General features: G+C 45.4%; 2 protein-coding genes across 4 annotated transcripts; one reads left to right on the top strand and one right to left on the bottom strand.

The window, feature by feature from the left end:
* The first annotated feature begins 34,690 nt into the window (after positions 1 to 34,690).
* Positions 34,691 to 69,125, top strand: cep162 (centrosomal protein 162). 3 transcript variants are annotated; one of them, XM_079240301.1, is made up of 30 exons: positions 34,691 to 34,795; positions 35,873 to 35,974; positions 36,736 to 36,868; positions 37,518 to 37,574; positions 41,141 to 41,278; positions 41,654 to 41,807; positions 44,075 to 44,151; positions 44,223 to 44,272; positions 44,698 to 44,728; positions 48,423 to 48,614; positions 48,792 to 48,974; positions 49,055 to 49,136; positions 49,402 to 49,705; positions 49,773 to 49,953; positions 50,036 to 50,196; positions 53,466 to 53,600; positions 54,718 to 54,849; positions 54,940 to 55,052; positions 55,123 to 55,216; positions 55,288 to 55,414; positions 55,894 to 56,057; positions 56,162 to 56,266; positions 56,346 to 56,570; positions 57,877 to 58,083; positions 58,177 to 58,477; positions 58,549 to 58,681; positions 58,753 to 58,894; positions 58,969 to 59,067; positions 64,055 to 64,189; positions 68,825 to 69,125. In XM_079240301.1, the coding sequence occupies exons 2-30, from the start codon at positions 35,915 to 35,917 to the stop codon at positions 69,035 to 69,037; spliced, it is 4,128 nt and encodes a 1,375-aa protein (XP_079096427.1). In that variant the 5' UTR covers positions 34,691 to 34,795; positions 35,873 to 35,914; the 3' UTR covers positions 69,038 to 69,125. The 3 variants fall into 3 exon arrangements, with proteins under 3 accessions (XP_079096427.1, XP_079096426.1, XP_079096425.1); XM_079240300.1 differs by having other exon boundaries at positions 41,654 to 41,816; positions 50,039 to 50,196; XM_079240299.1 differs by having other exon boundaries at positions 41,654 to 41,816.
* Positions 69,126 to 69,795: 670 nt separating this feature from the next.
* Positions 69,796 to 119,626, bottom strand: cyb5r4 (cytochrome b5 reductase 4). The gene is made up of 15 exons (XM_079240799.1): positions 119,164 to 119,626; positions 118,827 to 118,980; positions 116,672 to 116,772; positions 116,299 to 116,383; positions 116,053 to 116,131; positions 115,917 to 115,974; positions 115,102 to 115,195; positions 113,355 to 113,387; positions 113,004 to 113,126; positions 76,183 to 76,323; positions 74,853 to 74,996; positions 74,628 to 74,778; positions 73,035 to 73,121; positions 71,041 to 71,202; positions 69,796 to 70,540 (listed from the first exon to the last, which is right to left on the bottom strand). Exons 1-15 carry the CDS (start codon positions 119,245 to 119,247, stop codon positions 70,486 to 70,488), a joined length of 1,551 nt encoding a protein of 516 aa, XP_079096925.1. The 5' UTR covers positions 119,248 to 119,626; the 3' UTR covers positions 69,796 to 70,485.
* Between the last annotated feature and the right edge of the window lie 24,553 nt (positions 119,627 to 144,179).

The following is a 144,179-nucleotide window of genomic DNA, read 5'->3' as shown; positions in this document are numbered from 1 at the left end:
CACCGCAGCTTTCCCCAATAAGAACAGTAACTGTGATGTTATAATTACAGTAATTGTGATGTTTTAATAACAGTAACTGGGATGTTTTACTAACAGTAACTGGGATGTTATAACATTAACTGTGATGTTATAATAACAGTAACTGGGATGTTATAACATTAACTGTGATGTTATAATAACAGTAACTGGGATGTTATAACATTAACTGTGATGTTATAATAACAGTAACTGGGATGTTATAACATTAACTGTGATGTTATAATAACAGTAACTGGGATGTTATAATAACAGTAACTGGGATGTTATAATAACAGTAACTGGGATGTTATAACATTAACTGTGATGTTATAATAACATTAACTGTGATGTTATAATAACAGTAACTGGGCTGTTATAATAACAGTAACTGGGATGTTATAACATTAACTGTGATGTTATAATAACAGTAACTGGGATGTTATAATAACAGTAACTGGGATGTTATAACATTAACTGGGATGTTTTAATAACAGTAACTGGGATGTTTTAATAAGTAACTGTAATCTGTCATGCATCCATGTGAGAATTGATATTTTCTGTTTGTCAGTTTCCATGTCAGGAGGAGAACTTCTTCTTTCTCTCCTCTTTCTGACATCATACACATGACTGCAGTTAGTTTGATGAGGTGACTCTCTTTAGCTGGTCCGAATTACTGCACATATGTGGAAATGTACACGCATGAACATTTACTCCAATCATCAGGTGAAACACTGGACTTCAGATACATGGAACTAAATGTTTGCTGGTTTTTATAGATCTAAGCTGATCTTGAAGCTGGAACACATACAGAAATCAGAGTCAGAATCAGATTTATTGTTATTGAGCCAATGTCCCGTCCAGGAGAAAACAAAACAACATACATATAACAGAAGCAGGACAAGGCAGACTGAGGCATGAGTAAATATGTAAACGTATGAACAGGTTATAGAAATTAAAATACCACAACATCACCCTCTTAAAATAATGGCCTAAGTCATTTTTTTCAGGATTTTCACAAATCACAAAAAACAGTACACAATATTGAATATATATATTTTTATGAACAATTTCAATCAGAAAGGTTGTGACAATAGATGACTATTGACATATTAAAACAATGTCTCTCAATTATGTAACATGAGAGAAATAAATGACTTAGGCAAATTTTTTAACATGCCTTTTGTGACTTAAGCAATTTTAAACCTTAAACACGGTTAACAATCAAGATCAAACTAAACATCATGCTGAGGTGATGTCTGTATCTCATCAATTTTCCAGATTTTTCCCTTCATTTCTTCTGTACAGGGTTCTTGACTGATGCCTATAAATGTGGCAAATTGTCAAAGAAGTGATGACACTCGATTGGCATGACATGTTTCATTGACTGGAGGTCCTGGAACTTTCTTTCCTGGATTGGCAGAGCACATGGAAACATTCTTATCCATGTTATTGGTTCATTTGGAACCTGTATCCTCTGGGGCAGTGCTTCCCACACAGAGTCCTCTGAGAAGGACAGTTTGAAATAGACCTTGCCATCACTGCTAAACTGAAGAGCTCGCAGGTCATGGACAGTTGACTCCCCAACTTTTTTGCCTGGTCTGATGCTAGTGAAGTAAGATCCATCCATTTTCAGGAACTGATCATGCTTGAGCATTTTCACATGGTAAGGTGATTGTCTAAGTCTTGCAGTCTGGAGTATGATGACGTAGTCTCTGGGGATGAAGATGTCTGTAACCATTTTGCGTTCAACAGTGCTATGCATGCTGTCACACTCCATTTGAGTGTGCCCTGAAACAAGGTATTTCTGTGTTATTAGTACTCCATATTTCCTTGCAAGCTCAGAGAATGCATTTGCCATGCATGCATTTCGGTTCTGATAACCACAACTGTCGCTCCACACTATGATCTCCTTGAGTTCTGGATTGTCTTTGATCACACCTTTAAAGTTTTGTAATACAGGCTACTGGCTTGGGTTTTTGGACACAGCAGTACAGCTTGCAAGTCCATTGTCCAAACAGACTTCTCATGAGTTGCAGAATCCTCGTCACAGGATTTTTCTTGCCTCGCTTCATCTTTCTGGGAGACATGTGCATCATACTCAGCCTTGCTGATATTCCCGTGCTTGAAAGAAACATAAACATCACACTGATCTTTTCATGGAATAAAAACAGAATAGTTTCCTTCATAAAACACTTCGGAGAAATATCGTATTTCGACAGCCCTTACTCCAGCAGTTGCAGCAGCCTGCTGACATTCCTGATGTAATTGGGAGATGGTTGTGCCTGGGTGCAGGAGTTTCTTGTTTTTGTAGGTCTCTGCACCTCTGCAGTAATGTGAATCAACAGTGGGCAGGTCGCTCAACCAGTCCTTTAGGAAATCCTTGGCATCAGTTTCAAGCTTTGCATGTTTGCCAGTCCAGATTTAGATGGTGGTGCTGCTGCTTGTTTGTCATGGTTAATGGTGTCTTTGTTCAGCCAGTGTGTAATGGTTCTATCAGGGAGACCTAGAGTAGAGGAAAAGAGGGACTTGCACACTCTGAGAGTCATTCCATCTTGAAGCTTCAGCTGGTAGGACAATGATGAATTACGTCGGGATCCCTCAGCAACTTTCTTTTGCTTTATGTTAACTTTTGTGACCAAAGTGGTGACGTATAACCGGCGTTCCTCCAATGTGTTCATTGCCCAAATCTTCTGAAATATCCCCTGCGCTGCTCTTCTGTAATAACTTGGCAGTCTCGAGTTGAGATTCGCTGACAGAACTTTGAGTTGCAGGGAGGTCCCATTGCTTTAGCTCTTGTCTCTTTGCCATCTTTGCTCTTGTATGACATTCCTCTCAGGCGTTTTTCCTTGGATTCATTTTGCTTCCATGCTGCTGGTTTAAGACATTTGTTTCTTTTCCTTTTGACTGTATTATTTAAATTAGCATCCTCATCCTCACCCTGCTGTTCTGCAGTTGGTCCCACCAAAGTTAGGCTGTTTTCATTTTCAGAGGCAGAGGACTCATCACAGAACAGGGCATGGTCTGGATCAGTGATGACATCATCTTGATCATCAGACATGGCCTCTTCATGGTGTAGATGTGTCTGCTTGGCAACTTTAGTTCCATGAACAGGACTGTTTGAGGTCTTGTGTAATTTAGAGTCTTGCCCTGGTAGAAACCGTTTAATCTCTTCAGTGAGAGTATCATTGTCATTGTCACTGGATGAGGCCTTATCCGTGTCAGAATTGTCAAGTTCATCTCCTACCAAAACAAAAAAAAAACTTGTCTATTTTAAAGACAGAAAGCATAATATATTATGGAGGTAAAATGATTTTATGATTAATTATATCATGAGCAAGTGAGATTTTCATGAAATAACAGAAGAGGATCCTTTTTGTTATAGCTACACAGATTTTTGGGTTGTTAGAGTGCAATACATTTTTTCTTAATAAGATCCTTTAATGTGAACAAAAATGAGACAAAATGTGGAGGAAATATTTAAAAAGACAGAAAAGGGTTAACAAGCCCATCACTTATAACAGCCAAAGATAATGGCACCTTGCCGCTCTGCTAAATGCTAGTTTCATGGAGTTAGCTTTTTTGCTAACAAAAATGCTAACTAACAGATTGAATAAGAAGACTATAGAATGACACAAAAACTTGCCCTGTTGATAATAAAGTAAAAATCAATCACTTACCAGTGGGGGATAACCCCTGAATCATGGCAATTACTTCAGCGGCTAGGTAGATCTTTCTTCTTGAAGCAGCAGCCATGTTCAAAAGCTTGTAAAATTGCTTAGTCACACTGTCAATAATATGGCCTAAGTCACACTCTTGACTAAGGCCATTATATTACAGAGGTAAAAACATATGATCTCTTCAAGTAAGAATGTAGTTAACATTATCAGAGGTAGCCATCATCGCAAAAAGACAATTAAGGCAAAAAAATCTTTTTTGTAAAAAAAATTACTTAGGCCATTATTTTAGGAAGGTGACGACCGACAAATAAAATAAATATAATTAAAATGTTTAAGTTAATTGATTGATATTTTTTAATTTAGGATTTATATGGATATGTAAAAATAATTTTTTTTTCAAACATATTTTATAAATATAAACAAAGTAAAAGTCTAAAATAAATCAACTATAAATGAGGCAACTTCACTTCTTTTTTCATTAATTTCATGTTATTTATATATAATGTTTTCCATAGGAATAAGTCATTTAATCCATATTTTTATTGATAACTATCCTAATATTTAGTGGTCTGACTCACTGGAGACCAGATGGGGAATGTGGAACCCGGACTAAGATGAATTAAACATTAATGTAAAACATCGCAAACCTACCTGAAAATTATGGTTGTCACATTTTCCCAACGAGAATGGTGTCGTTAAGAATAAATATCTGCATGTTGACAAACCATCCAGTCAGAAAGCAAAGGCCTCATGATGACACATACTAATTAAAATCAGATGTTAGTTTTAATTTAATTCTTTTTTTTTTTTTTTTTTTCTATTTGAATGATCACGTTATTTCAGGATCAAACTCATGATTTATCCATAAAGAATCAACTGAGATATTCCCTTGTATGCATCTGCTTGTAACACATGCACAACAGTACACATTGTGTGCACATTGTGAGAACGTCTGTGGCGCCATGAAAGCTGTCATTTGCAGATATTTGCTCTGATTTACACACGGCAGCATCTCACCATCCCTGTGTTTTAGTCATCTTAAATGGCTTCAAATGGAAAGCAAATTGAGGCAAAGATGAGTCTGATGCTGAATGGACGACAGTTTTTCTCCGAGTGGTGGGGGGTGGGGAGGGGTCCGAGCTCTGACAGGATTGTAAAGCGGCAGAATGAACAGATGTCTTGCAATGATTAATGTTCCTCCCTGCTTTGCCTCAGAGGAGCTGCATGCCACGCCCCCCCCCCCCCCCCTAATGATGACTTTCTAGCTTAGATTTTATTCCCCTTTGATATATTCAGCAGATAAATATGCCTTAACTGTGTTATTATTGTTATTCATTGTTATTGTAACTAAATAACTTGATTCCATCTTGGTTTTTATTCAGCTGATTTCTTTCCTCCATGTTCATTATCGTGTCTGGAAAAAGAATATTGAAAAATATTATATTATAAAAATATTTACTGTGCTCCTTTTATTTTCTCAGGACACATCCCAAAATATATTTATTTATTTATTTATTTATTCAAATGAGCTCTGTAAAACTAAGAGAAAACATAGAACAATAGCGCCCCCTGCAGCAGCTAGGGGGTACGGTGGGAGCCGACAACATCTCAGGGGAAATCGGCCATTAAAATCCAGCCCTGCATCGTAATGAACAGCAGGCCCATGGTAAAGGGCTCACATTAAATATTTACACTCCTCCTTAATATTTCATATGGTAATTTTGTATTTAAATTGGATTTAATATTTAATATAAATATGGAGCTAAGTGGGGTATACTATTTTCAAACACCAATCCAGACACCTTCCATATGACCGGGGGCAGTAAATATGACACAAACTGCATACATATGTAGATCCTCAGAGACAGGACACGTGCACACTCACAGAGCTGAACACACACTGTGAAAATATTCAGCCCTCCTGCGACATTGGATTTATGGATAGTTTAAAATTCTAACCACTTGGGACTTTGGGGTCAGCTGAGCCATATGAGGCGTCTTTGTGGTGGCAGGAGGACGGTGATGCACCAGATAAATGGAGGAGAAGGAGATCTGAACATCTGAAGCTCCAGAAAATAGCACAATACATGAAGCAGAAGAGGACATATTTAGGTCTTCAATCTGAATAAGGACTTAAGAGATACAGATATCATGTAAGAAAAGATGCTGTTTGACCCTTAAAACTCCACCAGATCTCCCCTGAGATCTATGCACCTACATCACCATCAGCGTCTCAGGACCAGCAGTGTGTAACTGTGCTGGTCATGTGACCCTCCAGCTGGTCTACGGAGGTTTTTCTATCCGTCCAGGAGGTTTACAACCCAGACACAACATGTAGTGTTTATTCAGAGACTCTAGATGGTAAATCCACCATTATTTATCACATCTTCATCACCATCACTACCATGTTGCTAAGAGACCTCTATTTTCACCTGGACATGATGATGAAGACACTTCCTGTCAGACTTTCCACCAATCAGAGAGCTTAAACTGACGGTAACGTCCAATCAGGAGCAGCCAAAGATCAACAAGTGATGAGAAAAGCAGGAAAATAATGATCCTCTATGGCTGGAATAAAGCCAAGAAGACGTTTGGGATGCAGCTGAGGTGGAGGTGCTGCAGTGAGGATAGCAGGTAGATAGTAGCAGGAAGACGTGTGGAAACATGGAAACAGTGTATGTGTGTGTGTGTTTCAGATGTAAGAGAATGATGTGCAGATGAGAAAAGGCTTGATCACTGCTGATCTGTGTGTGTTATTTCTACAAACTTCTGGTTGCTCTTTATGCTGCTTTATCTGTTCATACATTCATTTTACATCATTTCAGCCTCAGAATCTGAAAACATCACATCTGCATGGAAACGTCACGTCTGCATGGAAACATCTCGTCTGCATGGAAACATCATGTCTGCATAGAAATGTCAGGTTTGCATGGAAACATCTCGGATGCATGCTGAAGCCAGCAGACAGACTACAGTAGAAACTGTCTTGTACTTTTCAGAGTTAAATAGAAGTGATAGTAGTGAGACATCCAGGCAGTTCGACCATCAACCTTCCTACTTGTTAATATGCACACAGCTGATAATATCCCACTGAGCATGTACTGGTCATATATGTGGGTGTGATAAATGCAGTTTAATGAACTGATAGCATTCAAAGCAAGTGGAAAAATTGTGATTTATTGGCGTCATTATTTCCTTACTTAGCTGCTCTCTCACCCACACAGAGCACTGTTGTCTTGCCTGTAGAAATCACAGAGTGCCTGAAATAGCCGAGGCTGTTTTTCTCCGTCCATTTAATGAGACAGAGAGAATAAAAGCTCATTTAAGTTTAATTTTAGTCGTCATTACCACTGAGGCCAGTCTGCGGTGGAGATGGGGCTGCTGGCTGCTCACTGACGTAAAATACAGTTCAGAGTAGAGCTTGCACATGTATCACAGATGAAAGTATTTACACCACTGTGTCTCTGAGTCCATCAGGAGGTTGTTTGTCAAGTTTCTTGGACGCGCATCATTTTAGTGGGGTCGCAACATAATTGGGGCAGAATGCAGGATGTGGCCTTGTGTGAATGAACCAGGGAAGCAGGGAAATCATAGAGACAGAGTTAGTTATCACATCCATTATAAATCAGCTCTATTCAAGTGTCTCAGTGATTCAGACAATGTGTGAGTCAGCATGAACAATACCAAGACCCGGGTCTGAAGCAGAAAGCAATTTGGCCTTTATTAGTGCCATTATTTACACATATGCTCCTCCAGCTGACACATCCTAATGTCCTATGTGACAATGACCTATTTCAGCTATGTCTTGAATTCAGTATGCAACATTTTGCTTTTGCCGCTGCTCTTCTGATCCTATGAACTTTGATGCTATCTGGTCTGCTCATATTTCAGCTCATTCTGCAGCTAATAGATTAACGCCCCTCCGAGCTGCTCTGCCAGATATGCTGGGAAGAAATATGAGCTCTGCAGGGTTTTGGCTGCTCAAACACTTGGTTGGGGTTCAGAAAGACTTTGACTTTGAATTTATTTTTTAAAATCTTTTATATTTCACAGGTCATGAGAACACATGAAGTCGAACATAACTTAGTCCAGTATTTTCTATATGAGCCTGTTTCGCTCCACTAGACAACTACAACAATAATAATAACAATAATAATAATAACTACAAAACCTCAGTGAGGTCAGTGTCAGGGTTTTGTTTTTTATGGTTTGTGTTTTTGTTCCTGTGGTAATTTGTTTTACCTTTTTTCCCCTCCTCCTTCTGTTTTAGGCTGTGCAGCAGCACACCTGCATTCTACCATCGCTCCCTCCAGTACTTAAGGAGGGTTGCCTCTCTCAGTCTTTGCCAGATGGTCGTCAGTGGTGCACAGCTCTTAGGTGTGTGTGGCTGCCCAGGACTGCTGCCTGCATTGCTCCTGCGTTAGACTTTATTGGTTTTCCCTAGTTTTTTGGTGAAGTTGCTCATTTTTTATTTTTTGAGCAATTAAAAGAATTATTTCCCTCTGTGAACCTTCTGTGGTTGTGTCTCTGTCTGGCATTTTTGGGTCTGGTTCCGCCAAACATGACAGTCAGACCTCCAGTCAATGTTCTGGTCCTTCATCCATCTTATCTGGATATAGGTAACACTTTACAATACGGGTCACAAGATTTGCTTAGTTACTCAGGAGCGACTGAGGAACAAATAAGGGACGAATGAGGGACTAATGATTCAATAATGATTACCTAAGCTTTGTATTCCTGTCACATCTGATTGAGTAGATATTACTGATAATGATATTAGTTAGTCATGACTATTTTTTCTTTAGTTTTAAAAGTACTATAAAACATAATCAGAGACAACTGTTTCATTGGGGTGGGCTTATGCTTCTACCCACTCCTTTTGAACATTTTTATCATCTTTCATTTCTGTTTTTGTTTTTAGATTTCATTATGTTCAAATAAACTTTCTAAAGCAAAAGTAATCATCCAATTCTTCATGTGTTCATATTTGATGAGTACCTTACCTTTTTTCAGGTCCCAGGTTCAGATGTACCAAGTGAATAACAGAACCAAAATCTGCCATTCTTATCAAAACTACTAGAGTTCTTCCATGATGAAAACCTTTTTGATCCATACTCATTCATTCACTAGTAATGCCAACATTGAAATAATGATAATCATGTCCAGGAATCAAAAACCCACCCTTCTTCTTTATCTACCACTTTCTCTATCACTGATCATTGGCTTACACTGACAAACATGCATCTCAATGGAGAGAGGATGAACGGTTTGTGAAGTGTGAAGTGGCTTGGATGAGAATCAGCACCTCCAAATCTGAGACCATGGTCCTTAGCCAGAAAAGGGTGGATTGTCCTCTCCGTGTTTGGAGTCAGGTCCTGCCCCAAGTAGAGGATTTCATGTATCTTGGCATCTTGTTTACAAGGGAGGGAAGGATGGAGTGCAAGATCGACGGGCGGATTGGTGCAACATCAGCAGTAATCCCGACTGCACCGGTCTGTCGTGGTGAAGAAGGAGCTGAGCCAGAAGGCTTCATCATCTGAGAGGGGCTTGGATTAGAGCCGCTGCTCCTCCGCGTTGAGAGGAGCCAGTTGAGGTGGCTCGGGCATCTGGTCAGGATGCCTCCTGGACGCCTGCCTGATGAGGTGTTCAGGGCACATCCCTGCATGAGGAGACCCCGGGGAAGACTCAGGACACACTGGAGGGATTATATCTCTCGACTGGCCTGGGAACGCCTTGGGATCTAACCCCCCAGACTGCTGCCCCCGCAACCCGACCCCGGATAAGTGGCAGAAAATGGATGGATAGATAGATGGATGGATGGATGGATGGCTGGATAGATGGATGGATGGTTGGATGGATGGATAGATGGATAGATGGAGAAAGGATGAACCAAATGTTACACAGAGGATCAGAGATCAACAAACATGGTACATTTGGGCCACAGCCCTGCAGGTTTTCCTGCTGCTGCACACGTGACTGCAGAACCTCACAAGTTGTTGGAGTACCACTTATTGTGCAACAGGAAAAATGTTATTAGAAAAAGCTTGAAATGACCTAATGAGAGATGAGTACAGAATAAAAGGATTAAAATTCTTAAAACTGAATAAACCATTCATATTATAAAGGTTCAGGTCCAGGTTCCAACAGCTGGAACTTGTTTCTTTAAAAAACTGACCCAGTAAAACCATTTTTTTTCCAGCGGTTCTGATGGTTTACTGGTCCCAGCTTAACATCATCTGGGATGGTTCTGATGGTTTACTGGTCCCAGCTTAACATCATCTGGGATGGTTCTGATGGTTTACTGGTTTTAGTTTGACATAATATGGGGCAGATCTGATAGTTTAGTGTAGGGCTGGGCGATATGACCTTTTAGTAATACCCGGATATTTTTATGCCATGTCACGATATATGATATATATCTCGATATTTACCTTAGCCTTGAATTAATGCTTTGGTGCATACAATCACATCAGTAAGATGATTTTGTGTCTCCATTAAAACATAACTGTTCATACTGCATGAAGATATGCTGATTTTAAACATTCATGCCAAAAGGATGAAATTGTAGCGAAGCAAACTGATCAAAACTGCTTTTATTGAACAGTTAAAGCAGTGGCAGAAACATGTCATTTTAAAACAAAATAAAGTGCCTTTGCATGATGTAATAAATGCAACGTATGAAAATAGATGCTCTAGGGGGGACTTTTCAGATGATGAACTATTATAAGGCTTTGCTTTATGGATATGGTTTTGAGTTGTTGTGTATTTTTTTAATCGCAGAGTTTAGCGTAGAAATCAGTCTTATAATACAGGCAGAATGTTATGACCAGGAAAGTCTCCAATAACTGCTGTAAAAGTTGCTAGATTTGTCGCTCGTCGCTTTTCACAAAAAGTCGCCAAATTTAGCGAGAAAGTGGCTATATGCTGCCTCTCATGACGTAGCATGTAGCTCACGTTATGCACGTAACGAGGTGCGCTTGCTTTAACTCTCTGTGCAAAGCGGTGCAGAGTCGAGGAGGAGGGAGGAAACCCCGCCCACAGCTAAAAACAACTGCGTGACAACAGGATACTCGAATATAACGAATATTGGCATTTTCTATATTCGCACAGGGGACTAGCAACGATATATCGAGTATATTCGATATATCGCCCAGCCCTAGTTTAGTGTTTTCACTTTAACTTTATCTGGTCTGATGGTTTACTGGTCCAAGTTTAATTTAACCAGGTCTGATGGAGTAAACGGTATTTTAATACAAAGGGAGCAACACAAAACACTGACAAATCATGGTCAAGTTTTGGGGGGCAGGACATGCAGTGTACGGCGGGTGGGGCTGCTTAGGCTGTTCCTCCCCCGACACAGTGCGGTTATCTCCCCCCCAATTTTAATTGCAATTAACAGACACTTCACAATCATTCATTGGTGGGGAGGGAGGCAGGGGCTTCGGGGTCCTATCATGCCCCCATTTCCAGGACCTTGCCGGAGGGGTTTGGACAGGGGGGAAGGGGATGCTGTCCGATAGTCCTGGGCTCCCGGCTGGCTTGGCTGGGAGAGGGCGTTGCTGGCTGTAACAAAGCAGTTGCCCGTTACCTTGAGTGTTTTAAGTAACAAAGGAAAAATAATAAAAATATAAAGTAAGGGTGGCACATTTGGGTTTGGTTTAGGCACATTTACACTTTATTCATATTTGTTCAGTTAATATTCAATCATGGAATCATGCAAATGTTAACATTTACCAATGTCATTTGTTTTCCAGACAGCTGTGGAGAAAAGAAATGATTAAATGTGTAGAGGTGGTATGATAATGGCGTTAGCTCACCTGGTTGGTGTCCTCTCCCTTGGTTTATTCAGGCAAATGTTTCCCTAAGGGCCTGAGTACTTTTTAATGATTCCAGGAGAGGCCATCAACCAGATGGATGGCTCAGACCAAGGGCACTTGGGTTTTAGGTTTGGGAAATGGTTTTAGATTTAATTATATAAATTTATACTATCTATGGATAGGTATTTTTTATGTATTTATAAAATTCCTTTAGGGAGTTGGTTTTAAAATGTATTCAAAGGTATTTGTATTATGGGAAGCACCTCTGTTGGGTGGAAGGTGGTTTAGCCCAATCAGCAGCAGAAAGGATAAATGGGGCCATTTGGGCTCATTGGCGAGGGCTGTTGGTGGAGGCGAGGGCGCTCCATAAACCGTTGGTGATTCCCCTGGTCTAAATACTTACCTCTCCAAAGAAATAAAGACCTTTGAATTGGAGTCTTTTTGAGTGGATGTCACTGATTCCAGCCGCTCAGAGGCAAGCATTCTTCACAAGTGGTATCAGAAGTGGGATCCATGCCACGGTGACCAGTATGATGACCAGAGGGGGAAAGAAGTCAGGCCAAGAGGATGAATCTGATGATATAGTTGACGTGGCAGCTGACCAGGGAGTCATGGCTGCATCCACCCCAGAAGAGAGATTGGAAAAATTGACAGACCTGGTAAAATCTCTGCTGAAGACACAGGCAGCGAGAGATCAGAAACTGGATAAGGAATTGTCTCGCCAGGAGCAGAGATGGAAAGGCATGCAGCATCAGTTCCAGCAAATTCAGAAGCAGGTCAGCACCATACAGGAGGACATACCAGCTCCTTCAGGGGTCCGGTTCCACAGGGGGACAACAGATGATTATGATGAGTTGGATGGCAGAACCTGGATGGTTCTGCCATCTGCCGTCATTCTGTGGCCATGGTTTCAGGCCACAGAATGAGCCCAGACTGCTCCCCTTAACTGCCGAGGATGACATTGAACATTTTCTCACCACCTTTGAGAGAATGGCCCAGGTTTGTCGGTGGTCCAGGAACGAATGGGCTATTCGTCTGATACCATTGCTGACAGGTAAAGCACACACTGCTTATGTTTTAATGGATGTTGCGGACACTGAAGATTATGAAAAAGTGAAAGAGGCAATTTTAGCTAAATATGAAATAACTGCTGATACCTACCGCCGCCGCTTCCGGTCATTGAGAATTGAACAAGGAGAAACACCACGTGAGCTTTATATAAGATTGAAAGAGTTGTTTATTAGATGGATCAAGCCTGAAAAAATGACTGTTAAAGAAATATCTGAGCAGATAATCCTGGAGCAGTTCTTGAGGATGGTCCATCCAGAGTTGGAGATTTGGATTCGTGAACATGATCCAAAGACAGCAGAAGAAGCGGCTCACCTTGCAGAAGTCTTCACATCAGCCAGGAGGAGGAATAAGAGTGCCCACTTTGGCTGGGAGACCCACTATGCCCAACCAAGTAAGTCCATTGGGGGTGATCAGGGTGCTGGTCCTTCACCCTGATAGAAATCTTTCGAGCAGTAGGCAGCTCACTTCCCATCCCTCTTCATGTGTTAAAGGGTCTTCTAAGTCATCAATGCAGGATGTGAGATGTTATCACTGTAATGGCTTAGGCCACACCAAGCAGTTTGGCCCAGTTCTTAAATCCAAGCCCTCACTTTTGTGTTCAGTCCCCAGGCCCATCACGGTAGAAACTGTGGAAAGGAAAGGTTGTACTGTACCAGTTCTAGTGAATGGTCAGTGGGGGGAAGCTTTGCTTGATTCAGGATGTTTTCAGACTTTAGTGAATGCTAGTCTGATTTCTGGGGAAAAGCTGAGTCAGGGAATACCCATTAATGCCTTTAATGCAGCAGCTTTCAGTTGCTGTTTGTTTGTGGGCCTTTCTGTCCTAAGTTTAGTCTTTAACAAGTGAAATGCATGCTCAATTGGGTTGAGATCAGGTGACTGACTTGGCCATTCAACGCATTATGAAACGCCGCCCAATCAATTTGGCTACATTTGAAAACCGCAGAATTCATCCGGCTGCTTCTGTCCTGTGTCACATCATCAATAAACACTAGTGACCCAGTGCCACTGGCAGCCATGCACGCTCAAGCCATCACACTGCCTCCCCCATGTTTTACAGAGGATGTAGTGGCGCTCATGAGCTGTTCCAAGCTTTCGCCATACTTTTTTCTTCCCATCATTCTGGTAGAGGTTGATCATGGTTTCATCTGTCCAAAGAATGTTCTTCCAGAATGATTCTGGCTTTTTTAGATGTTTCTCAGCAAAGTCCAATGTAGCCTTTCAATTCTTGAGGCTTATGAGTGGCTTGCACCTTGCAACTCTCTGTATTTACTTTTGTGCAGTCTTCTCTTTATGGTAGACTTGGATATTGATACTCCTATCACCTGGAAAGTGTTGTTCACTTCACTGTCTGTTTTGAAGGGGTTTCTCTTCACCATGGAAATGATTCTGTGATCATTCACCACTGTTGTCTTCCGTGGACGTCCAGGTCTTTTTGCATTGCTGAGTTCACCAGTGCTTGCTTTCTTTCTCAGGATGTACCAAACTGTAGATTTTGCCACTCCTAATATTGTAGCAATTTCTCTGATGTTTTTTTCTGTTTTCGCAGCCTAAGGATGGCTTGTTTCACCTGCATGGAGAGCTCCTTTGTTACAAAAAAAAGTTGAGGGGGACAACCACCAGACACAGAAAGCTGCTTTCCCCTCCAGTCGAAATGCAGCAGCTTCCTTTTATGTTCTGGCTTGCTCCCGGAATGGCACTGTGTGAACCAATGAGAAGAGGAGGTGTCGAAGGTGTGTCCACAGTAACCACTCCTGGATCAGAGGGGCAGAGCTTGCACTTTCATCCAGAATGAAAATCAGGTGTGGTTCTTTCACAGGTGCTCGCAACAACCACATGTTGTCTTTACAGCAAAATCTTCCGACTGCAAGCACCACACCTCAGATCAACTCCAGGCCTTATATCTGCTTGACTGATAATGATATAACAAAGGAATTGCCCACAACTGGCCATGAAATGGCCTTTTGGTCAATTGTCCAATTACTTTTGGTCCCTTTAAAAAGAGGGTGGCCCATGTTAAAGAGCTGAAACTCCTAAACCCTTCATCCAATTTGGATGTGGATACCCTCAAATGAAAGCTGAGAGTCTTCACTTTATGTCCATGTCCATTATATCACTATAATTGGAGTATGTTTCAGTAAACAGGTAAAACAAAAAGAAAAAAACTTGTGTCAGTGTCCAAATATTTATGGACCTAACTGTATAAGGAAACATATTTTAAATGTATTTCCTGCATTAAAATTATTACAGCTTTAAATGTTTTTATGTCCATTTTTTTAAGGAATCTCTTTTCAGTGATTATTCGTTGAATTATTTTATTAGTGTTGTTATGATGACATGACTTCCTTTCAAGTCAGGAGACAGGCAGCAAACGGATACAGGCCTTAATGTAAGTATTAAACATTGAGGAGCCACATTTCATGGCACAATGTGCAGCGTCCCACCGTGATCTCACCATGGTCTCGCCATGGTCCCACCATGGTCTAGCCATGGTCCCACCATGGTCCCACCGTGGTCCTGCCATGTTCCAACCAAGGTCCAACCATGCTCCCACCGTGGTCCCACCATGGTCTCGCTGTGGTCCCACCGTGGTCCCACCATGGTACCGCCATTGCCCTGCCATGGTCCAACCAGGCTCCCACCATAGTCCCACCGTAGTCCCACCATAGTCCCGCCATGGTCCAACAACAATGGTCCCACCGTGGTCTCACCATGGTCCCACTATGGTCCCATCGTGGTCCTGCCACGGTCCTGCCATGGTCCAACCATGTTCCCACCACGGTCCAACAATCATGGTCCCACTGTGGTCCCGCCATGGTCCCACTGTGGTCCCACCGTGGTCCCGCTATGGTCCCAACGTGGTCTCCCCGTGGTCCTGACGTGGTCCCACCATGGTCCCACCATGGTCCCACCGTAGTCCCGCTATGGTCCCAAGTGGTCCCCCCGTGGTCCTGACGTGATCCCACTATGGTCCAACCATGGTCCCACCGTGGCCCCGCTGTGGTCCCGCCATGGTCCCACCATGGTCCCACCGTAGTACCGCTAAGATCCTGACGTGGTCCCACTATGGTCCAGCTATGGTCCCACACGGTAAACCTTTTGTAACAAATGTTACACAATGTAACAGCTGCTGCTCCACCTGCTGGCCTTGGGGCTGTGGTGGGCGTCCCTCATTTGCATTTCTGAAAGGTGGCAACCCTATTTATATTACAATGATAACCCTCTACAGGTGTGATCACAGGTGGATGAATGTGGATCCACTGTTGATGTTGCTGCTCGATGATCTTTTCTTTGTCTCTTTATGAGGTATTTATGCCTTAAACTTAGAATGAGAGGTGGAACAGCAGCAGGTACCCATTTTATTTATGTTTTTCCGACATTACATCAGTGTTACATCTGAGAAATTAATCAAAACCAGCACACAGGAGAGCCACAGGGAAGAGACCGGGAAGAAAAATTCAAATAAATGATTTTTCATGAGTCTCAAATTGTGAATCTGGGTCGGAAGTTACTGTAAATGTCACTTCTTAAAAAAATCTAGTTCTATTGTGCAATTTGTCTAGTATAGTGTCTTTGTGCTGTGTAGTTATTTATACATTTTATACTTACTCTCATACTTAATTTTAACTTACTTCCTTTGTAACTTTTTAAGTTTCCTCCTGGCCCCGCGATAGACTGGCAAACTGTCCAGGGTGTACCCTGCCTTTTGCCTAAAGACTGCTGGGATAGGCTCCAGCTTCCCCATGACCTTGAATTGGATTAAGCGAAGAAAATGAATGAATAAACATTCCTCCTGTAACTGACAACACTGAGAGCTCTGCACAATGAGTTTCGAATGTGCTTGGACTGTCAGTTTACACGCAAATGGCGAATAAAAACCTTGAACCCTGAACCTGTCTCTTGATGACTTTTCAACTTCTTTCTCTTCAATGATTGGGTTAAATAAGTTGCTAACAGTTAATAATCCTGCTCAACGCCATACACTGAGAACTCTTCTCCAACAGCTTCAACATGATGAACAGCAACTTGGGAAACATCCAACCTGGCAGTGACTAATAACAGCAACAAATGGTTAAAGAAACTGTGTCTGTCTGTGTTTGCATGCTACAAAACTGTGACTGACAGCATCAGGAAGACAACAAAATCTGATATCGCTCACAAGTGTCTAAACACGTCATGCTCACCAGCCGCCGCTGGGAAATCTGTCATTGAAAGAATTCAGCCCACAGGATGTACAGGCAGCAGATCAGTCTGCAGGGAGGAGAGTCTGCAGCTCCACTATCATCTCCTTTCACTTCAGCTGACATTATGAGGTTTGTCCCACATAAAGTGATGAGAAGGATTCTCTAGGGTCTCCCTGTCAGGCCAGTTTTTAATGCATTTATCCCTCAACTGTTTCATCTTCAGTGAGCAGAAATGTCATATCTCATGACATGTTGTGTCATGTTTGGATTTTGTGATGCTTAACACCATTACACCTCAATTTGTTTTTGATACAAAACCCAACTAAATACAGGGTAAAAATCTGTCGTTTCCTGGTTGCAGGCTCGAGGAAACCTTTCTTCTGCTTTTTCTGCAGTTTTTGACACAGTAGATCATAAAATCTTGTTATTTGATCTGGAACATTGTTCTATTCTGAGCTGGTTCTGGTACCATTTTACTTACAGAACTGTTTTTAGAAATCTACATTACGTGTGGGATGCCACAGGGCTCAATTCCTGGCTCTCATCTTTTTACTGTCTGTTTACTTCCATATTACATAATCATAACATCTCTTTTATACATATGTCATATACAAAGAAAGACATTCCCATTAGCCCCCGACTTGGTGCCTGTACATTGGGGTTTATCCTATTGGACGAAAGGGTAGTTTCCCTCTGCCTTCAGGTGGGGGGACGGATCCTGACTGTTGTCTGTGCTTATGCACCGATCAGCAGTTCAGAGTACCCACCCTTTCTGGAGTCTTTGGAGGGAGTGCTGGAGGGTGCTCCTTCTGGGGACTCCATTGTTCTGCTGGGGACTTCAATGCTCACGTGGGCAATGACGGTGAGACCTGGAGGGGAGTGATTGGGAGTAGAGCCACTGCTTCTCCTCATCGAGAGAGGCCGATTGAGGTGGCTCAGGCATCCGGTCAGGATGCCTCCTGGACGCCTTTATGCGTATAGAAGTGATGCAACACATCAGAGGTGGAGAATTCTGATTTATTCACAAATTTATCCTTTAGTGTCATTTCTGTCAGGGTGGTCTTTATTTCTCTCCATCTCCTGCACCTCCTCCTTCATGGCAATTATTGTGTCCTCTTTGAGGACACGCCTGCTGGGGGGCAGAAGGTGGAATCACTGCTTCCCCCTCTCCAACCATAGCTGCAGTGCTGCAGACCCAGCTGGGACACACAGGAACACCAGTATTGTAACAATAAATAAGCTGGAGACAGAGACGTCTCATTTGTGTGCGTTTATTTCTTCTTTTTAGACATAGGTTCAGGTAGAATATTTTTGTTTTTTACCTCCTCAGCTGCAGTGATCCTCCGAAGCAGAAACGTGTCGTTAATCAACTGTTACTCTGAAAAATGACCAACCTGAGAGACTAGCCAGATCCACCAGGTTCAAACTAAACACAGTGGAAAATCTAGACCGTTACTGGTCTATCCCGGAGACAAGCTGAACAGAACAAAAAATGCAGCATCCTATATGCAAGAGCAAGTCATGCAATAAAACATACGTGGGAGAATCAATGGAGGACGTTTAACATAAAGAAAGAACATCAGAGGCAATGTGTGAAGGAGACAACAGGAACAACATATACAGTATATATGTAAATTCCACAGCTGCTGCATACGTGCATACATCATAGTTACTCTTCTGCATCTCACTGTTTCATCCGTATTATCCATCATCTTCTCTCCTCCTAATGTCGACTGGAGTTGGTGTTTCATGGAAATAAGCAGCATGACAACGGAGGTTTTTCTTATCATAATGGTTATTGACAGGCAAGAGTTGGGCCTGCACAGAGGGCACTTCACACTCAGACCAATCATCTTTTCTACTGAAAAAGCAGGAGGTGAATGTTCAGAAGTCCCATTTCTGGAGAAGTCTCTGAAGGTCGTGCCAATTATCTGTGAGGAAAGTGCATCTTTTCCCATAACCAGCAACTGTGCATGAATATGAATGAGAATAAAGAGGAAAAAGATAAAAGTAGCTGTCCAGTTTTTAGAATGAAGACAGTAATCTCAATGTCAAGGTGAGGGGAAGATGAAAGCTTAAATGGGGCAGGAAATGGATGCATTCATATCTGAGTGTATCGTCAACGTTCCCGCAGCAATCAGTCAGCCGTTTATTGGAGAATAGTGGGATCAGGTACAACGTAAACACCACCATCCGGCCTTGAAATGAAATGGGAATTCATTTAGACGAGGAAATATGGGGATGATCCTGCAGCGACGACTGATGGGAATTAGCAGCAAATATCACATTCCTCCAATTTCTCTTTGTTTTATTTTCCCATCAGAGGTTGACGCAGCTAGAATTACTTATTCATCTCTAGGATTATTTTACTCATTCCTAGGATTACGTACTCATTCCTAGGATTATTTTACTCATTCCTAGGATTACTTTATTTTTTCCTAGGATTACTTTACTTTTCCTAGGATCACTGACTCATTCCTAGTATTACTTACTCATTCCTAGGATTACAGACTAATTTCTAGATTTACTTACTCATTCCTAGGATTACTTACTCATTCTTAGGATTACTAGCTCATTTCTAGAATTACTTACTCATTCCTAGAATTGCTTATTCATTCCTAGGATTAGTTTACTCATTCCTAGGATTACTGACTCATTCCTATGATTATTTTGCTAATTCTTAGGATTGCTTTCTCATTCCTGGGATTACTCACTACTTCTGAGGGTTATTTTACTAATATTTAGGATTACTTACTCATTCCTGGTATTACTTACTACTTTCTATGACTATTTTACTAATTCTTAGAATTACTTACTACTTCCTAGGATTATTTACTCATTCCTAGGATTACATTATTCATCTCTAGGATTACTGACTCATTCCTAGGATTACTTACTCATTCCTGGGATTACTTACAACTTTTTAGGATTATTTTACTAATTCTTAGGATTACTTACTCGTTCCTGGGATTACTTACAACTTTTTAGGATTATTTTACTAATTCTTAGGATTACTTAGTCATTCCTAGGATTAATTACTACTTTCTAAGATTACTTACTCATTCTTAGGATTACGTTACTCATTTTTAGGATTACTTTACTTTTTCCTAGGATTACTGACTCCTTCCTGGGATTACTTACTCATTCCTCTGATTATTTATTCATTACTAGGATTAGTTTACTCATTCCTAGGATTACTTACTCGTTCCTAGGATTAATTACTCATTCCTAGGATTATTTCACTCATTCTTACAATTACTTACTCATTCCTAGGATTATTTTACTCATTCCTAGGATTATTTTACTTTTTCCTAGGATTACTGACTCCTTCCGAGGATTACTTACTCATTCTTAGGATTAGTTATTCATTCCTAGGATTAGTTTACTCATTCCTATGATTACTTACTCATTCCTAGGATTATTCTACTAAGTATAGGATTACGTACTCATTTCTAGGGTTACTTACTACTTCCTAGGATTACTTACTCATTCCTAGGAGTATTTTACTCATTCCTTGGATTACTGACTCATTCCTATTATTACTTTACTCATTCCTAGAATTAATTTAGTCATTCAGAGGGTAACTGACTCATTCCTAGGATTACTTCACTTGTTCCTATGATGACTGACTCATTCCTAGGGATATTTGACTCATTCCTAGTATTACTGACTTGTTCCTAGGATTAGTAATTCATTCCTATAATTGCTTACTCATTCTTAGGATTACTGAACTGAGCTTGTATCTTCTGATTTCACCTGACAGTGATGTGGTTTTTTTAGGAGGACAAAAATTTTACATTTCCTACTGTGTTCCAGCTGAATTTATACTGACACGGTATCACATGTCTGGAATCTGTAATAATCTCACATGACTCAGCTCTCTGTAGAGACCATGACTGTGCAGTCACCCCTTGTAGTTGCAAAGAAACACTTCATTTATTTTGGGTATGTGTCATGTCATGTGTCATTTATTAAAAGGAACTGTTGGAACACCCTGAATTTCCCCTCTGGGGATGAATAAAGTATCTATCTATCTATCTATCTATCTATCTATCTATCTATCTATCTATCTATCTATCTATCTATCTATCTATCTATCTATCTATCTATCTATCTATCTATCTATCTATCTATCTATCTATGTCAGACAGGAAGCAGAAAAAAGAACTTTGTCATAAAGAAGTTAAACACTGTTAATTGTGTGTGTGTGTGTGTGTGTGTGTGTGTGTGTGTGTGTGTGTGTGTGTGTGTGTGTGTGCACATTTGTGCATTTCTGATGTGATACCTGCAGTAACATGGATGAGGATAAAGCTACAGAGGAAATTTTGCTAAAAACAGCATCGATGATGTCCCTTCACCTGCTTGTATCCTTGACACACAGGATGAGAGCTGTAGGAGAGTGTGTGTTGTGGGCTGTAAGGGACAGAGTCATGCAGGTAAAAACAGAGTTTATATGGATCCGTCCTGACCTCTGAAAGAGACAGAAGAGTGAGCGAGGTAGAGTTTATTAGATTACAACTGATCTCTGGTGATGGACTGCCCTTCCAGGTACACACACAGTTGTGGAGGAAATAAACCAGTTTGCAGCTCTGCACTGCCACCAAGTGGAGCAACTACCACCAGCTATTTCTGCAACAACACAACTGCACATAGCCATGAACTGTGGTGTTTTCTGCATTAAGGTCTGAGTCAGTAAGTCAGTTCATTGTCATCAAAACCGACTTTTACTACAGATTTAAGGATTTACCGATTTAAAGATTTACTGCATTTCTGTTACCTGATCAGCTGAAAGAAGCGTTTCAGTTCCTGCAGATAAACGGTTTTCTAGTAGCAGCTCAAAACGCTGCATCCTGCAACAAAAGAAAAACATCTGTTTAACCAGATTTTCTCTCGTTTTCAGGAATCATCTCACATCCGGTGCATGGCGTAGAGAAGTGCACCGGAGGAATTCAACTCAATATGGTTACAGTGGTGTAATGTGATTTGTAGACAGTGTAAACCATTTTGCGAATAAATTTGGGCTCTTGCAAATATCAAGCAAACATCAAAAAACACTTTGAAAAGATAAATGAATAAATGTGTACATATAAATGTATACAATCTACATAAATGTATATTTCACACACTGCTTTTTAATCTACAACCTCACCGAGCTGATTATCGTCACATTCTTGTGCAGACAAACTGTAATAAATACATGTATGTGTGTTTAAAATGCACAGATCACACTACATTTCCATGCTCATCAGCTTAGTGGTGCATGTTGGTTTTTTCAGACAGCTTTTATCCTCCAGACTTCTCAGTTTCACAAACTCACGATGCATTTAAGTGCAGGATTGGAGTAGGAAGAGCAACACGAGTCTTAAACCTTCATTTGACCTGAAAACTAAAAAACTAATGACCTGACAAGAAAACAGCAAACTACTGACACTGAACACAGAAACAACTCGGCCACCATCTTGGATAGCATGTAGCAGTCAGGAGCTGTGCCTGAAACGGGAAGCAGCAGATTAAACTCTGACCTTTACATTTACACCTTCATCTTTTTTTAATATTCATTTGGACACACTTGTGAATAATAACTTGTTTTCTAACAGAAATGACATCTTGATCCTGAAGGCAGTAACCTGCTATAAACCAGAAGTAAAGAGTTCCTGACACGATCCTTCTGATCGTTTAGGATAAAACAGAAAGTATGAACATTTTCTAAGTTTTTTTACTCTTCCATATTTACTGTGTTACTTGTAAACTGTAAACTTTATTCTGTACTTGAAGTATTTTATAAACAAAATGAAAAATCACAGAAACACTTTAAAGGTCGCTGAAATTAAGATTTGGCCCTTTGATGAAGCAGAGACTGGTTTCAGTGATGCTGACACGACATTTAAGTGATATCGGATCCATACCAAACATTGCTCAGAACTGCTGTACAGTTTAAAGTCTGGATGCTTCCACAAAACAAACAAACAAACAAACAAACAAAAAAAAAAAAAAACAATGAAAAGAAAGGAAAACACAGTCCCAATGTCCCAAACCAATGATCCTGAATTGATTAACCATAAGCTGTATGATAACCAACTCTGTGGGTATCACAGTCAGAGTAGCGTGGTTCCATCATTCAGCATGAATAAAACTGCAACGCTGCTCTGTGCTGAGGCTGGTGCTGAAGATGATTTCCCAATTGGGATCAGTTAAGTGATTAGAATATATAAATAAATAAGTAGGGTACATATATATATATATATATATATATATATATATATATATATATATATATATATATTTATAAATAAATACATACATACATAAAATAAAAAGGTTTATAACTATAGTTACACCTAAAGTTGTTAGGAAAAAAAATATTATATGAAAATCTGGAGATAAAAAGAAGATTTGTATAATACTTTAGAACTGGAAGCATCTGAACTCAAAAAATGAATCATTTCTGGCCCGGTGATGGACTGGCGACCTGTGTCCAGGTGTACCCCCCTCTAGTTCCATGCTTGCTTGGATAGACTCCAGCTTCTCTTCCACCTTGGATTGAACTGAGTGGTTTTAAATGAATGAATGAATGAAACTTTTCTGTCTGTTAATCTATTGGGGAAAAAAAAACTTTAAGGCTGTAAAAACATCAGTACTCTTCTTAACTAGTCCCTATCATTAGAATTCATTCATCCATTCGTTCTTTGTTCATTTTATCTTAATGTGCTTCAGTGTTGTATTTGCCTCAGCTCCTTGGAATATAAAAAGATTTTCCATGATTATCTTTGTAATTTTGTCAGGAATGCGCATCTGGAGTAAAACATGTGCCAGTGGTTCGCTGTGGCGATCATAGACATACGTATAGACATATAATGTCTATGGTGGCGACCATAAACAAATGTATAGATATTTAATGTGTATGGTGGCGATCATAGACATATGTACAGATATGTATATATAATGTGTATAGTGGCAACCATAGACATTTGTATAGATATATAATGTCTATGGGTGGCGACCATAGACATATGTATAGATATGTATATATAATGTGTATGGTGGCGATCATAGACATATGTATGGATATGTATATGTAATGTGTATGGTGGGAATCATCTGGCATTGTTAAATGTGCCTAAAGTCTGTTGGTGGATTCTTTTTTGTTTATCATTATGTGTTGTTTAACACATCACAACAACATAATGATAAATCTGTCTCTTTAGATGATGTGGTGAAACTACTTGCTGAGCAAGGTAGAGTGAACTCTGAGCTTACCAAGGCTGTGAAGGATTTGACCACTCACAACCAAAACAGTGCCCCAGCAGGTGATAGGTCTCAAACTCCACTAAAGTTTACTGCTGATGGTAAGCCAATATGTTACAGGTGTCAGACTGAAGGCCATATTGCGAGACAATGTCCACAGAAAAGATGTAAAGTCACCGAAAGTGCTCCTGTGTCAGGTCAACAGGGAAATGGGAACCCCTGGTTGCAGTGAGTCGGGCAATGCAGGGGAATAAGAACGGCTCAGCTCACCCTGAGATTTCACAAGAGAAATTGGTCAAGCGTGCCATAGGTAAATGTCCAGTAGTTCATCTTGAGCTAAATGGTATGCCAGCCCGCTGTTTGCTGGATGCAGGCAGTGAGGTTAGTACGATCACAGATGAGTTTTTCAGGAAAAATTTGTGTAGCAATGATGATTCCATGCTGGTCACTTCTAGTTGGCTCAGGATAACTGCTGCAAATGGTCTTGAAATCCCATACCAGGGTTATGTTGAACTACAGATTAAGACAATGGGCTTAGAGATCCCAAACTGTGTTTTTGTTTTTTTTGTTTTTTTTAAAGCCTCTAATCATACCACTGCATCAGAACACTGTATCATTGGAATGAATGTCATAAGTAGGTGTCAGCAACTTGTCACCGCAGAGTTTGACAATGTTATGGGGGGCTCGTTAGACTCCGCCTGGAGGAGTGCTTTCCAGAACATTCAGACTTGTACCATTGAAAAGAAAACAATTGCCAGAGTTGCAGGCCGAGACAAAGTGTGGGTTCCAGCTGCTTCTGTGGCAATAGTCATGGTTAAAGGTCATGCATATGAAGAGGACAAAGACACTCAACTGATCATTGAACCTGCAAACACACCTCTTCCCCCAGGCGTAGCTCTTATTCCGACTCTGGTAAATGGCAGAAGTAATCTCATGCCACTTCAGATTGTAAACTTCTCACCTGAAGATGTGTGGCTGGCCCCAAGAACCAGACTGGGTATTATCTCCACAGCCGAATGTGTTAAAAGTGACAAGACTTGTGACGTTAAGTTTCATTGCATCTCTGCTGATGTGGAACAAGTCTCTGTAGACTCTAAAGCTGAACACTATGACAGCAAAGTGCAGTCAGTTTTAGAAAAATTGGACATTGGGGGAACCGATGAAGAGTGAGCCTGTCTTCAGGCACTACTAGATATCTATTGCTAGATACATTGATGTCTTCACAGATGATGATGATGATCTAGGGTTTACTGAGAAAGTAAAACATGAAATCAAGTTGGCTGATGATACTCCTGTCACACAGCTATATAGATGTATTCCCCCAAACCAGTATAAGGAAGTCCAGGAATACATCTCAAAGATGCTAAAAAAGGGCATCATCCAGGAGAGTGAGAGCTTATTTGCTTCGCCTGTGGTAGTGGTCCGCAGAAGGGATGGTAGCATAAGGCTATGTGTGGACTATCGCAAGCTGAATCTAGAAACAAAGAAAGATGCGTTTCCGTTTTGCACATTGATGAGAGCTTTGATGCCTTAAAAGGTGCTAAATACTTTTCTACCATTGACCTTGCAAGTGGTTACCACCAGGTGGCAGTGAACGAGCATGACTAGCATAAAACTGCTTTCACAATGCCATTCGGGCTTTTTGAGTATTTGCGTATGCCAATAGGTGTTTGTAATGGTCCTGCAACCTTTCAAAGGTTGATGCAGGCATCTATGAGTGACTTGATCTTTGAGATTATGTTGGTATACCTTGACGATATCTTGGTGTACTCTCCCTTATTTCTGTCCCACTTGGAAAGACTTGACATAGTTTTTAAATGCCTGAAAAACACAGGTCTTAAAGTGAAGCAGGAAAAGTGTTATTTTCTTCAGAAAGAAGTGAGATTTTCAGGTCATCAGATTTCAGCAGATGTTATTGCAACAGATTCCTCTAAAATAGAAACTGTTAAAGAATGGCCTGTACCATCTAGTGTGAAGGAGTTACATTCCTTCTTGGGCCTCTGCAGTTATTATAGACAGTATGTCAAGGGGTTCTCAAGAATCGCAGCCCCCTTGCATGATGTGTAAAACCACTGTAATAGCAATTGCTCTTCTGCCAGGGCAAGCCAAAAACTCAGTGCAGCATGGGATACCAATTGCCAAGCAGCATTTGACACATTGAAGACAAGCCTCATCACTGCACCTGTTTTAGGATATGCAGACTTCACTCGCCCATTTATCCTCGAGACTGATGCAAGTGGTCAGGGGCTTGGAGCCATTCTATATCAACAGCAGGGTGATAGAAAAAGAGTGATCGCATATGCAAGTAGGCGACTCAGAAATGCAGAAAGAAATGACAAAAACTATAGCAGCATGAAATTAAAGCTATTGGCACTCAAGTGGGCTATAGTTGAGAAATTTAGGGGTCACTTACTGGGCTCCAAATTTACAGTTGTAACTGACAACAATCCCTTATGCCATCTTAAGAGTGCCAAGCTGGGAGCCATCGAGCAGAGATGGGTGGCGCAATTGGCTGCTTTTGATTTTGATGTGCAGTATCGTCCAGGACGATGTAATTCTTCAGCTGATGCACTTTCACGACACCCGTTAGCAGGGGAGCCTGAACCTGACTTGGATGATGAACAGTTTGATGGTTGCATAGCTATTTGCAATGTCATTTGCAGAGGGACATTCCTGGAACCTGAACTGGTCTCCACAGGGATCAAATGTTGCCAAGTCAACCAAATCAGAACTCTACAAGCAGGTGTAGCTCCATCTAAAGCACCAGAAACAACACCTACTTTCCCAGGATATACAAAGAAGTAGCTGAGGATGTTTCAGAGTCAGGACTCTGTTGTTAGTGCTTTTCAGTCATTTTGGAGTGAAAAGCGGAGGCCAACTCCACAGGAGAGGAGAAGTCTTGCCAAAACTGTTATGTTACTGTTGAAACAGTGGAAGTACATCAGAGAAAGAGATGGCTTGTTGTATCGTGTGGTTGAGGATGTACATCATGGAACCTGTTTTCAGTTACTTGTGCCTAACTGTTTGCAGAAACAGATAATGGAGAGCATACATGACTCTATGGGTCATCAAGGCATAGAGAGGACTTTGCATTTGCTGAGACAGAAAGCATTCTGGGTTGGAATGTACAAGGATGTTGAGAACTGGGTGAAGAATTGTCAGCGGTGCATTTTGACCAAAATGCCACATCCCAAAATTCATCCACCTATGGGGTCATTTCTTGCTTATAAACCATTGGGGGTAGTTGCAGTAGACTTCACAGTGTTGGAGCCAGCTGCAGATGGTGGAGAAAATGTTTTGGTCATCACAGATGTATTTACAAAGTTCACTCAGGCTTTTCCAACTCGTGACCAAAAAGCAGAAACCACAGCAAAAGTGCTTCTGAGGGAATGGTTCATGAAATATTGCGTACCTGAGCAGTTGCATTCTGAACAGGGCCATAACTTTCAGTCTGAAGTGATTGTTGAGCTCTGTAAATTGTATGGAGTAAGGAAAACGCGTACAACACCCCACCACCCCACTGGCAATGCTCAGTGCGAACGTTTTAACCGCATCTTGCAAGAGTTGCTGAGTACACTTCCAGCCGAAAAAAAGAAGCGTTGGCCTGAGCATTTACCAGAACTGATCTATGCTTATAATGTCACCCCTCATGCAACCACAGGTTATTCTCCATATTATCTACTATATGGGGTGGAACCACATCTTCCAGTTGATGCACTTCTGGCAAATTATCATCCAAGATACAAAAAGCTGGACTGGCTTGCAGTTCATCAGCAACAATTGAAAGATGCACATGCTAGGGCTCAGGAGTATGCCAAGCAGAAAGCTGCTGAACGTGTTCTTATTCACAATAAGAAGGTGTATTGCCCAGCAATAGAAGCAGGCCAGCATGTATATCTCCGACATAGACCCCCAGGTCGTAACAAAATTCAAGATGCTTGGGGTGGAACTGCGTATCAAGTTGTGGAGATTTTGGGGACCACTTACACTGTGCAGCTGGTGGAAGGGGGGCCCATGAAGAGGGTCAATAGGGTGGATATGAGGCCATGTGTTAACGTGCCTGTAGTTGAACTCAAGGACATGACAGAGCCATTACAAGCGCCTCAGGTAGCTATGGCAACAGAGACTGAGACACAAAACTCTAATGGAGAAATGGAAGATGGAGTGATTATTGAAGAGGTTTCATTCGCTCCAAGCTCAAATCTTGGCATAAAAAGTGCTAGGGAACCTGAGTATGAACCAGTAGCGGTGGAGTCGGAAGAAGGCTCTGGGAAAGAGTAGAATAAAGGAGAATTTCCTCTGGCTGATCAGGGAGAAGCAGAGTCTGAGTCAAAGCAACAGGATGAGGTTCAGACTTCTGTTCCAAGTGTTTGTCCCAATCTGACGGTCAGTTTTGCACCAGGAGTCCAGCCTCCAATACCTGCTCCCCACCGAAGTAAGAGAACAAATGCAGGAAACCACTCAAATCCACATCATGAACCAAGATCTGTTTTGGAAATCATGTCACTGAGTCCTGCAATGCTATCTCATATTATTGCCAGACTAGGAACTGCTTTCTTCAGAGAAGATCTTAATGAGGTCAGAGGTAGTTATACTGCCAACAAGGACGTTGACCATTGAGCAGGGGAGAGTGTAACCAGGTGGTGGAAGAAAAGAACAGAATATGTGGTGTAGAAATAGTTTGTAAAATCCACATTACCTAATATGCCTGTGAGACAAATTTAGAAGTTTAATCCCGGTTGTGAACAGCAGAGGGGCTATACATGTATTGAGACAGGTGATATCCTGGTTTAAGGTGCTCACGGGAAAATAATTCCAGGAAGTACTCGAAAACGGGGAGATTGCACATGCCAATGCACTAGGAGTGTTGATGCTAATGAGAGAGAGCACATGTGTGTTGGATGTCATTGCATGTGCTAGGTGCCACTGCTGTATTGTTATACCAAATTAGTACCCATATTTCATATTTTCTGATGTATCACGTTTTTCACATATTGGGAATCATCTGACATTGTTAAATGTGCCTAAAGTCTGTTGGTGGATTCTTTTTTGTTTATCAGAGTTTAAATGCACGGGCAATAAAAAATACGGGAGATCAAGACCCCGACAAACACGAGCTGTATTTGAAGCTTTGTGTGTTCCTTTTAACCCAGCTTCATATAGATATGTATAATGTCTATAGTGGCGACCATTGACATATGTATTTATATGTATAATGTCTATCGTGGTGACGATAGACATATGTAAAGGTATGTATAATGTCTATGGTGGCGACCATAAACATATGTGTAAATATGTATAATGTCTATCGTGGCAACCATAGACTTAGACTTAGACTTAGACTTAGACTTAGACAGACTTTATTCATCCACAAGGGAAATTCTGTTGTCACAGTAGCTCAGAACAGCAATAGAGGAAGAAATAGAAACAGCAATAGTAGGTAAGAGAAAAAAAAAGTAAATAATAATAATAAAATAGAATAGGTACTATCCATAAAGCAATCTGGAATATGTACACTTTTACAAAGATAAATAAAACTATCAAGTAAAATTGGCAATATAGAATATGGAAATTTAGAAATTTACAATATATACAACATGTGACTAAATGCAGTGCCAGTTTACACAGAGGCTTTGAAATGAATGTTAGTTATCTGTCACAAAGTGGGGAGTTATTGTACATCTGTATAGAGAATGGTAAGAATGTGTTCTTGTAGCGCTCACTGTGACAGCGCAGCTGTAAAAGTCTATTGGAGAAGGAGCTCCTTTGCCCCTCTACAGTCCGGTGGAGTGGATGAGCAGGATTGTCCATAATAGAGAGCAGTTTGTCCAGAGTCCCCCTGTCCCTCACTGTCACAAATGTCTCCAGTTGACAGCCAACCACCTGTCCAGCTTTGCGGATCAGTTTGTCAATCCGAGAGATGTCCCTTTTGGATGTACTGCTGCCCCAGCAAGCCACAGCGAAGTACAGGGCGCTGGAGACCACAGACTGGTAAAAGATCTCCAGCAGTTTACTGCACACATTGAAAGACCTGAGCTTCCTCAGGAAGTACAGTCTGCTCATGCCCTTCTTGTAAACAGCATTACAGTGGTCCCTCCAGTCTAGTCTGCTGTTCACATGGACTCCGAGATATTTGTAGCAGTCCACTATCTCCACCTCTGAGCCCTGGATGGTGATGGGCTCCACTGGTGTCCTCTTTCTCCTGAAGTCGATGACCAGCTCCTTTGTCTTGTCCACATTCAGGAGCAGATGGTTAGCCTGGGACCACTTCACAAAGTCTGCAATCAGTGTCCTGTACTCCATCTCCTGTCCATCCCCGATACACCCCACCACCGCAGAGTCATCAGAGAACTTCTGCAGGTGGCAGGACCCGGAGCTGTACTGGAAATCAGAGGTGTACAGAGTGAACAGGAAAGGAGACAGGACAGTGCCCTGCGGAGCTCCTACATTACTGACCACAGTATCAGACAGGGTGTTCCCCAGCCGCACATACTGAGGCCTGCCAGACAGGTAGTCAGCAATCCAGGAGACAGTGGAGGAGCTGACACCCATCCCGAGCAGCTTGTCACTCATCAAAACAGGCTGAATAGTGTTAAAGGCACTCGAGAAATCAAAAAACATGATTCTCACCGAGCCTTTAACACTATCCAGGTGTGAGTGAGCACGCTGCAGAAGATAGATGACGGCATCATCCACACTAAGTTGAGCCTGATATGCAAACTGTAAAGGGTCCAGGGCAGATGACACGAGGGGTCTCAGCTGGGCCAGGACGAGTCTCTCAAACACCTTCATCACGTGAGATGTCAGTGCAACCGGTCTGAAGTCATTGAGGCCAGATGGGACGGGCCTCTTTGGTACCGGTACTATACAGGAGGTCTTCCATAGCACCGGTATCTTCTCCAGCTTCAGACTCAGGTTGAAGATGAGGTGCAGGACTCCAGTCAGCTGAGCAGCACAAGTCTTCAGGACCCATGGGTTGACTTGGTCCGGTCCAGGAGACTTGTTCTGACGAACCTTTTCCAGCTGCTTCCTCACCTGGCCGGCTGTCAATGTCAGAGGGGACGTTTCCTCTGTGGGGGTGGGGGCAGGTAGGGGGGTAGAGGTGTTGAGCTGCAACAGGGGGGCAGATAGTGGGGCAGGGGTGTTGAGCTGGGACAAGGGGGCTGAAGGTGAGGGTTGTTGATTGTCCGTCTGAGTGCTCTGTGGGGAGGTGTGTGTAGACGGTCCAGGAAGTGTGAGTACAGGAGGGGAGGAGGAGGGGGCAACAGGAGGTGAGAGGCTAAATCTGTTGAAATGCAGATTGAGTCGTTCAGCCATGTCCTCTCCACCATCCTGTTGTTTGGCTTTGGTGTTGAAGCCAGTGATGGACTTTACACCCCTCCAAACCTCTCTGGTGTTGTTCTGCTGGAGCTTGGCCTCCAGCTTCCTCCCATAAGCGCTCCTACACTCCCTTAGTCTGACCTTGATCTGTCCCTGTATCTCTTTCAACTTGTCCCTATCACCAGACGCAAAAGCCCTCTTCTTCTGATTAAGAAGACCCTTCAGCTGACTGGTGATCCAGGGCTTGTTGTTCGGATAACAGCTGACAGTCTGAGTGGGCACAGCTACATCCTCACAGAAGTTGATGTAGTCCGTGATGCAGTCCGTTAAACTGTTGATGTCCTCCCCATGGTCCTGACAGAGCACATCCCAGTCTGTAGTGCCAAAGCAGTCCTGCAGCGCCTCAGTGGCCCCCTGGCTCCACTTCCTCACAGTTCTAGTGGAAACAGGAAGCCTCTTCACAACAGGGACATACTCCGGTGACATCCAGATAAGGTTATGATCCGATCGGCCGAGGGGGGGCAGGGCAGTGGAGCTGTATGCATCCTTGGAATTAGCATACAGCAGGTCCAAAGTTTTATTAGGCCCGAGCACCTTGGCAGTGCGAAGGCCTATTGTAATTGCAGCGTTTATTATTATTATTATTTTTATTCGGACACTTCGCGTGCTTTTTTGGAGGCCTGAACGTGCTCGAAAACTCACCAAATTTTGCGTACCCCCCCAAGGGAATACGAAAAATTTGATATTTTGAGGTGCTCCAGAATGTTTGGGCGAAACTGAATGAGAGCGCCACCTATTTTAGGTGCCCCGCCACTGCATGTCGTTAATCTTTATGAAAATTCATACACATGATCTACATGCTAGGGCGAACAAAAAATCCTCTTAATGTCATGGTGAAATGTCGACAGGAAGGCGGCCATTTAAGGTCAAAGTCAATATTTTGGCGTTTTAGCACCTCGCATTTTAACGAACTCGTCCTAGGGCTTTTATCCCACTGAGCCACAAATTGCTCAGGATGTTCAGGAGGCATGTGTGATTAAATGTTGTGTTATTTCTTCTAATAGGAGACTTAGTTTACGAGGGGCGGGGCCTCAAAGTTTGATGTCTCGCCATGAAAAATTAAACGGATATAACTCCCACACAAAGCAACATTTCTGCACCAAATTTGCTAGATATGATGGCAGTCCCCTCCTACAGAGTTCTATATGTCAATATTTATACATATGTATAGATATGTATAATGTCTATGGTGGCGACCATAGACACGTGTAGATATGTATGTCTATGGTGACGACCATAGACATATGTATAGATATGTATAATGTCTATGATGTGACCATAGACATATGTATAGATATGTATAATGTCTATCGGGGCGATGATAGACATATGTAAAGGTATGTATAATGTCTATGGTGGCGACCATAGACCTATGTATAGATATGTATAATGTCTATCGTGGCGACCACAGACATATGTAAAGGTATGTATAATGTCTATGGTGGCGACCAAAGACATATGTAGTGACATAGACATCATATATATGTAGGCGCCGCATTGTATCACGCCGCCGATACGAGCTGACGTCTCATTGCGCCGCCATCTTGGATGGGTCTCCCATGTGCCTCCAATGCATTTATTTGTAAGGTGTAGGCGCTCAATGAGGCATCTACGTATATATGATGTCTATAGTGGCGACACTTGGGGTTGAAGATGCCATCATATACCTGCTCCAGAGAGCACACTCTCATCTGGACCATTCAGGCAGCACTCTGAGGGTCATGTTCTTTGATTTCTCAAGTGCTTTTAATACCATTCAGCCTGCTTTGTTATGTGAGAAGCTCCATAAATTCCAGGTGGATACCTCCACAACCACCTGGATCTATGACTACCTCACAAACAGACCACAGTTTGTGAGACTGAAAAGTTGTGTGTCTGAGATGGAGGTCAGCAGCACTGGTGCACCACAAGGAACTGTACTCTGGCCATTCCTCTTCACACTGTACACCTCAGACTTCCAGTACAACTCTGAGTCCTGTCATCTGCAGAAATACTCTGATGACTCTGCAGTTGTGGGGTGTATCAGGGATGGACAAGAAGCAGAGTACAGAGAACTGGTCAGTCAGTTTGTTAAATGGTGCGGTGACAATCATCTCATATTAAATAGCAGCAAAACAAAAGAGATGATTGTTGACTTCAGGAGGAAGAAGAATAAACAAAGCACTGTTTCCATCCTGGGAGAGGAGGTGGAGGTGGTGGAGGAATACAAGTATCTTGGAGTTCAGCTGGACAACAAACTGGACTGGAAATGCAACACTGACTACATCTACAAGAAAGGTCAGAGCAGACTGTACTTCTTAAGGAAGCTGAGATGGTTTAACGTCTGCACCAAGATGTTGCATATCTTCTATAAGTCTGTTGTGAAGAGTGCAGTCAGCTTTGCAGCATCTGCTGGGATAGTAGCATCAGAACCAGAGACTTGAAGAGAATCAACAAACTGATCAAGAAAGCTGCTTCTGTGCTTGGAGTAACTCTGGAGCCGCTGGAGCTGATTGTCCAAAGAAGAATGCTGCACAAGCTGATGAAGATGATGGAGGATTCTCCACACCCTCTCCACAACACAGGGATGAAACAACAAAGTGTGTTCAGTGAGAGGCTTCTTCAGGTCCGATGTAAGGCTGAACGATACAGAAGATCATTCCTGCCAGCAGCCATCAGCCTCCAGAACAAGACCTATAGTCGAGTGCTATAATTTATTATTAAACCTACATAAAATGAAACTTCCTGGGTCTAATGTCTTGCTGTTCTGTATACAGCAAAATTTGGATTGTCTTCATTAAGTCTTACTCCAAGGTTTTTGGAAAGTTAGCAGCCATTGTGTACTAGGAAATGTCCCTCGGCAGTCTAAACCTATCGCAGCATAACTAAGGGATAGTTAGATAGCTAGTGATCCCTAACTATTGGACTTATCAACATATTTTAACTTAAAAGCACGTTGTTTTTTAATGTTTTACAGTAATCTGTATCATAACAATATATCTGCCCTTTGTAACAAACCAAACTGTGAGGAAAAACAGGTAAAAATCCGTGGAGTTCTTGTCGTGGTTGGACCTACACCTTAAAAAATAAATGCATTGGAGGCGCATGGGAGACCCATCCAAGATGGATGCGCGATGAGATGTCAGCTCGTATCGGCGGCGTGATACAATGCGGCGTCTGTAATTTTGTTCAGTGTAAAAAATAAAATAAAATAAAAAAATCAGAAACTACTTCCTGTTTTTGTCTCATTGTCCATTGGTTCCTTTTCTGATGACGTAATTTCTCAGCCAATCCCGTTGCTTTTCTCGCTCGCGTGTGATGTCGCGGGAACTGTCGGAGAAACCAAACACAGTAGCGTGACAGAGTTTTGTCTTGTGTGGATCAACAAGTGTTCCGCTGCGGGACCTGCCAAAGTCCACTCGCTTTGGTGAGTACTTTGTTCTCAGACGGATACACACAACGTAACCGTAGATGAACACAAAGTTAGTGGTTTTTCTGGTTACCTTTCGCTGCTAGCTGATAGATAATTGGAAAAGCTACTTAGTTTGTTGTTCACTGGACGCAGCGGAAGTACGGTTTTGCCTTCTTCAAATTAAAGCTGGATTTTTGCAGAATGTTTTAGTAGAGTAGCTAACGTAAAGGTTTGATAGCATGTAGTACTCCTGTAGACTCTACATGCTAATGTCATGCCAGCAGGGTTCAAACATTGATGAACTATAATTTACAACCTCTCAACCAGCGTTTATTTTAACAGTTACCGGAAATGACTGATGAAACGAAGGTTATTGACGCACGACGTCACGTTTTCCGCTTATGCTACTTTAAAACGCCACGCTGTTTTTCATCAACATAGAGAGGTTTATGCACATCTCTTCTTGTTTAGTGAGTTATCAGGTTTTTGTGAAGTTTTCGCCGCTAATAGTCTGATCAGAAGCTGTGTAAGAAACAAGAACCGGTCCATGTTTTACCATTTTCCACAGAGATGTGGGGAAAGTCCAGGGATGTATTGATTAAGAAGCTTTCCAGTGTTTTTAATCACCAACTGGAACTGGGAGAACTGGAAGCAGAAAAAGCAAACAAAAATGGGTTAATTATTATTATGCAGCTAATCAAATCAGGTCTTTGATTTGAATTGATAGAGCTGAGATATGAAGTTTATCTTCATCCAAAATTAAACCAAAAATGTAATAATATTAGCCCTGCAATGGACTGGCAGGGTGTCCAGGGTGTACCCTGCCTTTTGCCCAAAGATTGCTGGGATAGGCTCCAGCTTCCGGGCCGCCCTTCATCGGACTAAGCGGTTAGGATAAAGAATGAATGAATGTAATAATAATCCATTTTTTAAAAGGCAGATTATCTTTTATTTTGTGCATTGAACTGATTCATCAAAGAAGATTTGGGTTTTTCTGCCTTTTGGACATTTTGTTGTTGAAGTTGAGTGATGATAGTGCATTTATGACAAACAATGCATGCCATGGTTAGTTTTTATTGATTTCTTTCCAAGTCCTGTCGCTGTCCTTCGGCTGATGATGTGAACCCCACCGCGATGTCTCGCAGGCTGACTGAGGAAGAGCTGGATGCACAGTTTGAACAGTTTCTGAAAGAGGTGACTTTATGAACACAGGTTTTTTTGTGCATATCTGACGGTTTGATGAAAAAGATCTTACTGGATCAGTGTTTTTCCCTCTCAGCTGCTCTGACCTCTGAGTTCAGGTGTAATCAGTGTATGCAGGGGCTTTGCTAAGCACAGAGCTCTCCCCAGGCTGCCCATAAATCAGATAACTTTTTTTCTACACCTGCCATGTTTACAAAATGGAAAACATTTTTTGCAACACCCCCGGGTTGCTGTTCATCTCCAGCTCAGGTGCTCGAGGTTGAGGGTCCTTTTCAGTATCCCAGTATTACTGGGAGGAAGTGTCTGATGTTTCTCCAGGTATCTGTTGGAGCCATTTCTCAAGCATGGGGGACATCAGAAAAAAGGAACAACATCAGAATCTGTTAAAAAAAACAAACCAAAAAGTTCATTATGAAGTGCACTTCAACGACACCCCTCCCGTTGCTTGTGCCCTCACCGAAAACTGGAGAAAAACCAGAGACTCGGGGAAGACCTGGAGAAATCCTAGAAGGTGAAGGCAGCAGTGGTACCCGGAGTCATGGAAGCACTGGGGACCGTGTCCCCCGCACTGGAGGAAAGGCTCAAACAGACACCTGGAGAAACATCAGACATCTCCTTCCAGAAGAGATCAGTCCTAGGAACAGCTAAGATACTGCGTAGGACCCTCAAGCTCCCAGGACTCTGGTAGAGAACCCGAGCGGGAGATTTAACATGATCTCATTCATCCTGGTTTACACCTGTACCTGTGGCAGTCTGTTTCAGACGACTCTCTGGACCTGGGCGGCCCTGACAAGCAGCCTCAGGCTCAGAGCAGCCAGAAATCCAGCCAGAAGCCAACAGTGTCATGGTGGCAAGATGACGAGCACAGCAGTGAAGGAACTGGCGGTAAGAATCAGGAGGGGATGCTGGATACATAAGCGTGTTGACCCTCTCCAGGGGGTCAGTGTGTCGTTTCTGGGGCTGCACTCGTTTGTCATTCTGGTCTGAGTTTTTATGGCCGCATGAAACCTACGTTACTGTCGAGGGATTAAAGCTGTTTTTCAGATTTTCATATGAAACCAGGAAAACAAACAGCTGTCTGGAAAAAACATGGACAATATGAAAACAAGATTTTTTTCTGTGTTGTAGTACAAAGAAGTGGAAGTACTTTATCAAGATGTTTACATCTCAACAATCCTTGTAGTTAGTAAAAGTAAAAAAGTTACATTTCAGCAATATTAAGAAATATTGGAATGATCAGTATAAAATGAGATGATGTTGGAATGATCAGTATAAAATGAGATGATGTGAAAGCCGAGCTTTGGCAGTGGACATGGAAGGACCAGGTTCTTTGACTCTGGACCAGGACTGGATTCTGTTTGGTGGAAAGGACAGACCAGAAGGTTGTTGCAGCTCGGGAACGTCAGGACTGGCTGTAAACATGCTTCACTAGAACTGAATCTTTAACCAGTATGAAGTCAGTTTGAGCTCACATTTAACTGGTCTGTATCCACCTGTTTCCTAACTGGAAATCATCTGGTTTTTTTCTTTGCAGAATCTCCAAAACGCAGATTTATCAAAACCAGAACGTCCCAGTCTGACGTCAACAACGGTGAGATCAACTTGACTAAAGTTTATTTTAGGAAACTGATGAAGCTGTTTATATTTTCCATCTCAGACTCTGGTACAAAGATGCAACCAGTCAGCACCGGCTGTTTGATAGGAGCCAGAGTTCTGTTTCAGATCAGTAACACCTTAAAAGAACCATAGAAGAAGACCAGACACGCGTACTCATTGTGGAAGTAAATGAAAACATGTTAACTCTTTCCCCGCCAGACAACTGTGAATTAGTTGCTCGCTAGCGCCAGGCATTTTGATAATATCCAGCAGTCTTTGAAGGCCGACTGAAAATGTTTTTGAAGTATGTTAACACTGCATTTATCAAAAGAAAGAAGAGAGAATCTGACCTTTCAAATAATGAAGAAACTATTTTTCTATCTTTATTCAGAAGATCTCATCATCGGCGGGGAAGCGTTGTAACGTGAATGACGGAATATCTCGTCAATGGCGGAGAAAGAGTTAATGACTAGAGGAATTTTAGCTCCTGATGAACACCGTCCATTCTGCATTTTAAGATTCATCTTTACCAATACGTGCCAGTATCTGTCGCACACTGAAATTAAGTTTATAAAGTAATCTGGTCAGGATGCCTCCTGGACCTCCCTGGTGAGATGTTCCAGGCACGTCCCTCTGGGAGGAGACCCCGGGGAAGACCCAGGACACGCTGGAGGGATTATATCTCTCAGCTGGACTGGGAACGCCTCCAGACCTCAACCAGACTGCTGGAGAAACACAGGCTGGAGGGGGGAGGAGGTCTCAGTGTGGTCCAGTCAAAGTCCAGACCTCAATCTGAATGAGACACTGTGTGGGACCTTCAGAAAGCTGCAGAAACCAATTCTGCAGAGCTCAATGAACTGAAGCAACACTGGAAAGATTGAAGCCAAGTTCTTCCACAGCCGTTAGAGACTGATGGACTCGTCCATAACACCGTAACTACAACTTCCTGCTGCTGAAGGAGCTTCTAGAAGCTGCTGGATCTTATAGGCTACTATGAAATGACAGAATGTGGTACATCCTAGTGTGCTGACTTTGTGAAAGCTCATTCCACTGCAGTAAAGTGTAATAGGAAGTATAAAGGCCTGTTTATGCTTCCTTACATATGTATAAGGGGACGTACATTGAAACATTGTGGAGTGGAATCACCGTCATACTTCAGTGCAGGGGTCTTCCAGCGCCGCTGTCCTGGCCTTGCCGATGTATTCCTGCTTCATCACACCTGACTCAAATTGAATATATCCAACAGCGTGTGAACTTCTGTAGAATGACTCATTAATTTGAATCTGGTGTGGGGTACGTGGAAAACCAGCAGTTTTGTGGCCCTCGAGCTGGAGACCCCTGCTTCAATGCGTCTTACTGTAATAGTTGTTAGTTCAGTTTCTGTACTAGTGGGCAGTGTTGCGTTCTAGTGTTCACTTCTGTGTTTTCACACCGGTTGGTAGCGGTAATGTGCTGCTGAAAAGTTGTTCACAACAAAACACCAGAAAGGTAACGGTGTGATAAACAATGACCAGACTATGAGGTTAAAGTTTTATCTGTACGTTCTCTCTTCCTGCCGTGTGAAGTTGCCAGCAGGGATCTCCTCCACAAACCCGTCCCCAAGCCTCGCGGCAGTGCTCCGGATAAACCCGTTCAGTCTGACACGACCCTCAAAGCCACAGCTTTGGACGCTTCCCAGACCACGGGGAAATGCAGAGCTACTTCTGATGACTCAGATAGTCGGAGCAGTCCCACATCTCATCAGTCTCTTGAAACTCCACCAGCAAGCACAGAAGGACATTCCCAGAGAGACAGTGATGATGGTAACCTCAACAACCCCTCAGACCCCTATAGTCCTTCAGCCGTGTTGTAGTCTCCTCTATCCTGTGTGTGTTCATGTTGCTTTTGTGCTCTTTGCCTCATTAAACCTTAAAAGTTCGCTAGATCATTTCTATCACTATCAGCGTCTCAGGACCAGCAGTGTGTAACTGTGATGATTTTTGACCCTCCAGCTGGTCTGTGGAGGTCCAGACACAACATGTAGTGTTTATTCAGAGACTCTAGATGGTAAATCCACCATTATTTATCACATCTTCATCACCATCACTACCATGATGCTAAGAGACCTCTGTTTTCACCTGGACATGATGATGAAGACACTTCCTGTCAGACTTTCCACCAATCAGAGAGCTTCAACTGACGGTAACGTCCAATCAGGAGCAGCCAAAGATCAACAAGTGATGAGAAAAGCAGGAAAATAATGATCCTCTATGGCTGGAATAAAGCCAAGAAGACGTTTGGGATGCAGCTGAGGTGGAGGTGCTGCAGTGAGGACAGCAGGTAGATAGTAGCAGGAAGACGTGTGGAAACATGGAAAGTGTGTGTGTGTGTGTGTGTGTGTGTGTGTGTGTGTGTGTGTGTGTGTGGGTGGTTGCTCTTTATGCTGCTTTATCTGTTCATACATTCATTTTACATCATTTCAGCCTCAGAATGTGGAAACATCACGTCTGCATGAAAACATTCCGTCTCCATGGAAACATCACATCTCCATGGAAACATTACGTCTGCATGCTGACTGGGAGGAAAATGGTTCTCCTTTAAAGGCATTTTTAAATCAAGTTGAAAAGAAAACAAAAACATTTCTACTGTTAGACTAATGGCGGTTCTGTGTCTGGTGTTTACAGATGAATGTTTTAGACTTACACTGACGTCTATATGGGATATTGATTGTTTAAAAGTGCTGATAATGTACACCAAAGTTTAAAATGAGCTGTACAGGTACTGGTGTATATGAACTCTAACAATCCACCCACAGCCTGTAAACTTCTAAATTCACACATGGAAGACACACTGGGTGGCACCCGGTAAACCCAGTACTTTAAACTTACCGGTATGCGTGAACATAAACTCAAACTATCTTTATTCATTTTCTGATCCAACTGTAGCAGAATTGGTGTTTGGGTCAGTCTTTGTTCCAGATACCTGTAATACTTAGTCTGGACTGTCAGGAAGGAAAGCAGCTCCTCTAGATGATCCCAGATGTCTCTTGGTTCATACGGTGGCAGCAGAACAGATGCTTGTTCTTACGGATCTTTGTGAGCCGCATCTGGATCAGTTGCAGTTGTGTTAGGGAACTTTTAGACAGACCTGTAGCAGCTCCATCGGAGTAGTGAAGACTACTAACAACATGATGAAGATGATGTGTCCGCTTGTTGTTCTTCACATGGTGAAAAGGTGTACATGTAGATCTGCAGCTGTCTGCTGGTACAAAGTAGTTCCTGTCTGTCCTCCAGGGCTGCTGTCCTGCAGATTTTCCATGTATCCCTGCTCCAACACACCTGACTCAAACTAATCAGTCACTGTGCAGAACTTCATTTAATGGATGCCAGGTGTGTTGGAGCAGGGATACATGGACAGCGGACCGACTCTGGACACCCCTGCTTCAGTAGAACTCGAGCCAGTTCAGAGCCGTGGAAATGGGAGAATTCCCAGCTTTATTTGACCTCCGTTGTGGCCTGAAATCCACGCTGCAGCTAACTGATGTCTTCTTGCTGCGCTTGCTTGTTCTGCTTCTGCTGTCAGGATCAGGGAAGTCCTTCCGGAAGTCTCTGAGCACATCTCAGCCTATCCAGGAAGAGGATGAGGATCCCGGAGGGGCTGCTTTAAGGGATGATGGACAGGAAGGTGTTCTTCTCAGCAGAACCGGCACAGAGACACAAGGTGAGAGTGATGAGATCAGAACAGGTTGTCTGGTGGTGTTAGCTTCTCTTTCTTTACATTTTAGATCCATAAAAGGTGTTGGAGAGCTGGTTTCACTGGTTTTCACTGGTTCCTCAGAAACACATTTAAACATCTGATGACTCAAAGTATCCTGAAAATAAAGATAAAGCTATGAAGTGGATTTCTTGTTCTCTGTAACAGACTGAAGGAATCCAGGACCGCTTCGGTCACGTTTCACCAGATAAATAATCACCAGATCTGCGCTTTTGTTGGGAAAACTCCTGACACGGTCTCTGAATCACTGATGAAGCAGACGGGCCGAGTCAGCCCAGTTTCCTCTTCAGAATGGCTCATTTCTGCCGTCTCTGACTCCAGATGTGAACATGAGCAGTGTGGGCTTGGACACTCTGGAGGAGGAGGAGGAAAAGGCGCGGTTCTTCGCCCAGCTGGAGGCAGGAGCTTCTGCAACTATAGATTACTCCAAGCTGAACAGAGAGCTGGACAGTCCCAGCATGGACGCTGAGCTCAGGTATGTCAGGTATGTCAGGTATGTCAGGTATGTCAGGTATGTCAGGTATGTCAGGTATGCCCCCTGCAGCGGGTCAGCAGCATCAGGCTGTAACTAACACTAAAAGCTGTGATGCATGACTTTTCACTGTGATTAGTTTTCTAATCATTAATCATGTCTGGGTGGCGCTGACGTCGGGACTGGAACCGGTGGGTTCTGTCACATGAGGCAGAACTGGTACGTCACTGGAGCATCAAACTGGAGTGTTTAGGGCACTGGTTCTTCTGGTTCTACTGGTTCTGCTGGTTCTTCTGGTTCTACTGGTTCTGCTGGTTCTTCTGGTTCTACTGGTTCCGCTGGTTCTGCTGGTTCCACTGGTTCTTCGGGTTCTTCTGGTTCTGCTGGTTCCGCTGGTTCTTCTGGTTCTACTGGTTCTGCTGGTTCTTCTGGTTCTACTGGTTCCGCTGGTTCTGCTGGTTCCACTGGTTCTGCTGGTTCCTCTGGTTCCGCTGGTTCCTCTGGTTCTGCTGGTTCCGCTGGTTCTGCTGGTTCTGGTTCCGCTGGTTCTTCTGGTTCCGCTGGTTCTGCGGGTTCTTCTGGTTCCGCTGGTTCTGCTGGTTCCTCTGGTTCTGCTGGTTCCGCTGGTTCTGCTGGTTCTGGTTCCGCTGGTTCTTCCGCTGGTTCTTCTGGTTCTGCTGGTTCCACTGGTTCTTCGGGTTCTTCTGGTTCTGCTGGTTCCTCTGGTTCCGCTGGTTCCTCTGGTTCTGCTGGTTCCGCTGGTTCTGCTGGTTCTGGTTCCGCTGGTTCTTCTGGTTCCGCTGGTTCTGCGGGTTCTTCTGGTTCCGCTGGTTCTGCTGGTTCCTCTGGTTCTGCTGGTTCTGCTGGTTCTGGTTCCGCTGGTTCTTCTGGTTCCACTGGTTCTGCGGGTTCTTCTGGTTCTGCTGGTTCTGCTGGCATTTACAGGTCTGGAAGTGTGAAACCAGTTTTCATGACGTTTTCCTGAAAATGTAGTCCATAACGCTTTGAGTTGTGTTGCTGACAGACACACAGCCAGACAAACCAACATCACCTCCACCTTGCTGGAGGTCATCACCATAGTTACTGGCGCTTTTTAAGCTCTTCTCTACCTCAGGACGATGAAGATGTTTCACTGGATCACCGGCGACCCGCTGGTAACCAAGAGGTTAAAGCATTACCTCATTACTCCCGCCATGCTGACAATCTCAACTTGGCTTTGTTGTTGTTGGACCTTCGTCACCGTGGCGACAGAGTCCACCAAACAGCTCGTCGTCCCAAACATTTAGAGCAGGTGTGTCCAGCTCCGGTCCTCCAGGTCCACCGTCCGGCAGGTCTTCCATGTATCCCTGCTCCAACACGCCTGACTAAAACCAATCAGTCATTGTGCAGAACTTCATTGGCTGTTGGATCCATTTAATGGAAGCAGGTGTGTTGGAGCAGGGATACGTGGAAAACCTGCAGGACCGACTTTGGGCACCGCCACCATAGAGAATTCTGCAGGATGACTCGTCTGATTCATAGATCGGCTTTCTTTCCGTGCGCCTGTCTGCCGTTATGGTTCAGACATGATGATTGATGGAAAGGGACGATGTGGACGGATCTCTAAGGAGCATTAATGTTTGTATAGTTAGATAACTAATGGTGTCTAATAATGTGATAATTATGAAATAAAGTGTCTAGCAGGGTGTCTGGACTCTCCCTTCGTACCTCGCATCAACACAAGCGGCCAAATCAACGCCATGATACGTACGCAGATGCGTTGCCTATAGCAACGAGAGACAGGCTGAGAACACCAGGTCACATCTGGTTTTCCTCAGTCATCACATCGACGCGCACAACTCAGACGTCCCGGCAGCTGGAGGACGGATGAGGGTCAGACGAGCTTCTCTACGAGTCCCCAGTCAGGACCGGGTCTGAAGACCTGGTCCCACTGACCGAGTCCCCAGTCAGGACCGGGTCTGAAGACCTGGTCCCACTGACCGAGTCCCCAGTCAGGACCGGGTCTGAAGACCTGGTCCCACTGACCCGGGTCGGACCGGGTCTGAAGACCTGGTCCCACTGACCGAGTCCCCAGTCAGGACCGGCTCTGAAGACCTGGTCCCACTGACCCGGGTCGGACCGGGTCTGAAGACCTGGTCCTGGTGTGAGCCTGCTTATGTGGAGACGTAGGAGTCTTGTGTGATGTGCTGCTTCTTGACATCACTCTGGTTCGGTGAGAAAGTTTTTCCAGCTGAAGCTCAGGGATCGAACGCATCCCGTTGTGTTTCCAGGCGAACAGCGCCAGCAGCTCCACCGCAGGAGGATGGAGGCAGACGGGGAGTCTCCGAGGCTGCTGGGGCGTCTCCAGGTAAGAGGAGCAGACTGGGAACACCTCGCCACACAAGCTGCTGCTGTGAACCAGATTCTCTTCTCTCTCAGACTCGCCTCACTACAGCGAAGATTTTGAGGAAGAGGAGAACATGAATGAGGTTTGTAATAAAAGCGAAGCGTTTCGGGTTTCCGAGACATGTGGCGGGAAGAAGCTGTAGTCTTTTAACAGGTTGAAATATAAAGCAATTAATTCAACTAAAGAGCTGCTGATGTCGTGTAAGGACATATGATGTCAGCTGTTTTTCCTTCTTTTAGACACTTTGAGCCTGGTAACTTTATTTTAATCCACCTCACACTGAGTCAGTTAAACGATGTAATGACTGAGAATCACAGCAGCACAACCTTTTTCCTGCACAGCCGGCGTAAAACCGGGAGGCTTTCATGCACCTGCACGTGAAATCTGCACGCTAAACTTCTCATGCGACACAGCAAAATATCCGGTTCAGAGAATCAGAAGGCATCTCTGTTCATGACACAGACAAGTTTTTATTTGTGTATCTAATTTATCTTCTCTGTTTTTCAGAAACCTAAAACGTCTCCTATTCTAGCAGGAGGTAAGAAACCGTCCTGGAAGGACTGAACACCTTCGGGGATGACACGGTTGGACACACAGCGATCTGCAACCAAACTGTTTTATTTAGAAACCAGAAAAGCACTCAGAGCTCCACCAAGGCCTTAAAAAGTTCCTGGTTCCGAACAGTGATCCGGATCACCACCAGAATTAAACCAGTACTTCCTGTTCACATATCCAACAACTCCTGATAATTTCATGACAATCCGTCCAGAAGTTTGTGAGTTATGTTGAACACAGACAGATAAACGTCGGTAAAAACATTTCCTCCGAGGCGGAGGTACCCGGATGATTAAAAGGTGGACCAGCTCGAGTGTCGCGCACATTAATCTGCACAACACAGTAACTGCAGCTGCAACACACCAGACCGAGCTTCCGGAAATGTCTCTGACCTTTAATCCTGCTAGAATAAAAAGCCGTGAGCAGGAGGGATGTGCTGGATGCCCCCTGATCTGAAACTTGTGGAAAGCCAGAAGTCTGTTAGAGAAAAGGAGGTTAATGCGACACATCTTCATGCTGAGAAAGTTTTATTCTGAGGCCTGAAGCTGACCACAGCAAAGCAGCAGCATCCTTTACTGAAAATAAACTTCTTTTATCAGATTATTTCAGATCAAACTAATGAAACTGGTGTGGACGCCACAGTCTGTCTTTTCTTCTGGCACTTTTCTACATTTTTCTTGTTTTAATGCATTTGCTGATCATTTTGGCTGCGCTACAACTTGTAGCAGAATATTTTGCAGCATCTCTTCTTTTTAGTCCTTTTTTAAGTCTACTTTTACTCTCGAGTGTTTTTATACCCTGTTGATGCGTTTTGCACCACTAGTTACCAAAAACCTCCAACAAAAATCACCAAACTTCAATATTATAGTTTTTTTTATCAAACACTTGAACAACTTCAGACCTGCTTAAAAACTACCCACGTGTGTGTGTGTGTGTGTGTGTGTGTGTGTGTGTGTGTGTGTGTGTGTGTGTGTGTGTGTGTGTGAAATATAATAAACATCTAATTAACATTGTATTAGAGGTTATTTCAGAAACAAATCCCTGTTAGCGCCCCCTGGTGGTCCCATGACACCTCGCTATAGATGAAAAATAGCAGAACTTCCTGCATCTTCCTTCAGTGAGAAACCAGTAAATCTGGTGGAATCCAGTAAAATATCACATATAACAAGTTTCCTTCAAAATGAAACGCTGGTGTTAAATATTAAATGGTTTTAAACTTCAATGACTGAGATTAAAAGATAAATTTTCAGTAGAAGTCAATGAAACATTTTTGGCCATGAAGATCACCAGAGGAAGTATCTGAAACAACATAACAATATTAACAGTATGAAGTCACTGTTGTTGCTAATCTTGGACAAATCCATGGAGTGGATCTCTGCCTGAGACCCATCCCTTTGATATTTAGTGCTTATGGAAAAGGTTTTGTGTGTGTTTCTATACGAGGTAGAAAAACACTGAGCGCACAAACCTCCGCCAAGCAAATCATTTCCACCCATATAGTAAAAAATTCTTTTGAAAATGCCTCAATCCACAATTCCTTCTGGATCACTCCCAAACATTGATGGAGTCCAACTTAGACCCAGACCCATTGGTAGAAAAGAAACCTCCCAGTAGTCTTTACATAAAGTTGCTGCTAAAAGACAGATAAACGTGGGCAACAGCATCACCTCCAAGGTAATGATTACTCATTCAAACCTAAATGGGTCTAAAATCCTAAAAGTGCTGAAAGTTTGGTAGTTTTGAGCTGGTCTGAGGTCATTTAAATTATTTACAATAATGAACACGGGCCACCGTGAACACAGACCACCAGGAACACGGACTCCAATGAACACGGACCACCAGGAACACGGACTCCAATGAACACGGACCACCAGGAACACGGACTCCAATGAACACGGACCACCGGGAACACGGACTCCAATGAACACGGACCACCAGGAACACGGACTCCAATGAACACGGACCACCAGGAACACGGACTCCAATGAACACGGACCACCAGGAACACGGACTCCAATGAACACGGACCACCGGGAACACGGACCACCGGGAACACGGACCACCAGGAACACGGACCACCAGGAACACGGACTCCAATGAACACGGACCACCAGGAACACGGACTCCAATGAACACGGACCACCAGGAACACGGACTCCAATGAACACGGACCACCAGGAACACGGACTCCAATGAACACGGACCACCGGGAACACGGACCACCAGGAACACGGACCACCAGGAACACGGACTCCAATGAACACGGACCACCAGGAACACGGACTCCAATGAACACAGACCACCGGGAACACGGACCACCAGGAACACGGACTCCAATGAACACGGACCACCAGGAACACGGACTCCAATGAACACGGACCACCGGGAACACGGACCACCAGGAACACGGACCACCAGGAACACGGACTCCAATGAACACGGACCACCAGGAACACGGACTCCAATGAACACAGACCACCGGGAACACGGACCACCAGGAACACGGACTCCAATGAACACGGACCACCAGGAACACGGACTCCAATGAACACGGACCACCGGGAACACGGACCACCAGGAACACGGACCACCGGGAACACGGACTCCAATGAACACGGACCACCGGGAACACGGACTCCAATGAACACAGACCACCAGGAACACGGACTCCAATGAACACGGACCACCGGGAACACGGACTCCAATGAACACAGACCACCAGGAACACGGACTCCAATGAACACGGACCACCAGGAACACGGACTCCAATGAACACAGACCACCGGGAACACGGACTCCAATGAACACGGACCACCAGGAACACGGACTCCAATGAACACGGACCACCGGGAACACGGACCACCAGGAACACGGACTCCAATGAACATGGACTCCAATGAACACGGATCACCGTAAACATGGACCCCTCTGAACTGAGCAGGTTGGAAAGTTACTCCATCTGTGTTCAGAGACCAGAGGACTGTAGAATGCTGTGAAATTTGGAGGAGGTTTGGTTCTGGTCTGAAGTGGTTTTGCTGGTTCTGGTCTGAAGTGGTTCTGCTGGTTCTGGTCTGAAGTGGTTTTGCTGGTTCTGGTCTGAAGTGGTTCTGCTGGTTCTGGTTCAGATGTTGTAAGTCTTCAGAATACGATGAGATCTGAAGACTACAGAGACATTCTGGAGCCACAGGTGCTAACATCTGAGGGTTTGGTCTCACGGGTCCTCAACGGGATCTTGACCCAAAACACAGCAGAAACCAGCCAAGAGCGGATCACAACCACACTCTGGACTGGGATCTAAATGGATCTGAAGGAGATGAAACCTGCATTCTGGAGATAAAAAAAAACAAACTTTATAACTGAGGCAGCTGGAGCGGAAATACCTGGACAGATACCTGAAGTTCTCTCCAGACCTGTTTCATTAGTTGGTTTTTTAAAACGATTAAACGTCTGATATTCATGATTTTATTTTCAGAATCGTTGTATTTTCTGATTCGTCTGTTTTCAGTCACTTGGTTCAGACAATTAACGCTGGAAATGAAAGATGTGAATGTCGTCCTGAAAGTCTCACTGGTTGCGTTTCTTTCTCCGTGTTAAAACCTGAAACGTTCAGACATTCCTGTGAGAACAAATGTTTTCGTCTGAGGAGTGCAGTCACTGAACCTGACTTCTGCTGGCAGTGTCTCTGTATGATTCCTTGGATGAGACGGGTGGAGAGGACAGGAGGGACGTGGCTGGCTCACCGGACAGAGGTAATGGACATGACACGGGTGGAGAGGACAGGAGGGACGTGGCTGGCTCACCGGACAGAGGTAATGGACATGACACGGGTGGAGAGGACAGGAGGGACGTGGCTGGCTCACCGGACAGAGGTAATGGACATGACAGACACGCTGGAAAGTGTAAAATGTTATGAACAGAACAAGTTGTTGATGTTTTTTCAGCGGAGAATAAATAATGTGTTTTAAATGAAACTGATCAGGTAACTGGGAGATGATGGGTTTAAACATGCCTCTCTGGTGAATCCTTGGTGACGTGTGTCTGTCCAGGCCAGCCGCATGGACAGAGCGGAGGCTCGGACATGGACGCTCTACACGAGGCTTACAGGCAGATTCACGCTGGAAAGGATTCAGATGATAATTATTTCTCTGTGGAAGGCAGGATCACAAAACCTTCCTCTCCTCCTCCTCATCCTCTGCAGTCTGTCCAGCCTGCTTCCACCACAGAGTCCGGTCAGACGTGATGCTGCTGCCATGCATGATGTGCTTATGAAAACCCAGGATATGTGTGTGAAACGTGTGTTTGCATTTAGACCTGCCTACAGCGGAGGAGCTGCTGAGGCCCATCCGGCCAGACGACCCCCTCGTCAGAGGCTTCACCCTCCAGCCTGTCAGGTGCAGAAACATGAGGTCAAAACACAGCTAGAGGTTACAGGTTCAGGATTATGAAACGTTCAGCTAAAGGCATACACATCAGGAATGGATGGATTATAACCAGAAAGAAAAAGTCAGTTCTCATGTAAATAAAACCAGTGATGTTCCATACCTCAGCAACTGGCATTTCATTCCCAGTAAAACAACCAATCAAGTCCTAGCATTTGTAGATGAAACACAAAGAGCCTGAAACATTTTCATCAAATGTCTTTTCTTCCTGTGGAAGCTCTTCCTTTAACTGCAGATCAGATCCTAGTGGTGAGGAGCTCAAGCAGGCAGAGACTTCCCAGTCTCTGGAGAGGACTTTTTCAGTGAAGTCTCGTACAGAGTCGGATCAGAAGCAGACCGGAAAGGCGGCTGTGGGGATGAAGGGAGCCTGGGGAGTAACCAGCCATCCGTCCACCTCTCCTGACACCCCCGACCGTGCCCGGACCGGGAGCATCAGGGAGGAGGTGGCCAGACTGATGCGGGATCATGACAACTGTCCCGCTCAGACATCACCGAAGGCCACCAGAGCTAGAAAACAACCGGTGAGGAAACGTTTTCATTCTCTGCCTGAGATTTAAGACACAACACTGAAAAGTTCACACCTTCCAGGGTTCCCGCGGCTCCTCTGCTGTTCCTCCCTCTGTGGCTCCTGTGAGGGGGAGGCCGGCTCTGAATTCCAGGTCATCAGGACCATCAGCGAGAGCTCAATCCTCTCTTAACCGTTCCCCTCTCCATCCACCTAAAGTCCAAACCACAAAGAGCCAAAGAAACGATGACTTCATCTCTGCAGGTTGTTCGGCTTTCACACAGTCACGACGCCACCGTTACCATGTCATGTGACATCAGTGAGTCTGTCTTCTGTTTTTGGTCAGCAGAGTCTGGTCTGAAGGTGAGCAGCGAGCTGGTGGCGTCTGTTCAGTCCTTAGTGGAGGTCCTGCAGCAGCAGATGCAAGCCAGCAGTCGTACAGATGCTGCAGAGACGGTCAGAAGTCCTCATGAGGCCAGACCCATGCAGCATCCTCCACAAATCAGGGTAGGACCAGCCTTCACCTGGCAACCGACGTAAACCTATTAACTACCTGGTAACTATGTTAAACACAACGGTAACACCAGGCAACTTGTCTACACCTAGACTTCAAACCCTCCTGTTTCAGGACTTTCTTCTCATTACAACCTCTGTACATGCAAATACACGGCTGTTCATTGTTTCTACTGTGTGTTGATATCTTTCATTGGTTCTTTAAGTGTTGTTATTATAAAGTGTCTGTGAGGGTGCTTAAAAATAAAACTCATGATGAAACCGCTGCAGCTTGAGGTCAACAGCTACATTTGTGATGCAAAATTCAGTTCAGTTTAGTTTGTTAAACTGAACCTTCTGGTATCTGGAACCAACAAACAGCCTCCATACGGGTCTGCTGCAGGTCACTGATGTGCATGTGCAGCGTCTTTCTTCAGCTTGTATCAGGTTTCATCTGGTTTTATCTGGTTTCATCTGGTTTGATCAAGTTTCATCAGGTTGTATCTGGTTTAATCTGGTTTCATCTGGTTGTATCTGGTTGTATTTGGTTTCATCTGGTTTCATCTGGTTTGATCAAGTTTCATCTGGTTGTATCTGGTTTCATCTGGTTTGATCAAGTTTCATCTGGTTGTATCTGGTTTCATCTGGTTTGATGAAGTTTCATCTGGTTGTATCTGGTTTCATCTGGTTGTATCTGGTTTCGTCTGGTTGTATCTGGTTGTATCTGGTTTCATCTGGTTGTATCTGGTTGTATCTGGTTTCATCAGGTTGTATCTGGTTTCATCAGGTTGTATCTGGTTTCATCTGGTTGTATCTGGTTTCATCTGGTTTCATCAGGTTGTATCTGGTTTCATCTGGTTGTATCTGGTTTCATCTGGTTGTATCTGGTTTCATCAGGTTGTATCTGGTTTCATCTGGTTGTATCTGGTTTCATCTGGTTTTATCTGGTTTCATCTGGTTGTATCTGGTTGTATCTGGTTTCATCTGGTTGTATCTGGTTTCATCTGGTTGTATCTGGTTTCATCTGGTTGTATCTGGTTTCATCGGGTTGTATCTAGTTTCATCTGGTTTCATCTGGTTGTATCTGGTTTCATCTGGTTGTATCTGGTTTCATCAGGTTGTATCTGGTTTCATCAGGTTGTATCTGGTTTCATCAGGTTGTATCTGGTTTCATCAGGTTGTATCTGGTTTCATCAGGTTGTATCTGGTTTCATCTGGTTGTATCTGGTTTCATCTGGTTTCATCTGGTTTCATCAGGTTGTATCTGGTTTCATCAGGTTGTATCTGGTTTCATCTGGTTGTATCTGGTTTCATCTGGTTGTATCTGGTTGTATCTGGTTTCATCAGGTTGTATCTGGTTTCATCAGGTTGTATCTGGTTTCATCTGGTTGTATCTGGTTTCATCAGGTTGTATCTGGTTGTATCTGGTTGTATCTGATTTCATCTGGTTGTATCTAGTTTAATCTGGTTTCATCAGGTTGTATCTGGTTTCATCAGGTTGTATCTGGTTTCATCTGGTTGTATCTGGTTTTATCAGGTTGTATCTGGTTTCATCTGGTTTCATCAGGTTGTATCTGGTTTCATCAGGTTGTATCTGGTTTCATCTGGTTGTATCTGGTTTCATCAGGTTGTATCTGGTTTCATCTGGTTGTATCTGGTTTCATCTGGTTTCATCAGGTTGTATCTGGTTTCATCTGGTTGTATCTGGTTTCATCAGGTTGTATCTGGTTTCATCAGGTTGTATATGGTTTCATCGGGCTGTATCTGGTTTCATCGGGTTGTATCTGGTTTCATCGGGTCGTATCTGGTTTCATCGGGTCTTATCTGGTTTCATCGGGTTTTATCTGGTTGTATCTGGTTTCATCTGGTTGTGTCTGGTTTGATCAAGTTTCATGAGGTTGTATTTGGTTTCACCTGGTTTTATCAGGTTTGATCAAGTTTCATCAGGTTGTATCTGGTTTCATCAGGTTGTATCTGGTTTCATCTGGTTGTATCTGGTTTCATCTGGTTGTATCTGGTTTCATCTGGTTGTATCTGGTTTCATCAGGTTGTATCTGGTTTCATCAGGTTGTATCTGGTTTCATCTGGTTTCATCAGGTTGTATCTGGTTTCATCAGGTTGTATCTGGTTTCATCAGGTTGTATCTGGTTTCATCTGGTTGTATCTGGTTTCATCTGGTTGTATCTGGTTTCATCAGGTTGTATCTGGTTTCATCGGGTTGTATCTGGTTTCATCAGGTTGTATCTGGTTTCATCTGGTTGTATCTGGTTTCATCTGGTTGTATCTGGTTTCATCAGGTTGTATCTGGTTTCATCAGGTTGTATCTGGTTTCATCTGGTTTCATCAGGTTGTATCTGGTTTCATCAGGTTGTATCTGGTTTCATCAGGTTGTATCTGGTTTCATCTGGTTGTATCTGGTTTCATCTGGTTGTATCTGGTTTCATCAGGTTGTATCTGGTTTCATCGGGTTGTATCTGGTTTCATCAGGTTGTATCTGGTTGTATCTGGTTTCATCAGGTTGTATCTGGTTTCATCAGGTTGTATCTGGTTGTGTCTGGTTTCATCTGGTTGTGTCTGGTTTCATCTGGTTTTATCTGGTTTGATCAAGTTTCATCAGGTTGTATCTGGTTTCATCTGGTTGTATCTGGTTTCATCTGGTTGTGTCTGGTTTCATCTGGTTGTGTCTGGTTTGATCAAGTTTCATCAGGTTGTATCTGGTTTCATCTGGTTGTATCTGGTTTCATCTGGTTGTGTCTGGTTTCATCTGGTTGTGTCTGGTTTCATCTGGTTGTGTCTGGTTTCATCTGGTTGTGTCTGGTTTCATCTGGTTGTGTCTGGTTTCATCTGGTTGTGTCTGGTTTGATCAAGTTTCATCAGGTTGTATCTGGTTTCATCTGGTTGTGTCTGGTTTCATCTGGTTGTGTCTGGTTTCATCTGGTTGTGTCTGGTTTCATCTGGTTGTATCTGGTTTCATCTGGTTGTGTCTGGTTTCATCTGGTTGTATCTGGTTTCATCTGGTTGTGTCTGGTTTCATCTGGTTGTGTCTGGTTTCATCTGGTTGTGTCTGGTTTCATCTGGTTGTGTCTGGTTTGATCAAGTTTCATCAGGTTGTATCTGGTTTCATCTGGTTTTATCAGGTTATCAGTGCAATACTGAAACCAAAATCCAAAATAAATCCTTGAGGGTCTGTGTATTAACATGTACGTTTGCTTTACCTCCACACCTATGTGAAGTTTTCAGAAACCCTAAACTCTGGTGATTTGGTGTTGGTATGTGTCTTTCAGAAGGCTGAAGACAGATCTGAGGTGGAGGGTCTGAGAGTCCAGCTGGCTCAGAAAGAGCAGGAGCTGCAGATGATGAAGGAAGCAGCAGAGGAGCTTGGTCCTCTCAGACAGCAGAACTTCTTACTACAGAGCAAGGTATCCACCACACACCATCCAGCCTCGGTTCTTTGGAAATGTTCGTCTTTTTTCCTCATACAGTCCAGTCCTGGTACCGGACCGTGTTCTATGGGATATATTTTATCCACACCGTCTGAGTGGGCTGTGTTCCACACCTCCATGACTGAGCTGCGGCCGTGAGGTGGTCGTGCTTGTCATGGCTTGAACTGGTGGGTGGACTCCGGCAGCGAGGGATGCTGTCAGGCTGAAGAACGAGTCCTGTTGGGTCTTTTGGCCCGTGGGATCCTAAAGAGGGGGATCCGTTAAATAGTATAGTTTTCACAGTGGACTAGTTCTACACCTTCCTCAGACTCCTGGCCCAACCAGGTGTTGCAGGGGTCCGGTTTGGTGGACTCAGGATCAGGTCTGGCTTTTTGCAGATGATGTGGTTCTGTTGGCACCAACAGGCTGTGATCGCCAGTTCTTGCTGGACTCTGCATCAATGAGGGTGTAAAAGTAACTGGATTTACTGGTCCATGTCACCTCATATGTGGTCACCAGTGATTGGTTGTTAGAATAAACAAGATCATGAAAACAAGGTGCTGAAATTAGTTTCCTCAACAGTTCCAGTCTTCAAGAGTTTACCTCTACAGGGTGTCTGGACTGACCTGGGAATGCCTCGAGATTCCTTCTGGATTAACTGGAAGCAGTGGCTGAGAAGAGGACGGACGGACGGACGGATGGATGGATAGCCACACCCTACATATTAACAGCGTGTTAGGATGAAAATACAAAGCAGTGAAGAAGAAACTCGGAAGGCAAACATGGCTGAGAAAATGCAGGAAGGATTTCCCGACCCGGCTCACGACTCGGATCACGCAAGGAGCAGAACCAGAGGGGGAGGAGCCAATGCAGTGGGAGGAGCCCAGGCAAGGGGAGGAGCCACGATAGGGGGAGGAGCTAAGACAGGGGGAGCTCCCCAACATGACCGAGCCCAGCTTTAAGTCTGACGTTTGAATCCTTGAGGCAGAAATAAGACTCTTACCTCAGGATGTGTTGTGACATGTTTAAAGAGACGACATCCTGAGTTCTTCATCTGGTTCACAAACACATGGACATGAAGAAAACCTCATCTCCTTCCTCTTCCCCTCCTTAGCTGAGAAGTGCAGAGGAAGCAGGTCCGAGGAGGACGTGGATGGAGGCTACAGATGCTGCTGCAGACGACAAGATGAAACAAATAGACAAAGAGATCAGAGAGCAGGAGACCCTCATCAAAGGTTACCAGCAGGTTGGTGGACCTCAGCACCGATGGCCTCCTGTTTGATTTTCCCTCTAAAGACAGCTCTGGGTCTGTTTATCTGCTGATGGGGTTGTCCAGGAGAACGAGAAGCTGTATCTGCAAATGAAGGCTCAGCAGGCCAGGGGAAAAGCCAACGAGGAGGCCATGTTTAACGAGAACCAGAGGCTGCTGAATGAACTGGCCTTTACAAGGTGATGTTGTTCATGACAGCTGTTTAAATGTTAATGATTCATGTCACCAACAGACATCTTTCCTCCTCAGGGAGCAGCTGAAGACGGCCTGTAGACCTGCGAGCAGTTTCAGCTCAGCTCAGCCACGCGTCTCAGAGCTGTTGGCTCAGATCAGCGTACTGCAGGTCAGTGGCGCCGCAGCTGAAACGCCGTCCGGCTGCAGCGCCGTCGCCATCACAAGCGTGTTTGTGTGCAGAGAAACGAAGCTCGGCTGTCTGAAGACATTCACAAGCTGAAGCAGGAGAAGCAGTCTGTGGAGGTTGAGCTGCAGCTGGTGAAGAAGGAGAGAAACCTGGCGAAAGCTCGAGTCGTCTCCACCTCAGGTAGGACGGCTGCAGGGCAGCAAACCTGCACGAAAAGGCTGCGCCGTTTAGCAGACCAGAAACACAGGGAGACTTCTTATTTTTCCTGCAACATAATGCTGATGCAGCAACACGTCTGTAAAACGCAGATCCAGGTCGCATTTAGAATCGTTTGCTTTTTTAACATCTGTCTGCAAACATCTGGGAAGAGAGGAGAGCTGCTGGAGGTTCAGTTGTCTGGTTCTGGTTCTGGTTCTGGTGCAGGACCCCAGCTGCTCCACTGGACCTTGCTGCTGAAGCCTTTTCCTCCGTTTCCAACCCAGAAGTTACAAAGCTGACAGAAAAATAATGATTCAGAATAATGCAAGAAAAGCTACAAGCTAGCAAAGTCCCCCACACACACACACACACACACACACACTCACACAGCATCCAGCAGCAGGCCTGATAACTGGTATGAAAGTTAGACGCAGCGTTTGGATCCTTGCTGAATGTTTCAGGCGACATGGCGTTTGAGATGCGGGTTCTGGAGGACAAACACAGAGAAGAAGTGGAGGCCCTGAAGAAGAAGCTGCAGTGGTTTGCTGAAAACCAGGAGCTCCTGGACCGAGATGCAGGCAGGCTGAAGACGGCTACAGCTGAGATACTGCAGCTGAAAGAGCAGGTGAGGCTTCAGGAAACACAAGTTTGGTTTTTTCCACACTGAAAACTAAATTCTGCATTTGATTGATTTTATTCCATAACGTTGGAGTCTCGTCTCCATTCCAGGTGGAAAACCTGAAACAGGAAGTCGGGAGAAGCAGCCGAGAGCAGCAGAGAAAGGCCCGAGACAAGTCGCTGGACGCAAAGCGAGTGAAGGACCTGGAGAGACAGGTTTGTCCCACAAACCCGACCGTGGACCTCCTCCCTTCTCTCTCAGGACCAGGCTGCTGCTCTTGCTTCACTCTTCCAGGTGAAGGAACTGGAGCAGATTCTCAGAAGCAGAAACCCAAACTCGCTGCCGGCTCTGATGTACGCTGCAGCCACGGCCGGAGACGGCGCCGGGACGTCCCCGCCCAGCCGGATCAATGCTCTGCTGGAGCGCAGGATTCAGCGCCTGGAGGTGGAGCTGGAGAGCCACGATGAAGATGCCAAACGCAGCCTGAGGACCATGGAGCAGCAGTTCCACCGGATCAAGGTAGAGCGGTTTCCTGCAGGTCTGAAGACTCACTGCTGCAGCAATCAGAGGAGAAACCTTCAGGGGTCGTTGTAACAGGGGGGGGGAGAGATTTCTTCGCCCCGAATGAACCACTAACCAGCTCTTCTGAGGAGCAACCTGCCAGTCAGCACACAGCGTCCAGAAAATCGGCTCACAGTTTGTTAAAAAGGGGAGTCCGAGTTCTTTCCCTTCTTCTCTGGTCGACGCGAGGGGGTATGCGTTGGTGGGCGGCGGTTCGGATCCTGCGACCACTCCTCCGACTGCCGACGTCGGATCCACTGCAGCCATCTGTGTCTAAGCCCGACGTCACACCAACAAACCAAACTCATGCAATAAAACCAGGCGTCGTGGTCATCCACCCTCCAAGCAGGACGAGTAAGAGAGAGCGTACTTAGCTTAGCGGAGGGGTGTAGCGTGCGTCACCCCTCCTGTGTTGGCCAAGGCGTCCTCTCTCTTTCCCGTAGCGTCCCCGTCTCTGCCGCGTCCTTGTCCTGTCGTCGGAGTCGGCCTCCCGACCTTCGCTCCTGTCTTCTGTCGCGCTCCAGCCTGCTCTCTCCTTCACCTGGAACCATGGGAGAAAAAGGCTCCAGCCAATCCCAGCAGCTGGTCTACTCCCCAGGTGATCAGGTTGTCCTGGCAGGAACCGGGTGCAACACACACACCTGTGACATTGTTGTTACTAAACACTTCAGAAGTCTCTGTTCTCTGTGTCACAAGATAAGAACTCGTCTGGTCCTCACCAGAAGGTCCTTTCAGCCCGTTAGACAGACATCATCCTGAGCGAGCTTGGCTCCGCAGCACCCAGCGGTGTCAGCGCGATGCCCAGGAGGAAAGACACCAGCAGCGATCCGCTGCTTCCAGTCCGTCTGGGAGGTCATCACCTCCTCTCCAGACTGTCTGAGTCCATCATGCTGCAGAAAGATTGTTCTCACACCGAGTGGACGTCCCACTCTCCAGGCTTCAGTCAGCAGGTTTCATGTTGGACTTCCTGACCGTCCGCTCAGCAGACACTGAACCAGTTCAGCTGCATCTGGACAAACCTCAAGACCTCCAGAACCAGACCGACGTTTGGTCAGCTGTCAGCACGGATGTGAGTCCATCTGTCTGACACAGCAGAGGTCTACCACAGAAGCAAGGTGCTGACCCGGTCCAGTCCAAGCCGAGACCCGAGCCAGACTGAGACGATGCTGTGCTGGGACCTGTCCAGGTGGACGTCCTTTCGCCGGCGGAAAGCAGCACGGCAGACGTGAAGAACAACAACTGAATGTGTGTTTCTGTTGTGCAGCTCCGCTACGAGCAGCAGATCTCAGACCTGGAGCAGCAGCTGCAGCAGAAACCGCCGCTTCCAGCAGATACCGGGTCAGAACCGTGGATGTCAAGGTGCCAGAGTCTGGAGGAAGACCTGCGTCGCCTCCAGGAAACCCAGCAGCAGAAGGAAAACCGTCTCCGTGAGCAGATCCAGGCTCTGCAGCAGCAGCAGCTCAAGAGCAAGGTGTGTGTGTGTGTTTGTGTGCGTGTGTGAGCGAGTGTGTGTGTGTGCGTGTGTTTTGCTCAGGTTAGTCCTGATGAGCCCGCTCCTGTCCAGGCCCAGCCCAGTCCAGGACGACACCAGCGCCAAGCTGCGGCAGCGTTTGGAGCGCGGATCGAGCGCCTCAACCAGGAAGTCGCCAGCAAGACGCGAAGCCTTCAGGAGCTGAGCCGCACGGTGGAGAGGCTGCAGAAGGAGAGGAGGAACATGCTGTCTGGACCCCTCCCTCGGCCAGAACCCCGTTCACAACCGGGCCTGACCAGAACACACAGCGCTGCTGCCGGAGGAGACGGCCGTCCAGAAGAAACGTTTCCTGCGGCTCAGTCTGAGAAGACCTACCAGCCCACCGTCTTCACAGGTCTCGCTTTAGTCCCAGTCAACCCGTCTAGTCATCAGAACCGGGCCTGATCTCCCATCGCCCTCCAACAGGAAGTCACATCTCGGAGGTCCTGCAGGAGAACGAGGCTCTGAAGCAGCGTGTGGAGCGGCTGCAGCTGCAGGTGGAGGAGGAGAAGGAGGTGCTGAAGGCTGAAGCGGTGAAAGCCGAGGAGGAGCTGAGCAGGTAGGTGGAGACGCTCCGCCCGTTTGACCCGACCCAGCAGAGAGGCTGAGCTGTGTCATGTGACCCGGCAGGCTGAATGAACGCTTCGCAGAGCGCCTGTCCTCCATGAAGGCAGAACACATGCAGGTCCTGGACCATCTGCGGGCCGCACATGCCCTGGAGCACTCCTCCTCCAGGGTCGCAGAGCTGACCAATAAGCTGAAGACTCAGGAGGTACGAGCTGCGTTTCCCACTAGCAGAGCTGCTTCACACCCATCCTGACCTTTAACCCTGAGGTCTCCCTCCAGGTGGCCATGCAGCACCTGCAGGAGCAGCTGAAGGACTTGCATGGATCCAAAGAGGCTCTGAGAGTCTCCAGGAGCAGAGAAGAAGCTCTGCAGAAGCAGGTGGGCAGCCTCTCCTCTGCCAGACGTTCCTCCTATCAGCCGAAGCGGAACGTAGGCCTGAATGTCTGCATGTCTGTCTCCATGTCTCCACGTCTGTCTCCACGTCTGTCTCCATGTCTCCACGTCTGCACATCTGTCTCCATGTCTCCACGTCTGCACATCTGTCTCCATGTCTCCATGTCTGCACGTCTGTCTCCATGTCTCCACGTCTGCACATCTGTCTCCATGTCTCCATATCTGCACGTCTGTCTCCATGTCTCCACGTCTGCACGTCTGTCTCCATGTCTCCATGTCTCCATGTCTGCATGTCTCCATGTCTGCATGTCTCCATGTCTCCATGTCTGCATGTCTGCATGTCTGCTTGTCTGAATGTCTCCATGTCTGCATGTCTGAATGTCTCCATGTCTCCATGTCTGCATGTCTGAATGTCTCCATGTCTCCATGTCTGAATGTCTCCATGTCTCCATGTCTGCATGTCTGAATGTCTCCATGTCTGCATGTCTGCTTGTCTGAATGTCTCCATGTCTGCTTGTCTGAATGTCTCCATGTCTGCATGTCTGAATGTCTGCATGTCTGAATGTCTCCATGTCTCCATGTCTGAATGTCTGCATGTCTAAATGTCTCCATGTCTCCATGTCTGCATGTCTGCTTGTCTGAATGTCTCCATGTCTCCATGTCTGCATGTCTGAATGTCTCCATGTCTGCATGTCTGCTTGTCTGAATGTCTCCATGTCTCCATGTCTGCATGTCTCCATGTCTCCATGTCTCCATGTCTGCATGTCTGAATGTCTGCTTGTCTGAATGTCTGCATGTCTGAATGTCTGCATGTCTGCTTGTCTGAATGTCTCCATGTCTGCTTGTCTGAATGTCTCCATGTCTGCATGTCTGCTTGTCTGAATGTCTCCATGTCTGCATGTCTGAATGTCTCCATGTCTGCTTGTCTGAATGTCTGCATGTCTGCATGTCTGAATGTCTGCATGTCTGCTTGTCTGAATGTCTCCATGTCTGCATGTCTGAATGTCTCCATGTCTGCTTGTCTGAATGTCTGCATGTCTGAATGTCTGCATGTCTGCATGTCTGCCTGTCTCCATGTCTGCATGTCTGAATGTCTCCATGTCTCCATGTCTCCATGTCTGCTTGTCTCCATGTCTCCATGTCTGCATGTCTGAATGTCTCCATGTCTGCATGTCTGAATGTCTGCATGTCTGAATGTCTGAATGTCTCCATGTCTGCATGTCTGCATGTCTCCATGTCTCCATGTCTGCATGTCTGAATGTCTCCATGTCTGCATGTCTGAATGTCTGCATGTCTGCTTGTCTGAATGTCTCCATGTCTGAATGTCTGAATGTCTCCATGTCTGCATGTCTGAATGTCTGAATGTCTCCATGTCTGCATGTCTGCATGTCTGAATGTCTCCATGTCTGCATGTCTCCATGTCTGAATGTCTCCATGTCTGAATGTCTCCATGTCTGCATGTCTGCTTGTCTGCTTGTCTCCATGTCTCCATGTCTGAATGTCTCCATGTCTGCATGTCTGCCTGTCTCCATGTCTGCATGTCTGAATGTCTCCATGTCTCCATGTCTCCATGTCTGCTTGTCTCCATGTCTCCATGTCTGCATGTCTGAATGTCTCCATGTCTGCATGTCTGAATGTCTGCATGTCTGAATGTCTCCATGTCTCCATGTCTCCATGTCTGCTTGTCTCCATGTCTCCATGTCTGCATGTCTGAATGTCTCCATGTCTGCATGTCTGAATGTCTGCATGTCTGAATGTCTCCATGTCTCCATGTCTGCATGTCTGCTTGTCTCCATGTCTCCATGTCTGAATGTCTCCATGTCTGCTTGTCTGCTTGTCTCCATGTCTCCATGTCTGAATGTCTCCATGTCTGCATGTCTGCTTGTCTCCATGTCTGCATGTCTGCTTGTCTCCATGTCTCCATGTCTGAATGTCTCCATGTCTGCATGTCTGCCTGTCTCCATGTCTGCATGTCTGAATGTCTCCATGTCTGCATGTCTCCATGTCTCCATGTCTCCATGTCTGAATGTCTCCATGTCTGCATGTCTGCTTGTCTCCATGTCTGCATGTCTGAATGTCTCCATGTCTGCATGTCTGCTTGTCTCCATGTCTCCATGTCTGCATGTCTGCTTGTCTCCATGTCTCCATGTCTGCATGTCTGAATGTCTGCATGTCTCCATGTCTGCATGTCTCCATGTCTCCATGTCTGAGTGTCTCCATATCTGCATGTCTGCCTGTCTCCATGTCTGCATGTCTGAATGTCTCCATGTCTGCATGTCTCCATGTCTCCATGTCTCCATGTCTGCATGTCTGCTTGTCTCCATGTCTGCATGTCTGAATGTCTGCATGTCTCCATGTCTGCATGTCTCCATGTCTCCATGTCTGCATGTCTGCTTGTCTCCATGTCTGCATGTCTCCATGTCTCCATGTCTGCATGTCTGCTTGTCTCCATGTCTCCATGTCTGAATGTCTGAATGTCTCCATGTCTGCATGTCTGCTTGTCTCCATGTCTGAATGTCTGCATGTCTCCATGTCTCCATGTCTGAATGTCTGAATGTCTCCATGTCTGCTTGTCTCCATGTCTCCATGTCTCCATGTCTGAATGTCTCCATGTCTGCATGTCTGAATGTCTCCATGTCTGCATGTCTGCTTGTCTCCATGTCTGCATGTCTGCTTGTCTGCTTGTCTCCATGTCTCCATGTCTCCATGTCTGCTTGTCTCCATGTCTGCTTGTCTCCATGTCTCCATGTCTCCATGTCTGCATGTCTGCTTGTCTCCATGTCTGCATGTCTGCTTGTCTGCTTGTCTCCATGTCTGAATGTCTCCATGTCTCCATGTCTGCATGTCTGCTTGTCTCCATGTCTGCATGTCTGCTTGTCTCCATGTCTCCATGTCTCCATGTCTGCTTGTCTCCATGTCTGAATGTCTCCATGTCTCCATGTCTGCATGTCTGCTTGTCTCCATGTCTGCTTGTCTCCATGTCTCCATGTCTGCATGTCTGCTTGTCTCCATGTCTGAATGTCTCCATGTCTGCATGTCTGCTTGTCTGCTTGTCTCCATGTCTCCATGTCTGCTTGTCTCCATGTCTCCATGTCTGCATGTCTGCTTGTCTCCATGTCTGCATGTCTGCTTGTCTCCATGTCTGCATGTCTGCTTGTCTCCATGTCTCCATGTCTGCATGTCTGCTTGTCTCCATGTCTGCATGTCTGCATGTCTGCTTGTCTGCATGTCTGCTTGTCTCCATGTCTCCATGTCTGCATGTCTGCTTGTCTCCATGTCTGCATGTCTGCTTGTCTCCATGTCTCCATGTCTGCATGTCTGCTTGTCTCCATGTCTCCATGTCTCCATGTCTCCATGTCTGCATGTCTGCTTGTCTCCATGTCTGCATGTCTGCTTGTCTCCATGTCTGCATGTCTGCTTGTCTGCATGTCTGCTTGTCTCCATGTCTGCATGTCTGCTTGTCTCCATGTCTGCATGTCTGCTTGTCTCCATGTCTCCATGTCTGCATGTCTGCTTGTCTCCATGTCTCCATGTCTCCATGTCTCCATGTCTGCATGTCTGAATGTCTGCATGTCTGCTTGTCTCCATGTCTGCATGTCTGAATGTCTCCATGTCTGCTTGTCTCCATGTCTCCATGTCTCCATGTCTGCATGTCTGCATGTCTCCATGTCTCCATGTCTGCTTGTCTGCTTGTCTCCATGTCTCCATGTCTACATGTCTGAATGTCTCCATGTCTGCATGTCTGCTTGTCTCCATGTCTCCATGTCTCCATGTCTGCATGTCTGCTTGTCTCCATGTCTGCATGTCTGCTTGTCTCCATGTCTGCATGTCTGCTTGTCTCCATGTCTGCATGTCTCCATGTCTGCATGTCTGCTTGTCTCCATGTCTGCATGTCTGCTTGTCTCCATGTCTGCATGTCTCCATGTCTGCATGTCTGAATGTCTCCATGTCTGCATGTCTGCTTGTCTCCATGTCTCCATGTCTCCATGTCTGCATGTCTCCATGTCTCCATGTCTGCATGTCTCCATGTCTGCTTGTCTCCATGTCTGCATGTCTGCATGTCTGCTTGTCTCCATGTCTGCATGTCTGAATGTCTGCTTGTCTCCATGTCTCCATGTCTGCTTGTCTCCATGTCTCCATGTCTGCATGTCTGCTTGTCTCCATGTCTCCATGTCTGCTTGTCTCCATGTCTCCATGTCTGCATGTCTGCTTGTCTCCATGTCTGCATGTCTGCTTGTCTCCATGTCTCCATGTCTCCATGTCTGCATGTCTCCATGTCTCCATGTCTGCTTGTCTCCATGTCTCCATGTCTGCATGTCTGCTTGTCTCCATGTCTCCATGTCTGAATGTCTCCATGTCTGCTTGTCTCCATGTCTCCATGTCTGAATGTCTGAATGTCTCCATGTCTGCATGTCTGCTTGTCTCCATGTCTGAATGTCTCCATGTCTGCATGTCTGCTTGTCTCCATGTCTGAATGTCTCCATGTCTGCATGCCTGCTTGTCTCCATGTCTGCATGTCTGCTTGTCTCCATGTCTGAATGTCTCCATGTCTGCATGTCTGCTTGTCTCCATGTCTCCATGTCTCCATGTCTGCATGTCTGCTTGTCTCCATGTCGGCATGTCTGAATGTCTCCATGTCTGCTTGTCTCCATGTCTGAATGTCTCCATGTCTGCATGTCTGCTTGTCTCCATGTCTGAATGTCTCCATGTCTGCATGTCTGAATGTCTGAATGTCTCCATGTCTCAATGTCTCCATGTCTGCATGTCTGCTTGTCTCCATGTCTCCATGTCTCCATGTCTGCTTGTCTCCATGTCTGCATGTCTGAATGTCTGCATGTCTGCTTGTCTCCATGTCTCCATGTCTCCATGTCTGCTTGTCTCCATGTCTCCATGTCTGCATGTCTCCATGTCTCCATGTCTCCATGTCTGCATGTCGGCATGTCTGAATGCCTGAATATCTGAATGTCTGCAGCTGAGCCGGCTGTTGCTGGAGCTGAAGGAAGCCAGAGAAGCTCAGAGCTCTGAGGTGAAGCTCCTCTGCAGCCTGGAGAAGAAGATCCTGAACATGGAGCTCAGACAGCAGCACAGAGAGGAGGAGCTGCAGCAGGTCTGGACACACACACACAAACACACACACACACACGCACACACACACACACACACACACACACACACACACACACACACACACACACACACCGGAACCGGCTTACTACGTTTATTAGAGAACCAATCATGACTCAGCGTTTAACAGAAACATCTGGGATGTTCCATCAGCTGTTTACGTGACGACAAAACATCTTCTAGTATCTGTTTACTGCTGACTGAACCACAGAAACAAGAACTATTTCCCAGAACCACCTGGTGGTACCTGGTTGGGACCCTCTTTTACCTCCAGAACTGCCTTAATCCAGTGAGGGAATGGAAACATTCCTCAGACACTTTGCTCGTCTCGACATGAAGCTTCACACAGTTGCTGCAACTTTCTGATCATCATCAATGCAGCTTTATTAGCACAGCGCCGCTTCCCAACAACGTCGTCTCAGTACTTCACACACACATCGGTTCAAGCCCATTCATAAACCGTCGCTAATAGAAACCAACTGATTGCATCGAGTCATGACTTGGATCCAATCCTCCATCCTGAGCTGCACGCGGCGACAGTTGGAAGGAAAAAACTCCCCTTTAACAGGAAAAAAACCTCCGGCAGAACCCGGCTCAGGGAGGGCAGCCATCTGCCTCGACTGGTTGGGGTGGAGAGGACAGGAAAGACAGATCAACATGTACAACTGCACTTATTCAGGAAGACCTGCGGAAAAAAGGAGAAATAAGTTAGAGACGGCAATACTGGCATATATTTATACATTAATATATTAGAGAAATAGTGCGAGGTACTTCTCAGTGCATCAGGTAACATCCCCATTGCTACATAAGTAATGGATGGCTAGACTACCTATAACTATAAGAACAATGAGCAGAACCTGGACACTTGGGTCCCGTACATGCAGACTCCAACTCAGGAGATGCTCATATCATAACTATAAGAATCATGGAAAAGGAAGGTTTTCAGCTCCATCTTAAAGGTGTGGAGGGAGTCTGCCTCCTGAACCCACAGTGGGAGAGGAGCCTGATAGCTAAAGGCCCTTCCTCCCATCTTACCCTTCCTCTCTTCATACTCTCCTAGACTCTGGAACCACCAGACCTGCAGTCTACTGGTGGTTCCAGCTCAGGAGAGCTTTATATGTGAGGAGAAAAATTTTAAACTTTCTCCTGGATTTAACAGGGAGCCAGTGTAGAGAGGCTAAAACTGGTGAAATATGATCTCTCCTGCTAGTCCTCATCAGAACCCTCGCTGCAGCATTTTGGATTAGCTGGAGACTTTTCAGGCCATATTTGGGACAACCCATAAATAACGAATTGTAGTAATCCAGTCTGGAAGTAATAAAGGCATGGACTCATTTTTCTGCATCTTTCTGAGACAGGATGTCCTTCATGTTTGCAATATTATGCAGCTGGAAGAAGGTTCCAGAAACCTGTTTTAAACGTGAGCTAAAGGACAAATCCTGGTCCAGAAGAACTCACAGTGGTACTGGAGGCCAGATTAATTACACAACTGGACAATTTTGTCGATCTCACGCTCCATCCTTCCCTCACTCGTGAACAAGACCCCGAGATATTTAAACTCCTCCACTTGAGGCAGGACCTGACTCCCGACTCGGAGAGGGCAATCCACCCTATTCCGGCTGAGGACCATGGTCTCAGATTTGGAGGTGCTGATTCTCATCCCAGCCGCTTCACACTCGGCCGCGAATCGCTCAAGTGAGAGCTGGAGATCACGACCAGATGAAGCCAACAGGACCACGTCATCTGCAAAAAGCAGGGACCCAATCCTGAGGCCACCAAGCCGGATCCCCTCAACACCTCGGCTGCACCTAGAAATTCTGTCCATATAAGTTATGAACAGAATCGGTGATAAAGGGCAGCCTTGGCGGAGTCCAACCCTCACCGGAAACAATCCGACTTACTGTCGGCAATGTGGACCAAGCTCTGACACCTGTAATACATGGACAAGACCAGTGCAAGGGGGTCCGGTACCCCATACTCCCTGAGTACCCCCCACAGGAGCCCCCGGGGGACACGGTCGAATGCCTTCTCCAGGTAGACTGGTTGGGCAAACTCCCATGCCCCCTCCAGGACCCCAAAGAGGGTATAGAGCTGGTCCACTGTTCCGCGACCAGGACGAAAACCACACTGCTCCTCCTCAATCCGGGATTCGACTATCCGGCGGACCCTCCTCTCCAGGACCCCTGAATAGACCTTACCAGGGAGGCTGAGGAGTGTGATTCCCCTGTAACTGGAACACACCCTCTGGTCCCCTTTCTTAAAAAGGGGGACCACCACCCCAGTCTGCCAATCCAGCGGTACTGCCCCCGATGTCCATGCGATGCTGCAGAGGCGTGTCAGCCAGGACAGCCCACAGCATCCAGAGCCTTAAGGAACTCCGGGCAGATCTCATCCACCCCCGGGGCCTTGCCGCCAAGGAGCTTTTTGACCACCTCAGCAACTTCAGCCCCAGAGATAGGAGAGTCCACCCCTGAGTCCTCCAGCTCTGCTTCCTCATCGGAAGACGTGTTGGTAGGATTGAGGAGGTCTTCGAAGTATTCCCTCCACCCCATCTCCACTGTACACAGTATTGATGGAGCACTGCTTCCCCCTCCTGAGCCGCCGGATGGTGGACCAGAATCGCCTCGAAGCCGTCTGGAAGTCTTTCTCCATGGCCTCGCCAAACTCCTCCCACGCCCGAGTTTTTGCCTTGGCGCATGCCGAAGCCGCATGTCGCTTAGCCTGTTGGTACCCATCAGCTGCCTCCAGAGTCCCACAGGCCAAGAAGGCCCGATAGGACTCCTTCTTCAGCATGACGGCATCCCTCACTGCTGGTGTCCACCAACGAGTCCTGGGATTACCGCCACGACAGGCACCAACGACCTTACAGCCACAGCTCCGGCCGGCCGCCTCAGCAATAGAGGCACAGAACACAGCCCATTCGGACTCAATGTCCCCCGCCTCACTCGGGACATGGTTGAAGCTTTGTTGAAGGTGGGAGTTGAAGCTCGCTCTGACAGGGGACTCAGCCAGACGTTTCCAGCAGACCCTCACAACACGTTTGGGCCTGCCAGATCTGACCGGCTTCCTCCCCCACCATCTGAGCCAACCTCACCCCCAGGCCTGGCTCCAGAGGGGGGTCCCGGTAACCCGCGTCTGGGCAAGGGAACATTTATGCCCAGGTTTGTCATCATCACAGAGGTCTATGAGCCGTGCTTGGTCTGGTCCCTCCCCTAGACACCTGTTTGCCATGGGTGACCCTACCAGGGGCATAAAGCCCCGACAACATAGGATCTTCGGGACACGGGTCGCGGGGGCAGCAGCCTAAGCAGGGAAGCCCAGACTTCCCTCTCTCCAGCCACATCTGCCAACTCTGCGGGGGGGATCCCAAGGCGTTCCCAGGCCAGCCGAGAGATATAATCCCTCCAGCGTGTCCTGGGTCTTCCCCGGGGTCTCCTCCCAGAGGGACGTGTCTGGAACACCTCACCAGGGAGGTCCAGGAGGCATCCTGACCAGATGCCTGAGCCACCTCAACTGGTTCCTCTCGATGTGGAGAGTCAGTTGTTCAAAGGATTAAAACTATTTTTTAGGTCTAGGACTAAACAAAAGCCATGATTTAAAGATGGCAGCCACACCTGTAGTTCTAACAACTTGAAATCATCAGCAGGACGAATCTTCATCCTGCAGGAAGTCTCCATCAGAAGATGCCACACTGTTCTCATAAAGGGACTCCCCCAGATTTCCCCTGAGGACACTTACATCCTCCCCAATGTCTCAGGCAGGTAGTGTGTTGCTCTGCGAGGTAAAGTATATCAGCGATGAGGAACTGCAGAGTTTCCCTGCTGCAACACACTTGACTCAGATGTAACTAGCAGACTTTCGCAGGGCTTGACATTGAACTCTGTACAAGTTTGCTAGTTACCTGGTGATGTGAGTCAGCTGTGTTGCAGCAGGTAAACTCCTAACACCTGCAGGATTGTGACCCCCCCCAGGACCGCAGTTGCCCATCCCTGCTTTAGCTGGTCTACGGAGGTTTTCTACCCGTCCAGGAGGTTTACAATCCAGACCCAACATGTAGTGTTTATTCAGAGACTCTAGATGGTAAATCCACCATTATTTATCACATCTTCATCACCATCACTACCATGTTGCTAAGAGACCTCTATTTTCACCTGGACATGATGATGAAGACACTTCCTGTCAGACTTTCCACCAACCAGAGAGCTTAAACTGACGGTAACGTCCAATCAGGAGCAGCCAAAGATCAACAAGTGATGAGAAAAGCAGGAAAATAATGATCCTCTATGGCTGGAATAAAGCCAAGAAGACGTTTGGGATGCATCATTTTCACCTCAGAATCTGGTGGCTGAGGCTAAAACGTCTGCGTGAAAACGTCACGTCTGCATGGAAACGTCACGTCTCCGTGGAAACCTGACGTCTGCATGCTGACTGGGGTTGAATGGTTCTGTCTCTACATGCGGTTTTAGAAACATTTTTACAAATCTGTCTCGGACTCTTTTACTGTGAAAGAATCAAACCAAACGTAGACTTTCTCCACGTGCTTCTCCATGTTCAGACCTTCTCCATCAGTTTGTTCTCAGCACCAGGAAACAGCGTCTCCGGTGTGTGTGGTCTACAGGTCATCGGTGGGATGCTGCAGGTTCCTGATGCTGATCTTCAGTCGGAGCTGGAGCGATGGAGACGTCTGGCTCAGGACAAGAGCAGAGAGCTGCTGGCCTTCCGCTCAGAGCTGGACTCCATCCTGGACATCCTGAGGCACCTCCAGCGCCAGGGGCTGGTCCTCCCGGCTGCAGAGACCCTGAAGACGGCCCCCCTCCTCCAGAGCAGCTGATCCGATGGCTGGTCTGCCGGCTGTTTGAGCAGATTGTCTACTTTTTATTTAAATGACCATAATTTATTAAAACACAATGAAAATCCAACCGTTTGCTCATCCTCCATGAAAACTGATCTACCATAAAACCACAGATAGACCTGGATCTGGAGATCCCTGGACAGCGTTCAGTCATGTAGACCTGCCGGTCTCACGCCTCCTCCTTCCTCTCACACCTCCTTCTCAGACCTCCTTTGTCTCTCAGACCTCCCTCTTCTCAGACCTCCTTCTTCCTCCTTCCTCTCAGACCTCCTTCCTTTATGCAAGGAGAGCTTCAGAAGCTGTTTTCTCCTTCACCTCATCATGTCGGATCACCATATTTATGATGAAGGAAACTTTTTCAGAAAATTTATTAGACTCTGTAGAAAGTTCAATAAATTTAAAGTAATAATTGAAAATAATTCTTTGTTTTGGTTAAATTAGACTTAAATGGGAGCTAAAGTCCCTGTGATGGACTAGTAACCTGTCCAGGTGGACCTACCTCCTGCCTGGGACCCTGAACTGGGACCCTGAACTGGGCAAAGTGGAAATCTAAAAGATTAACAGGATCTTTGAAAAGAGCTGGAATTTCCTTCAGTACAATTAAAAACAGGAGGAGGAGTCTGGGCTTCCTTGCTTGGGCTGCTGCCCCACGGCCCGACCCCGGAGAAGCGGCAGAAGATGAAGACAATTTAAATATTTTTATTTCAACTGACTTTTTTATCAACTTATTACACCCAATTTGGTTTCAGGAAGCAGAACCGGATCCCCGTCCGGTTTCAGGAAGCAGAACCGGATCCCCGTCCGGTTTCAGGAAGCAGAACCGGATCCCCGTCCGGTTTCAGGAAGCAGAACCGGATCCCCGTCCGGTTTCAGGAAGCAGACCTTCCTTCCTGATGAATCTTCTCGTCAGGTCTGGATTGGTGACCCTGATGGATCCCTTTAGTCCTGTGCTGGGACTGCTGAGACATTTCCCATAATGCACTTGGGCAGTTCCCATCATGAAGATCCTCTCTGTTCTCTTCATTCTCCAAACAGAAACATCTGATGTTTCTCTTCTTCTCGGCTGGATTACAGTCCTGCTGCTGGTTTCCTGTCCTCCTCATCAGACCTGCTGGCTGAAAATCTGACTCGATCCCGCCTCCTAGACTGACTGACCAGTTTAACTCTGACCAGTTTAACTCTGACCAGTAGCACGTCTTTCTGGATATTTGTTTTGCACACCTTGATTTATTTCACACTGGTTTTACAAAATTGTCCGGAAAGCAAGTCTGGCTGCACCGTGAGTCCTGGGATGGATCGTCCGTCCGGCTGCAGTCGGCACCATCGTCCTCTTGGTGCATAGAAATGTAGGAGGTCCGCAGAGTAAACTCTCTGCTGCGGCTTCAGGCACGCTGTCTCTGCTGTGGAGTCTGATGAGGAGGAACTCTTCATCCCTGGAAGGCGTGGAGCTCCTCTTCAGCGAAGCCCAGCTGCTTCAGCAACCTGCCAGGTGGACAGGAAATAGACATAAAGCTTTAAATCCCAGGTCTCCTCCCGCAGGTCATCTACACGTTTAACGCAGCGATAAAATGGGAATAAAACAGAGATAAATTAATTTATTAATTCTAATTTAGTAATCCTAATTTATTAATCCTTATTAACCTATTAATCGTAACTTATTAATCCTTATTAACTTATTAATCGTTAGTAACTTATTAATCGTAACTTATTAATTGTAACGTATTCATCGTTAGTAACTTATTAATCGTAACTTATTAATTGTAACTTATTCATCGTTAGTAACTTATTAATCGTAACTTATTAATTGTAACTTATTCATCGTTAGTAACTTATTAATCATAACTTTTTAGACCCAGAGGGAAACATCAGTCAAGATGAACTGGTGGAGCAAAAGTTGTGCGTTTTGTTCAGAACATTTCAGCATATTAACCCGCGGTGAGTCGGGACATGTTCTAAATGAGTGAAAGCTTCTTCCTTCCTACCCCATGGTGATCTCTGTAAAGGCTGCGGGGCCACAAACACAGACGAAGCATCTGGAGCCGTCCGGCCTGGTGAGGACCTCCTTCAGCATGGCCTCGTCCACCCGACCCTTCCGGCCAGTCCAGCTGTCAGGAGGCTCAGAGAGGACGTGCTCCACCTGGAACCTGAAACGCAGCACGGCAGCATGATGAGACGCTGGCAGCAGAGACCTGCTTACAAACCAGAACCATCACTGCAGCCAGGAACCGGTTCTGATGGTCCAGCCAGCTGAAGACAGACATGTTCTGATGTACCCAACCCTCTGTTCTGTGTCTCTGCAGGCTCCACCATCTGGTCTAGTTGGTTTGAAGGAAAGTTTGTTTCTTTCAGCTCTGTGGAGGAGGAGGCCGGAGAGTGGAGCCAGAACGGTCCTCAGAGGGCAGGTCTTCAGCCAGACTGACCTGACTGAACCTGCAGCACAGCAGCTGTGTGCTCTGGAAGTGTGCAGAGGCAAAGAACTGTTCTACGTTGTCTGAACCCAACGAAGTGCGCTTACTGTCAGTAAAATGAGACGGCCTATCTAGGGGACGAGAATTACCCATAGTGCTCCAGTCCTCTGTTGCCTAGCAACTACATATGCCAAGTTTATCTCATTACTGATCCCATTCTTCCACAAAAATATGTTTAAAATGACAGAAAATGGTTCCAGTAATCTAAATGAATTTATTTCCCTGTGTGTGTAAATGAGAAACATGAGGAGGAGGCGGTTTAGACGAGCTCTCCTCTGGCTGACAGCTCATCCTGTCAAGCTGACGTTAACTTCAGTGGAAAATAATCCTTGTTAGACACATATACAGTCGTCCTCATATGTATTCATACCCTCCCATTAAAGAAGGAGAAAACAGCTGCCTGGGAAATAAGCTGGAACTGACTAAAGTCATACTAAATAAAAGTTTGATGAAAATCATTATTTTCAAATTCTGGTTCAATAGAAATATTTTTCAAAAAGCAAACAAATATAAAATAATATATTTCCAGTCCAGTCAGGTGTTTTCTGTTCCTCCCAGTCAGACTTCTGCACCTGATGACAGGCATTTTGTCCCACTGTTCATCAGAAAAATGCTCTAATTTGTCCAGGACACATTTGTGTGTTTTTTTCTTTTACTTAATTAAATGACAAAACAGTGTCTTATATGACTGGATTATAATTTAGCACATGTTTAATTATTGTTCCTTATTCAGTCTCCAGTTATCTGAGTGACTGGAATAAATTCAGCCTTTTCTGTAATGAAAGGAGACGAAGACATCTGAGGACGACTGGAATGAAATCCATTGTGGTTATTGGACACAATGTCCTCCCAGCTTGTCTGCTGGGACAAATATGTGTTTTTATACATAAAAATTAATAAATAAACGGTCTGGCTGGGGTGGTACCTACACCGGCGCTCTGCTGCTCATTCTCTTCTATCATGAACACAATGAATTCTGGGATAGGAGAGGGCGCTTAGGATGCATCTCCTGTATCCTTCGTTTTAAGCTGATCTGGAGCCAAACAAAGTGCGGACTGGGAGAACTGGGAGGACTGGTAGGGGCCTTTGAACTGGGGCAGAGCCTGGCTATGACGTATGCAGCCGACAAAGTGTGCAGAACCTGAACTGAGGCAAGAGGGACCTTTTTCCCTGCAGCACCAGTAGGCGGAGCAGCCGCGTTACTGGTTCCCTGCAGCACCAGTAAGCGGAGCAGCCGCGTTACTGGTTCCCTGCAGCACCAGTAAGCGGAGCAGCCGCGTTACTGGTTCCCTGCAGCACCAGTAAGCGGAGCAGCCGCGTTACTGGTTCCCTGCAGCACCAGTAAGCGGAGCAGCCGCGTTACTGGGGGTGATTAGTGGTGAAAGTGGAAAGGCAGATGTTGAACCTGATGATGTATCCGTTGTCTTGACAACGTGTTACCGCTGAAAATATGGAGAGCATCTGAAACTGGGACCAGCAGAACTCCCACATGGCCCATCACCACATACCGTTCATCAGCCGCCGCCAGTACTCCCAGTTCATGACGCCAGAGGATGTCGTCCTCCCGCCGATTAAAGAACAGCAGCTTTGTTTGTCTGCAAACACAGACATGACATCAGAGACACAGAACAGGAAGTGTTTACTTGATCTGTGTGACGACATCATCATGTGATGACATCATCATGTGATGACATCATTCAATCATTTGTTCACTTAGGCAGAAAAACATTCACATAAATTTCCCTCCTAATTTCCACTCAGACCATCTCATTTACTGGGTCGGATGGTCCTGATGGAGGTTTTCCTTCCTGGTTCTGGTCCTGATGGAGGTTTTCCTTCCTGGTTCTGGTCCTGATGGAGGTTTTCCTTCTTGGTTCTGGTCCTGATGGAGGTTTTCCTTCTTGGTTCTGGTTCTGATGGAAGTTTTCCTTCCTGCTTCTGGTTCTGGTCCTGATGGAGGTTTTCCTTCCTGGTTCTGGTTCTGATGGAGGTTTTCCTTCCTGGTTCTGGTTCTGATGGAGGTTTTCCTTCCTGTTCTGGTCCTGATGCAGGTTTTCCTTCCTGGTTCTGGTTCTGATGGAGGTTTTCCTTCATGGTTCTGGTCCTGATGGAGGTTTTCCTTCCTGGTTCTGGTTCTGATGGAGGTTTTCCTTCATGGTTCTGGTCCTGATGGAGGTTTTCCTTCCTGGTTCTGGTTCTGATGGAGGTTTTCCTTCCTGGTTCTGGTTCTGATGGAGGTTTTCCTTCCTGGTTCTGGTTCTGATGGAGGTTTTCCTTCCATTCTGGTTCTGATGGAGGTTTTCCTTCCTGGTTCTGGTTCTGATGGAGGTTTTCCTTCCTGGTTCTGGTTCTGATGGAGGTTTTCCTTCTTGGTTCTGGTTCTGATGGAGGTTTTCCTTCATGGTTCTGGTCCTGATGGAGGTTTTCCTTCCTGGTTCTGGTTCTGATGGAGGTTTTCCTTCCATTCTGGTTCTGATGGAGGTTTTCCTTCCTGGTTCTGGTTCTGATGGAGGTTTTCCTTCCTGTTCTGGTCCTGATGGAGGTTTTCCTTCTTGGTTCTGGTTCTGATGGAGGTTTTCCTTCATGGTTCTGGTCCTGATGGAGGTTTTCCTTCTTGGTTCTGGTTCTGATGGAGGTTTACCTTCCTGGTTCTGGTCCTGATGGAGGTTTTCCTTCCTGTTCTGGTCCTGATGGAGGTTTTCCTTCTTGGTTCTGGTTCTGATGGAAGTTTTCCTTCCTGCTTCTGGTTCTGGTCCTGATGGAGGTTTTCCTTCCTGGTTCTGATGCAGGTTTTCCTTCCTGGTTCTGGTTCTGATGCAGGCTTTCCTTCCTGGTTCTGGTCCTGATGGAGGTTTTCCTTCCTGGTTCTGGTTCTGATGGAGGTTTTCCTCCCTGGTTCTGGTCCTGATGGAGGTTTTCCTTATCCAGGTGATGATTATAACGGACTGGTTTATATAAACATGGTTATTTAGGAACTGGACTGCTGCAGATCCCATCCTGGATCCGTGTGATCCGGGTCATTTCGGGACCAGAATGAATCGGACTCGGCGTGTGAAAGATCAGACTTGGTTCTGTGTGAATAAAGAACTGAGGACTCCCACCTGATGGTGTCGATGTCCTGAAGCGTCAGCCGGATAAGGCGAGCCATGGGCGTGAACCCCGTCCCTGCGGCTAACAGGTAGAGGTTTGTGACATCACGAAGGGGGCGGAGACTGAAAGCTCCCTCCGGACCGCTCACAGATACGCGGTCACCTTGGAGATCAGATGTTACAGATAATGAATGAGTGTCACCGAGGTGAAAATATGCTGCGTAACATGAATCTCACCGATGTGCAGACTGTCGAGATGCGGGGTGAAGACGCCGTCGGGGTAAACCTTGATCATGAGGTAGAGGTCGGAGTCCTGTGTGGGGGGAGGAGCTGCTACCAGGCTCTGACTGACGGGAGTGTACGGCCTCACCACCTCAGTGTCTGAAAATGTAGAAATATCAGGAAACATCACATCGCAGAAATAACTCCATTAACTCCTGCTTCTTCCCTCGTTACCCCTGTTAGCTGTACGGACCCAGTCGCCAGTCCTACAGAGCACATGTGGAAAACATCTGGAGCCTCATTTATAAACCTGTTCGCAGCAACGATGACTGCAGGTGGCAGAGAAACAGGTTTCCTGTTTCTCTTTATGAATCAGGTCCATCTCTACATGCGGTGCAGGCGAGGGAGCGTCTCGCCACGCCCACATGTTGGCTGGAAAAGGTGACTAAACATCGATCCATCTCATTCCCATGATGCTCGGCAGGACATACCGGAAAAAAGAGGAATTTTCTGGAATGTGAGGCAGAAAACAGACCAGGCTGTAAAATGTATAAATATTTTATCTGGTGGAGGCGGGATGGACATCAGCAGGAAGGCAGAGGAGGTGACAGATGCTGTCAACGTCTCGTCACACCACCGGATAGTTCCACAAGTCAGAAAGTCAGATGTTAAACTGCAGGAGGAGGGCATCACCGTCCACAGGAGGAGAGGAGGCACCAGGAGGGGGGGGCAAATGTTTGTGTGGGCGAACATTCGTTTGGGGGTGGGCGTGCGTTTGGTTTGATGCTGGTTTGTGTTTTTACTTTATCACTTTACCAGTTTGTGCTGGTGGGTTTCCAGCACCTCGAACCCCAGCTTCTGGTCGTATCACCGGACACATCTGCCACAGTTTGTCACACTGCGCCTCTGACTGCCCAGCTGAACTGGTCGTAACGTCAACATAAAGGATCCTTTATGGGAATATTTACAGCTCTCCTCCAGGTGTGCATGTCCTCCTGCTGGCTGAGGAGGAGGAGAGAAGGTCCAGGTGTGCATGTCCTCCTGCTGGCTGAGGAGGAGGAGAGAAGGTCCAGGTGTGCATGTCCTCCTGCTGGCTGAGGAGGAGGAGAGAAGGTCCAGGTGTGCATGTCCTCCTGCTGGCTGAGGAGGAGGAGAGAAGGTCCAGGTGTGCATGTCCTCCTGCTGGCTGAGGAGGAGGAGAGAAGGTCCAGGTGTGCATGTCCTCCTGCTGGCTGAGGAGGAGGAGAGAAGGTCCAGGTGTGCATGTCCTCCTGCTGGCTGAGGAGGAGGAGAGAAGGTCCAGGTGTGCATGTCCTCCTGCTGGCTGAGGAGGAGGAGAGCTTACCTTGAATTTGGGCTTTGAGGTAGACGTGTTTCCCAACAGGCACATGCATGATCGTCCCACGTGGAAACTGCAGCCTGAACACGCGGGTGTTATGATTCACCTCGGTCTTCGATAGCAGCACACAGTCCCGGTAGAAGACAGCTGGAAAGGCAGACCAGGACCGAAGGTGGTTACCTGCTCTATGTTACCTGCTCTATGTTACCTGCTCTGTGTTATCTGCTCTGTGTTATCTGCTCTGTGTTACCTGCTCTGTGTTATCGGCTCTGTGTTACCTGCTCTGTGTTATCTGCTCTATGTTATCTGCTCTATGTTACCTGCTCTGTGTTACCGGCTCTGTGTTATCTGCTCTGTGTTATCTGCTCTGTGTTATCGGCTCTGTGTTATCTGCTCTGTGTTACCTGCTCTGTGTTATCAGCTCTGTGTTACCTGCTCTGTGTTATCTGCTCTGTGTTATCTGCTCTGTGTTATCAGCTCTGTGTTACCTGCTCTGTGTTATCTGCTCTGTGTTATCTGCTCTGTGTTATCAGCTCTGTGTTACCTGCTCTGTGTTATCTGCTCTGTGTTACCTGCTCTGTGTTATCGGCTCTGTGTTATCTGCTCTGTGTTATCTGCTCTGTGTTATCTGCTCTATGTTATCTGCTCTGTGTTACCTGCTCTATGTTACCTGCTCTGTGTTATCAGCTCTGTGTTATCTGCTCTGTGTTATCTGCTCTGTGTTATCTGCTCTATGTTACCTGCTCTGTGTTATCAGCTCTGTGTTATCTGCTCTGTGTTATCTGCTCTGTGTTATCTGCTCTGTGTTACCTGCTCTGTGTTACCTGCTCTGTGTTATCTGCTCTGTGTTACCTGCTCTGTGTTATCGGCTCTGTGTTACCTGCTCTGTGTTATCTGCTCTATGTTATCTGCTCTGTGTTACCTGCTCTATGTTACCTGCTCTATGTTACCTGCTCTGTGTTATCGGCTCTGTGTTATCTGCTCTGTGTTATCTGCTCTGTGTTATCGGCTCTGTGTTATCTGCTCTGTGTTACCTGCTCTGTGTTATCAGCTCTGTGTTACCTGCTCTGTGTTATCTGCTCTGTGTTATCTGCTCTGTGTTATCAGCTCTGTGTTACCTGCTCTGTGTTATCTGCTCTGTGTTACCTGCTCTGTGTTATCTGCTCTGTGTTATCTGCTCTGTGTTACCTGCTCTATGTTACCTGCTCTGTGTTACCTGCTCTGTGTTATCGGCTCTGTGTTATCTGCTCTGTGTTATCTGCTCTGTGTTATCGGCTCTGTGTTACCTGCTCTGTGTTATCAGCTCTGTGTTACCTGCTCTGTGTTATCTGCTCTGTGTTATCTGCTCTGTGTTATCGGCTCTGTGTTATCGGCTCTGTGTTATCAGCTCTGTGTTATCTGCTCTGTGTTATCTGCTCTATGTTACCTGCTCTGTGTTATCTGCTCTGTGTTACCTGCTCTGTTATCAGCTCTGTGTTATCTGCTCTGTGCTATCTGCTCTATGTTATCTGCTCTGTGTTACCTGCTCTATGTTACCTGCTCTGTGTTATCAGCTCTGTGTTATCTGCTCTGTGTTATCTGCTCTGTGTTATCTGCTCTATGTTACCTGCTCTGTGTTATCAGCTCTGTGTTATCTGCTCTGTGTTATCTGCTCTGTGTTATCTGCTCTATGTTACCTGCTCTATGTTACCTGCTCTGTGTTATCAGCTCTGTGTTATCTGCTCTGTGTTACCTGCTCTGTGTTATCGGCTCTGTGTTACCTGCTCTGTGTTATCTGCTCTATGTTATCTGCTCTGTGTTATCTGCTCTGTGTTATCTGCTCTGTGTTACCTGCTCTGTGTTATCTGCTCTGTGTTACCTGCTCTGTGTTATCTGCTCTATGTTACCTGCTCTGTGTTATCTGCTCTGTGTTATCTGCTCTGTGTTACCTGCTCTGTGTTACCTGCTCTGTGTTATCTGCTCTGTGTTATCTGCTCTGTGTTACCTGCTCTGTGTTATCTGCTCTGTGTTATCTGCTCTGTGTTATCTGCTCTGTGTTATCTGCTCTGTGTTATCGGCTCTGTGTTACCTGCTCTGTGTTACCTGCTCTGTGTTATCTGCTCTGTGTTATCGGCTCTGTGTTATCTGCTCTGTGTTATCGGCTCTGTGTTACCTGCTCTGTGTTACCTGCTCTGTGTTATCTGCTCTGTGTTATCTGCTCTGTGTTATCGGCTCTGTGTTATCTGCTCTGTGTTACCTGCTCTGTGTTATCTGCTCTATGTTATCTGCTCTGTGTTATCTGCTCTGTGTTATCAGCTCTGTGTTACCTGCTCTGTGTTACCTGCTCTGAGTTACCTGCTCTGTGTTATCGGCTCTGTGTTATCTGCTCTGTGTTACCTGCTCTGTGTTACCTGCTCTGTGTTACCTGCTCTGTGTTATCTGCTCTGTGTTATCTGCTCTGTGTTATCTGCTCTATGTTATCTGCTCTGTGTTACCTGCTCTATGTTACCTGCTCTGTGTTATCAGCTCTGTGTTATCTGCTCTGTGTTACCTGCTCTGTGTTATCTGCTCTGTGTTATCTGCTCTGTGTTATCTGCTCTGTGTTATCTGCTCTATGTTATCTGCTCTGTGTTACCTGCTCTATGTTACCTGCTCTGTGTTATCAGCTCTGTGTTATCTGCTCTGTGTTATCTGCTCTGTGTTATCTGCTCTATGTTACCTGCTCTGTGTTATCAGCTCTGTGTTATCTGCTCTGTGTTATCTGCTCTGTGTTATCTGCTCTATGTTACCTGCTCTGTGTTACCTGCTCTGTGTTATCAGCTCTGTGTTATCTGCTCTGTGTTACCTGCTCTGTGTTATCGGCTCTGTGTTACCTGCTCTGTGTTACCTGCTCTATGTTATCTGCTCTGTGTTATCTGCTCTGTGTTACCTGCTCTGTGTTACCTGCTCTGTGTTATCTGCTCTGTGTTACCTGCTCTGTGTTACCTGCTCTGTGTTACCTGCTCTGTGTTATCTGCTCTATGTTACCTGCTCTGTGTTACCTGCTCTGTGTTATCTGCTCTGTGTTACCTGCTCTGTGTTACCTGCTCTGTGTTACCTGCTCTGTGTTATCTGCTCTGTGTTACCTGCTCTATGTTACCTGCTCTGTGTTATCGGCTCTGTGTTATCTGCTCTGTGTTATCTGCTCTGTGTTATCTGCTCTGTGTTACCTGCTCTGTGTTATCTGCTCTGTGTTACCTGCTCTGTGTTATCTGCTCTATGTTACCTGCTCTGTGTTATCTGCTCAGTGTTATCGGCTCTGTGTTATCTGCTCTGTGTTATCTGCTCTATGTTACCTGCTCTGTGTTATCTGCTCTGTGTTATCTGCTCTGTGTTATCTGCTCTGTGTTATCTGCTCTGTGTTACCTGCTCTGTGTTATCTGCTCTGTGTTACCTGCTCTGTGTTATCTGCTCTGTTATCTGCTCTGTGTTACCTGCTCTGTGTTATCTGCTCTGTGTTATCTGCTCTGTGTTACCTGCTCTGTGTTATCGGCTCTGTGTTATCGGCTCTGTGTTATCTGCTCTGTGTTATCTGCTCTATGTTATCTGCTCTGTGTTATCTGCTCTGTGTTATCTGCTCTGTGTTACCTGCTCTGTGTTATCTGCTCTGTGTTACCTGCTCTGTGTTACCTGCTCTGTGTTACCTGCTCTGTGTTATCTGCTCTGTGTTACCTGCTCTGTGTTATCTGCTCTGTGTTATCTGCTCTGTGTTATCTGCTCTGTGTTATCGGCTCTGTGTTACCTGCTCTGTGTTATCGGCTCTGTGTTATCGGCTCTGTGTTATCTGCTCTGTGTTATCTGCTCTGTGTTATCTGCTCTGTGTTATCTGCTCTGTGTTATCTGCTCTGTGTTACCTGCTCTGTGTTACCTGCTCTGTGTTACCTGCTCTGTGTTATCGGCTCTGTGTTACCTGCTCTGTGCTATCTGCTCTGTGTTATCTGCTCTGTGTTATCTGCTCTGTGTTATCTGCTCTGTGTTATCTGCTCTGTGTTACCTGCTCTGTGTTATCTGCTCTGTGTTACCTGCTCTGTGTTACCTGCTCTGTGTTATCGGCTCTGTGTTACCTGCTCTGTGTTACCTGCTCTGTGTTATCGGCTCTGTGTTACCTGCTCTGTGTTACCTGCTCTGTGTTACCTGCTCTGTGTTATCTGCTCTGTGTTACCTGCTCTGTGTTATCTGCTCTGTGTTACCTGCTCTGTGTTACCTGCTCTGTGTTATCGGCTCTGTGTTACCTGCTCTGTGCTATCTGCTCTGTGTTATCTGCTCTGTGTTATCTGCTCTGTGTTACCTGCTCTGTGTTACCTGCTCTGTGTTATCTGCTCTGTGTTATCGGCTCTGTGTTATCTGCTCTGTGTTACCTGCTCTGTGTTACCTGCTCTGTGTTATCGGCTCTGTGTTACCTGCTCTATGTTATCTGCTCTGTGTTACCTGCTCTGTGTTATCTGCTCTGTGTTATCGGCTCTGTGTTATCTGCTCTGTGTTACCTGCTCTGTGTTATCGGCTCTGTGTTATCTGCTCTATGTTATCTGCTCTGTGTTACCTGCTCTGTGTTATCGGCTCTGTGTTATCTGCTCTGTGTTACCTGCTCTGTGTTATCGGCTCTGTGTTACCTGCTCTATGTTATCTGCTCTGTGTTATCGGCTCTGTGTTACCTGCTCTGTGCTATCTGCTCTGTGTTATCGGCTCTGTGTTATCTGCTCTGTGTTACCTGCTCTGTGTTACCTGCTCTGTGTTACCGGCTCTGTGTTACCTGCTCTGTGTTACCTGCTCTGTGTTATCGGCTCTGTGTTATCTGCTCTGTGTTATCTGCTCTGTGTTACCTGCTCTGTGTTATCGGCTCTGTGTTATCTGCTCTGTGTTACCTGCTCTGTGTTATCGGCTCTGTGTTATCTGCTCTGTGTTACCTGCTCTGTGTTATCGGCTCTGTGTTACCTGCTCTGTGTTATCTGCTCTGTGTTATCGGCTCTGTGTTACCTGCTCTGTGCTATCTGCTCTGTGTTATCTGCTCTGTGTTATCTGCTCTGTGTTATCGGCTCTGTGTTATCTGCTCTGTGTTACCTGCTCTGTGTTATCGGCTCTGTGTTACCTGCTCTGTGTTACCTGCTCTGTGTTATCGGCTCTGTGTTACCTGCTCTATGTTATCTGCTCTGTGTTACCTGCTCTGTGTTACCTGCTCTGTGTTACCTGCTCTGTGTTATCTGCTCTGTGTTACCTGCTCTGTGTTACCTGCTCTGTGTTATCGGCTCTGTGTTACCTGCTCTGTGCTATCTGCTCTGTGTTATCGGCTCTGTGTTATCTGCTCTGTGTTATCTGCTCTGTGTTATCGGCTCTGTGTTATCTGCTCTGTGCTATCTGCTCTGTGTTATCGGCTCTGTGTTATCTGCTCTGTGTTACCTGCTCTGTGTTATCTGCTCTGTGTTACCTGCTCTGTGTTACCTGCTCTATGTTACCTGCTCTGTGTTATCGGCTCTGTGTTATCTGCTCTGTGCTATCTGCTCTGTGTTATCTGCTCTGTGTTACCTGCTCTGTGTTACCTGCTCTGTGTTACCTGCTCTGTGTTACCTGCTCTGTGCTATCTGCTCTGTGTTATCTGCTCTGTGTTATCTGCTCTGTGTTACCTGCTCTGTGTTATCGGCTCTGTGTTATCTGCTCTGTGTTATCTGCTCTGTGTTATCGGCTCTGTGTTATCGGCTCTGTGTTATCGGCTCTGTGTTATCTGCTCTGTGTTACCTGCTCTGTGTTATCTGCTCTGTGTTACCTGCTCTGTGTTATCTGCTCTATGTTACCTGCTCTGTGTTATCTGCTCTGTGTTATCTGCTCTGTGTTATCTGCTCTGTGTTACCTGCTCTGTGTTACCTGCTCTGTGTTATCTGCTCTGTGTTATCTGCTCTGTGTTACCTGCTCTGTGTTATCTGCTCTGTGTTATCTGCTCTGTGTTATCTGCTCTGTGTTATCTGCTCTGTGTTATCTGCTCTGTGTTATCTGCTCTGTGTTATCGGCTCTGTGTTACCTGCTCTGTGTTACCTGCTCTGTGTTATCTGCTCTGTGTTATCGGCTCTGTGTTATCTGCTCTGTGTTATCGGCTCTGTGTTACCTGCTCTGTGTTACCTGCTCTGTGTTATCTGCTCTGTGTTATCTGCTCTGTGTTATCGGCTCTGTGTTATCTGCTCTGTGTTACCTGCTCTGTGTTATCTGCTCTATGTTATCTGCTCTGTGTTATCTGCTCTGTGTTATCGGCTCTGTGTTACCTGCTCTGTGTTATCTGCTCTGTGTTACCTGCTCTGTGTTATCGGCTCTGTGTTATCTGCTCTGTGTTACCTGCTCTGTGTTATCTGCTCTGTGTTATCTGCTCTGTGTTATCTGCTCTGTGTTACCTGCTCTGTGTTACCTGCTCTGTGTTACCTGCTCTGTGTTATCTGCTCTGTGTTATCTGCTCTGTGTTATCTGCTCTGTGTTATCTGCTCTGTGTTATCTGCTCTGTGTTACCTGCTCTGTGTTACCTGCTCTGTGTTATCGGCTCTGTGTTATCTGCTCTGTGTTACCTGCTCTGTGTTATCGGCTCTGTGTTATCTGCTCTGTGTTACCTGCTCTGTGTTATCTGCTCTGTGTTATCTGCTCTGTGTTATCTGCTCTGTGTTACCTGCTCTGTGTTACCTGCTCTGTGTTACCTGCTCTGTGTTACCTGCTCTGTGTTACCTGCTCTGTGTTATCTGCTCTGTGTTATCTGCTCTGTGTTACCTGCTCTGTGTTATCGGCTCTGTGTTATCTGCTCTGTGTTACCTGCTCTGTGTTACCTGCTCTGTGTTACCTGCTCTGTGTTATCTGCTCTGTGTTATCTGCTCTGTGTTATCTGCTCTATGTTATCTGCTCTGTGTTACCTGCTCTATGTTACCTGCTCTGTGTTATCAGCTCTGTGTTATCTGCTCTGTGTTACCTGCTCTGTGTTATCTGCTCTGTGTTATCTGCTCTGTGTTATCTGCTCTGTGTTATCTGCTCTATGTTATCTGCTCTGTGTTACCTGCTCTATGTTACCTGCTCTGTGTTATCAGCTCTGTGTTATCTGCTCTGTGTTATCTGCTCTGTGTTATCTGCTCTATGTTACCTGCTCTGTGTTATCAGCTCTGTGTTATCTGCTCTGTGTTATCTGCTCTGTGTTATCTGCTCTATGTTACCTGCTCTGTGTTACCTGCTCTGTGTTATCAGCTCTGTGTTATCTGCTCTGTGTTACCTGCTCTGTGTTATCGGCTCTGTGTTACCTGCTCTGTGTTACCTGCTCTATGTTATCTGCTCTGTGTTATCTGCTCTGTGTTACCTGCTCTGTGTTACCTGCTCTGTGTTATCTGCTCTGTGTTACCTGCTCTGTGTTATCTGCTCTGTGTTATCTGCTCTGTGTTACCTGCTCTGTGTTACCTGCTCTGTGTTACCTGCTCTGTGTTATCTGCTCTGTGTTATCTGCTCTGTGTTATCTGCTCTGTGTTACCTGCTCTGTGTTATCTGCTCTGTGTTACCTGCTCTGTGTTATCTGCTCTATGTTACCTGCTCTGTGTTATCTGCTCTGTGTTATCTGCTCTGTGTTATCTGCTCTGTGTTACCTGCTCTGTGTTATCTGCTCTGTGTTACCTGCTCTGTGTTACCTGCTCTGTGTTATCTGCTCTGTGTTATCTGCTCTATGTTATCTGCTCTGTGTTACCTGCTCTGTGTTATCTGCTCTGTGTTACCTGCTCTGTGTTACCTGCTCTGTGTTATCTGCTCTGTGTTACCTGCTCTATGTTACCTGCTCTGTGTTATCTGCTCTATGTTACCTGCTCTGTGTTATCGGCTCTGTGTTATCTGCTCTGTGTTATCGGCTCTGTGTTATCTGCTCTGTGTTATCTGCTCTGTGTTATCTGCTCTGTGTTATCTGCTCTGTGTTATCTGCTCTGTGTTATCTGCTCTGTGTTATCTGCTCTGTGTTACCTGCTCTGTGTTATCTGCTCTGTGTTATCTGCTCTATGTTATCTGCTCTGTGTTACCTGCTCTGTGTTATCTGCTCTGTGTTACCTGCTCTGTGTTACCTGCTCTGTGTTATCTGCTCTGTGTTACCTGCTCTATGTTACCTGCTCTGTGTTATCTGCTCTATGTTACCTGCTCTGTGTTACCTGCTCTGTGTTACCTGCTCTGTGTTACCTGCTCTGTGTTATCTGCTCTGTGTTACCTGCTCTGTGTTATCTGCTCTATGTTACCTGCTCTGTGTTATCTGCTCAGTGTTATCGGCTCTGTGTTATCTGCTCTGTGTTATCTGCTCTATGTTATCTGCTCTGTGTTATCTGCTCTGTGTTACCTGCTCTGTGTTATCTGCTCTGTTATCTGCTCTGTGTTACCTGCTCTGTGTTATCTGCTCTGTGTTATCTGCTCTGTGTTACCTGCTCTGTGTTATCGGCTCTGTGTTATCGGCTCTGTGTTATCTGCTCTGTGTTATCTGCTCTATGTTATCTGCTCTGTGTTATCTGCTCTGTGTTATCTGCTCTGTGTTACCTGCTCTGTGTTATCTGCTCTGTGTTACCTGCTCTGTGTTACCTGCTCTGTGTTATCTGCTCTGTGTTACCTGCTCTGTGTTATCTGCTCTGTGTTATCTGCTCTGTGTTATCTGCTCTGTGTTATCGGCTCTGTGTTACCTGCTCTGTGTTATCGGCTCTGTGTTATCGGCTCTGTGTTATCTGCTCTGTGTTATCTGCTCTGTGTTATCTGCTCTGTGTTATCTGCTCTGTGTTACCTGCTCTGTGTTACCTGCTCTGTGTTACCTGCTCTGTGTTATCGGCTCTGTGTTACCTGCTCTGTGCTATCTGCTCTGTGTTATCTGCTCTGTGTTATCTGCTCTGTGTTATCTGCTCTGTGTTATCTGCTCTGTGTTACCTGCTCTGTGTTATCTGCTCTGTGTTACCTGCTCTGTGTTACCTGCTCTGTGTTACCTGCTCTGTGTTATCGGCTCTGTGTTACCTGCTCTGTGTTACCTGCTCTGTGTTATCGGCTCTGTGTTACCTGCTCTGTGTTACCTGCTCTGTGTTACCTGCTCTGTGTTATCTGCTCTGTGTTACCTGCTCTGTGTTATCTGCTCTGTGTTACCTGCTCTGTGTTACCTGCTCTGTGTTATCGGCTCTGTGTTACCTGCTCTGTGCTATCTGCTCTGTGTTATCTGCTCTGTGTTATCTGCTCTGTGTTACCTGCTCTGTGTTACCTGCTCTGTGTTATCTGCTCTGTGTTATCGGCTCTGTGTTATCTGCTCTGTGTTACCTGCTCTGTGTTATCGGCTCTGTGTTACCTGCTCTGTGTTACCTGCTCTGTGTTATCGGCTCTGTGTTACCTGCTCTATGTTATCTGCTCTGTGTTACCTGCTCTGTGTTATCTGCTCTGTGTTATCGGCTCTGTGTTATCTGCTCTGTGTTACCTGCTCTGTGTTATCGGCTCTGTGTTATCTGCTCTATGTTATCTGCTCTGTGTTACCTGCTCTGTGTTATCGGCTCTGTGTTATCTGCTCTGTGTTACCTGCTCTGTGTTATCGGCTCTGTGTTACCTGCTCTATGTTATCTGCTCTGTGTTATCGGCTCTGTGTTACCTGCTCTGTGCTATCTGCTCTGTGTTATCGGCTCTGTGTTATCTGCTCTGTGTTACCTGCTCTGTGTTACCGGCTCTGTGTTACCTGCTCTGTGTTACCTGCTCTGTGTTATCGGCTCTGTGTTATCTGCTCTGTGTTATCTGCTCTGTGTTACCTGCTCTGTGTTATCGGCTCTGTGTTATCTGCTCTGTGTTACCTGCTCTGTGTTATCGGCTCTGTGTTATCTGCTCTGTGTTACCTGCTCTGTGTTATCGGCTCTGTGTTACCTGCTCTGTGTTATCTGCTCTGTGTTATCGGCTCTGTGTTACCTGCTCTGTGCTATCTGCTCTGTGTTATCTGCTCTGTGTTATCTGCTCTGTGTTATCTGCTCTGTGTTATCGGCTCTGTGTTACCTGCTCTGTGTTATCTGCTCTGTGTTACCTGCTCTGTGTTATCGGCTCTGTGTTACCTGCTCTGTGTTACCTGCTCTGTGTTATCGGCTCTGTGTTACCTGCTCTATGTTATCTGCTCTGTGTTACCTGCTCTGTGTTACCTGCTCTGTGTTATCTGCTCTGTGTTACCTGCTCTGTGTTACCTGCTCTGTGTTATCGGCTCTGTGTTACCTGCTCTGTGCTATCTGCTCTGTGTTATCGGCTCTGTGTTATCTGCTCTGTGTTATCGGCTCTGTGTTATCTGCTCTGTGCTATCTGCTCTGTGTTATCGGCTCTGTGTTATCTGCTCTGTGTTACCTGCTCTGTGTTATCTGCTCTGTGTTACCTGCTCTGTGTTACCTGCTCTATGTTACCTGCTCTGTGTTATCGGCTCTGTGTTATCTGCTCTGTGCTATCTGCTCTGTGTTATCTGCTCTGTGTTACCTGCTCTGTGTTACCTGCTCTGTGTTACCTGCTCTGTGCTATCTGCTCTGTGTTATCGGCTCTGTGTTACCTGCTCTGTGCTATCTGCTCTGTGTTACCTGCTCTGTGTTATCTGCTCTGTGTTATCTGCTCTGTGTTATCTGCTCTGTGTTATCTGCTCTGTGTTATCTGCTCTGTGTTATCTGCTCTGTGTTATCGGCTCTGTGTTACCTGCTCTGTGTTACCTGCTCTGTGTTATCTGCTCTGTGTTATCGGCTCTGTGTTATCTGCTCTGTGTTATCGGCTCTGTGTTACCTGCTCTGTGTTACCTGCTCTGTGTTATCTGCTCTGTGTTATCTGCTCTGTGTTATCGGCTCTGTGTTATCTGCTCTGTGTTACCTGCTCTGTGTTATCTGCTCTATGTTATCTGCTCTGTGTTATCTGCTCTGTGTTATCAGCTCTGTGTTACCTGCTCTGTGTTACCTGCTCTGAGTTACCTGCTCTGTGTTATCGGCTCTGTGTTATCTGCTCTGTGTTACCTGCTCTGTGTTACCTGCTCTGTGTTACCTGCTCTGTGTTATCTGCTCTGTGTTATCTGCTCTGTGTTATCTGCTCTATGTTATCTGCTCTGTGTTACCTGCTCTATGTTACCTGCTCTGTGTTATCAGCTCTGTGTTATCTGCTCTGTGTTACCTGCTCTGTGTTATCTGCTCTGTGTTATCTGCTCTGTGTTATCTGCTCTGTGTTATCTGCTCTATGTTATCTGCTCTGTGTTACCTGCTCTATGTTACCTGCTCTGTGTTATCAGCTCTGTGTTATCTGCTCTGTGTTATCTGCTCTGTGTTATCTGCTCTATGTTACCTGCTCTGTGTTATCAGCTCTGTGTTATCTGCTCTGTGTTATCTGCTCTGTGTTATCTGCTCTATGTTACCTGCTCTGTGTTACCTGCTCTGTGTTATCAGCTCTGTGTTATCTGCTCTGTGTTACCTGCTCTGTGTTATCGGCTCTGTGTTACCTGCTCTGTGTTACCTGCTCTATGTTATCTGCTCTGTGTTATCTGCTCTGTGTTACCTGCTCTGTGTTACCTGCTCTGTGTTATCTGCTCTGTGTTACCTGCTCTGTGTTATCTGCTCTGTGTTATCTGCTCTGTGTTACCTGCTCTGTGTTACCTGCTCTGTGTTACCTGCTCTGTGTTATCTGCTCTGTGTTATCTGCTCTGTGTTATCTGCTCTGTGTTACCTGCTCTGTGTTATCTGCTCTGTGTTACCTGCTCTGTGTTATCTGCTCTATGTTACCTGCTCTGTGTTATCTGCTCTGTGTTATCTGCTCTGTGTTATCTGCTCTGTGTTATCTGCTCTGTGTTACCTGCTCTGTGTTATCGGCTCTGTGTTATCGGCTCTGTGTTATCTGCTCTGTGTTATCTGCTCTATGTTATCTGCTCTGTGTTATCTGCTCTGTGTTATCTGCTCTGTGTTACCTGCTCTGTGTTATCTGCTCTGTGTTACCTGCTCTGTGTTACCTGCTCTGTGTTATCTGCTCTGTGTTACCTGCTCTGTGTTATCTGCTCTGTGTTATCTGCTCTGTGTTATCTGCTCTGTGTTATCGGCTCTGTGTTACCTGCTCTGTGTTATCGGCTCTGTGTTATCGGCTCTGTGTTATCTGCTCTGTGTTATCTGCTCTGTGTTATCTGCTCTGTGTTATCTGCTCTGTGTTATCTGCTCTGTGTTACCTGCTCTGTGTTACCTGCTCTGTGTTACCTGCTCTGTGTTATCGGCTCTGTGTTACCTGCTCTGTGCTATCTGCTCTGTGTTATCTGCTCTGTGTTATCTGCTCTGTGTTATCTGCTCTGTGTTACCTGCTCTGTGTTATCTGCTCTGTGTTACCTGCTCTGTGTTACCTGCTCTGTGTTACCTGCTCTGTGTTATCGGCTCTGTGTTACCTGCTCTGTGTTACCTGCTCTGTGTTATCGGCTCTGTGTTACCTGCTCTGTGTTACCTGCTCTGTGTTACCTGCTCTGTGTTATCTGCTCTGTGTTACCTGCTCTGTGTTATCTGCTCTGTGTTACCTGCTCTGTGTTACCTGCTCTGTGTTATCGGCTCTGTGTTACCTGCTCTGTGCTATCTGCTCTGTGTTATCTGCTCTGTGTTATCTGCTCTGTGTTACCTGCTCTGTGTTACCTGCTCTGTGTTATCTGCTCTGTGTTATCGGCTCTGTGTTATCTGCTCTGTGTTACCTGCTCTGTGTTATCGGCTCTGTGTTACCTGCTCTGTGTTACCTGCTCTGTGTTATCGGCTCTGTGTTACCTGCTCTATGTTATCTGCTCTGTGTTACCTGCTCTGTGTTATCTGCTCTGTGTTATCGGCTCTGTGTTATCTGCTCTGTGTTACCTGCTCTGTGTTATCGGCTCTGTGTTATCTGCTCTATGTTATCTGCTCTGTGTTACCTGCTCTGTGTTATCGGCTCTGTGTTATCTGCTCTGTGTTACCTGCTCTGTGTTATCGGCTCTGTGTTACCTGCTCTATGTTATCTGCTCTGTGTTATCGGCTCTGTGTTACCTGCTCTGTGCTATCTGCTCTGTGTTATCGGCTCTGTGTTATCTGCTCTGTGTTACCTGCTCTGTGTTACCGGCTCTGTGTTACCTGCTCTGTGTTACCTGCTCTGTGTTATCGGCTCTGTGTTATCTGCTCTGTGTTATCTGCTCTGTGTTACCTGCTCTGTGTTATCGGCTCTGTGTTATCTGCTCTGTGTTACCTGCTCTGTGTTATCGGCTCTGTGTTATCTGCTCTGTGTTACCTGCTCTGTGTTATCGGCTCTGTGTTACCTGCTCTGTGTTATCTGCTCTGTGTTATCGGCTCTGTGTTACCTGCTCTGTGCTATCTGCTCTGTGTTATCTGCTCTGTGTTATCTGCTCTGTGTTATCGGCTCTGTGTTATCGGCTCTGTGTTACCTGCTCTGTGTTATCTGCTCTGTGTTACCTGCTCTGTGTTATCGGCTCTGTGTTACCTGCTCTGTGTTACCTGCTCTGTGTTATCGGCTCTGTGTTACCTGCTCTATGTTATCTGCTCTGTGTTACCTGCTCTGTGTTACCTGCTCTGTGTTATCTGCTCTGTGTTACCTGCTCTGTGTTACCTGCTCTGTGTTATCGGCTCTGTGTTACCTGCTCTGTGCTATCTGCTCTGTGTTATCGGCTCTGTGTTATCTGCTCTGTGTTATCGGCTCTGTGTTATCTGCTCTGTGCTATCTGCTCTGTGTTATCGGCTCTGTGTTATCTGCTCTGTGTTACCTGCTCTGTGTTATCTGCTCTGTGTTACCTGCTCTGTGTTACCTGCTCTATGTTACCTGCTCTGTGTTATCGGCTCTGTGTTATCTGCTCTGTGCTATCTGCTCTGTGTTATCTGCTCTGTGTTACCTGCTCTGTGTTACCTGCTCTGTGTTACCTGCTCTGTGCTATCTGCTCTGTGTTATCTGCTCTGTGTTACCTGCTCTGTGTTATCGGCTCTGTGTTATCGGCTCTGTGTTATCGGCTCTGTGTTATCTGCTCTGTGTTACCTGCTCTGTGTTATCGGCTCTGTGTTATCTGCTCTGTGTTATCGGCTCTGTGTTATCGGCTCTGTGTTACCTGCTCTGTGTTACCTGCTCTGTGTTATCTGCTCTGTGTTACCTGCTCTGTGTTATCTGCTCTGTGTTACCTGCTCTGTGTTATCTGCTCTGTGTTACCTGCTCTGTGTTACCTGCTCTGTGTTATCTGCTCTGTGTTATCTGCTCTGTGTTACCTGCTCTGTGTTATCTGCTCTGTGTTACCTGCTCTGTGTTATCTGCTCTGTGTTACCTGCTCTGTGTTACCTGCTCTGTGTTATCTGCTCTGTGTTATCTGCTCTGTGTTACCTGCTCTGTGTTATCTGCTCTGTGTTACCTGCTCTGTGTTATCTGCTCTGTGTTACCTGCTCTGTGTTATCTGCTCTGTGTTACCTGCTCTGTGTTATCTGCTCTGTGCTATCTGCTCTGTGTTATCTGCTCTGTGTTACCTGCTCTGTGTTATCGGCTCTGTGTTACCGGCTCTGTGTTACCTGCTCTGTGCTACCTGCTCTGTGCTACCTGCTCTGTGTTATCTGCTCTGTGTTATCTGCTCTATGTTATCTGCTCTGTGTTACCTGCTCTATGTTACCTGCTCTGTGTTACCAGCTCTGTGTTATCTGCTCTGTGTTATCTGCTCTGTGTTACCTGCTCTGTGTTATCAGCTCTGTGTTATCTGCTCTGTGTTATCTGCTCTGTGTTATCTGCTCTATGTTATCTGCTCTATGTTACCTGCTCTATGTTACCTGCTCTGTGTTATCAGCTCTGTGTTATCTGCTCTGTGTTACCTGCTCTGTGTTACCTGCTCTGTGTTATCGGCTCTGTGTTACCTGCTCTGTGTTATCTGCTCTGTGTTATCGGCTCTGTGTTACCTGCTCTGTGTTACCTGCTCTGTGTTACCTGCTCTGTGTTACCTGCTCTGTGTTACCTGCTCTGTGTTATCTGCTCTGTGTTATCTGCTCTGTGTTACCTGCTCTGTGTTACCTGCTCTGTGTTACCTGCTCTGTGTTACCTGCTCTGTGTTATCTGCTCTGTGTTATCTGCTCTGTGTTACCTGCTCTGTGTTACCTGCTCTGTGTTATCTGCTCTGTGTTATCTGCTCTGTGTTATCGGCTCTGTGTTACCTGCTCTGTGTTATCGGCTCTGTGTTATCTGCTCTGTGTTATCTGCTCTATGTTATCTGCTCTGTGTTATCTGCTCTGTGTTATCTGCTCTGTGTTATCTGCTCTGTGTTACCTGCTCTGTGTTATCTGCTCTGTGTTACCTGCTCTGTGTTGTCTGCTCTATGTTACCTGCTCTGTGTTACCTGCTCTGTGTTATCTGCTCTGTGTTATCTGCTCTGTGTTACCTGCTCTATGTTATCTGCTCTGTGTTATCGGCTCTGTGTTATCGGCTCTGTGTTATCGGCTCTGTGTTACCTGCTCTGTGTTACCTGCTCTGTGTTACCTGCTCTGTGTTACCTGCTCTGTGCTATCTGCTCTGTGTTATCTGCTCTGTGTTACCTGCTCTGTGTTATCTGCTCTGTGTTACCTGCTCTGTGTTACCTGCTCTATGTTACCTGCTCTGTGTTATCGGCTCTGTGTTATCTGCTCTGTGCTATCTGCTCTGTGTTATCTGCTCTGTGTTATCTGCTCTGTGTTACCTGCTCTGTGTTATCGGCTCTGTGTTATCGGCTCTGTGTTATCGGCTCTGTGTTATCGGCTCTGTGTTATCGGCTCTGTGTTACCTGCTCTGTGTTATCGGCTCTGTGTTATCGGCTCTGTGTTATCGGCTCTGTGTTACCTGCTCTGTGTTATCGGCTCTGTGTTATCTGCTCTGTGTTATCTGCTCTGTGTTATCGGCTCTGTGTTATCGGCTCTGTGTTATCGGCTCTGTGTTACCTGCTCTGTGTTACCTGCTCTGTGTTATCTGCTCTGTGTTACCGGCTCTGTGTTACCTGCTCTGTGTTACCTGCTCTGTGTTATCTGCTCTGTGTTATCTGCTCTGTGTTATCGGCTCTGTGTTATCTGCTCTGTGTTATCTGCTCTGTGTTACCTGCTCTGTGTTATCTGCTCTGTGTTATCTGCTCTGTGTTACCTGCTCTGTGCTACCTGCTCTGTGCTACCTGCTCTGTGTTATCTGCTCTGTGTTACCTGCTCTGTGTTACCTGCTCTGTGTTATCGGCTCTGTGTTACCTGCTCTATGTTACCTGCTCTGTGTTATCTGCTCTGTGTTATCTGCTCTGTGTTATCTGCTCTGTGTTACCTGCTCTGTGTTATCGGCTCTGTGTTACCGGCTCTATGTTACCTGCTCTGTGTTACCTGCTCTGTGCTATCTGCTCTATGTTATCTGCTCTATGTTACCTGCTCTATGTTACCTTCTCTGTGTTACCTGCTCTGTGTTACCTGCTCTGTGTTACCTGCTCTGTGTTACCTGCTCTGTGCTATCTGCTCTGTGCTATCTGCTCTGTGCTATCTGCTCTGTGCTATCTGCTCTGTGTTATCTGCTCTGTGTTACCTGCTCTGTGTTACCTGCTCTGTGCTATCTGCTCTGTGTTATCTGCTCTGTGTTACCTGCTCTGTGCTATCTGCTCTGTGTTATCTGCTCTGTGTTACCTGCTCTGTGTTATCTACTCTGTGTTACCTGCTCTGTGTTACCTGCTCTATGTTACCTGCTCTGTGTTATCGGCTCTGTGTTATCTGCTCTGTGCTATCTGCTCTGTGTTATCTGCTCTGTGTTACCTGCTCTGTGCTACCTGCTCTGTGCTACCTGCTCTGTGTTATCTGCTCTGTGTTACCTGCTCTGTGTTACCTGCTCTGTGTTACCTGCTCTGTGTTACCTGCTCTATGTTACCTGCTCTGTGTTATCTGCTCTGTGTTATCTGCTCTGTGTTATCTGCTCTGTGTTATCGGCTCTGTGTTACCGGCTCTGTGTTACCGGCTCTATGTTACCTGCTCTGTGTTACCTGCTCTGTGTTACCTGCTCTGTGTTACCTGCTCTGTGCTATCTGCTCTGTGTTATCTGCTCTGTGTTACCTGCTCTGTGTTATCTGCTCTGTGTTACCTGCTCTGTGTTACCTGCTCTATGTTACCTGCTCTGTGTTATCGGCTCTGTGTTATCTGCTCTGTGCTATCTGCTCTGTGCTATCTGCTCTGTGTTATCTGCTCTGTGTTACCTGCTCTGTGTTATCTGCTCTGTGTTATCTGCTCTGTGTTATCGGCTCTGTGTTATCGGCTCTGTGTTATCGGCTCTGTGTTACCTGCTCTGTGTTATCGGCTCTGTGTTATCTGCTCTGTGTTATCTGCTCTGTGTTATCGGCTCTGTGTTATCGGCTCTGTGTTATCGGCTCTGTGTTACCTGCTCTGTGTTACCTGCTCTGTGTTATCTGCTCTGTGTTACCGGCTCTGTGTTACCTGCTCTGTGTTACCTGCTCTGTGTTATCTGCTCTGTGTTATCTGCTCTGTGTTATCGGCTCTGTGTTATCTGCTCTGTGTTATCTGCTCTGTGTTACCTGCTCTGTGTTATCTGCTCTGTGTTATCTGCTCTGTGTTACCTGCTCTGTGCTACCTGCTCTGTGCTACCTGCTCTGTGTTATCTGCTCTGTGTTACCTGCTCTGTGTTACCTGCTCTGTGTTATCGGCTCTGTGTTACCTGCTCTATGTTACCTGCTCTGTGTTATCTGCTCTGTGTTATCTGCTCTGTGTTATCTGCTCTGTGTTACCTGCTCTGTGTTATCGGCTCTGTGTTACCGGCTCTATGTTACCTGCTCTGTGTTACCTGCTCTGTGCTATCTGCTCTATGTTATCTGCTCTATGTTACCTGCTCTATGTTACCTTCTCTGTGTTACCTGCTCTGTGTTACCTGCTCTGTGTTACCTGCTCTGTGTTACCTGCTCTGTGCTATCTGCTCTGTGCTATCTGCTCTGTGCTATCTGCTCTGTGCTATCTGCTCTGTGTTATCTGCTCTGTGTTACCTGCTCTGTGCTATCTGCTCTGTGTTATCTGCTCTGTGTTACCTGCTCTGTGCTATCTGCTCTGTGCTATCTGCTCTGTGTTATCTGCTCTGTGTTACCTGCTCTGTGCTATCTGCTCTGTGTTACCTGCTCTGTGTTACCTGCTCTGTGTTACCTGCTCTGTGTTACCTGCTCTGTGCTATCTGCTCTGTGTTATCTGCTCTGTGTTACCTGCTCTGTGCTATCTGCTCTGTGTTATCTGCTCTGTGTTACCTGCTCTGTGTTATCTACTCTGTGTTACCTGCTCTGTGTTACCTGCTCTATGTTACCTGCTCTGTGTTATCGGCTCTGTGTTATCTGCTCTGTGCTATCTGCTCTGTGTTATCTGCTCTGTGTTACCTGCTCTGTGCTACCTGCTCTGTGCTACCTGCTCTGTGTTATCTGCTCTGTGTTACCTGCTCTGTGTTACCTGCTCTGTGTTACCTGCTCTGTGTTACCTGCTCTATGTTACCTGCTCTGTGTTATCTGCTCTGTGTTATCTGCTCTGTGTTATCTGCTCTGTGTTATCGGCTCTGTGTTACCGGCTCTGTGTTACCGGCTCTATGTTACCTGCTCTGTGTTACCTGCTCTATGTTATCTGCTCTATGTTATCTGCTCTATGTTATGTGCTCTATGTTATCTGCTCTATGTTACCTTCTCTATGTTACCTGCTCTGTGTTATCTGCTGTGCTATCTGCTCTATGTTATCTGCTCTGTGTTATCTGCTCTGTGTTACCTGCTCTGTGTTACCTGCTCTGTGTTATCTGCTCTGTGCTATCTGCTCTGTGTTATCTGCTCTGTGTTACCTGCTCTGTGTTATCTGCTCTGTGCTATCTGCTCTGTGTTATCTGCTCTGTGTTATCTGCTCTGTGCTATCTGCTCTATGTTATCTGCTCTATGTTATCTGCTCTATGTTACCTTCTCTATGTTACCTGCTCTGTGTTATCTGCTGTGCTATCTGCTCTATGTTATCTGCTCTGTGTTATCTGCTCTGTGTTACCTGCTCTGTGTTACCTGCTCTGTTATCTGCTCTGTGCTATCTGCTCTATGTTATCTGCTCTGTTATCTGCTCTATGTTATCTGCTCTATGTTACCTTCTCTATGTTACCTGCTCTGTGTTATCTGCTGTGCTATCTGCTCTATGTTATCTGCTCTGTGTTATCGGCTCTGTGTTATCTGCTCTGTGTTATCTGCTCTGTGTTATCTGCTGTGCTATCTGCTCTATGTTACCTGCTCTGTGTTACCTGCTCTGTGTTATCTGCTCTGTGTTACCTGCTCTGTGTTATCTGCTCTGTGTTATCTGCTCTGTGTTACCTGCTCTGTGTTATCTGCTCTGTGCTATCTGCTCTGTGCTATCTGCTCTGTGTTATCTGCTCTGTGTTATCGGCTCTGTGTTACCTGCTCTGTGTTATCTGCTCTGTGTTATCTGCTCTGTGTTACCTGCTCTGTCTTACCTGCTCTGTGTTATCTGCTCTGTGTTATCTGCTCTGTGTTATCTGCTCTGTGTTATCTGCTCTGTGTTACCTGCTCTGTGTTATCTGCTCTGTGTTATCTGCTCTGTGTTACCTGCTCTGTGTTATCTGCTCTGTGTTACCTGCTCTGTGCTATCTGCTCTGTGTTATCTGCTCTGTGTTATCGGCTCTGTGTTACCTGCTCTGTGTTATCTGCTCTGTGTTATCTGCTCTGTGTTACCTGCTCTGTGTTACCTGCTCTGTGTTATCTGCTCTGTGTTATCTGCTCTGTGTTATCTGCTCTGTGTTACCTGCTCTGTGTTACCTGCTCTGTGTTATCTGCTGTGCTATCTGCTCTATGTTATCTGCTCTGTGTTATCTGCTCTGTGCTATCTGCTCTGTGTTATCGGCTCTGTGTTATCTGCTCTGTGTTATCTGCTCTGTGTTATCGGCTCTGTGTTACCGGCTCTATGTTACCTGCTCTGTGTTATCTGCTCTGTGCTATCTGCTCTGTGCTATCTGCTCTCTGTTATCTGCTCTATGTTATCTGCTCTATGTTATCTGCTCTGTGTTACCTTCTCTATGTTACCTGCTCTGTGTTATCTGCTCTGTGTTACCGGCTCTATGTTACCTGCTCTGTGTTATCTGCTGTGCTATCTGCTCTATGTTATCTGCTCTGTGTTATCGGCTCTGTGTTATCTGCTCTGTGTTATCTGCTCTGTGTTACCTGCTCTGTGCTATCTGCTCTATGTTATCTGCTCTATGTTATCTGAACTATGTTATCTGCTCTATGTTACTTTCTCTATGTTACCTGCTCTGTGTTATCTGCTGTGCTATCTGCTCTATGTTACCTGCTCTGTGTTATCTGCTCTGTGCTATCTGCTCTATGTTATCTGCTCTGTGCTATCTGCTCTGTGTTACCTGCTCTGTGTTATCTGCTCTGTGTTACCTGCTCTGTGTTATCAGCTCTGTGTTATCTGCTCTGTGTTATCTGCTCTGTGTTATCTGCTCTATGTTACCTGCTCTGTGTTATCAGCTCTGTGTTATCTGCTCTGTGTTATCTGCTCTGTGTTATCTGCTCTATGTTACCTGCTCTGTGTTACCTGCTCTGTGTTATCTGCTCTGTGTTACCTGCTCTGTGTTATCGGCTCTGTGTTACCTGCTCTGTGTTATCTGCTCTATGTTATCTGCTCTGTGTTACCTGCTCTATGTTACCTGCTCTATGTTACCTGCTCTGTGTTATCGGCTCTGTGTTATCTGCTCTGTGTTATCTGCTCTGTGTTATCGGCTCTGTGTTATCTGCTCTGTGTTACCTGCTCTGTGTTATCAGCTCTGTGTTACCTGCTCTGTGTTATCTGCTCTGTGTTATCTGCTCTGTGTTATCAGCTCTGTGTTACCTGCTCTGTGTTATCTGCTCTGTGTTACCTGCTCTGTGTTATCTGCTCTATGTTATCTGCTCTGTGTTACCTGCTCTATGTTACCTGCTCTATGTTACCTGCTCTGTGTTATCGGCTCTGTGTTATCTGCTCTGTGTTATCTGCTCTGTGTTATCGGCTCTGTGTTATCTGCTCTGTGTTACCTGCTCTGTGTTATCAGCTCTGTGTTACCTGCTCTGTGTTATCTGCTCTGTGTTATCTGCTCTGTGTTATCGGCTCTGTGTTATCGGCTCTGTGTTATCAGCTCTGTGTTATCTGCTCTGTGTTATCTGCTCTATGTTACCTGCTCTGTGTTATCTGCTCTGTGTTACCTGCTCTGTTATCAGCTCTGTGTTATCTGCTCTGTGCTATCTGCTCTATGTTATCTGCTCTGTGTTACCTGCTCTATGTTACCTGCTCTGTGTCATCAGCTCTGTGTTATCTGCTCTGTGTTATCTGCTCTGTGTTATCTGCTCTATGTTACCTGCTCTGTGTTATCAGCTCTGTGTTATCTGCTCTGTGTTATCTGCTCTGTGTTATCTGCTCTATGTTACCTGCTCTATGTTACCTGCTCTGTGTTATCAGCTCTGTGTTATCTGCTCTGTGTTACCTGCTCTGTGTTATCGGCTCTGTGTTACCTGCTCTGTGTTATCTGCTCTATGTTATCTGCTCTGTGTTATCTGCTCTGTGTTATCTGCTCTGTGTTACCTGCTCTGTGTTATCTGCTCTGTGTTACCTGCTCTGTGTTATCTGCTCTATGTTACCTGCTCTGTGTTATCTGCTCTGTGTTATCTGCTCTGTGTTACCTGCTCTGTGTTACCTGCTCTGTGTTATCTGCTCTATGTTACCTGCTCTGTGTTACCTGCTCTGTGTTATCTGCTCTGTGTTACCTGCTCTGTGTTACCTGCTCTGTGTTATCTGCTCTGTGTTACCTGCTCTATGTTACCTGCTCTGTGTTATCGGCTCTGTGTTATCTGCTCTGTGTTATCTGCTCTGTGTTATCTGCTCTGTGTTACCTGCTCTGTGTTATCTGCTCTGTGTTACCTGCTCTGTGTTATCTGCTCTATGTTACCTGCTCTGTGTTATCTGCTCAGTGTTATCGGCTCTGTGTTATCTGCTCTGTGTTATCTGCTCTATGTTACCTGCTCTGTGTTATCTGCTCTGTGTTATCTGCTCTGTGTTATCTGCTCTGTGTTACCTGCTCTGTGTTATCTGCTCTATGTTACCTGCTCTGTGTTATCTGCTCAGTGTTATCGGCTCTGTGTTATCTGCTCTGTGTTATCTGCTCTATGTTACCTGCTCTGTGTTATCTGCTCTGTGTTATCTGCTCTGTGTTATCTGCTCTGTGTTATCTGCTCTGTGTTACCTGCTCTGTGTTATCTGCTCTGTGTTACCTGCTCTGTGTTATCTGCTCTGTTATCTGCTCTGTGTTACCTGCTCTGTGTTATCTGCTCTGTGTTATCTGCTCTGTGTTACCTGCTCTGTGTTATCTGCTCTGTGTTATCGGCTCTGTGTTATCTGCTCTGTGTTATCTGCTCTATGTTATCTGCTCTGTGTTATCTGCTCTGTGTTATCTGCTCTGTGTTACCTGCTCTGTGTTATCTGCTCTGTGTTACCTGCTCTGTGTTACCTGCTCTGTGTTACCTGCTCTGTGTTATCTGCTCTGTGTTACCTGCTCTGTGTTATCGGCTCTGTGTTATCGGCTCTGTGTTATCTGCTCTGTGTTATCGGCTCTGTGTTACCTGCTCTGTGTTATCGGCTCTGTGTTATCGGCTCTGTGTTATCTGCTCTGTGTTATCTGCTCTGTGTTATCTGCTCTGTGTTATCTGCTCTGTGTTATCTGCTCTGTGTTACCTGCTCTGTGTTACCTGCTCTGTGTTACCTGCTCTGTGTTATCGGCTCTGTGTTACCTGCTCTGTGCTATCTGCTCTGTGTTATCTGCTCTGTGTTATCTGCTCTGTGTTATCTGCTCTGTGTTATCTGCTCTGTGTTACCTGCTCTGTGTTATCTGCTCTGTGTTACCTGCTCTGTGTTACCTGCTCTGTGTTATCGGCTCTGTGTTACCTGCTCTGTGTTACCTGCTCTGTGTTATCGGCTCTGTGTTACCTGCTCTGTGTTACCTGCTCTGTGTTACCTGCTCTGTGTTATCTGCTCTGTGTTACCTGCTCTGTGTTATCTGCTCTGTGTTACCTGCTCTGTGTTACCTGCTCTGTGTTATCGGCTCTGTGTTACCTGCTCTGTGCTATCTGCTCTGTGTTATCTGCTCTGTGTTATCTGCTCTGTGTTACCTGCTCTGTGTTACCTGCTCTGTGTTATCTGCTCTGTGTTATCGGCTCTGTGTTATCTGCTCTGTGTTACCTGCTCTGTGTTACCTGCTCTGTGTTATCGGCTCTGTGTTACCTGCTCTATGTTATCTGCTCTGTGTTACCTGCTCTGTGTTATCTGCTCTGTGTTATCGGCTCTGTGTTATCTGCTCTGTGTTACCTGCTCTGTGTTATCGGCTCTGTGTTATCTGCTCTATGTTATCTGCTCTGTGTTACCTGCTCTGTGTTATCGGCTCTGTGTTATCTGCTCTGTGTTACCTGCTCTGTGTTATCGGCTCTGTGTTACCTGCTCTATGTTATCTGCTCTGTGTTATCGGCTCTGTGTTACCTGCTCTGTGCTATCTGCTCTGTGTTATCGGCTCTGTGTTATCTGCTCTGTGTTACCTGCTCTGTGTTACCTGCTCTGTGTTACCTGCTCTGTGTTACCTGCTCTGTGTTACCTGCTCTGTGTTATCTGCTCTGTGTTATCTGCTCTGTGTTACCTGCTCTGTGTTATCGGCTCTGTGTTATCTGCTCTGTGTTACCTGCTCTGTGTTATCGGCTCTGTGTTATCTGCTCTGTGTTACCTGCTCTGTGTTATCGGCTCTGTGTTACCTGCTCTGTGTTATCTGCTCTGTGTTATCGGCTCTGTGTTACCTGCTCTGTGCTATCTGCTCTGTGTTATCTGCTCTGTGTTATCTGCTCTGTGTTATCGGCTCTGTGTTATCTGCTCTGTGTTACCTGCTCTGTGTTATCGGCTCTGTGTTACCTGCTCTGTGTTACCTGCTCTGTGTTATCGGCTCTGTGTTACCTGCTCTATGTTATCTGCTCTGTGTTACCTGCTCTGTGTTACCTGCTCTGTGTTACCTGCTCTGTGTTATCTGCTCTGTGTTACCTGCTCTGTGTTACCTGCTCTGTGTTATCGGCTCTGTGTTACCTGCTCTGTGCTATCTGCTCTGTGTTATCGGCTCTGTGTTATCTGCTCTGTGTTATCTGCTCTGTGTTATCGGCTCTGTGTTATCTGCTCTGTGCTATCTGCTCTGTGTTATCGGCTCTGTGTTATCTGCTCTGTGTTACCTGCTCTGTGTTATCTGCTCTGTGTTACCTGCTCTGTGTTACCTGCTCTATGTTACCTGCTCTGTGTTATCGGCTCTGTGTTATCTGCTCTGTGCTATCTGCTCTGTGTTATCTGCTCTGTGTTACCTGCTCTGTGTTACCTGCTCTGTGTTACCTGCTCTGTGCTATCTGCTCTGTGTTATCTGCTCTGTGTTATCTGCTCTGTGTTACCTGCTCTGTGTTATCGGCTCTGTGTTATCTGCTCTGTGTTATCTGCTCTGTGTTATCGGCTCTGTGTTATCGGCTCTGTGTTATCGGCTCTGTGTTATCTGCTCTGTGTTACCTGCTCTGTGTTATCTGCTCTGTGTTACCTGCTCTGTGTTATCTGCTCTATGTTACCTGCTCTGTGTTATCTGCTCTGTGTTATCTGCTCTGTGTTATCTGCTCTGTGTTACCTGCTCTGTGTTACCTGCTCTGTGTTATCTGCTCTGTGTTATCTGCTCTGTGTTACCTGCTCTGTGTTATCTGCTCTGTGTTATCTGCTCTGTGTTATCTGCTCTGTGTTATCTGCTCTGTGTTATCTGCTCTGTGTTATCGGCTCTGTGTTACCTGCTCTGTGTTACCTGCTCTGTGTTATCTGCTCTGTGTTATCGGCTCTGTGTTATCTGCTCTGTGTTATCGGCTCTGTGTTACCTGCTCTGTGTTACCTGCTCTGTGTTATCTGCTCTGTGTTATCTGCTCTGTGTTATCGGCTCTGTGTTATCTGCTCTGTGTTACCTGCTCTGTGTTATCTGCTCTATGTTATCTGCTCTGTGTTATCTGCTCTGTGTTATCAGCTCTGTGTTACCTGCTCTGTGTTACCTGCTCTGAGTTACCTGCTCTGTGTTATCGGCTCTGTGTTATCTGCTCTGTGTTACCTGCTCTGTGTTACCTGCTCTGTGTTACCTGCTCTGTGTTATCTGCTCTGTGTTATCTGCTCTGTGTTATCTGCTCTATGTTATCTGCTCTGTGTTACCTGCTCTATGTTACCTGCTCTGTGTTATCAGCTCTGTGTTATCTGCTCTGTGTTACCTGCTCTGTGTTATCTGCTCTGTGTTATCTGCTCTGTGTTATCTGCTCTGTGTTATCTGCTCTATGTTATCTGCTCTGTGTTACCTGCTCTATGTTACCTGCTCTGTGTTATCAGCTCTGTGTTATCTGCTCTGTGTTATCTGCTCTGTGTTATCTGCTCTATGTTACCTGCTCTGTGTTATCAGCTCTGTGTTATCTGCTCTGTGTTATCTGCTCTGTGTTATCTGCTCTATGTTACCTGCTCTGTGTTACCTGCTCTGTGTTATCAGCTCTGTGTTATCTGCTCTGTGTTACCTGCTCTGTGTTATCGGCTCTGTGTTACCTGCTCTGTGTTACCTGCTCTATGTTATCTGCTCTGTGTTATCTGCTCTGTGTTACCTGCTCTGTGTTACCTGCTCTGTGTTATCTGCTCTGTGTTACCTGCTCTGTGTTATCTGCTCTGTGTTACCTGCTCTGTGTTACCTGCTCTGTGTTACCTGCTCTGTGTTATCTGCTCTGTGTTATCTGCTCTGTGTTATCTGCTCTGTGTTACCTGCTCTGTGTTATCTGCTCTGTGTTACCTGCTCTGTGTTATCTGCTCTATGTTACCTGCTCTGTGTTATCTGCTCTGTGTTATCTGCTCTGTGTTATCTGCTCTGTGTTATCTGCTCTGTGTTACCTGCTCTGTGTTATCTGCTCTGTGTTACCTGCTCTGTGTTACCTGCTCTGTGTTATCTGCTCTGTGTTATCTGCTCTATGTTATCTGCTCTGTGTTACCTGCTCTGTGTTATCTGCTCTGTGTTACCTGCTCTGTGTTACCTGCTCTGTGTTATCTGCTCTGTGTTACCTGCTCTATGTTACCTGCTCTGTGTTATCTGCTCTATGTTACCTGCTCTGTGTTATCGGCTCTGTGTTATCTGCTCTGTGTTATCGGCTCTGTGTTATCTGCTCTGTGTTATCTGCTCTGTGTTATCTGCTCTGTGTTATCTGCTCTGTGTTATCTGCTCTGTGTTATCTGCTCTGTGTTATCTGCTCTGTGTTACCTGCTCTGTGTTATCTGCTCTGTGTTATCTGCTCTATGTTATCTGCTCTGTGTTACCTGCTCTGTGTTATCTGCTCTGTGTTACCTGCTCTGTGTTACCTGCTCTGTGTTATCTGCTCTGTGTTACCTGCTCTATGTTACCTGCTCTGTGTTATCTGCTCTATGTTACCTGCTCTGTGTTACCTGCTCTGTGTTACCTGCTCTGTGTTACCTGCTCTGTGTTATCTGCTCTGTGTTACCTGCTCTGTGTTATCTGCTCTATGTTACCTGCTCTGTGTTATCTGCTCAGTGTTATCGGCTCTGTGTTATCTGCTCTGTGTTATCTGCTCTATGTTATCTGCTCTGTGTTATCTGCTCTGTGTTACCTGCTCTGTGTTATCTGCTCTGTTATCTGCTCTGTGTTACCTGCTCTGTGTTATCTGCTCTGTGTTATCTGCTCTGTGTTACCTGCTCTGTGTTATCGGCTCTGTGTTATCGGCTCTGTGTTATCTGCTCTGTGTTATCTGCTCTATGTTATCTGCTCTGTGTTATCTGCTCTGTGTTATCTGCTCTGTGTTACCTGCTCTGTGTTATCTGCTCTGTGTTACCTGCTCTGTGTTACCTGCTCTGTGTTATCTGCTCTGTGTTACCTGCTCTGTGTTATCTGCTCTGTGTTATCTGCTCTGTGTTATCTGCTCTGTGTTATCGGCTCTGTGTTACCTGCTCTGTGTTATCGGCTCTGTGTTACCTGCTCTGTGTTACCTGCTCTGTGTTACCTGCTCTGTGTTATCTGCTCTGTGTTACCTGCTCTGTGTTATCTGCTCTGTGTTACCTGCTCTGTGTTACCTGCTCTGTGTTATCGGCTCTGTGTTACCTGCTCTGTGCTATCTGCTCTGTGTTATCTGCTCTGTGTTATCTGCTCTGTGTTACCTGCTCTGTGTTACCTGCTCTGTGTTATCTGCTCTGTGTTATCGGCTCTGTGTTATCTGCTCTGTGTTACCTGCTCTGTGTTATCGGCTCTGTGTTACCTGCTCTGTGTTACCTGCTCTGTGTTATCGGCTCTGTGTTACCTGCTCTATGTTATCTGCTCTGTGTTACCTGCTCTGTGTTATCTGCTCTGTGTTATCGGCTCTGTGTTACCTGCTCTGTGTTACCTGCTCTATGTTACCTGCTCTGTGTTATCGGCTCTGTGTTATCTGCTCTGTGCTATCTGCTCTGTGTTATCTGCTCTGTGTTACCTGCTCTGTGTTACCTGCTCTGTGTTACCTGCTCTGTGCTATCTGCTCTGTGTTATCGGCTCTGTGTTACCTGCTCTGTGCTATCTGCTCTGTGTTACCTGCTCTGTGTTATCTGCTCTGTGTTATCTGCTCTGTGTTATCTGCTCTGTGTTATCTGCTCTGTGTTATCGGCTCTGTGTTACCTGCTCTGTGTTACCTGCTCTGTGTTATCTGCTCTGTGTTATCGGCTCTGTGTTATCTGCTCTGTGTTATCGGCTCTGTGTTACCTGCTCTGTGTTACCTGCTCTGTGTTATCTGCTCTGTGTTATCTGCTCTGTGTTATCGGCTCTGTGTTATCTGCTCTGTGTTACCTGCTCTGTGTTATCTGCTCTATGTTATCTGCTCTGTGTTATCTGCTCTGTGTTATCAGCTCTGTGTTACCTGCTCTGTGTTACCTGCTCTGAGTTACCTGCTCTGTGTTATCGGCTCTGTGTTATCTGCTCTGTGTTACCTGCTCTGTGTTACCTGCTCTGTGTTACCTGCTCTGTGTTATCTGCTCTGTGTTATCTGCTCTGTGTTATCTGCTCTATGTTATCTGCTCTGTGTTACCTGCTCTATGTTACCTGCTCTGTGTTATCAGCTCTGTGTTATCTGCTCTGTGTTACCTGCTCTGTGTTATCTGCTCTGTGTTATCTGCTCTGTGTTATCTGCTCTGTGTTATCTGCTCTATGTTATCTGCTCTGTGTTACCTGCTCTATGTTACCTGCTCTGTGTTATCAGCTCTGTGTTATCTGCTCTGTGTTATCTGCTCTGTGTTATCTGCTCTATGTTACCTGCTCTGTGTTATCAGCTCTGTGTTATCTGCTCTGTGTTATCTGCTCTGTGTTATCTGCTCTATGTTACCTGCTCTGTGTTACCTGCTCTGTGTTATCAGCTCTGTGTTATCTGCTCTGTGTTACCTGCTCTGTGTTATCGGCTCTGTGTTACCTGCTCTGTGTTACCTGCTCTATGTTATCTGCTCTGTGTTATCTGCTCTGTGTTACCTGCTCTGTGTTACCTGCTCTGTGTTATCTGCTCTGTGTTACCTGCTCTGTGTTATCTGCTCTGTGTTATCTGCTCTGTGTTACCTGCTCTGTGTTACCTGCTCTGTGTTACCTGCTCTGTGTTATCTGCTCTGTGTTATCTGCTCTGTGTTATCTGCTCTGTGTTACCTGCTCTGTGTTATCTGCTCTGTGTTACCTGCTCTGTGTTATCTGCTCTATGTTACCTGCTCTGTGTTATCTGCTCTGTGTTATCTGCTCTGTGTTATCTGCTCTGTGTTATCTGCTCTGTGTTACCTGCTCTGTGTTATCGGCTCTGTGTTATCGGCTCTGTGTTATCTGCTCTGTGTTATCTGCTCTATGTTATCTGCTCTGTGTTATCTGCTCTGTGTTATCTGCTCTGTGTTACCTGCTCTGTGTTATCTGCTCTGTGTTACCTGCTCTGTGTTACCTGCTCTGTGTTATCTGCTCTGTGTTACCTGCTCTGTGTTATCTGCTCTGTGTTATCTGCTCTGTGTTATCTGCTCTGTGTTATCGGCTCTGTGTTACCTGCTCTGTGTTATCGGCTCTGTGTTATCGGCTCTGTGTTATCTGCTCTGTGTTATCTGCTCTGTGTTATCTGCTCTGTGTTATCTGCTCTGTGTTATCTGCTCTGTGTTACCTGCTCTGTGTTACCTGCTCTGTGTTACCTGCTCTGTGTTATCGGCTCTGTGTTACCTGCTCTGTGCTATCTGCTCTGTGTTATCTGCTCTGTGTTATCTGCTCTGTGTTATCTGCTCTGTGTTATCTGCTCTGTGTTACCTGCTCTGTGTTATCTGCTCTGTGTTACCTGCTCTGTGTTACCTGCTCTGTGTTACCTGCTCTGTGTTATCGGCTCTGTGTTACCTGCTCTGTGTTACCTGCTCTGTGTTATCGGCTCTGTGTTACCTGCTCTGTGTTACCTGCTCTGTGTTACCTGCTCTGTGTTATCTGCTCTGTGTTACCTGCTCTGTGTTATCTGCTCTGTGTTACCTGCTCTGTGTTACCTGCTCTGTGTTATCGGCTCTGTGTTACCTGCTCTGTGCTATCTGCTCTGTGTTATCTGCTCTGTGTTATCTGCTCTGTGTTACCTGCTCTGTGTTACCTGCTCTGTGTTATCTGCTCTGTGTTATCGGCTCTGTGTTATCTGCTCTGTGTTACCTGCTCTGTGTTATCGGCTCTGTGTTACCTGCTCTGTGTTACCTGCTCTGTGTTATCGGCTCTGTGTTACCTGCTCTATGTTATCTGCTCTGTGTTACCTGCTCTGTGTTATCTGCTCTGTGTTATCGGCTCTGTGTTATCTGCTCTGTGTTACCTGCTCTGTGTTATCGGCTCTGTGTTATCTGCTCTATGTTATCTGCTCTGTGTTACCTGCTCTGTGTTATCGGCTCTGTGTTATCTGCTCTGTGTTACCTGCTCTGTGTTATCGGCTCTGTGTTACCTGCTCTATGTTATCTGCTCTGTGTTATCGGCTCTGTGTTACCTGCTCTGTGCTATCTGCTCTGTGTTATCGGCTCTGTGTTATCTGCTCTGTGTTACCTGCTCTGTGTTACCGGCTCTGTGTTACCTGCTCTGTGTTACCTGCTCTGTGTTATCGGCTCTGTGTTATCTGCTCTGTGTTATCTGCTCTGTGTTACCTGCTCTGTGTTATCGGCTCTGTGTTATCTGCTCTGTGTTACCTGCTCTGTGTTATCGGCTCTGTGTTATCTGCTCTGTGTTACCTGCTCTGTGTTATCGGCTCTGTGTTACCTGCTCTGTGTTATCTGCTCTGTGTTATCGGCTCTGTGTTACCTGCTCTGTGCTATCTGCTCTGTGTTATCTGCTCTGTGTTATCTGCTCTGTGTTATCTGCTCTGTGTTATCGGCTCTGTGTTACCTGCTCTGTGTTATCTGCTCTGTGTTACCTGCTCTGTGTTATCGGCTCTGTGTTACCTGCTCTGTGTTACCTGCTCTGTGTTATCGGCTCTGTGTTACCTGCTCTATGTTATCTGCTCTGTGTTACCTGCTCTGTGTTACCTGCTCTGTGTTATCTGCTCTGTGTTACCTGCTCTGTGTTACCTGCTCTGTGTTATCGGCTCTGTGTTACCTGCTCTGTGCTATCTGCTCTGTGTTATCGGCTCTGTGTTATCTGCTCTGTGTTATCGGCTCTGTGTTATCTGCTCTGTGCTATCTGCTCTGTGTTATCGGCTCTGTGTTATCTGCTCTGTGTTACCTGCTCTGTGTTATCTGCTCTGTGTTACCTGCTCTGTGTTACCTGCTCTATGTTACCTGCTCTGTGTTATCGGCTCTGTGTTATCTGCTCTGTGTTATCTGCTCTGTGTTACCTGCTCTGTGTTACCTGCTCTGTGTTACCTGCTCTGTGCTATCTGCTCTGTGTTATCTGCTCTGTGTTACCTGCTCTGTGTTATCTGCTCTGTGTTATCGGCTCTGTGTTATCGGCTCTGTGTTATCGGCTCTGTGTTATCTGCTCTGTGTTACCTGCTCTGTGTTATCGGCTCTGTGTTATCTGCTCTGTGTTATCTGCTCTGTGTTATCGGCTCTGTGTTACCTGCTCTGTGTTACCTGCTCTGTGTTATCTGCTCTGTGTTACCTGCTCTGTGTTATCTGCTCTGTGTTACCTGCTCTGTGTTATCTGCTCTGTGTTACCTGCTCTGTGTTACCTGCTCTGTGTTATCTGCTCTGTGTTATCTGCTCTGTGTTACCTGCTCTGTGTTATCTGCTCTGTGTTACCTGCTCTGTGTTATCTGCTCTGTGTTACCTGCTCTGTGTTACCTGCTCTGTGTTATCTGCTCTGTGTTATCTGCTCTGTGTTACCTGCTCTGTGTTATCTGCTCTGTGTTACCTGCTCTGTGTTATCTGCTCTGTGTTACCTGCTCTGTGTTATCTGCTCTGTGTTACCTGCTCTGTGTTATCTGCTCTGTGCTATCTGCTCTGTGTTATCTGCTCTGTGTTACCTGCTCTGTGTTATCGGCTCTGTGTTACCGGCTCTGTGTTACCTGCTCTGTGCTACCTGCTCTGTGCTACCTGCTCTGTGTTATCTGCTCTGTGTTATCTGCTCTATGTTATCTGCTCTGTGTTACCTGCTCTATGTTACCTGCTCTGTGTTACCAGCTCTGTGTTATCTGCTCTGTGTTATCTGCTCTGTGTTACCTGCTCTGTGTTATCAGCTCTGTGTTATCTGCTCTGTGTTATCTGCTCTGTGTTATCTGCTCTATGTTATCTGCTCTATGTTACCTGCTCTATGTTACCTGCTCTGTGTTATCAGCTCTGTGTTATCTGCTCTGTGTTACCTGCTCTGTGTTACCTGCTCTGTGTTATCGGCTCTGTGTTACCTGCTCTGTGTTATCTGCTCTGTGTTATCGGCTCTGTGTTACCTGCTCTGTGTTACCTGCTCTGTGTTACCTGCTCTGTGTTACCTGCTCTGTGTTATCTGCTCTGTGTTATCTGCTCTGTGTTACCTGCTCTGTGTTACCTGCTCTGTGTTACCTGCTCTGTGTTATCTGCTCTGTGTTATCTGCTCTGTGTTACCTGCTCTGTGTTACCTGCTCTGTGTTATCTGCTCTGTGTTATCTGCTCTGTGTTATCGGCTCTGTGTTACCTGCTCTGTGTTATCGGCTCTGTGTTATCTGCTCTGTGTTATCTGCTCTATGTTATCTGCTCTGTGTTATCTGCTCTGTGTTATCTGCTCTGTGTTATCTGCTCTGTGTTACCTGCTCTGTGTTATCTGCTCTGTGTTACCTGCTCTGTGTTGTCTGCTCTATGTTACCTGCTCTGTGTTACCTGCTCTGTGTTATCTGCTCTGTGTTATCTGCTCTGTGTTACCTGCTCTATGTTATCTGCTCTGTGTTATCGGCTCTGTGTTATCTGCTCTGTGTTATCGGCTCTGTGTTACCTGCTCTGTGTTACCTGCTCTGTGTTACCTGCTCTGTGTTACCTGCTCTGTGCTATCTGCTCTGTGTTATCTGCTCTGTGTTACCTGCTCTGTGTTATCTGCTCTGTGTTACCTGCTCTGTGTTACCTGCTCTATGTTACCTGCTCTGTGTTATCGGCTCTGTGTTATCTGCTCTGTGCTATCTGCTCTGTGTTATCTGCTCTGTGTTATCTGCTCTGTGTTACCTGCTCTGTGTTATCTGCTCTGTGTTATCTGCTCTGTGTTATCGGCTCTGTGTTATCGGCTCTGTGTTATCGGCTCTGTGTTACCTGCTCTGTGTTATCGGCTCTGTGTTATCTGCTCTGTGTTATCTGCTCTGTGTTATCGGCTCTGTGTTATCGGCTCTGTGTTATCGGCTCTGTGTTACCTGCTCTGTGTTACCTGCTCTGTGTTATCTGCTCTGTGTTACCGGCTCTGTGTTACCTGCTCTGTGTTACCTGCTCTGTGTTATCTGCTCTGTGTTATCTGCTCTGTGTTATCGGCTCTGTGTTATCTGCTCTGTGTTATCTGCTCTGTGTTACCTGCTCTGTGTTATCTGCTCTGTGTTATCTGCTCTGTGTTACCTGCTCTGTGCTACCTGCTCTGTGCTACCTGCTCTGTGTTATCTGCTCTGTGTTACCTGCTCTGTGTTACCTGCTCTGTGTTATCGGCTCTGTGTTACCTGCTCTATGTTACCTGCTCTGTGTTATCTGCTCTGTGTTATCTGCTCTGTGTTATCTGCTCTGTGTTACCTGCTCTGTGTTATCGGCTCTGTGTTACCGGCTCTATGTTACCTGCTCTGTGTTACCTGCTCTGTGCTATCTGCTCTATGTTATCTGCTCTATGTTACCTGCTCTATGTTACCTTCTCTGTGTTACCTGCTCTGTGTTACCTGCTCTGTGTTACCTGCTCTGTGTTACCTGCTCTGTGCTATCTGCTCTGTGCTATCTGCTCTGTGCTATCTGCTCTGTGCTATCTGCTCTGTGTTATCTGCTCTGTGTTACCTGCTCTGTGTTACCTGCTCTGTGCTATCTGCTCTGTGTTATCTGCTCTGTGTTACCTGCTCTGTGCTATCTGCTCTGTGTTATCTGCTCTGTGTTACCTGCTCTGTGTTATCTACTCTGTGTTACCTGCTCTGTGTTACCTGCTCTATGTTACCTGCTCTGTGTTATCGGCTCTGTGTTATCTGCTCTGTGCTATCTGCTCTGTGTTATCTGCTCTGTGTTACCTGCTCTGTGCTACCTGCTCTGTGCTACCTGCTCTGTGTTATCTGCTCTGTGTTACCTGCTCTGTGTTACCTGCTCTGTGTTACCTGCTCTGTGTTACCTGCTCTATGTTACCTGCTCTGTGTTATCTGCTCTGTGTTATCTGCTCTGTGTTATCTGCTCTGTGTTATCGGCTCTGTGTTACCGGCTCTGTGTTACCGGCTCTATGTTACCTGCTCTGTGTTACCTGCTCTATGTTATCTGCTCTATGTTATCTGCTCTATGTTATGTGCTCTATGTTATCTGCTCTATGTTACCTTCTCTATGTTACCTGCTCTGTGTTATCTGCTGTGCTATCTGCTCTATGTTATCTGCTCTGTGTTATCTGCTCTGTGTTACCTGCTCTGTGTTACCTGCTCTGTGTTATCTGCTCTGTGCTATCTGCTCTGTGTTATCTGCTCTGTGTTACCTGCTCTGTGTTATCTGCTCTGTGCTATCTGCTCTGTGTTATCTGCTCTGTGTTATCTGCTCTGTGCTATCTGCTCTATGTTATCTGCTCTATGTTATCTGCTCTATGTTACCTTCTCTATGTTACCTGCTCTGTGTTATCTGCTGTGCTATCTGCTCTATGTTATCTGCTCTGTGTTATCTGCTCTGTGTTACCTGCTCTGTGTTACCTGCTCTGTTATCTGCTCTGTGCTATCTGCTCTATGTTATCTGCTCTGTTATCTGCTCTATGTTATCTGCTCTATGTTACCTTCTCTATGTTACCTGCTCTGTGTTATCTGCTGTGCTATCTGCTCTATGTTATCTGCTCTGTGTTATCGGCTCTGTGTTATCTGCTCTGTGTTATCTGCTCTGTGTTATCTGCTGTGCTATCTGCTCTATGTTACCTGCTCTGTGTTACCTGCTCTGTGTTACCTGCTCTGTGTTACCTGCTCTGTGTTACCTGCTCTGTGTTATCTGCTCTGTGTTATCTGCTCTGTGTTATCTGCTCTGTGTTACCTGCTCTGTGTTATCTGCTCTGTGCTATCTGCTCTGTGCTATCTGCTCTGTGTTATCTGCTCTGTGTTATCGGCTCTGTGTTACCTGCTCTGTGTTATCTGCTCTGTGTTATCTGCTCTGTGTTACCTGCTCTGTCTTACCTGCTCTGTGTTATCTGCTCTGTGTTATCTGCTCTGTGTTATCTGCTCTGTGTTATCTGCTCTGTGTTATCTGCTCTGTGTTATCTGCTCTGTGTTATCTGCTCTGTGTTACCTGCTCTGTGTTATCTGCTCTGTGTTACCTGCTCTGTGCTATCTGCTCTGTGTTATCTGCTCTGTGTTATCGGCTCTGTGTTACCTGCTCTGTGTTATCTGCTCTGTGTTATCTGCTCTGTGTTACCTGCTCTGTGTTACCTGCTCTGTGTTATCTGCTCTGTGTTATCTGCTCTGTGTTATCTGCTCTGTGTTACCTGCTCTGTGTTACCTGCTCTGTGTTATCTGCTGTGCTATCTGCTCTATGTTATCTGCTCTGTGTTATCTGCTCTGTGCTATCTGCTCTGTGTTATCGGCTCTGTGTTATCTGCTCTGTGTTATCTGCTCTGTGTTATCTGCTCTGTGTTATCGGCTCTGTGTTACCGGCTCTATGTTACCTGCTCTGTGTTATCTGCTCTGTGCTATCTGCTCTGTGCTATCTGCTCTCTGTTATCTGCTCTATGTTATCTGCTCTATGTTATCTGCTCTGTGTTACCTTCTCTATGTTACCTGCTCTGTGTTATCTGCTCTGTGTTACCGGCTCTATGTTACCTGCTCTGTGTTATCTGCTGTGCTATCTGCTCTATGTTATCTGCTCTGTGTTATCGGCTCTGTGTTATCTGCTCTGTGTTATCTGCTCTGTGTTACCTGCTCTGTGCTATCTGCTCTATGTTATCTGCTCTATGTTATCTGCTCTATGTTATCTGAACTATGTTATCTGCTCTATGTTACTTTCTCTATGTTACCTGCTCTGTGTTATCTGCTGTGCTATCTGCTCTATGTTACCTGCTCTGTGTTATCTGCTCTGTGCTATCTGCTCTATGTTATCTGCTCTGTGCTATCTGCTCTGTGTTACCTGCTCTGTGTTATCTGCTCTGTGTTACCTGCTCTGTGTTACCTGCTCTGTGTTATCTGCTCTGTGCTATCTGCTCTGTGTTATCTGCTCTGTGTTATCTGCTCTGTGTTATCTGCTCTGTGCTATCTGCTCTGTGTTATCTGCTCTGTGTTATCTGCTCTGTGTTACCGGCTCTATGTTACCTGCTCTATGTTACCTGCTCTGTGTTACCTGCTCTGTGTTATCTGCTCTGTGCTATCTGCTCTGTGTTATCTGCTCTGTGTTATCTGCTCTGTGTTACCGGCTCTATGTTACCTGCTCTGTGTTACCTGCTCTGTGTTATCTGCTCTGTGCTATCTGCTCTATGTTATCTGCTCTATGTTATCTGCTCTATGTTATCTGCTCTATGTTATCTGCTCTATGTTACCTTCTCTATGTTACCTGCTCTGTGTTATCTGCTGTGCTATCTGCTCTGTGTTATCTGCTCTGTGCTATCTGCTCTATGTTATCTGCTCTGTGTTACCTGCTCTGTGTTACCTGCTCTGTGCTATCTGCTCTATGTTATCTGCTCTGTGCTATCTGCTTTGTGTTATCTGCTCTGTGTTATCTGCTCTGTGTTATCTGCTCTGTGTTATCGGCTCTATGTTATCTGCTCTGTGCTATCTGCTCTGTGTTATCTGCTCTGTGTTATCTGCTCTGTGTTATCTGCTGTGCTATCTGCTCTATGTTATCTGCTCTGTGTTATCGGCTCTGTGTTACCTGCTCTGTGTTATCTGCTCTGTGTTATCTGCTCTGTGTTACCTGCTCTGTGTTATCTGCTCTGTGTTACCTGCTCTGTGTTACCTGCTCTGTGTTATCTGCTCTGTTACCTGCTCTGTGTTATCTGCTCTGTGTTATCTGCTCTGTGTTATCTGCTCTGTGTTAACTGCTCTGTGTTATCTTCTCTGTGTTACCTGCTCTGTGTTACCTGCTCTGTGTTACCTGCTCTGTGTTACCTGCTCTGTGTTATCTGCTCTATGTGAGGAAGTTCTAACAGACTAAATGTCTGCACATATAACTCCGGTTTAACTGTTATTGGGTTCTCACCTCGGTCTTTTTTGCATAGAAAAGTGTTGTGGAATTCCTGCGGCTGACCGAGACTCGCCCATTTTCCTTTGCTCTGCTTCCGCAGGCTGATCTGGATCTTTCCCACGGAGGAGGCTGTGTGGACTGTCGATGACAAGCAGAGATTAATAAACTAAAAGAGTCCATTTAGGAAAGCCGGTTTGGCCGGGCAGCGTCAGAACGCCTCCACAACGCGCCCCCCGAGTGCACACCCAGCGCACTGCCAACATGTCTGCCAGCCAATGAGTTAACAGTCAGAGGATGAAAACCAGCCAATCAGAGATCAGAAGGGATCATCATCGTTAAAATCTCAGAAGTCAGATTTTTTCTCACCAGAAATGTTTTCTTCAACTTGATCAGCGAGACCTGAAAATGCAAACACACAGGTTACTGCCTGTCATCCCAACAAGCAGAATTTTTACAGCAGAAAACACATTTCTGGTCCAAATAAATTATTCATTCAATTCATTAACTTTGTCATTTAATAACTGTTAAAAGTTTACATCTTAAAGAAAACAACTATTTATAAATGGTTACTATAAATGACATCGGCATAATTTCCCTCTCTGGATCCACCTCTTGAGTTTTAAAGGTGTTTTAAAGTTTCTGCTCTAAAATGACCCGAGAAGATCAAATTGTTTCTCCGCAACGGTGTGGAAACCATGTCAGAATGGAAACTGTTGAGATTTAATGAGAAGCGTCACTGCAGATGCTGCTGCGTTAAGCTACACGATGATGGAGGATTTTTCTTCTTTTTGACATGTTGTAGTCTGTAAACTCTGACAATCTGCTGCAGGAGAAAAGCATGAAGCAACATGTGGACGTTCTCTGATTCATGGAGATGAAGTCAAACTAAGTCGCAGAGCTTTTAGTAGAGAGGCAGTTTTCTGTGAGGTCCTCGTCCTCTGCTGAGGAACCTGGACTAATAACTCCCTCCGACTGTCTTTAAACTCATCTCCAGCTCTTCTTCTGTGGTTTCTTATGGGCTGCTATTTTACCAGAAGAAGATGAAAAGTGGAGGAAAACTCTGCAAGCAGGAGGATCAGAATAAATTCTGTAAATCTAAGTTAGAAGGGTTAAATCTCCTCCTAACCATCTCAACCAGATGATTTACATGATTGATCCTCATTCTAATCATGTGATCTTGTAGAACTTCAGTGATGTTGCCATGGTTACAGCCATCTCACCAATCAGCAGCAGTAAGGAGGAAAATATCTGCGAGGCAGAATGATTGACACCCGTCTCTGTCCAGTCAAATCTGTGGAACCGGGCAGAAAATAGTGGTTTTGAGTGAAAAACTTCCCTCAAAGGATTCTGGGAAATGGAGTTTTTCCAGTAAATGTGGGTTTTATCCTGGTGGACAGAAGTTCTGGAGGCCAGGCAGCAAAGTTAAGACAGAATTCATGAAGATGAAGCAGAAGTTAGCTTCTGTGGATCTTGGTTGGAGATGATGAACGTCCAGTTTTCTGCTTTCAGTGGAGATATCGTTGCTGCGTTCAAGCCGTGGGGGGGCAGGTGGAGCCACGGTTTGTCTTTAGCTGCTAGAAAAGGTTTTAATGGGCTTTGAGCTCAGATTCTGGACTTTCTGTTGACACCACACACGTTTATATTTACATATCAGACCTGATGTTACGTGTCATAAACCAGATGGTAACTCCGTCACCACGGTAACCAAAACCGTTGTGGCAGATAAAATTATTTTTCATTTCATACATCAGAAAAACCAGGGGCGTTATGAGAGGAGTCAGTCTTTCTCTGAATGATTTCAGGCTGAAGGTGTAAACAGTTCATGGCGATGTGGAGACGAGGCCACATGCTGACTCAGATGAGCTCAATAAGGATCATGCTTCACAGTTTCCATCGTTTTAATGAGGAAACTTGTTTGTTTGACAAATATTTAAAGGATGCAAAAAGGTTGGCAGGTTAAGTGAGAATCAAACCCGGTTTCAACTCCATCACAGGTCTCCCCCAAAACACACCAGCAGCTTTTTACACTTCAAAATGAAGAAAATTAAGTAAATGTGGCCACTTTGACACTGATTTAGATAGAAATAAAAGAATCAATCAGAAGTTTGCTCACATAAATGTATCATGTATGACATTTTCCCCAGCAGCACCTCCACCCTCAGTACACCCGCCTGCAGGTCCACGGTCGCACAGCCTGAGCCGGGGATCTGAGAAACAACACAGCAGAAATATGTCGCCCTGAACCACCAACAGACTGAACTGGACATGCATTAAGCCCTTCTCTATGGGTTAAAGATCTGTACTTTTACTGGACTTTACTAAATTCCATGAGCGACTGGTCAGAAATAAGATTTTACTGAATGTACAGAGTAGCCTGGAAGCTTATATGCCAATCCCACCTGAAGAATTAAGCTTTCCTATAGTCCAGAGGGGTCCTTAGGGTCCCAGTCCTGCAGGTCTGAGAAGTTTAATGTCAAACTCTGCAAAAGTCTGATAAGTAAGGCTATGTGTGTCAGGTGCATTGCAGCAGGGAAACTCCAGACACTTGCAGAACTGGGACCCTCGAGGACCGGAGTTGCCCACCCCTGCTCTAATACACACCATGTGTAAATAGTTGTGAGACTGAGTAGAACACATGTTAATGTCAGGACGGCTGGTAGCAGCAGTTTAACCCTTAAAACTCATGCATTTGTAAAAAAATGTTTGTAAAACTGCAAGTAGAATCTGAACTGTTTAACCCCAGTCAGCATGCAGACGTGATGTTTCCATGCAGACGTGATGTTTTCATGCAGACGTGATGTTTCCATGGAGACGTGATGTTTTCATGCAGACGTGGATATAGCAGAGTTTTAAGGGTTAAACACCAGCTTTGCAGCAGTTCTTCGTAACTCACAGCCTGGACGACATGTGATGTGACTCCTGGATTACCTTTCTTTTGGTGTAAACCACCAGATGAACAGTAGCTTCAGTCTGGAACCAGTCAAACCTACAGCAGACAGCAGACAACAAGTCATTAAACAAGTTTCTGTGAGTGATGTAGGAACATCCGATCTGCAGTTCGTACCGAGGGCGCGAGTCTTTGTTTGGTGGAGGAGCCACCGAGGCGGGTGGAGCAAGGCCTGGAGGAGGCGGAGGGATGATTGCTGACAGGAAGAAGAAAAAATGTGAAAATTTACCAATCTGCTTCATTTACCCAGCAGCCTGGCTATCAAGGACCAGGCTGTTGTGCTTGAACCAGTTTCCGTGAGTCCACTGGAAACCAGAGGAAGAGCTGCAGAGGTCTAATGTGCACCGATGTGTGTGTGTGTACCTTTAACAGCTGCTGGAGCCTTCGTTGCCATTCTGCCCACCAGACACTCTTTCAACATGGACTCATAGTTGACCCAACGATGGACCTGTCCACAGACCACCATGAGGTTAGCGCCCGATACAAAACTCAACCACATTAAACCAAGTTCTGCCAAAAACCACAAGGCTTAGGATCACATCTGGGATGAGTAATTCTACAGAGGAAATAGATTCATTCTGATGTGAAGGTTTTTCTATTGGCGAGAAGGTCTGATGGCAGAAAACTGTCCCTGTGATCTCTAACCACATTTTCATAAGAAGACTGAACCTTTCCCTCATAAAAGGTGTTTTATCTTCAACATAACATGAAAATGCCAACATTCTTCTTCTCATACCTGGTCAAAGAGGTCGGTACCATCTATTCCTGCTGCCTTCATCAGCTCCTCCTCTCCACCCGGGTGGTAGTCCATATAAGGGCTCACGTTGTAAACCATACCTGGAAAATAACAAGCACCTGATGACGCAGAGCATCACCTGTAAACTAAAGGACTTTTAACCTCAGTGGGAAGTCACAACCAGCCGAATCGTCTCTAAAGCTCACTGGAAAACATCACATGATGAGGAAGTCTGGATACATCATCGAATCTGAACATAATGCTGCATGAAGCCATCCTACGCTTACTGTCCACTTTATCAGCTCCACCTGGTTAACATCCCGTTCACACGAATAACTAATCAGCCAATCAGACGCAGTCATGTTGAAGAAAACTGGCTGCAGTTCAAACTGCATCAGGGTGAGGAAGAAAGAGATTCTGAATGTTGCATGTTGTTGGTCTGAGTGTTTACTGGGATTTTCACACACAACCATCTCCAGTGTTCCCAGAGAAGGTCTGAAGAAGAGAAAATATCCAGATGTTGATGTCAGAGGTCAGAGGAGACTGGACAGACTGGTCCAGATGATAGAAAGACAGCTAGAAGTCCAGTCAGAACTGGTTCCATCCAAGATCTGCAGAACATCATCTCTGAACACACAACCCGTCCAGCCTGGAAGCAGATGGTCTCCAGCAGAAGAAGACCACAGCGGGTTCCCTCCTGTCAGTAAGAACAGGAAACTGAGGCTACAATTCACATAGACTCACCAGAACTGGACAATAGAAGATGGAGAAACGTTGCTGGTCTGATGGGTTTCCATTTTAGTGAAGAGTGAAATGATCATCTTATTTTCCCGAGTTCACTGTACTCCCACGGTTTACATGGTAACCAGAGTCACAATACAGAAGCTTTAGGACGTGGTGGAACGGGAGATTCTCATGGTGATGAGGTGGAACGGGAGATTCTCATGGTGATGAGGTGGAACGGGAGATTCTCATGGTGATGAGGTGGAACGGGAGATTCTCATGGTGATGAGGTGGAACGGGAGATTCTCATGGTGATGAGGTGGAACGGGAGATTCTCATGGTGATGAGGTGGAACGGGAGATTCTCATGGTGATGAGGTGGAACGGGAGATTCTCATGGTGATGAGGTGGAACGGGAGATTCTCATCATGATGAGGTGGAACGGGAGATTCTCATCATGATGAGGTGGAACGGGAGATTCTCATGGTGATGAGGTGGAACGGGAGATTCTCATGGTGATGAGGTGGAACGGGAGATTCTCATGGTGATGAGGTGGAACGGGAGATTCTCATCATGATGTGGTGGAACGGGAGATTCTCATGGTGATGAGGTGGAACGGGAGATTCTCATGGTGATGAGGTGGAACGGGAGATTCTCATCATGATGAGGAGGAACGGGAGATTCTCATGGTGATGAGGTGGAACGGGAGATTCTCATGGTGATGAGGTGGAACGGGAGATTCTCATGGTGATGAGGTGGAACGGGAGATTATCATGGTGATGAGGTGGAACGGGAGATTATCATGGTGATGAGGTGGAACGGGAGATTATCATGGTGATGCTGTGAAGCAACTGTGTGTGTGCTCATGTCATTATAGAGCAGTGTTTTTCAACCTTTTTTGAGCCAAGGCACACCACAAACCAATGTTTTTTTTTGTTGGTTTTTTTTTTTTAAAGTCCATATTATTAATAAAAAGTCCATTTTGCCAAAGCCTCTTCAATAGAAATCAGATAAACACAAGAAGAAAGAATTTGATCATCTTTCACTCGGGCCTGTTTGAACACAGAGCTTCTTTTTAAACCAATTAAACTGGGTAATTTCTCAGGGCACACCTGATAATCTCTCACAGCACAGTGGTTGAAAAACACTGTTATGGAGCACCATCTCTGAGGAATGTTTCCATGTTCAGTCTATTACGCAACTAAAACAGTTCTAGAAGAACTGCATTAAGGAGGTGATAACGTGGATGATGATTTTATTCACATTGAGACATAAAACAGTTTATGACTTTATAATTAAGATTAATACTGAAGAAAGGAGAGAAATCTGCAAAAATGTCAAACACGTTTTGTCAAACTGCTGACACTTTCCACAGCTACAGGTTGTGTACTTGTTCTCCTTTCCAGGTGTGTGTTGAAGCTGATGCCTCTCACCTCGTATGCAGGTCCAGCAGTCATCTCTTGTGTTGTGTTTCTGAAGCTCTTCTTGGGTCACCTCGATCAGACGCCCTCTGAGTCCTGTAAGATCCTTCCCACTCTTGGCAAAGCGAATCCAGTCCATCAGACTATGACCTGGCTTCAAAGCGACCTGTCAGTCACAGGACATCAGCGCTTTGCTCATTATACAGGTATTTCCTGTACTGATGGGTCCCAAACATGAGTTGATAGTGAATATAGTAAAATCTCAGTGAAAATTAGCTTTTGTTTTTTAAAGATCTGTACTGAGGTATCTGAGCTGTACTAATCAGGTTTTATGTGGTTGCAGTGTTACCTTGTTCCTGCTGGACTGGCCGGACGGAGCGACCCTCTGCTGGGAGCTCTGGGCCGGGAAGGATTGGCTGGGAATGTTCAACATGTTGGGAACGCTTCGGAGGCAGCCCAAGTTTCTGACCAAACCTATTCAACCAGCGGCAGTTTACCAAAACAAGACATGGGAAGTAGTTCAGCAGTCACTCTGGCTGCATTTTGTAACTGGAACTCGCTCCTTCCTGGTTGTGACAAAATAAAACCCCTAAAATGCGTTGAGTAATGCCGCTAAGCTAAGCTAGGCTAGGCTAGGCTAACATGCTATAACAGATGCTTCCTCATAATAACCAGCTTGTAAAACTCCACTTTTAAAGGAGATTTATATTAATGCTTTGTCTGACTAATAATGACATGTTAATAAATAAAATCCACCAGCAGCAGCAGGGCATATAGAGGTTAATTACGAGTTCGCCATTCAAAGACTACAACAGTCGCTCACCATGACGACAGTGAACTGCGTCATCAAATTGCGCCGCTTCTGGTTCGCCCAGTACAATAAAAACAAAACCGATTTGTACTGACAGCAACAAAAATCAGTTACGAAAAAGAAAACCTAACAACAAACCCCAACCCTTTGTGTCGGTTGTTTCAGGAAGTGTTACAAAGAAACTTAAATGTCGCAAGCAGCTGATTACCCAGTTATTCACAGTTATAATATTAATAGACCACTGCATGGGAAGATAGGACGTATATCTGCAGTGTTTTGTATTTATACTAACTGAAATTAGTACGATATTATGCAAATCCATCTCACCTTCCTACCTGAGATGAAGCTGTAGAAAGAGTTGGTGAAACCATTTCCACTGGATGAGCTCTCACTGTCGCCATCATCCTCTGAATCTCTCTGGTTTTTACCTGACATAGTAGAATCATTGTTCTCTCACCACAGGTTTGCTGTATTTATTTAAAATAAAGTCAGTGAAGCTCAGACTTCCATCATGGCAGATGAAGGGTTTACCTTCCAAAAGGTTAATCTCCTAAGAGGATTCCACAGACCAGAGTCCTCCTCAATGTAAAGGTCCACAAAACTTGACCTTTCTGAGGTTCTATCTGGCTCTACACACATGGTCTGTGGCACATCACTTTAACATAAACTAGCCAATGGCAAATTATTTCAGTTAGATAAAACTATAACACTGTTTTATTATTGTGAATGAAAATCTAGACCGCAAATCAGATTCATATATGCTGTTAAAATCATATTTGCTCTTGTTACCACTGAGTAGACTGGTGTAAACCCAAATTCCCAAAACACTGGAACACTGAGTAAAATACAAAACTACAATGTAAAGGTTTTCTAATCTTATCAACATATTTTATTTCCAGTAGAAGATAAATATCAGATGATGAAACTGATGGAAAATATTGGCTGACTGTGAATCTGAAGCAACACATCTGTACAAAGTTGCAACAGGAACAACAAAACACTGGAAAACATCTGGAACAGCATTTAATCACTGATTAATTTAAATAGGAACCGATCAGTAACATGACCGTTTTAACAAGGAATAGGTCAGTAACATGGCCGGTTTATTCTATTCTATTCTATTCTATTCTATTCTATTCTATTCTATTCTATCATATCCTACAGTCATTTAGCAGACGCTTTTATCCAAAGCAACTTACATATGAGTGAGAGCAACACAAGCACAAAATCAAACAGTAGAGGACATCGTAGGAAGGTGCCAGTGGACTGTCCAGTTGGACGCAGATCCTTCCATGAAGTGCCACAGGCTTCTGTTTTGCTTTTTTTGTTTTTTGTTTTTTTTTGTTTACTCCCTTCCCACCCCATAATACCATCTATGTTATAATACAAAGAATTTATTCCATAAAGTTTGTGGCAAAGAACTGGGCTAAGTTCTCCAACTTTCCAATAAATACAGCTAAACTAAGTGTTGAAGTTCTCCTTGAAGAGCTGAGTCTTCAGCTTGCTCTTAAAAGTAGACAGGGACTCTGCAGAGCGGACAGAGTTTGGGAGATCATTCCACCATCGTGGCACAACAGAGGAAAAGAGTCTGGCTGGTGATTTAGTCCCACGTTGTGGTGGTAACACGAGGCGTCTTTCACTGGTGGAACGTAGCTGTGGAGAGGGAGTGTAGGTCTGGATTAGGGAGTGAAGGTAGACGGGAGACGTTTCAGTTATTGTTTTGTCAGCCAGAAGCAAGGCTTTAAATTTGATGCGTGCTGCAACCGGAAGCCAGTGAAGAGCGATTAGCAGCCGAGTGACATGAGTTTGTTTGGCTTGGTTGAAAACCAGACGCGCTGCGGTGTTCTGGATCATCTGCAGAGGTTTAAAAGAGCATGTGTTTTGGGCTTCTCCTGGCAGTGTTTTGTTTTTTCTTTTCTCCTGGATTTTTAGGTGGGGTTGAGCAGGTTTCCTGGAGGCTCAGGGCGGAGTCTGGAGTGCTAATGGAACACACCTGCCGCTCATCTGGCACTGCTATTTAAGTTCCTGCAAGAGCTCCAGTCTCCGCTAGATTATCTCACAGTACCTCGCCTCGCCTCGCCTGGATCCACTCCACCAACCCCAGAGTTATTTCCAGCTGTTCCGCTTGCCTGCTCGCCCTGCCATCTTGTTCACCACGCCTGGGAACTTGACTACCCCCTCCAGTCAATCAACCACCCCTGGTCACAGTAAGGTCCATTTTGGCAAGAACCTATCTCTGAGACTTCATTTCTTTTGGACTCCACTAATTATCTTCTCCTCCTAGAAACACAAACTGGACAGAAAACACCCAAGCTATTCTATATACGTTTGCAATAAATTGTTCTCCTACTCACTTGCTGTCTGCATCTTGGGTCCAATCTCGTGTGGCAGATTTTCCCAGCACACAGGCAGACCTGCCTGTAGGGAATTACAGGTATCAATGCGTGAGATGACCAGAGCCTGAACCAACAGCTGGGTCGTGTGTTCTGTCAGGTAAGGTCTGATTTTCTTGATGTTGTAGAGAGCATATCGGCAGGTACGGGCAACCGAGGCAACATGGACCTTAAAGGTCAGCTGGTCATCCATGTCCACAAGATTCCGAGCAGCAGGCGTAGGAACAAGTGTCAAGCTTCACACTTAATTGCGGATGTAAGGAAGGATTGGCTGGGCAGACAATGAGCTCTGTCTTGGACAGATTGAGCTGAATGTGGCGAGTTTTCATCCATGCTGAGATATCAGCAAGGCAAGCTGATATTCTAATTGAGGCTGTTGTTTCATCTGGAGGAAAGGAGAGGAATAGCTGAGTGTCATCAGCATAAAAGTGATAGGAGAAGCCGTGAGAGTTTATGACTGCACCAAGTGAGGAGGTGTATAGTGAGAAGAGGGCCGAGCACCAACCCTTGAGGCACCCCTGTTTTCAACTCATGTGAGCTGGACACTTCTCCTCGCCAGGATACTTTGAAGGATCTTCCTGAGGGTTAGGACGCAAACCAGGAGAGGACAGATCCAGAGGTGCCAAGCTCAGAGAGTGTGGAGAGGAGAATATGATTGTTCACCGTGTCAAAAGCAGCAGACAGGTCCAGAAGCATCAGGACTGAGGTTTGACCAGTGGATCTGGCAAGCCGGAGGGAATCGGCAACAGACAGGAGAGCAGTTTCAGTGGAATAGCCTTGCCTAAAGCCAGACTGATATGGATCAAAAAGGTTTTCATCATGGAGGAACTGCAAGGCTTGGCTGAAGACTGAACGCTCTCGTAGTTTAGATAAGAACGGCACCAGTGAGACCGGCCGGTAGTTTTCAACCTGGGCTGAGTCGAGTGTGGGTTTTTTCCGCAGCGGCGTGACCCGAGCGGAAGATAGAGGGAAAGACCAGATTCAGCAGTTTAACCAGCGGTGGGTCAACAACACAACCAGTTTAACCAGGGGCAGGTCAGTAACACAACCAGTTTAACTAGCACAGATCAGTAACATAACCAGTTTAACCAGTGACAGGTCAGTAACATGACCAGTTTAACCAGCACAGGTCAGTAACACAACCAGTTTAACCACTGACAGGTCAGCAACACAACCAGTTTCACTAGCACAGATCAGTAACATAACCAGTTTAACTAGTGACAGGTCAGTAACACAACCAGTTTAACCAGCACAGGTCAGTAACACAACCAGTTTAACTAGCACAGATCAGTAACATAACCAGTTTAACCAGTGACAGGTCAGTAACATGACCAGTTTAACCAGCACAGGTCAGTAACACAACCAGTTTAACCACTGACAGGTCAGCAACACAACCAGTTTCACTAGCACAGATCAGTAACATAACCAGTTTAACTAGTGACAGGTCAGTAACACAACCAGTTTAACCACTGACAGGTCAGCAACACAACCAGTTTCACTAGCACAGATCAGTAACATAACCAGTTTAACTAGTGACAGGTCAGTAACACAACCAGTTTAACCACTGACAGATCAGTAACACAACCAGTTTAACCAGGGGCAGGTCAGTAACACAACCAGTTTAACCAGCAACAGATGAGTAACACAACCAGTTTAACCAGCAACAGATGAGTAACACGACCAGTTTAACCAGCAACAGATGAGTGACACGACCAGTTTAACCAGCAACAGATGAGTGACACGACCAGCAACGGGTCAGTAACACGACCAGTTTAACCAGCAACAGATGAGTGACACGACCAGCACAGGTCAGTAACACAACCAGTTTAACCACTGACAGATCAGTAACACAACCAGTTTAACCAGGGGCAGGTCAGTAACACAACCAGTTTAACCAGCAACAGATGAGTAACACAACCAGTTTAACCAGCAACAGATGAGTAACACAACCAGTTTAACCAGCAACAGATGAGTGACACGACCAGCAACGGGTCAGTAACACAACCAGTTTAACCAGCACAGATCAGTAACATGACCAGTTTAACCAGGGACAGGCCAGTAACACAACCAGTTTAACCAGCACAGATCAGTAACATGACCAGTTTAACCAGGGACAGGCCAGTAACACAAGCAGTTTAACCAGCCACAAGTCAGTAACAGCTGGCTTATTGCATCCAGATCTATCTGCGTCATGCTGGTGGGACGGCAAACCCAAACATGAACACAGAGATAAGAGTGAAGGACATAGAAGAGAGGCAAACAACACCCAGCTCTCCATCCTCATCAGATCCACTTCTCCACATCACCCAAGGTCTCCAGAAGATGTCTCTGTCCCAATCCGGACCCCAACAACCCCCATCTGCTAAGAAACACAGGACTCCCCCTCCTCTCTTAGGTCATTGTCCTGGCAGAGCAGACCACAGGACAATGTGCAGGATGTTTGCAAAGCTGCAGCAGAGTTCAAAACAAAGATAGCGTGCCATGATGTGTCCTGGGTCCTTACTGTAGTAGACCTACATCTGACAGCTGTTCTAAGAACAAGCTGGAACCCAGTAGGATTCCTGTATTAGTTAGAAATACATGGAATGGAAAGACATCAACTTGTAGGATGAATCTATAACCTGTTAACTGTACCATGTACAACTCAGCCTACAACAGAGACCAGCGTAAATGCCATAAAGCTTTACTAAATCTTAGATCTCTGTCCAATAACCTCTTCCATCCCAAAGTTCTTTAGACAGTTTTAACTTGAAAATTACATACACATGCATATTTTTCTGTGATTATACACTCTACATAAACCATCTTCATACCAAATTAAAGCCAAGCCAGGTTATAACTTTGGCTGTGATTGGCCAAACGGTATGACCCCATTCGAATTGTGTGATAAGGTAGAATCACAGCGATGTCATCATGTTTACTTCAATCTGACCAATCAGCACCGGTAAAGCCATAAATGTTTGTGATGCAGAATGGCTAACACCACTCATTGTCCAATCAAACTGATGTTACCAGGCAGAAAATTGTGATTTTGTACTGCTAAATATCCCAAAGCACACTGGTAAATGTAATTGCTTTACTAAATGCAGTTTTATGTCGGTGGATTAAAGTTTTGGAGTCAAAACAACAAAGTTTAGACAGAATACGTAATGATGTATTTCAAACGGGAAGCTTAAATTCAGCCTTCTTTTGACTCTGGTTGAGTTAATCTTGGTCATTGCGAGATGAAATGGGTTTGTGTGGAATCTGTGAGATGTGTGTTTTCAGTAGAGGTGTTGTTTGGCGTGGCAGTACCCAGTACCAGGGGTTTGGGGTGAAAGGGTCACTGTTAGTCAATGATTTATTCATTTTCTCACAGTTTAGGTTTTCTTTTTCTAACAAGCACATGCCTGAAAGAAGGTACAAGTGTTGTTTTTAATGATACAGTTTAGTTTCATGAAGAAATGTGGAAACGGGAGGAAAGGAGGAGGAGAAGCAGCTTCATTCAAAGATTCCCTCCAGTTTAAGAGATTTCATTTGCTGATTTTTCTTAGTTATATTTTAAAGGGCTTTCATGTGCAAGTTTTATTGATGAAATTTTAGAATTGCTGTCTGTTATCTCTACTGATTTTAATCACTGGATCTTAACAGGGGATTTAGACATCCACATAGCTACTCAAATGGATAGTATTGTTGCCAAAGAATTTTCTTCTGAATTGGGCATGTTTGGGTTGAGGCAACATGTCAAAGAATAGACTCAAATTCGAGGTAACATTCTGGACCTGGTTATTTCTAAATGTGTTAAAATTTTCTCTGTTGCAGTTTCTGACTTGACCTGTCAGACCATTTCTGTATCTTGTTTAACTTACTGACCACCCAGAATGTCCAACCAGTTACGGACCTGTCTCTAACCAGATACGAACCTGTCTTTAACCAGTTACGGACCTGTCATCTAACCACTTACAGACCTGTCTCTAACCAGATATGGACCTGTCATCTAACCAGCTATGGACCTGTCTCTAACCAGATATGGACCTGTCTCTGACCAGATACGAACCTGTCTTTAACCAGTTACGGACCTGTCTCTAACCAGATACGGACCTGTCTCTAACCAGATACGGACCTGTCTCCTAACCAGTTACGGACCTGTCTCCTGACCAGTTACGGACCAGTCTCCTGACCAGTTACGGACCTGTCATCTAACCAGTTACGGATCTGTCATCTAACCAGCTACTGACCTGTCACATAACCAGCTACTGACCTGTCACATAACCAGCTACGGACCTGTCTCTAACCAGTTACAGACCTGTCTTTAACCAGTTACGGACCTGTCATCTAACCAGGTATGGACCTGTCATCTAACCAGGTATGGACCTGTCATCTAACCAGCTACAGACCTGTCTCTAACCAGTTACGGATCTGTCTTTAACCCGTTACGGACCTGTCATCTAACCAGATACTGACCTGTCACATAACCAGTTACGGACCTGTCTCTAACCAGTTACGGACCTGTCTCTAACCAGTTACGGACCTGTCTCTAACCAGTTACGGACCTGTCTCTTACCAATTACGGACCTGTCTCTTACCAGTTACGGACCTGTCTCTTACCAATTACGGACCTGTCTCTTACCAGTTACGGACCTGTCTTAAACCAGTTACAGACCTGTCTAACCAGTTACCGACCTGTCTCTAACCAGGTACAGATCTGTCTTTAACCTCTTTTATATCCAAGATCATTGAGAAAGTTGTGTTCAACCAGCTTCACAGTTATGCAGACGATACACAGCTCTATGTGTCTTTCTCCCTTGACGACTGCTGTCCAACTACCTTACTGTGTCAGTGTTCGGAGCAAATAAACCCCCGGATGAGAGAATTTTCTACAGTTAAAGGAAGAAAAAACTGAGATGATTCTGTTTGGTCGCAAAGAGAACAGGGTCATCGTTGGTAAACACCTGGAGAACTGAGCTCTTAAAACCACCAACCAGGTCTGGAACCTGGAGTGTTGATTGACTCGGATGCAACTTTCAGCATCAAAGCTTCACTAAGAAGCTTTTTACCATCAGAAACACCAACACGATTAAAAATTTAGTCTCTCAGTAAAACCAGTAGACACTCCTTCATGGATTTATCTCCAGTAGACTGGACTACTGAAAGGGTCTTTTACAAGGACTTCCCAGTAAAACCAGTAGACTGGATTACAAGAATGGTCTTTTACCAGGACTTCCCAGTAAAACCAGTAGACTGGATTACAAGAATGGTCTTTTAACAGGACTTCCCAGTAAAACCAGTAGACTAGATTACTGGAATAGTTTTTTAACAGGACTTCCTAAAAACAACATTCAACATCTGCATTTCATCTAGATGCTGCTGGAGCATCTACTACGGAGCAAGTACTACGAGGTCTAAACACACCAACCAGTTTAAAAATTTTTACACTGGTTTCCAGTTTATACTGGTTTCCAGTCAGTCACAGGATAGATTTTAAAACCCTGCTGATCCCTGCTGTAAACCAGCAGGGATCCCCAACCCTGGTCCTTGAGGACCGGCGTCCTGCAGGTTTTCCAAGTGTTCCTGCTGGAACACACCTGACTCAGACTCAGACAAGTTCTGCACATGTCTGCTGAATTCACATTGATTTGAATCAGGTGTGTTGCAGTGGGGACACTTGGAAAACCTGCAGGATACCGGTCTTCCAGGACTAGAGTGGGGGTCTCTGCTTTACAGAATACCACAACGGTTTAGAACCAGAATACATCTGTGAAATGTTCAGAGAATATAAACCAAGCAGAGCTCTTACATCCAAAGACTCGGGTCAACTAGTCCAGACCGGAGTCCAGACCGGAGTCCAGACCAGAGCCCAGATCGTAGACCAGATAAGAGACCAGACCAGAGTTCAGACCAGAGTCCAGATCGTAGACCAGAGACCAGACCAGAGACCAGACCAGACCTGAGTCCAGATCATAGTCCAGATCATAGTCCAGATCAGAGACAAGACCAGAGACAAGACCAGACACCAGACCAGACCAGACCAAAGTCCAGATCATAGACCAGACCAGAGCCCAGACCAGAGAGCAGACCAGAGCTGGAGTCCAGACCAGAGACCAGGCCAGAAACCAGACCAGAGTCCTGACCAGAAACCAGACCAGAAACCAGACCAGAAACCAGACCAGAAACCAGACCAGAGACCAGGCCAGAGACCAGGCCAGAGACCCGACCAGAGACCAGGCCAGAGTCCCGACCAGAAACCAGACCAGAGTCCCGACCAGAAACCAGACCAGAGTCCCGACCAGAAACCAGACCAGAGTCCCGACCAGAAACCAGGCCAGAGTCCCAACCAGAAACCAGGCCAGAAACCAGGCCAGAAACCAGGCCTGAGACCAGGCCAGAGACCAGGCCAGAGACCAGGCCAGAGACCAGACAAGAGCTGGAGTCCAGACCAGAGACCAGGCCAGAGACCAGGCCAGAGACCAGGCCAGAGACCAGACAAGAGCTGGAGTCCAGGCCAGAGACCAGACAAGAGCTGGAGTCCAGGCCAGAGTCCAGGCCAGAGTCCAGACCAGAGTCCAGGCCAGAGACCAGACAAGAGCTGGAGTCCAGACCAGAGACCAGGCCAGAGTCCCGACCAGAAACCAGACCAGAGTCCTGACCAGAGACCAGGCCAGAGACCAGGCCAGAAACCAGGCCAGAGTCCCAACCAGAGACCAGGCCAGAGACCAGGCCAGAGACCAGGCCAGAGACCAGACAAGAGCTGGAGTCCAGACCAGAGACCAGGCCAGAGACCAGGCCAGAGACCAGACAAGAGCTGGAGTCCAGACCAGAGACCAGGCCAGAGTCCAGGCCAGAGTCCAGACCAGAGTCCAGGCCAGAGACCAGACAAGAGCTGGAGTCCAGACCAGAGACCAGGCCAGAGTCCAGACCAGAGTCCAGACCAGAGTCCAGACCAGAGTCCAGACCAGAGTCCAGACAAGAGCTGGAGACCAGGCCAGAGACCAGGCCAGAGACCAGACCAGAGACCAGACCAGAGTCTTGACCAGACACCAGATCAGAAACCAGGCCAGAGTCCAGACTAAACATGGAGAACCAGAATGTAGCCTCCAGTGGAGATGCAACTTTCACCACATATAGAAACTTTTATATCATGTTAAAACATTTCTTTTCTACCTGCATGAAATCTTTTAATTATTCTTAGTCTTAATTATTTTTAATATGATTTATGATTTTATTGTGACTTTGCTACTTGTGTTGTCTTTGATGTTTTTTTACACCATCTGTAATGTTTTTAATGTTTCATGTAAAGCTCTGTGAATTGTTTTGTCCATGGAAGGTTCTGAAACAGACGTCTCATGTTCTTCTGTCCTTCCTGCAGATGGCGACAAAAGCCAACAGAAACCTTTTCTTTTCTTTTCTGTTTCTGCCTTTAACAGCTGAAACGTCAAGACACACACGCACATACACACACACACTACCAGGGTGACTTTAGCACACAGCATGTATGATGAAGTGCATCCATGTTTGATTTTATTGTGTGTGAAGTGTGTGTCTGTTCACACACACTTTGTACTGTATAATCAGCTTTTTCTTTCTTGCTCTTTTTTCTCACTCCATCCATCTCCTCCTCCTCCTCCTCCTCCTGCTCCTCCTCCTCAGTAGACCCAGCTGAGGAGCAGATAATTACAATTTCAAAACCATTTGCCAGATCATTACCAGCTAATCCCATGTTTGGTCTGATGAGTCACGCGCCTCATTTGCCACGGTGAGGGGCAGCGTGGGGCCCTTTCTCAAACATGGGCCAAGGACCACTGGTCTGCCCTGCAGGACCAGCACACTGCTGAGGCTGGAGCTGGTGTAGCCTTGTTCCCGTGCAACCAGAAGAGATAAACGTGGGCGCCATTAGTATCCATTTTGTCTCAACAACACGTCTTTCCTACAGGAGAAATATTTACTGTCTGGTAGTTTTCTTTTGTTTACCTTATTTTCTTTCATTCAATCCTTATTAAGATTCATTCATTCATTCATTCATTCTTTTGTTTTCTGAACTGCTTGATCCATTTCAGGTTTGGGGGAAGCTGCAGTCCATCCCAGCAGGTCCACCTGGACAGGTCGTACATCACAGTCCTTCATTTCACAACGACGTCATCTCAGGACATGTTACATACTTTCTCTTTCCGCAAGATATTAATAAATAACTCTTTCTTTAATGTTGTTCTCTATCATTAAATTCTGTCGCTGAATTTATTACATTTTTAAAAATATATTCCACCTAAATACCTTTAAATAATAGTTTGTGTATTTCTGTACAGGAGGACTCTGCAGACCAGACCCAGAACAGAGTATTTCTGCAGATGATAGATACAGGATATGGTGAGATTACAGATCCTCTTGTGCAGCTGACCACCAGACACACAACCTCACCTGAAGGTCACCATGATCCAACCTTGCATCTACATAAAGTGGCTGGTGAAGAAGCTGCTGGAGAAAGAAAGGGACAGAACCAGTGTGAGCACTGGGTGGAGAGCACTGGTAGAGCTGAAGGAGTCCAGCTGATGCCGTGCATCTGCATCTGCAGAAGAGGGGAGTCGGGGTGGGCAGCAGACATCAGCCAGCCTTGCAGTGAAACATTTCACTCTTTAAAGGCTTCAGAGGGAAACTTGTGTGCAGATTTCCTTCCTTCCATGAACTTAATGCTGCTGCTTTTGTTTGTCTTGTTGTGTGACGGCTGTTTGTTGTGTAGTGTTATAAACATGTGGTTGTGCTGCCTCCTTTGCCTGGTCACTCTTAGGAGAGAGATTTGTCCTTTCAGTGAGGTTTTAATGGTTAAATAAAGGAAATGAGAAAGTGGAGCTGTGAAGATGATGAGGAGGAAAACATTGGGCTGGGAGCAGATACAACCATCGCCATCGTCTCCCGTAAACACTTCAGCTGAACAGACTCCTCCTACTCCATATGTGACACACCAACCTGTGTTTCTTTCAGTGCGTCAGCAGACCAGACGGCCTCATACCGCGGCACAAAGAGTTTCCATGACAACGGATGAGGTTAAGAGGGTAGATCAGTGAAAGGCTTGGGCCTCCGTTGTGCTCGCAGCACCGCTCGACACTGTGGGGAAAACTGGTGAAACACTGTGGGTGTGATCTCAGCTGTCAAAGTCTGCATTACAGAGAAAATATCTCATGATTTCCTGAAGCCTTGATTACAGTCATATCAGCTTTTCATGTGTCATTTTATCTCTAATAACATGAACTTTTACTCCCCTCAGATTCATCTGGTGACCTTTGTTGCCAAAAGTTTCCATGCGCAGAAAAACTTGCCGGAATATTCATTAAACATAGATGTTTTCTCTTTTTCAACTAATCACTGAAACACCTTCAGACATGCTGAAAGATACCATCCAAAATATGTGACTCTACTCTACTCCTAAATTATAACCTGAAAAATACCTGGAACCTGGAATGTCCTGCATCTGCCTACAACGGAAAATTTTATATATATATATATATATATATATATATATATATATATATGGTTTTATAGAATATTTATTTTAGTCCCAAGAACTGGACAGATCACCAGTCCATCAAGAAACAGAATAAATCATAAAAATAAAACAATAAATAAAATACATAAAAAGAAACATATGATCAAATAATAAAAAAGCAGAACTACGTGTCTGTAAAAGTTAAATATTGTATGTTTTTTTTTTCCATAAAGAGATAAACTGATTAAAAAAACAAATATGGTAAAACACTGGGAAAGTACAGCATAGGTGTAAGGAAAAAAATAACTAATAACAATAATTAGATTAACAATCATAATATAAAAATGAATACATAAGTAATAAAATAAATAATGAAATATAACAAGAAACAAAATTTGTCACATTTTAAAGAGACTAAATGTCCTTCACCTGCTGGGTAAACCCATCACAGCCCAGTTTGGCTTCTTTATTAAGGAACAAAAATTGTTTAGATATTTATTTTTTGTAATTATTCATAAATATATTTACTTCTTTAACCAAACAAAACAATTAATACAAATATAAATCTCAAATTAACAACTAATTAAACAGTAATAAAATGTAAGTTAACACAGCTGCAGGACAACATACATAAACATCCCTTTCATTTCCAGTATTTTCCCCATGTGTGTAGTAAAATCCATCATCACGGATTCAACTGTATAATAAAGTAACATGATCATTTTCAACAGTGTAAAACTTTGCGATGCTCAGCTGGACATCTGTTAGTTCAGTCAACGGTTAAACAATGATTTAAGAAGAAGAGGAGCTTCTGACAGGCTTCCTCAGGGACCTTTCATCTGACTGCAGCTCACCGAAGATCCACAATCACATCTGGTCAATAACCAAAACCCCCCCTCCCAGGTACGGAAGCCTTCAAGACGTTTTCCTCCATTAAGTTGGGAATCTGTGGCTCATTTTCAGGCTTTACAGCAGTTTAACATTATTCAGTAACCTGGAATGTTAGCACCATCAGTCAGCAGCATGTTTCAGCACCAGTCCCCCCAGTACCAGTCTGCCCATCACCAGGTCTCCACAGCACCAGTCTGCTCAGCACCAGGTCCGCCTGGTCCCAGTGTTGTCAGAGCAGCCTAACTGCCGTGGCAACCCCTGTCCCTCCTGCTGGCTGCAGAAACTGGAGCAGGAATGTGAGAGTTATGTGAGCGGCCTCGTAGAGAAACTCTCAGCAGGACAAAACTAACTGAGGGTCCATTAGAGCTACAGGAGGGCTGACCCCCCCCCCCCCCCCCCCCCCCCCCCCAGAGTAAGGAGCTTAGCTTTCTTCAGCAGACTTTAAAAATGATGCAAATCAGTAGAAGCAACAATATATGTGCAGACGAACCTGTAAGTTGTCTTCTGTGTAAAAAGAAAGAAATGTAGCGTGAATGTAGTGTGAAAACAGATGTAAGAGTAATGGAATACCAACGTTAGTACGGCGAACATGTTAACACGGAGATCTCCACTAACGTTAGAACAGCGAACATGTTAACACATTGATTTCCACCAACCTTTGTACAGCGAACATGTTAACATGGAGATCTCCACCAACGTTACAACAGCGAACATGTTAACATGGAGATCTCCACCAACGTTGGTACAGCGAACATGTTAACATGGAGATCTCCACCAACGTTGGTACAGCGAACATGTTAACATGGAGATTTCCACCAACGTTGGTACAGCGAACATGTTAACATGGAGATCTCCACCAACGTTGGTACAGCGAACATGTTAACATGGAGATCTCCACCAACGTTGGTACAGCGAACATGTTAACATGGAGATCTCCATCAACGTTGGTACAGCGAACATGTTAACATGGAGATCTCCACCAACGCTGGTACAGCGAACATGTTAACATGGAGATCTCCACCAACGTTGGTACAGCGAACATGTTAACATGGAGATCTCCACCAACGTTGGTACAGCGAACATGTTAACATGGAGATCTCCACCAACGTTGGTACAGCGAACATGTTAACATGCTTATTTCCACCAGCGTTGGTACAGCGAACATGTTAACATGCTGATTTCCACCAACGTTGGTACAGCGAACATGTCAACATGGAGATCTCCATCAACGTTGGTACAGCGAACATGTTAACATGCTGATTTCCACCAACGTTGGTACAGCGAACATGTTAACATGCTGATTTCCACCAACGTTGGTACAGCGAACATGTTAACATGGAGATCTCCACCAACGTTGGTACAGCGAACATGTTAACATGGAGATTTCCACCAACGTTAGTACAGCGAAAATGTTAACATGCTGATTTCCACCAACGTTGGTACAGCGAACATGTTAACATGCTGATTTCCACCAACGTTGGTACAGCGAACATGTTAACATGGAGATCTCCACCAACGTTGGTACAGCGAACATGTTAACATGCTGATTTCCGCCAACGTTACAACAGCGAACATGTTAACATGGAGATCTCCACCAACGTTGGTACAGCGAACATGTTAACATGGAGATTTCCACCAACGTTGGTACAGCGAACATGTTAACATGGAGATCTCCACCAACGTTGGTACAGCGAACATGTTAACATGGAGATCTCCACCAACGTTGGTACAGCGAACATGTTAACATGGAGATCTCCATCAACGTTGGTACAGCGAACATGTTAACATGGAGATCTCCACCAACGTAGGTACAGCGAACATGTTAACATGGAGATCTCCACCAACGTTGGTACAGCGAATATGTTAACATGGAGATCTCCACCAACGTTGGTACAGCGAACATGTTAACATGGAGATCTCCACCAACGTTGGTACAGCGAACAAGTTAACATGCTTATTTCCACCAACGTTGGTACAGCGAACATGTTAACATGCTGATTTCCACCAACGTTAGTACAGCGAACATGTTAACATGGAGATCTCCACCAACGTTGGTACAGCGAACATGTTAACATGCTGATTTCCACCAACGTTGGTACAGCGAACATGTTAACATGGAGATCTCCACCAACGTTGGTACAGCGAACATGTTAACATGGAGATCTCCACCAACGTTGGTACAGCGAACATGTTAACATGGAGATTTCCACCAACGTTACAACAGCGAACATGTTAACATGGAGATTTCCACCAACGTTGGTACAGCGAACATGTTAACATGGAGATCTCCACCAACGTTGGTACAGCGAACATGTTAACATGGAGATCTCCACCAACGTTGGTACAGCGAACATGTTAACATGGAGATCTCCACCAACGTTGGTACAGCGAACATGTTAACATGGAGAATTCCACCAACGTTACAACAGCGAACGTGTTAACATGGAGATTTCCACCAACGTTGGTACAGCGAACATGTTAACATGGAGAATTCCACCAACGTTACAACAGCGAACATGTTAACATGGAGATTTCCACCAACGTTAGTACAGCGAAAATGTTAACATGCTGATTTCCACCAACGTTGGTACAGCGAACATGTTAACATGGAGATCTCCACCAACGTTGGTACAGCGAACATGTTAACATGCTGATTTCCACCAACGTTACAACAGCGAACATGTTAACATGCTGATTTCCACCAACGTTGGTACAGCGAACATGTTAACATGCTGATTTCCACCAACGTTGGTACAGCGAACATGTTAACATGGAGATCTCCACCAACGTTGGTACAGCGAACATGTTAACATGGAGATTTCCACCAACGTTAGTACAGCGAAAATGTTAACATGCTGATTTCCACCAACGTTGGTACAGCGAACATGTTAACATGCTGATTTCCACCAACGTTGGTACAGCGAACATGTTAACATGGAGATCTCCACCAACGTTGGTACAGCGAACATGTTAACATGGAGATTTCCACCAACGTTGGTACAGCGAACATGTTAACATGGAGATCTCCACCAACGTTGGTACAGCGAACATGTTAACATGGAGATCTCCACCAACGTTGGTACAGCGAACATGTTAACATGCTGATTTCCACCAACGTTGGTACAGCAAACATGTTAACATGCTGATTTCCACCAACGTTGGTACAGCGAACATGTCAACATGGAGATCTCCATCAACGTTGGTACAGCGAACATGTTAACATGCTGATTTCCACCAACGTTGGTACAGCGAACATGTTAACATGCTGATTTCCACCAACGTTGGTACAGCGAACATGTTAACATGGAGATCTCCACCAACATTGGTACAGCGAACATGTTAACATGGAGATTTCCACCAACGTTAGTACAGCGAAAATGTTAACATGCTGATTTCCACCAACGTTGGTACAGCGAACATGTTAACATGCTGATTTCCACCAACGTTGGTACAGCGAACATGTTAACATGGAGATCTCCACCAACGTTGGTACAGCGAACATGTTAACATGGAGATTTCCACCAACGTTGGTACAGCGAACATGTTAACATGGAGATCTCCACCAACGTTGGTACAGCGAACATGTTAACATGGAGATCTCCACCAACGTTGGTACAGCGAACATGTTAACATGGAGATCTCCATCAACGTTGGTACAGCGAACATGTTAACATGGAGATCTCCACCAACATTGGTGCAGCGAACATGTTAACATGGAGATTTCCACCAACGTTGGTGCAGCGAACATGTTAACATGGAGATCTCCACCAACGTTGGTACAGCGAACATGTTAACATGGAGATCTCCACCAACGTTGGTACAGCGAACATGTTAACATGGAGATCTCCACCAACGTTGGTACAGCGAACATGTTAACATGGAGATCTCCACCAACGTTGGTACAGCGAACATGTTAACATGGAGATTTCCACCAACGTTAGTACAGCGAAAATGTTAACATGCTGATTTCCACCAACGTTGGTACAGCGAACATGTTAACATGCTGATTTCCACCAACGTTGGTACAGCGAACATGTTAACATGGAGATCTCCACCAACGTTGGTACAGCGAACATGTTAACATGGAGATTTCCACCAACGTTGGTACAGCGAACATGTTAACATGGAGATCTCCACCAACGTTGGTACAGCGAACATGTTAACATGGAGATCTCCACCAACGTTGGTACAGCGAACATGTTAACATGGAGATCTCCATCAACGTTGGTACAGCGAACATGTTAACATGGAGATCTCCACCAACGCTGGTACAGCGAACATGTTAACATGGAGATCTCCACCAACGTTGGTACAGCGAACATGTTAACATGGAGATCTCCACCAACGTTGGTACAGCGAACATGTTAACATGGAGATCTCCACCAACGTTGGTACAGCGAACATGTTAACATGCTTATTTCCACCAACGTTGGTACAGCGAACATGTTAACATGCTTCTTTCCACCAACGTTAGTACAGCGAACATGTTAACATGGAGATCTCCATCAACGTTGGTACAGCGAACATGTTAACATGCTGATTTCCACCAACGTTGGTACAGCGAACATGTTAACATGCTGATTTCCACCAACGTTGGTACAGCGAACATGTTAACATGGAGATCTCCACCAACGTTGGTACAGCGAACATGTTAACATGGAGATTTCCACCAACGTTAGTACAGCGAAAATGTTAACATGCTGATTTCCACCAACGTTGGTACAGCGAACATGTTAACATGCTGATTTCCACCAACGTTGGTACAGCGAACATGTTAACATGGAGATCTCCACCAACGTTGGTACAGCGAAAATGTTAACATGCTGATTTCCACCAACGTTACAACAGCGAACATGTTAACATGGAGATCTCCACCAACGTTGGTACAGCGAACATGTTAACATGGAGATTTCCACCAACGTTGGTACAGCGAACATGTTAACATGGAGATCTCCACCAACGTTGGTACAGCGAACATGTTAACATGGAGATCTCCACCAACGTTGGTACAGCGAACATGTTAACATGGAGATCTCCACCAACGTTGGTACAGCGAACATGTTAACATGGAGATCTCCACCAACGTTGGTACAGCGAACATGTTAACATGGAGATCTCCACCAACGTTGGTACAGCGAACATGTTAACATGGAGATCTCCACCAACGTTGGTACAGCGAACATGTTAACATGGAGATCTCCACCAACGTTGGTACAGCGAACATGTTAACATGGAGATCTCCACCAACGTTGGTACAGCGAACATGTTAACATGCTTATTTCCACCAACGTTGGTACAGCGAACATGTTAACATGCTGATTTCCACCAACGTTAGTACAGCGAACATGTTAACATGGAGATCTCCACCAACGTTGGTACAGCGAACATGTTAACATGCTGATTTCCACCAACGTTGGTACAGCGAACATGTTAACATGGAGATCTCCACCAACGTTGGTACAGCGAACATGTTAACATGGAGATCTCCACCAACGTTGGTACAGCGAACATGTTAACATGGAGATTTCCACCAACGTTACAACAGCGAACATGTTAACATGGAGATTTCCACCAACGTTGGTACAGCGAACATGTTAACATGGAGATCTCCACCAACGTTGGTACAGCGAACATGTTAACATGGAGATCTCCACCAACGTTGGTACAGCGAACATGTTAACATGGAGATCTCCACCAACGTTGGTACAGCGAACATGTTAACATGGAGAATTCCACCAACGTTACAACAGCGAACATGTTAACATGGAGATTTCCACCAACGTTGGTACAGCGAACATGTTAACATGGAGAATTCCACCAACGTTACAACAGCGAACATGTTAACATGGAGATTTCCACCAACGTTAGTACAGCGAAAATGTTAACATGCTGATTTCCACCAACGTTGGTACAGCGAACATGTTAACATGCTGATTTCCACCAACGTTGGTACAGCGAACATGTTAACATGGAGATCTCCACCAACGTTGGTACAGCGAACATGTTAACATGCTGATTTCCACCAACGTTACAACAGCGAACATGTTAACATGGAGATCTCCACCAACGTTGGTACAGCGAACATGTTAACATGGAGATTTCCACCAACGTTGGTACAGCGAACATGTTAACATGGAGATCTCCACCAACGTTGGTACAGCGAACATGTTAACATGGAGATCTCCACCAACGTTGGTACAGCGAACATGTTAACATGGAGATCTCCACCAACGTTGGTACAGCGAACATGTTAACATGGAGATCTCCATCAACGTTGGTACAGCGAACATGTTAACATGGAGATCTCCACCAACATTGGTGCAGCGAACATGTTAACATGGAGATCTCCACCAACGTTGGTGCAGCGAACATGTTAACATGGAGATCTCCACCAACGTTGGTACAGCGAACATGTTAACATGGAGATCTCCACCAACGTTGGTACAGCGAACATGTTAACATGGAGATCTCCACCAACGTTGGTACAGCGAACATGTTAACATGGAGATCTCCACCAACGTTGGTACAGCGAACATGTTAACATGGAGATTTCCACCAACGTTAGTACAGCGAAAATGTTAACATGCTGATTTCCACCAACGTTGGTACAGCGAACATGTTAACATGCTGATTTCCACCAACGTTGGTACAGCGAACATGTTAACATGGAGATCTCCACCAACGTTGGTACAGCGAACATGTTAACATGGAGATTTCCACCAACGTTGGTACAGCGAACATGTTAACATGGAGATCTCCACCAACGTTGGTACAGCGAACATGTTAACATGGAGATCTCCACCAACGTTGGTACAGCGAACATGTTAACATGGAGATCTCCATCAACGTTGGTACAGCGAACATGTTAACATGGAGATCTCCACCAACGCTGGTACAGCGAACATGTTAACATGGAGATCTCCACCAACGTTGGTACAGCGAACATGTTAACATGGAGATCTCCACCAACGTTGGTACAGCGAACATGTTAACATGGAGATCTCCACCAACGTTGGTACAGCGAACATGTTAACATGCTGATTTCCACCAACGTTGGTACAGCGAACATGTTAACATGGAGATCTCCACCAACGTTGGTACAGCGAACATGTTAACATGGAGATCTCCACCAACGTTGGTACAGCGAACATGTTAACATGCTGATTTCCACCAACGTTGGTACAGCGAACATGTTAACATGGAGATCTCCACCAACGTTGGTACAGCGAACATGTTAACATGGAGATCTCCACCAACGTTGGTACAGCGAACATGTTAACATGGAGATCTCCACCAACGTTGGTACAGCGAACATGTTAACATGGAGATCTCCACCAACGTTGGTACAGCGAACATGTTAACATGGAGAATTCCACCAACGTTACAACAGCGAACATGTTAACATGGAGATTTCCACCAACGTTGGTACAGCGAACATGTTAACATGGAGAATTCCACCAACGTTACAACAGCGAACATGTTAACATGGAGATTTCCACCAACGTTAGTACAGCGAAAATGTTAACATGCTGATTTCCACCAACGTTGGTACAGCGAACATGTTAACATGCTGATTTCCACCAACGTTGGTACAGCGAACATGTTAACATGGAGATCTCCACCAACGTTGGTACAGCGAACATGTTAACATGCTGATTTCCACCAACGTTACAACAGCGAACATGTTAACATGGAGATCTCCACCAACGTTGGTACAGCGAACATGTTAACATGGAGATTTCCACCAACGTTGGTACAGCGAACATGTTAACATGGAGATCTCCACCAACGTTGGTACAGCGAACATGTTAACATGGAGATTTCCACCAACGTTGGTACAGCGAACATGTTAACATGGAGATCTCCACCAACGTTGGTACAGCAAACATGTTAACATGGAGATCTCCACCAACGTTGGTACAGCGAACATGTTAACATGGAGATCTCCATCAACGTTGGTACAGCGAACATGTTAACATGGAGATCTCCACCAACGCTGGTACAGCGAACATGTTAACATGGAGATCTCCACCAACGTTGGTACAGCGAACATGTTAACATGGAGATCTCCACCAACGTTGGTACAGCGAACATGTTAACATGGAGATCTCCACCAACGTTGGTACAGCGAACATGTTAACATGCTTATTTCCACCAACGTTGGTACAGCGAACATGTTAACATGCTTCTTTCCACCAACGTTAGTACAGCGAACATGTTAACATGGAGATCTCCATCAACGTTGGTACAGCGAACATGTTAACATGCTGATTTCCACCAACGTTGGTACAGCGAACATGTTAACATGCTGATTTCCACCAACGTTGGTACAGCGAACATGTTAACATGGAGATCTCCACCAACGTTGGTACAGCGAACATGTTAACATGGAGATTTCCACCAACGTTAGTACAGCGAAAATGTTAACATGCTGATTTCCACCAACGTTGGTACAGCGAACATGTTAACATGCTGATTTCCACCAACGTTGGTACAGCGAACATGTTAACATGGAGATCTCCACCAACGTTGGTACAGCGAAAATGTTAACATGCTGATTTCCACCAACGTTACAACAGCGAACATGTTAACATGGAGATCTCCACCAACGTTGGTACAGCGAACATGTTAACATGGAGATTTCCACCAACGTTGGTACAGCGAACATGTTAACATGGAGATCTCCACCAACGTTGGTACAGCGAACATGTTAACATGGAGATCTCCACCAACGTTGGTACAGCGAACATGTTAACATGGAGATCTCCACCAACGTTGGTACAGCGAACATGTTAACATGGAGATCTCCACCAACGTTGGTACAGCGAACATGTTAACATGGAGATCTCCACCAACGTTGGTACAGCGAACATGTTAACATGGAGATCTCCACCAACGTTGGTACAGCGAACATGTTAACATGGAGATCTCCACCAACGTTGGTACAGCGAACATGTTAACATGCTTATTTCCACCAACGTTGGTACAGCGAACATGTTAACATGCTGATTTCCACCAACGTTAGTACAGCGAACATGTTAACATGGAGATCTCCACCAACGTTGGTACAGCGAACATGTTAACATGCTGATTTCCACCAACGTTGGTACAGCGAACATGTTAACATGGAGATCTCCACCAACGTTGGTACAGCGAACATGTTAACATGGAGATCTCCACCAACGTTGGTACAGCGAACATGTTAACATGGAGATTTCCACCAACGTTACAACAGCGAACATGTTAACATGGAGATTTCCACCAACGTTGGTACAGCGAACATGTTAACATGGAGATCTCCACCAACGTTGGTACAGCGAACATGTTAACATGGAGATCTCCACCAACGTTGGTACAGCGAACATGTTAACATGGAGATCTCCACCAACGTTGGTACAGCGAACATGTTAACATGGAGAATTCCACCAACGTTACAACAGCGAACATGTTAACATGGAGATTTCCACCAACGTTGGTACAGCGAACATGTTAACATGGAGAATTCCACCAACGTTACAACAGCGAACATGTTAACATGGAGATTTCCACCAACGTTAGTACAGCGAAAATGTTAACATGCTGATTTCCACCAACGTTGGTACAGCGAACATGTTAACATGCTGATTTCCACCAACGTTGGTACAGCGAACATGTTAACATGGAGATCTCCACCAACGTTGGTACAGCGAACATGTTAACATGCTGATTTCCACCAACGTTACAACAGCGAACATGTTAACATGGAGATCTCCACCAACGTTGGTACAGCGAACATGTTAACATGGAGATTTCCACCAACGTTGGTGCAGCGAACATGTTAACATGGAGATCTCCACCAACGTTGGTACAGCGAACATGTTAACATGGAGATTTCCACCAACGTTGGTACAGCGAACATGTTAACATGGAGATCTCCACCAACGTTGGTACAGCGAACATGTTAACATGGAGATCTCCACCAACGTTGGTACAGCGAACATGTTAACATGGAGATCTCCATCAACGTTGGTACAGCGAACATGTTAACATGGAGATCTCCACCAACGTTGGTACAGCGAACATGTTAACATGGAGATCTCCACCAACGTTGGTACAGCGAACATGTTAACATGGAGATCTCCACCAACGTTGGTACAGCGAACATGTTAACATGGAGATCTCCACCAACGTTGGTACAGCGAACATGTTAACATGCTTATTTCCACCAACGTTGGTACAGCGAACATGTTAACATGCTTCTTTCCACCAACGTTAGTACAGCGAACATGTTAACATGGAGATCTCCATCAACGTTGGTACAGCGAACATGTTAACATGGAGATCTCCACCAACGTTGGTACAGCGAACATGTTAACATGGAGATCTCCACCAACGTTGGTACAGCGAACATGTTAACATGCTTATTTCCACCAACGTTGGTACAGCGAACATGTTAACATGCTTCTTTCCACCAACGTTAGTACAGCGAACATGTTAACATGGAGATCTCCATCAACGTTGGTACAGCGAACATGTTAACATGCTGATTTCCACCAACGTTGGTACAGCGAACATGTTAACATGCTGATTTCCACCAACGTTGGTACAGCGAACATGTTAACATGGAGATCTCCACCAACGTTGGTACAGCGAACATGTTAACATGGAGATCTCCACCAACGTTGGTACAGCGAACATGTTAACATGGAGATTTCCACCAACGTTAGTACAGCGAAAATGTTAACATGCTGATTTCCACCAACGTTGGTACAGCGAACATGTTAACATGCTGATTTCCACCAACGTTGGTACAGCGAACATGTTAACATGGAGATCTCCACCAACGTTGGTACAGCGAAAATGTTAACATGCTGATTTCCACCAACGTTACAACAGCGAACATGTTAACATGGAGATCTCCACCAACGTTGGTACAGCGAACATGTTAACATGGAGATTTCCACCAACGTTGGTACAGCGAACATGTTAACATGGAGATCTCCACCAACGTTGGTACAGCGAACATGTTAACATGGAGATCTCCACCAACGTTGGTACAGCGAACATGTTAACATGGAGATCTCCACCAACGTTGGTACAGCGAACATGTTAACATGGAGATCTCCACCAACGTTGGTACAGCGAACATGTTAACATGGAGATCTCCACCAACGTTGGTACAGCGAACATGTTAACATGGAGATCTCCACCAACGTTGGTACAGCGAACATGTTAACATGGAGATCTCCACCAACGTTGGTACAGCGAACATGTTAACATGCTTATTTCCACCAACGTTGGTACAGCGAACATGTTAACATGCTGATTTCCACCAACGTTAGTACAGCGAACATGTTAACATGGAGATCTCCACCAACGTTGGTACAGCGAACATGTTAACATGCTGATTTCCACCAACGTTGGTACAGCGAACATGTTAACATGGAGATCTCCACCAACGTTGGTACAGCGAACATGTTAACATGGAGATCTCCACCAACGTTGGTACAGCGAACATGTTAACATGGAGATTTCCACCAACGTTACAACAGCGAACATGTTAACATGGAGATTTCCACCAACGTTGGTACAGCGAACATGTTAACATGGAGATCTCCACCAACGTTGGTACAGCGAACATGTTAACATGGAGATCTCCACCAACGTTGGTACAGCGAACATGTTAACATGGAGATCTCCACCAACGTTGGTACAGCGAACATGTTAACATGGAGAATTCCACCAACGTTACAACAGCGAACATGTTAACATGGAGATTTCCACCAACGTTGGTACAGCGAACATGTTAACATGGAGAATTCCACCAACGTTACAAC

This window comes from Telmatherina bonti (genome assembly GCF_933228915.1).
Source record: "Telmatherina bonti genome assembly, chromosome: 5".
Classification (NCBI taxonomy): Eukaryota; Metazoa; Chordata; class Actinopteri; order Atheriniformes; family Telmatherinidae; genus Telmatherina; species Telmatherina bonti.
This window is presented reverse-complemented; position numbering and strand designations above follow the sequence as displayed.

What these genes read in the sequence shown, in the direction of transcription:
- cep162 (XM_079240299.1), top strand. Translation starts at nt 35,915, where the DNA reads ATGTCTCGCAGGCTGACTGAGGAAGAGCTGGATGCACAGTTTGAACAG. An exon ending in GGCTGCTGGGGCGTCTCCAG is followed by an intron (nt 44,152 to 44,222) that starts GTAAGAGGAGCA and finishes CTTCTCTCTCAG; the next exon opens with ACTCGCCTCACTACAGCGAA. An exon ending in AGCAGTTCCACCGGATCAAG is followed by an intron (nt 56,571 to 57,876) that starts GTAGAGCGGTTT and finishes TCTGTTGTGCAG; the next exon opens with CTCCGCTACGAGCAGCAGAT.
- cyb5r4 (XM_079240799.1), bottom strand. Translation starts at nt 119,247, where the DNA reads ATGTTGAACATTCCCAGCCAATCCTTCCCGGCCCAGAGCTCCCAGCAG. An exon ending in GGCTCCAGCAGCTGTTAAAG is followed by an intron (nt 116,132 to 116,298) that starts GTACACACACAC and finishes TCTTCCTGTCAG; the next exon opens with CAATCATCCCTCCGCCTCCT. An exon ending in CCTCAAAGCCCAAATTCAAG is followed by an intron (nt 74,997 to 76,182) that starts GTAAGCTCTCCT and finishes CTACATTTTCAG; the next exon opens with ACACTGAGGTGGTGAGGCCG.